The following is a 144,179-nucleotide window of genomic DNA, read 5'->3' as shown; positions in this document are numbered from 1 at the left end:
GCCTCTTGCCTGTTTTACAACCCAGAAATTACCTTTCTGGAAGACCTAGAGTCTATCCCATTGAGATGTAGTCATCAAGAGGAACAGCTTCCCTATCTTCCAGTCTCTGTGGGAGGGTAAGACCTTCATAAACAAACACCTTGAGCCTAATCGCATTAAGCAACCTCTCTGCTAATGTCCTCCAGCACCTTGCTGCTGGCCACCCCCCATGATTAAAAACTCACCCATCTTTTGTTTCAGTGGAGTAGAATTCAATCTCTCTCCCCTTTTACAATAGTCTTGAGTAAAGTCTTCCTTGCCTGTCAAACTCTGTCTGGTGTAATTATTCTTTGAAAATGCAAAATAATGTAAAGCACTCTTTTTCAAAATAGATCTAATCCAGGTGGTATGCCTATTTTTTTTTATTATGGTAACCAAACTCAATATGAAAAGCACAGTGGAAGTGATTTCATGTAAATTCTTATCTGAGAATCTTTTAAAAGTCCATTTCCCGGCCAGGTGCAGTGGCCCACCCCTGTAATCCCAGTGCTACGAGAGGCTGAGGCGGGTGGATGACCTGAGGTCAGAAGTTCGAAATCAGCCTGGCCAACATGGTGAAACCTGTCTCTACAAAAATACAAAAATTAGCTGGGCATGATGGCGGGTGCCTGAAATGCCAGCTACTCCAGAGGCTGAGGAGGGAGGATCGCTTGAACCCAGAAGGCAGAGGTTGCAGTGAGCCGAGATTGTGCCGTTGCACTCCAGTCTGGGTGACAGAGTCCATTTCCCCTTGCTCTCATTTCTTCTGAACATTTTATGTTAGCCAATTCTTAACATATTGAATTGGCACTTTAAGATTTGAAGGCATACACTTTTTCAGGGAATGTACTTTATTTTTCTTTCAATTCATCCTTTTAAATTTCACTAATGTTGAGGTAACATTCTTTCTCCATAAAGGCTTAAGATGTTAAAAGATGAGACACAGGGATTTTCTTCTGTGTACCTCTAAATTTAAGGGATATTTTGAATTCCCTTTCAGTAGGATGTCACACAGCATTCCAGAGGTGAAGTACTTAGGGTAGCAATTACATTAATGGAATCACTTTTAAAGATGCTATAATCAATCATCACTAACAACAACAAAAGTGACAAAAACTAACTGTTAACTAGGAGAGATTTTGAGCTCGAGATCCTTCCAACTAATTATATTTTGATAGATCATTTGGAACTAGCTTTAAAATGTTTCCAGGAGTTTCCGGACAGTTGCCTTTTTAGAAGCCAGTTTTATTTTTAATAATATGAGAAAGGGAACAGAGATTTTTCTGGGAGTAAATTAATCAGGGTGAGGAAAGAAAATAGGGGTTAAAGAAAATTTGCTTTATGAGATGGAAAGATACTCATGTATGGTGATGTTAACTTTTATTAAAAGCAAAAGAGAGAGCAGCCATTTCATACGAACAAACACAGACAACCAACGAAGGAGACTAAAGAGAGGAATTTCCCATAACTAATGGGCCTCAAATATTTGTTCTTTGAACACAAGTATAAGGCCTTCTGCATGGGTCACTAGGCTGGGCCCAGTATATTGATATTACTTTTTGAGTCATAAATTAGAACATTTGTCCTGGCAGTTATAAATCTATGCAAAGAATACAGTAATATAAACTACTTCATATATTCTGAAGCTGCTTTTAAAATATTTTGAGTGTGGTTGTGTCAGCTAAAGTATAGATACTCTGTTAGGGCCTCATAAACAAAGGAGAAATGTTGGATGGAATGGAGAAAATTCAAGGATTGGGGAAAAATGTCAATGCTAAACAGTAAAATTATAATGAAACTTACCTCGATAAGAAAACAAAAGTGCAAAACACTTTGCTAGCTTTTTCTATGGCAGCTTCAGCAGGTGGCGCTGGTGAGCTTCCAATAGGTAATAACGTGCATGGTAAAAGTTGAGTTTCATGGGTTATGCGGATGTACTGCTCTCCTCTCCAGGGCTCTAGGGATGAAAAAGCCTGCAGTCCAATAAAGATCTGAGATACGTCATTCTTTTAGTATGTATGTATTAAACAGATGCCTATGTAGTTATCAATTTATGTTAGCAATTACAAACATATTCATGGCTTATTTCTAAAGAAAAGTGCCTGATAATAAAAAGAGTTATTTGAAATTCCTCAACATAAGTTTAAAAAAATGTCTAGTCCTGGCCGGGTGTGGTGGCTCACGCCTGTAATCCCAGCACTTTGGGAGGCCGAGGCGGGCAGATCACGAGGTCAGGAGTTTGAGACCAGCCTGACCAACATGGTGAAACCCCGTCTCTACTAAAAATACAAAAATGAGCCGGGTGTGGTGGCTCGCGTCTGTAATCCCAGCTACTCAGGAGGCTGAGGCAGGAGAATCACTTGAACCCAAGAGGCGGAGGTTGCAGTGAGCTGAGCTCGCGCCACTGCACTCTAGCCTGGGCGACAGAGCGATTTCCCTTTCAAAAAAAAAAAAGGAAAAAGAAAGTCTCGTCCTCAGTTTTCCTAAATTTCTCTTAAGTTCTATATGAGTACATCTGCCAAGGGCCACATTATTTTGTGAATGGATAATTAAGATAATTGGCAGTATATTACAGAGCAGTGGCAGTTCTTCTTGAACTTCGACAAGATGCAAGTCACTTAAGGATGTGGTAAAATGTGGGTTTTAATTCAGTACATCTGAGTGGGACCTGAGATTCTGCATTCCTAACAAGCTCCCCGATGATGGCAATGCTGTCAATTTTCATGTTACGCGGAGTAGCAAGGCTATGGGGGAATTTATATCAGATCTACCTTCCAGCCCTGGTAATCTTCCTTAACAAGTATGTGACCTTGGTGAAGTCAGTTTATCTCTAATAACGAAATAGAAAAAATAAAGTAGTATCTCTTCTTTTTATTTATAGTAATCATTTTAGGGTCTTATAAAATGCTGAATTATCTACCAAAGGAAACATTCAGTTATATTTTGTAAATAGTCAGAAAACCAGTTGCACATATTGACTTGAACATATTAGAAAATGATTGACACACAAAAATTATTGGCTAAATGTGAAAAGTTTACTTATTTCAGATTTTAGTTTCTGTATTGACTTTTAACCTTAGAGAGATACTTAAAATATAAGTGAATAGGAATGCAAGGTATATAAATGAGAGAATTGACAGCAAGTCTGAAAACGGGGTGGAAATACTTCATTGAAAGAAAGAATGAGAAAAAATGCAAATTACTTAATTTTGTAATTATAATTTTAAAATAACACCCCAGAAAGAAATGAGACAATAATGGCAAGTCATTTTTAATTGTATGACTCAAATAATAAGTGAATATCCCAATGGGGATGTAGTGATCAGCTAAAAGCGGCTTGCTGAGTGCCTACGAGCATCAGTGAGGTGAAGCTATCCTGGGCTAACAAAGACCCTTATCCTTAAATCACATCTTCCTTATAGTTGATACCTGGTTTCCTGTTTGACTTGAGTAAAAATTTCCACCACATACCGTTTGTTCATATGTGTCTCAGCAGTAGAACACTGACTAACAGCAGTTTTATTGGATTGGGCATTTGTTATCTTTGTAATTAATGTTTGAATGTTCAGCAAGTGAGTCGTTTCAATAAATGGCGTCTCAGACATGCAGGTAAATCGAATAAGGATGCTTAGGCTTCTACATGGAGGTGCTGCAATATTCAGTTATGTGAGTAATTTACATCTCCTTTCTTAGTGCTTTGGAATCCCACTGCCTAAGGTCTTATTCCAGCTCTAAAGTTTAATAACTATGGCTTGGACAAGTTACTCAACTTCTCTGAAACTCAGTTTCTTCATCTACAAAATGCAAGTATTATCAGAGCTTAACTTTCTAGGGTTGTTGAGGAAATTTTCAAAGAGATATAATACATGGGAACACAGTTTTGGCATTTGGTAGCCTATCAATGCATGTTGGCTGCTAGTATTGCACTTATTATTATCAGCAGTTATTATTGCTGTGTTGCAGAAATGGACTCTAGTTTATTTTCTGAACTTTTTGAGTGTTGTTACTTTGGGATCATATTGATACTCAAATTCAACTATTAATTACGAACTATTAGTGGAGTTTAACTGTTTCAGCCTTGTTTTAAAATCACATTTTTCTTATAGTCATTTTAGCCTTTGACAAAGATTTATTCTTCTTTTAAAATGAAGTCATGATAACTCATTAATTACTGTAACTCTTTAGGTGATTCTGTAAATAGTTTTAATATTTTGGATAATTGTCATTACTAATAATTTCTGCAGTTTTTCTTACAAAAGCAGTAATCATCTCTTGAATTTTAATGTTAACCTTAAAAAACTATGACAAGCTGAAGTTTCTAAAGATGAATTCTCCTAAAGGTGAATCTAAATATTAAAATTCAATGGCATTTAGTGGGTTTCATACATGCTATATTATTCGGTAGAGCTAACTTCCTTATGACCCAAAGTAATTTTGGGTTATAGGGTATGTAGGTAGGTAGATGCAATCTGATTTTCACAAATGAGTAATTAAATTTGAAATGTTAGTTCAGTTATTTTTCACAGCTACACAGCTTAAAATCATGCTGCTATAAAGATACATGCACACGTATGTTTATTGCGGCACTATTCACAATAGCAAAGACTTGGAACCTACCCAAATGTCCAACAACGATAGACTGGATTAAGAAAATGTGGCACATATACACCATGGAATACTATGCAGCCATAAAAAAGGATGAGTTCATGTCCTTTGTAGGGACATGGATGAAACTGGAAACCATCATTCTCAGTAAACTATCGCAAGGACAAAAAACCAAACACCGCGTGTTCTCACTCATAGGTGGGAATTGAACAATGAGAACACATGGACACAGGAAGGGGAACATCACACTCTGGGGACTGTTGTGGGGTGGGGGGAGGGGGGAGGGACAGCATTAGGAGATATACCTAATGCTAAATGACGAGTTAATGGGTGCAGCACACCAACATGGCACATAGATACATATGTAACAAACCTGCACATTGTGCACATGTACCCTGAAACTTAAAGTACAATAATTATATATTAAAAAAAAAGTATTTCCAGTTAAAAAAAAAAAAAGGAGCAGAGAGAGATCTCAAGTCCAGGCCTCATTGTTCCAAATCCAGTACTGTTTTTAAAGCCACAAGGAGACTTTGACCTATAAGGTCTGGGATTCAGCTTCAGGAGGATGTTGAGTTTAAATTCTTAAGTAGCATTTGAGATTATATGGTTCCCAAGATGTCCTGAAGGAATTATCTGCCATTGTCACTCAAAGGCTTCATTTGACAGTACTTCCATCAGGAAACACTACCCTTTCCTGCTAAAACTGCCTATGGCTTTGGAATGCAGTACTGTGGTTGTCACCACAAGCTCCAACTCAATGCTCAGTGGGATTATTGGCTCAGTGAGAGCCTAGCTTGGATCCCGACCTTACCTACTAAATGCATAAGATATTAAAACTGGAATCAACTTAATTCTCCGATTCAGCCAACAAGTATTTCCTGAGCTCCTACTATACAAATTGATGCATAAGTTATAAAATCTAGTGAGTAAATAAGTAATTACAAGTTGTGATAATCATAAATATGAAAGGTCAGTGGAGGGAGCAGGTTGTTGATACAGACTATGAATTGGAGGTGGAAAGGAAGCAGGGTGGTCTGAGAAGGGCTCTCAGTCTCCTTGCTTTACTGATTAGAAAACTGAAATCCTGACACATGAATTGCTGGTGAAGATCCCTTAGGTAAGTGACAGATGGACCAATACCAGAACCTATGTCCCTTCACTCCAACACTGAGGATTTTTACTTGATGTTTTGGAAATTAGTATTTTCAGATATTCTAGTTCTTTTTAAAACTCAGCAACTATTTTTCTCAGATATATGTAGCACTATAAACATGTATATTAAAACGAGAAAAGTAAACCTTTTCCCTGAGGAAAAGGCATTAAAAGTAAGTAAAATACTTAAGAATGCCATACTAAAGTGTATTTTTGTACCGTATTAATGTATATATAATATTTCTTTTTCTATCTATTATCTATCTCCTATCTATCCATCTATCTACATCTAGTTAGATAGATCAATGATAGATCAATAAATATAAACTCTCTAGGATTTAACCCATTTAACCAGAGCCTGTTACTAAAGTTCTGCCTGGCATCAGGGATGTACTCAAGTTAGAAATCACAGGCTCTACCTAAGACACCTGAATTGTGACCTTCACGGAAAACAGCCCTGGGAAAGAGTGGTCAGTAGTAGAGGTTTTCAGAGACTGTGTCTTTTATTGACACCAGCAATGGCACGTATTGGCCCCCAGTGGGACTGTGAGTGAAATCTTACCTCTGACACTTGCAGACATTACCAACTGATGATGCACAGCAGTCCTGTATCAAAGGCTACTCACATAAAATGAGAATTACTAAGAGAGTGAAGCTAATTTCACAACCAAGGTACACAGTGTAATACCTTCATGGAGAATTTAGTCACATTTGGTTATAGGTGGTGAAATATTGATGTGGGGAGACCAGAAGGGAAAATTCAACACATTGAGTCACACAGCAGGACTGATCTATGAACTGGATTCTCAAATTTACAGTTGATAAGTATCGAATTTTGGTCTCACTGTTTCAGTCTTCCATACCATAGACCTCTTATCCATGGGACTGAAGCAAGCAATGGTGTGCATTCAAATGGAAGGCTCTTGTGGCTGATTCCTCGGGTCTTTGAGGACTAAGTGTCCATGGGGAGGTGGCTGCCCTGCATTGTGAAGTGTCCTTGAGGCATGTGGCAGAGTCTGCAGCGAGGAGCCCCAGGGTTAAGCAGAGCCTGCTTTTCCGATGTTACAGTATGAAGCCAGTCATTGCCTAACTTTCAACCCCAGTAGCTCCTTTTCATTGATTTTTTTCTATAAACGTTAAGATTAGACTATTTGCCACATTGTTCTTATCATGTGCAAATAATTAGCTGTCACATGGTTATTATTCAGGTATATAAAATCACAATTAAGAACTTCTGATTCTTCAAAGATAACTAGTGGCATCACATTGAACTGTCATCATTTTAGCCAAAGCAAGACACAAGACAGCAAAACTCATTATTTTGCTTAACCTGTGAGGTTTTACCTAAGACTAGCTTTGGCTTTTTTTGAAATGTTGAATTAAGCCCTTCATTGATAATAGGGACCTCTCTGACTAGAAATCACTGGGTTAAGTTTTGAGGGTTTGTCTAACTAACTAACTCACTTTTTCTTCCCTTCCCTTCCCTTCCCTTCCCTTCCCTTCCCTTCCCTTCCCTTCCCTTCCCTTCCCTTCCATCCCTTCCCCTCCCCTCCCCTCCCCTCCCCTCCCCTCCCCTCCCCCTCCCCTCCCTCCCCTTCCCTTCCCTTCCTTTCCCCTTCTAACCCTGGAAAGTGAACATGGATATATTTAATATAGTTTTATTTGCTTAATACATATATTACATATAACCTCACTGTAGAAGTCAGGGTATGGGTAGAAAACAGAATTCCCCTCAGATTGGTCAAGTAATTCTTTTATTTTTAGTTGACTTATAGTAATTGTATATCTTTGTGGGATACAAAGTGATATTTTGAAATACATATATACACTATGTAATAATCAAATCAGAATAATTAGTATATCAATCACCTCAAACATTTATTATTTCTTTGTGTTATAAATATTTGCAATCCTCTTTTCTAGCTTTTTGAAAATGTACACTAAATTATTAACTATATTTACCCTACAGTGCTACAGAACACTAGAACTTATTCCTCCCATCTAGTTATAGCTTTGTTTCTGCCAACTAGCCTCTCCCAATCCTCCACTGCCTCCTACCCTTACCAGCTTCTAATAACCAAAATTATACTCTGTACTTCTTTGAGTTTAATTTTTTAGCCCCCGTATGAGTGAGAACATGCAATATTTATATTTCTATGTTTAACCTATTTTACTTAACATAATGTTCTCCAGGCTCATCCATGTTGCCAGGAATGACAGAATTTTATTCTTTTTTATGACTGAGTAGCAATCCATTGTGTAGATATGCCACATTTCCTTTATCCATTTGTATTAGTCTATTCTCAGATTGCTACAAAGAACTACCTGAGACTGGCTATAAATAAAATAAAGTTTTATTAAGTTTCTTTATAAAGTTTTATAAGGTAAAAAGAAGTTTAATTGGTTCATTGTTCCTCAGGCTGTACAGGAAGCATGATTGGGGAGGCCTCAGGAAACTTATAGTCATGATGGGAGGTGAAGGGGAAGCAGGCACATCCTACATAGCTGGAGCAGGAGGAAGAGAGAAAATGGGGAGGCGCTACACGCTTTTAAACAAGCAGAGCTCCTAAGAACTCGCTATCACAAGAACAGCAGGAGGGACTTCCACCTTCATGATCCAATTGCCTCCCACCAGGCTCCTCATCCAACATTGGGGATTAAAATTCAACATGAAGTATAGGCAAGGACACATATCCAGACTATATCACCAGTTATGCGTTGAGGGACATTTAGATTGATGCTATGTCAGGACTATTGTGAATAGTGCTACAATAAGTATGAGGGTGCAAGTATCTCTTCAATACACTTTTCTCTTTTCCTTTGGATAAATACCCAGTAGCGGGATTGTTGGATCATATGGTAGTTCTATTTTTTAGCTTTTTGAGATATCTCTATACTGTTTTCCATAATGGTTGTCTAATTTACATTTTCACCAAAGATGTCTAAAAATTCACTTTTCTCTGCATTCTTACTAGTATTTATTACTTTTTGTCTTCTTGACAAAAGCTCTTCTAACTGATATGAGATGATATCTTATTGTGGCCTTTATTTGCATTTCCCTGATTGGTGATGTTGAACATTTTTAATATACTTGTTTATTTGTATGTCTTCCTTTGAGAAATGTCTATTCTGATCCTTTGCCCAATTTTTATTCGATTATTTGTTTGTTTGGTTGTTTTTTTTTCTATTGAATTGTTTGAGTTTCTTTGTGTATGTTGGATATCAGCCCCTTCTCAGATGAATAGTTTGCAAATGATTCTACAGGTTATTTCTTCACCTGTGGATTGTTTTCTTTATTATTAAAAAGCTTTGCAGTTTCATATGTTGTATTTGTCTATTTTTGTTTTTTGTTGCCTGTACTTTTGAAGTCTCAGCCATAAGATTTTTGCCTCAGCCAATGTCCTAAAGCATTTCCCTATGTTTTCTTTTAATAGTTTTAGAGTTTTGGGTCTTATGTTTGGGTCTTATGTTTAAGTTTTTAATCTATTTTGAGTTGATCTTTATATATAGTGAGAGATAGAGGTCTAGTTTCATTCTTCTGCATATGGATATCCAGTTTACCTAGCATGATATTGTAAAGAAGGTGTTTTTTCCCCAGTGTGTGTTCTTGGTCTCTGTTGAAGACCAGTTGGCTCTAAATATGTAAATTTATTTCTGGGTCCTCTATTCTGTTTCACTGGTCTATGTGCCTATTTTTATAACAATATCATGCTGTTTTGATTACTGTAGCTTTGTAGTATATTTTGAAGTCAGGTATTACAATGTCTCCAGCTCTGATTTTTTTTTTTTTCAGGAAAAGACATCTTAACAAGGGGAAAATTTATAGAGGTATAGGCGTGGTTAGTGGAACCAGCAAGGGATGATGAGGGACCCAGAGACTAACAAGAGTAGGAAGCCATTGTAACTCCTAGGAATGCAGATATCAAAGGGAGAAATAATTTCATGGAGCCCTGTAACATTTGAAGCCGTAGAGAAGGACTTTTTGCAAGAGATTTAATCTAAAAGGGTACTGAGCTGAAAGAAATGCAGTAGTAAAGCAAGACACAAGTAAAGAAAGGAATCCATTTTGATGTACACTGGATTCAGTTTGCCAATATTTTGTTGAGGATTTTTGCATTGATGTTCATCAGGGAGAGTGGCCTGAAGTTTTCTTTTTTTGTTGGATCTTTGCCAGGTTTTGATATCAAGATGAAGCTGGCTTAATAAAATGAGTTAAGGAGGAGTCTCTGCTTTTCAATTGTCTGGGAGAATTTCAGAAGAAATGGTATCAGCTCCTCTTTGTACCTCTGGTAGGATTCAGCTGTAAATCAATCTAGTCCTGGGCTTTTTTTTGGTTGATAGGCTATTTATTACTATCTTAATTTTAGAGTTTGTTATTGGCCTATTCAGAGATTCAACTTCTTCCTGGTTCAGTCTTGGGATAGTGTATGTGTCCAGGAATTTTTCCATTTTGTCTAGATTTTCTAGTTTATTTGTATAGAGGTATTTATCGTATTCTCTGATGGTTGTTTGTATTTCTGTGGGGTGAGTGGTTGTATCCCCCTTATCATTTCTGATTGTGTTTACTTGAATCTTCTCTCTTTTCTTCCTTATTAGTCTAGCTAGAAGTCTATCTATTTTATTGATTTCTTTTTAAAACAGCTCCTGGATTCATTGATTTTTTGAAGGGTTTTTGTGTCTCTGTGTCCTTCACTTCCACTCTGAGCTTGGTTATTTCTTGTCTTCTGCTAGCTCTGAAGTTTGTTTGCTCTTGGTTCTCTAGTTCTTTTACTTGTGATGTTAAGAATTTGACTTGAGATCTTTCTCGGTTTTTGATGTGGGCATTTGTTGGCTTCATCTCTGGGATACGAGGCTGATTCTACCTACGCAAATCAATAAATGTAATTCATCACATAAAGAGAACTAAAGACAAAAATCATATGATTATCGCCATAGATGCAGAAAAGGCCTTTAATAAAATCCAAAATCATTTCATGTTAAAAATTCTCAATAAATGGGTATTGATGGAACATACTTAAAAATAATAAGAGCCATTTATGACAAAACCACAGCCAATATCTTACTGAATGGGCAAAAGCTGGAAGAACTCCCCTTGATAACTGGCACAAGACAAGGATGCCCTCTCTCACCACTCTTATTCAACATAGAAGTTCTGGCTAGGGCAATCAGACAAAAGAAAAAAATAAAGCATATTCAAATAGGAAGAGAGGAAGTCAACTGTCTCTGCTTGCAGATGACATTATCCAATATATATAGAAAACCCCACTGACTCAGTTCAAAAGCCTCTTAAGCTGATAGTCGACTTCAGCAGTCTCAGGATACAAAATCAATGTGTAGAAATCACAAGCATTCCTATACAGCAACAACAGACAAGTAAAGAGCCAACTCATGAATGAACTCCCATTCACACTTGCCACAAAGAGAATAAAATACCTAGGAATACAGCTAATAGGGGAAGTGAAGGACCTCTTCAAGGGGAACTACAAACCACTGCTCAAAGAAATCACAGAGGACACAAACAGATGGAAAAATATTCCATGCTCATGATAGGAAGAATCAATATCGTGAAAATGGCTATACTGCCCAAAGTAATTTATAGATTCATTGCTATTCCCATTAAATGACCATTGACATTCTCCACAGAATTAGAAAAAAACCATTTTAAAAGTTATATGGAACCAAAAAAGAGCTCATGTAGCCAGGACAATCCTAAGCAAAAAGAAAAAAGTTGGAGGCATCATATTACCCAATGTCAAACTATACTACAAGGCTACAGTAATCCAAAACAGCATGGTACTGGTACAAAAACAGGCATATAGACCAATGGAACAGAATAGAGAACTCAGAAATAAAACTGCACATCTACAACCATCTGATCTTCAACAAACCTGTCAAAAACAGGCAATAGGGAAAGAATTTCTTATTTAATAAATAGTGCCGGGAGAACTGGCTAGCCAATTGAAACTGGACCTCTTCCTTACACTTTGAACAAAAATTAACTCAAGATAAAGACTTAAATGTAAAATGCAAAATCATAAAAACTGTAGAAGAAAGTCTAGCAATACCATTCAGGACATAGACATGGGCAAAGATTTTATGATGAAATCACCAAAAGCAAAAATTAGAGCTTCTGCACAGCAAAAGAAACTATCATCAGAGCCAACAGACAACTTACAGAATGGGAGAAAATTTTTTCAATCTATCCAGCTGACAAAAGTCTAATATCCAGAATCTACAAGGAACTTAAGCAAATTTACAAGAAAGAAACAATCCCATTAAAAAGTGGGCAAATGACATGAGCAGACACTTCTCAAAAAAAGACATATATGTGGCCAACCAACATAAAAAAACTCAACATCACTAATCATTAGAGAAATGCAAATAAAAACCACAATGAGATACTGTCTCACACCAGTCAGAATGGTGATTATTAAAAAGTCAAGAAACAACAGATGGTGATGAGGTTTCAGAGAAATAGGAGCCCTGTTACACTGTGGGTGGGAACACTTTTACAATTTGGGTGTCAACCATTGTGGAAGACAGTGTGGAGACTCCTTAAAGATTTAGAACCAGAAATACCATTTGACCTAGCAATCCCATTACTGAGGACATGCCCAGAGGAATATAAATCATTCTGTTATAAACATACATGCACATGTATATTCATTGCAGCACTATTCACAATAGCACAGACATGAAATCAACCCAAATGACCATCAATGATAGACTGGATAAAGAAAATATGGTACATGCATACCTGAAATAGTATGCAGTCATTAAAAGGAATGAGATCATGTCATTTGCAGGGACATAGATGAAGCTGGAAGCCATTATCCTCAGCAAACTAACACAGGAACAGAAAACCAAACACCACATGTTCTCATTTATAAGTGGGAGCCTAACAGTGAGAACACATGGACATAGGGAGGGAAACAACACACACTGGGGCCTGTTAGAGGAGGGCATCAGGAAAAATAGCTAATGCATGCTGGGCTTAATACCTAGGTGATGGGTTGATAGGTGCAGCAAAGCACTGTGGCACGAGTTTACCTATCTAACAAACCTGCATGTCCTGCACATATGCCCTGGAACTTAAAATAAAATAAAATAAATGTAAAAAAAAAAAAGGGTCCTGACCCTCTCTCCTCCAAACCTCCAATCTCTTGAAGATGACCACTCTGATGGAAACCAACTGTCAAGGAAATCCATTGATTCAGTTCATATAGAGCATCCTCCTACGGTACACACAGGAGGAAAATGATCACAAATGAATGGGGTTAGAGACTGTGAGGCAAATGGAGAATAACCAGCAGATTTACTACTCTTCTGGGTAACTTAAAGGTTGTAGCATTTTTCAAAAATTTTTGGTTTTTCTATAACTTCATTTATAGAAATGTCATGGAAAAACATTACTAAAGCAACACAAAAATTTAGTTCCTGACTTAGCCATGGGTAATAAAATCAACCCAACCTTGAGGTCTGTGTAATAATGAATGCATTACTGTGTTGCCTGTAGAATCAGTGGAGAAATATTTTCCTCTATTAGCAGTTTCACTAGAATCAGATCATACGTTTTGTTTCCTAGAATAGTAAGAATTACTTATACTGCATTTGTTTTCAGAGGAAAATAGCAGATTGATTCCCAAAGATGTTTTCATAAAGGATATTATTGCAAGACTTGTATTCTTCTTCCTTGAAAATATGAGAGATGAAATTATATGTCAGTAATCATAAGTCATTTACATTCTAATATCTATTCAGCGTGCTCTGTAAGAAATGAGAGACAATTTTCATAATCCTCAGCTCAGTGGCCAGCTTCATTTCTGTCCATTCAATGTTCTTTATTGTCTGATACATGACTCATATGATAGGCAATAATCCAAGGGCTAAAGCATGTTTCTTCATTTTTATAGAGTAAAATTATATTATTCTGGTCAACTTCTGTTAGTCCACATAAAATATGTATATTATCTTCAGTTTCCCCTTCAATTTGCTTGATTCCACTCAACTTCAAAGGCACCTAGACAATGTAAATAACAGAACTTTCTAATTCTATAAGGAGTCAAATCTGAACTTAATAGTAATTGGGCTTGAGAACAAAGATTTCTTCTTTAAATTCAAGATAGCATGAATGACTTCTTTTAGTTTTCACTTTGCTGTCAAAGTGGGGTACTGGTGGAGTAGGGGTCACTAGGTGGCTGGTAAGGCAAAGCACTTAGCAAAAAAGACCCAAGGGCACAAATAATTTCTTGGTTAAATTATACTTGGTTATATTTTCATCTTTATGTGTTCTCTAAGTATTTCCATAAAAATACAAAAGAACAAGAACTTTATGCACTCACTAACCATGGCTCTGTTGGGTTCTCTAGCAGGCTCTCCAGTGAGACTGGGAAATATTCTTACTATATTTATGTCTAGTGATTAACTCAGTCTTACCAATCACCTAGCTTTTCATCCAACTGTACTCTAGCTTGAAGGCAGTATATCATAATAATGCATAATTATTTGACACTTTCTTGGATACACGTTTAATTTTCAAGGTTAAAGAAAAGCAGTGTGGCTTTATCTTAAGAGGCAAAATGATCAGCTTTATTAATTAATTAATTTACTTTGTCAATCACTCCTCTTGTGACAAGTTACCTAATCTTTGTATGTCTCTTAGAATTCTGTGTTGTAAGAATTAAACAAGGCAGCATGTGTTACTTACTTAGCACAGTGACTGGTGCCAAATGGGGGCCTGATTAGTATTATCACTCATATTATCTTTCTTGTTCGCTGAATGTAATAGTCAATAGAACAGTAATCTGGAAGCCCTACTTTAATGCATGTGTGTATAAGAAGCCACTAGGAATAATAATCAATAAGAGCTTGAAGCTAGAATCTACTCAGAGGTAGCTCATCAGAGACTGGCAGGAGAAGCAGGTAAACTAGAACTTCATAGTGTCCAGAAGAGAAAATTCCTGGCTAAGGGGTCTAATCATAAAGCAGTAGAGCTATAAGTGGGAGACAGTGTAATTTGTCCTGGAAGCAAGACTGATATTTGTGGATGGAGATAGATGTTCCTAAGTGAGAAGATTCAGGAGGTACAAAACTGGAACTTCTTTACTTCTGTATATTTGATTACAGATTTATAAATAGTCTTGTCTCCATTAATTCTCACTCCCTAACCGTGACAGAGTTATTTTATAGAATCCAAGAATATTGATTTATAAATGCCCTGTTATTGCAACTGGACATCAGCTAAAGGCCTTTAATAAAGGACCTTCTGTGGTGTGGAAGCTTACTAAGTCCTTGTTATTTTCCAACACTAATTTCTCTATAACAATAGTGAATATTCATTATTGTATGCATTTATTCAACAAATGTTTATTGAAGAGCTACTAAATGCTAGGTTCAGCATTAGGTTCTGGAGATACAGATATTCAGATGACACAGTCTCTTTCCTCAAACTCCACAATTCAGTAGGGAAGACAAATGATTACAACAAAACTGATGATAATATACTGCCTAATAGCATCTATCTAATTCTGTATATGCACATAATAACTACAGTTCATTTAGCATTTACTCTTTGTTGGCTATTCATAACTCCTAAGCCACACAAGTGCTGTGCCTGTTTTGCAATTTGGGAAAATGAGACAAGGAAAAGCTAAGTGACTTATCCAAGTTCACATGGTTACAAAAAGATTAAGCCCGGATTTGAATGTGACCCTTTCATGGTTGAATCCAACAGTGATGAATTTTTTCTGGGATGACGGGGATGTAGGAGAGAAGACTAATAATTTTGGATTTGAAAGATAGTTATGTAGTTTTCAGGTCAATAAGAAGTGTAAGCACAGTCCAACAGAAGAAATAGGATGTTCATGAGAACATGAGACAGCAAGGTGTATCCAAAATATTAAGGGGTTCATATTGCTGGATTTAAGTTCAGAAAAGAAATTGACAAAAGGTGAGACCATGGATATAGGCACAATTAGGAAACTGAAGAGCTGTATATGCTGTTCTTATCATCTTAAAATGAGGCATTTGTGAAAAAGGGTTTATTTCCATCAGTGGCAAATGAAGGCTGTATTTTGCCTAAGTACTGTCTTTCTTTGCCAGTCTAGACTCTAGACCAGTGAGGCAAAGACTAGAAAGCTAATGAAAAGGCAGTTCAGGAATAAGATTACAGGGACTTGAACTAGCATAGGGTCAGATGAAGAGGAGAAAATGGATCCCAGATGTTAGCTAGGTAGAATGCTCTGGATTTCATGTATCCCATAGTTGAGAATGGGGAAAATGGGGAAAATGCATCATCGATACAAGCTAGAAGAAGGGATTTAGAATGACTCACATTGCAGATTTGAGAGACAAGTTGTCCTCAACCAAAAATTGGGAATAAACAAGGAAGAATAGCAGACTTACAATTTTTTGGGAAGGGGGATGAAGGGGAGGTAAAGGGAATAAGACCTTAGTTTTAGACATGTTTTGGAGATCTTTGTCAGATATATAGGGGCAATGTGTAGTAATGTATTTAAGCTAAAGTTCACTACAGAGATCTGCTATAGTGTTATATGTGGCAATCACTAGTGTTTGAAAAATTTTCTTTATATTTAGAAATAATGAATGCAAGTGTTTGAGTCTATCCTATGTGCCAGGTATGGTGTTAAACATTTTGTTTGACTATTCACGTCCCATCTTCAGGGAGGTCTATTTTTTCCTTTTCTCATTCCACGTTTAAGAAAACTTCTTCTATCATGCAGCTACAGGTGAAATTTAAATACTTAAGAATGTATGTGCTTGACTAAAGAGAGAGAGCATTGTGAAAGGAAAAAAAGATAAAGAAACCCAGGGAACACTGAAAGACTTAGGGTCAAGCAAAAGAGACTGATATGCAGTGATGAGAGAGAAGAAAAACCAGGAGATCAGGTGTTGGGTAAGCAAGGTGGGGGGAGAGACTGTTCATGATGTAATAACATCAAATACTACAGAAAGGCTAAGTAATATAAGTGCTATTTTCACTTGGCAATTGGCAGGTGAGTGGGGGCTCCCACCAACATAGTAGGGGCAGACATTAGATTGTAGTATATTAAGGAGTGAAAGTAAGAAAAGACAGTATACTGAACGTGTTTTAAGAATTTTGGTTGAGAAAAGAGAGAGAATGAGAAGTGACAATGGGGTTCTAAGGCCAAGGAAGAGGTTTCTAAGTGTTGGCAGGATTGAGCTTGTGTGTAGGGTCTAAAAGACAAAATGCAGTTGTTGAAGATAGTTGAAGAAGTCATGCTAGAGGGAAATGAGAAGGTGGAGGACTGCAGAGATTGGCTGTGAGAGGAGGCTGATGTAAAATTAAAAGACAGAATTTCATCAGAGGGTGGAAAAGTAGTGGATTGGATGTGGAATTGGGAATCAAAACATATTCTGACAGTATCTCTCAATTCTGTGAAGAATGATCTGTTTTGGGGAAGAGTCTAAGGAAGTGAGGCCTTGAGGGTGGAATGTTTGTTTTAAGGCAAGGAAGTAGTTGGAGGGTCTTTGAAGACCTAAGGCTATGGGACCACGGATTTTAATAGAGCTGGGGTCCCACAGGTAACAGCTTAAGGAGGAAGAATTTTTAAGGCAATTATAATTCCTGTGCAATTCTGCACTGTATAAAGCTGAGGTAAATCAGTGTGTAGAAATAACCATTGTAATTTCACCTTTAACTGAGTTGCTATAGATATAGGGAACATCTGGCCCCAGCCTCTCTCAGAACAGATGAGGTAACTGCAGCCTTCAGAAGGGAATTATTGCCAGGGCTTGGGCTTGATTTTCTAACTTCCATCTTCTATTTCCTTTTTTCCATATTTTCTTTCTTTCTTTTTTTTAACTTTCTCTCCTTTTTTCCTTTTCTCCTTTTCTCCTACTCATCCTCCCTCTCTTTTTCCTGCTCTTTCTTCCTTTCCATTATTCCTCAGTTATTTTCTTTCTTTCTTAGTGTATTAATGAACATTTTTGAGGTCTTTGACATCATTAAAAACCTTCATCTATTGCTCTATTGTATGTTAAACATATTTTCTCTAAGATAAAGGAGAAGGTGACTTTAAATCTCATGCTGCTTTGATTTTTTTTAATTATTGATTTGACTCAGGCCACATCTCTGAGCAGGGTCTAAAATAAGAGATGGAGTGTATTTGAGCTTGGATTCACATTTCACGTCCACCTTAATTTCTTTATTGAGTGTTGGAAAACACTGTAACTGAAAGAATACTAAGAGGAACACATACATACATGATAATAGTATTCAGGATGTGTTGGCATCTTGGTTAAAGCTATAGCATTTCCCATGAGTTCATTTAACTTTCCCTTTCATCAAAAGACTTTCTAATTAGTGTATTATCAATTCATTAAATTTTCTTTCTCATTCTGCCTCTCTACTAACCCAGTTCCCCATGCCACAAGGAGTTTTGTGATCTTTAGGTGACTACATGATCCTGTGCAATAATACAATATATAGAATCAAGACAACTTATCTCTTTGTTTGCAAGATCATTGTACTCTGGTTGGTGTAATCCAGCTATCTTATTCTCCATGGTTTTCAAGAAGAAACCAATCTGCTTTCTGAGTGGATTGACTGGTAATTTCCTCTCTTATTTTATTTCTTGCATTGATGTTTCATTTTGTCGACTGACCCACCCATGAGCTGAGATTCCATTTATAAAACAGAAATTGACTATACATATGTTACATTAATTTACTTAGGGTATGAAGTAACTTCTTTGGGAAAAGATGTTTTTGTGAAGTAGCAGTTTCTGCAAACTCTTGTGGAACAGAGAGACCCCTTTAGGGAAAAAAAAATAACAAAAGTAGTGTTTTCATCTCTCTGTGCAGGGGTTACAAAAATGGAAAAGAAGTTTGCATGGCTTGTGTTGCATAACAAATAAGGCTTATGTAATAGAAATGTTCTCTAGCCTGACCAACTTGAGTACCACACACCATAAGTAACTCAAAATATCCAAATTACAAAGGCATCCTCCCTATGTACTTGAATGACAGAAATTAGCATCTCTCAACATGTCCTCTAGCTATTTCTAAGAGCTTCACAGATAGTTGTCACATGAGTGCCCAGAAATAAGCCTCCTACATGATTCTGCTGCAGCCCCCAGACATGCTGCCACTGTGCTGGCTCTGCTGAGGTTGGCTATGGTGGTGCCACCACTCTGATGGGCACAGCTGTCCTTTGCTAATGACTGCTCTTGTCACTACCACTCTAGCTTTAAGGAAGGGGATCCAGCTCTATTTTGTTTTTTTTTTTGCTTCCTAATCAGAAACTCAGGAGAGATTGATTTGTAATTTCACACAAAAACACCAAGCCCGAGCTCTAACTTGCAACTTGACTCCACTGAATGTTCAGAATAACAGAAGTGATGTAAAATTTACAATGTATATTACTGTATGTGGATATGCTGAGAGACTATCAGAATATTCATTTTTTCCAGGGAAACCTCACCAATCTACTAATAACTGCTTTTGTTATTTGGCACCTTATCAAGTCTAGATTGAATACAGTATGATTCTTAAAGTCTGGGTTATGCATTTTCTCTCATTATAGCATGTGAAGGCCATTGAAATCCAGAGAAAGTCATGCTGTACCAAGCTTACTCCCCTTAGTTGGCACAGTCTCTCTTGCAGTATAAGGGAAAGGGAAGGAAAAAGAAGACCTATACGTGTCTGCTGCCACGTTACCCATCTCTATACTCAACCTTGAGCAACTCTTTAAACAGACAGCATTTAATTCTACAGGAACATGCGATAATAGGCAGGGATAGATAAGTGAAAACGTGTAGTAAAGAAATATTTCTTTAAGGGAAATGATCAACCAGTAATCAGGTCTGGCAACCCATTACAGATCCAAACCACATGATTAGATTGACATTGTCTCAGCTATTTCCGTTTCAGAAAAGAAGCTTTGCTTGGTGTTTAACTAAAAGGATTAATCAAAAAATATTTCCAGGGGAAGAAATAATCTTCTGAGGATGCAGTAAACAATTCACAGTTTTGAAATTTCAGGTACAGTCTCAGGCAGACACCCAGTAATATCCATTTTTAAAATTACATCGGATTTTACTGATGTTATTTATATTTTTAAAGTCTGACAATCTAAGAGATAAATGATGAAAGAGTTGTATTTTTTCCCTCTGAGATGCCATTACAATTAGAATACAGGTTGTAATCCTTTTCCAAACTGGTTGAGACCAAAGGTGTTTCAGATTTTGGGTTTCTTTGGATTTTGGAATATTTACATACGTGTAATGACGTATCTTGGGGAGGAGACCCAAGTCTAAACACAAAGTTTATTTATTCATTATTTATACGCATCTTATACACTGTATTAGTCTCTTCTGTCATTACTATAAAAAATACCTGAGACTGGGTAATTTATAAAGAAAATAGGTTTAGTTGGCTCATGGTTCTGCAGGCTGTACAGGAAGCATGATGCTTCTGAGGAGGCCTCAGAAAAATTTCAGTCATGGCAGGAGGTGACAAAAAAGCAGGCACATCTTACATGACCAGAGCAGGAGGAAGAAAGCGGGTGCGGGAGGTGCCACATACCTTTAAACAACCAGATCTCCTGAGAACTCTTATAATGAGAACAGCACCAAAGGGGGAAATCTTCCCCCATGAGCCAATCACCTCCCACCAGGCCCCGCTTCCAATATTAGGGATTACAATTCAACATGAGATTTGGATGGGAACACAGCCAAACCATATCATACACATAGTGTGAAAGTAATTTTGTACAACGTTTTAAATAATATAGTGCATGAAACCAAGTTTATATACATTAATTCATCAGAAGGCAAAAGTTTCATTATCTAGGCCATACATGTAGACAATCACTGTTGCCATCCAGTCTAGTATTTCTGCAGTGAGGGCAAGCTACTGGCACAAAATGTTTGTGAAACCAATCAGAAAAGATCTCCCTGGTGATCCATGCCTTTTTGTTAGTATAATAATGAACTGGTACACCTGGAAGAATTTGGCTGTGAGTCTGTCTGGTCCTGGACTTTTTTTGGTTGGTAGGCTATTAATTATAGTCTCAATTTCAGAACCTGTTATTGGTCTATTCAGAGACTCAACTTCTTCCTGGTTTAGTCTTGGGAGGGTGTATGTGTCCAGAAATTTACCTATTTCCTCTAGATTTTCTAGTTTATTTGCATAGAGGTGTTTATAGTATTCTCTGATGGTAGTTTGTATTTCTGTGAGATCAGTGGTGATATCCCCTTAATCATTTTTTATTGTATTTATTAGATTCTTCTCTCTTTTCTTCATTAGTCTTGCTAGCGGTCTATCTATTTTGTTGATCTTTTCAAAAAACCAGCTCCTGGATTCATTGATTTTTTGAAGGATTTTTTTGGGTGTCTATCTCCTTCAGTTCTTCTCTGATCTTATTTCTTTTTAAAAAAATTTTATTAGTATTATACTTTAAGTTTTAGGGTACATGTGCACAACGTGCAGGTTTGTTACATATGTATACATGTACCATGTTGCTGTGTTGCACCAATTAACTCCTTATTTAGCATTAGGTATATCTCCTAATGCTATCCCTCCCCCCTCCCCCGACCCCACAACAGGCCCCGGTGTTTGATGTTCCCTTCCTGTGTCCATGTGTTCTCATTGTTCAATTCCCACCTATGAGTGAGAACATGCAGTATTTGTTTTTTTGTCCTTGCGATAGCATGCTGAGAATGATGGTTTCCAGCTTCATCTATGTCCCTACAAAGGACATGAACTCATCATTTTTTATGGCTGTATAGTATTCCATGGTGTATATGTGCCACATTTTCTTAATCCAGTCTATCATTGTTGGACATTTGGGTTGGTTCCAAGTCTTTGCTATTGTGAATAGTGTTGCAATAAACATACGTGTGCATGTGTCTTTATAGTAGCACGATTTATAATCCTTTGGGTATATACCCAGTAATGGGATGGCTCAGTCAAATGGTATTTCTAGTTCTGGATCCCTGAGGAATCACCACACTGACTTCCACAATGGTTGAACTAGTTTACAGTCCCACCAACAGTGTAAAGGTGTTCCTATTTCTCCACATCCTCTCCAGCACCTATTGTTTCCTGACTTTTTAATGATGGCCATTCTAACTGGTATGAGATGGTATCTCATTGTGGTTTTGATTTGCATTTCTCTGATGGCCAGTGATGATGAGCATTTTTTCGTGTGTTTTTTGGCTGCATAAATGTCTTCTTTTGAGACATGTCTGTTCATATCCTTTGCCCACTTTTTGATGGGGTTGTTTGATTTTTTCTTGTAAATTTGTTTGAGTTCATTGCAGATTCTGGATATTAGCCCTTTGTCAGATGAGTAGGTTGCAAAAATTTTCTCCCATTCTGTAGGTTGCCTGTTCACTCTGATGGTAATTTCTTTTGCTGTGCAGAAGCTCTTTAGTTTAATTAGATCCCATTTGTCTATTTTGGCTTTTGTTGCCATTGCTTTTGGTGTTTTAGTCATGAAGTCTTTGCCCATGCCTATGTCCTGAATGGTATTGCCTAGGTTTTCTTCTAGGATTTTTATGGTTTTAGGTCTAACATATAAGACTTTAATCCGTCTTGAATTAATTTTTGTATAAGGTGTAAGGAAGGGATCCAGTTTCATCTTTCTACATATGGCTAGCCAGTTTTCCCAGCACCATTTATTAAATAGGGAATCCTTTCCCCATTTCTTGTTTTTGTCAGGTTTGTCAAAGATCAGATAGTTGTAGATATGTGGCATTATTTCTGAGGGCTCTGTTCTGTTCCATTGGTCTATATCTCTGTTTTGGTATCAGTACCATGCTGCTTTGGTTATTGTAGCCTTGTAGTATAGTTTGAAATCAGGTAGCGTGATGCCTCCAGCTTTGTTCTTTTGGCTTAGGATTGACTTGGCAATGTGGGCTCTTTTTTGGTTCCATGTGAACTTTAAAGTAGTTTTTTCCAATTCTGTGAAGAAAGTCATTGGTAGCTTGATGGGGATGGCATTGAATCTATAAACTACCTTGGGCAGTATGGCCATTTTCATGATATTGATTCTTCCTACCCATGAGCATGGAATGTTATTCCATTTGTTTGTATCTTCTTTTATTTCATTGAGCAGTGGTTTGTAGTTCTCCTAGAAGAGGTCCTTCACATCCCTTGTAAGTTGTATTGCTAGGTACTTTATTCTCTTTGAAGCAATTGTGAATGGGAGTTCACTCACGATTTGGCTCTCTGTTTGTCTGCTATTGGTGTATAAGAATGCTTGTGATTTTCGCACATTGATTTTGTATCCTGAGAGTTTGCTGAAGTTGCCTATCAGCTTAAGGAGATTTTGGACTGAGACGATGGGGTTTTCTAGATATACAATCATGTCACCTGCAAACAGGGACAATTTGACTTCCTCTTTTTCTAATTGAATACCCTTATTTCCTTCTCCTGCCTGATTGCCCAGGCCAGAACTTCCAACACTATGTTGAATAGGAGTGGTGAGAGAGGGCTTCACACCTCTATGCAAATAAACTAGAAAATCTAGAAGAAATGGATAAATTCCTCGACACATGCACCCTCCCAAGACTAAACCAGGAAGAAGTTAAATCTCTGAATAGACCAATAACAGACTCTGAAATTGAGGCAATAATTAATAGCTTACCAACCAAAAAAAAGTGAAAGACCAGATGGATTCACAGCTGAATTCTACCAGAGGTAAAAGGAGGAGCTGGTACCATTCCTTCTGAAATTATTCCAATCAATTGAAAAAGAGGGAATCCTCCCTAACTCATTTTATGAGGCCAGCATCATCCTGATACCAAAGCCTGGCAGAGACACAACAAAGAAAGAGAATTTTAGACCAATATCCTTGATGAACATTGATGCAAAAATCCTCAGTAAAATACTGGCAAACTGAATCCAGCAGCACATCAAAAAGCTTATCCACCATGATCAAGTGGGCTTCATCCCTGGGATGCAAGACTGGTTCAACATACGAAAATCAATAAACATAATCCAGCATATGAATAGAACCAAAGACAAAAACCACATGATTATCTCAATAGATGCAGAAAAGGCCTTTGACAAAATTCAACAACCTTCATGCTAAAAACTCTCAATAAATTAGGTATTGATGGCACATATCTCAAAATAATAAGAGCTATCTGTGACAAACCCACAGCCAATATCATACTGAATGGACAAAAACTGGACACTCTGATCTTATTTCTTCCCTTCTGCGAGCTTTTGAATTTGTTTGCTCTTGTTTCTCTAGTTCTTTTAATTGTGATATTAGGGTGTTGATTTTAGATCTCTCCTGCTTTCTCTTGTGGGCATTTAGTGCTATAAATTTCCCTCCACACACTACTTTATAAGTGTCCCAGAGACTCTGGTACGCTGTGTCTTTGTTCTCATTGGTTTCAAAGAACATCTTTATTTCTGCCTTCATTTCATTATTTACCCACTAGTCATTCAGGAGCAAGTTGTTCAGTTTCCAGGTGGTTGTGTGGTTTTGAGTGAGTTTCTTAACCCTGAGTTCTAGTTTGATTGCACTGTGGTCTGAGAGACAGTTTGTTGTGATTTCTGTTCTTTTACATTTGCTGAGGAGTGTTTTACTTCCAATTATGTGGTCAATTTTAGAATAAGTGCAATGTGGTGCTGAGAAGAATGTATATTCTGCTGATTTGGGGCAGAGAGTTCTGTAGATGTCTATTAGGTCTGTTTGGTTCAGAGCTGAGTTCGAATCCTGGATATCCTTGTTAACCTTCTGTCTCGTTGATCTGTCTAATATTGACAGTGGGGTGTTAAAGTCTTCCCTTCCATTATTATTGTGTGGGAATCTAAATCCCTTTGTAGGAGCTGGTACCATTCCTTCTGAAAGTATTCCAATCAATAGCAAAAGAGGGAATACTCCGTAACTCATTTTATGAGGCCAGCATCATCCTGCTACCAAAGCCTGGCAGAGACACAATAAAGAAAAGAGAATTTTAGACCAATATCCCTGATGAACATCAATGTGAAAATCCTCAACAAAATACTGGCCAATTGAATTTAGCAGCACATCAAAAACCTTATCCACCATGATCAAGTCAGCTTCATCCTTGGGATGCAAGGCTGGTTCAACATACACAAATGAATACATGTAATCCATCACATAAAAATAACCAGTGACATCTCAATAGATGATTATCTCAATAGATGCAGAAAAGGCCTTTGACAAAATTCATCAGCCCTTCATGCTAAAAACTCTCAATAAGCTAGGTATTGATGGAATGTATCTCAAATTAATAAGAGCTATTTATGACAAACCCGCAGCCAATATCATACTGAATGGGCAAAAACTGGAAGCATTTCCTTTGAAAACTGGCTCAAGGCAAGGCTGCCCTCTCTCACCACTCCTATTCAACATGGTGTTGGAAGTTCTGGCCAGGGCAATCAGGCAAAAGAAAAAAATAAAGAGTATTCAGTTAGGAAAAGAGGAAGTCAAATTGGCCCCGTTTGCAGAGGACATGATTGTATATTTAGAAAACCCCATCGTCTCAGCCCAAAATCTCCTTAAGCTGATAAGTGACTTCAGCAAACTCTCAGGATACAAAATCAATGTGCAAAAATCACAAGCATTCTTATACATCAATAGCAGACAAACAGAGAGCCAAATCATGAGTGAGCTCCCATTCACAATTGCTACAAAGAGAATAACATACCTAGGAATCCAACTTACAAGGGATGTGAAGGACCACTTCTCAATGAAATAAAAGAGGACAAAAACAAATGGAAGAACGTTCCATGCTCATGGATAGGAAGAGTTAATATGATGAAAATGGCCATACTGCCCAAGGTGATTTATAGATTCAGTGCCATCCTCATCAAGTCACCAATGTCTTTCTTCACAGAATTGGAAAAAACTAATCTAAAGTTCATATGGAACCAAAAAAAAGCCCACATAGGCAAGACAATCCTAAGTGAAAAGAACAAAGCTGGAGGCGTCATGCTACGTGACTTCAAACTATACTACAAGGCTACAGTAACCCAAACAGCACGGTACTGGTACCAAAACAGATATATAGATCAATGGAACAGAACAGAAGCCTCAGAAATAACACCACGTATCTACAGCCATCTGATCTTTGACAAGCCTGACAAAGACAAGCAATGGGGAAAGGATTCCCTATTTAATAAATGGTGCTGGGAAAACTGGCTAGTCATATGTGGAAAGCTGAAACTGATCCCTTCCTTACACTGTATACAAAAATTAACTCATGATGGATTAAAGACTTAAATGTAAGACATAACGCCATAAAAACCCTAGAAGAAAACCTAGACAATACCATTCAGGACATAGGCATGGGCAAAGACTTCATGACTAAAACACCAAAAGCAATGGCAACAAAAGCCAAAATAGACAAATGGGATCTAATGAAACTAAAGAGCTTCTGCATAGCAAAAGAAACTATCATCAGAGTGAACAGGCAACCTACAGAATGGGAGAAAATTTTTGCAATCTACTCATCTGACAAAGGGCTAATATCCAGAATCTACAAAGAACTTAAACAAATTTACAGGAAAAAAGCAACCCCATCAAAAGGTGGGCAAAGGATATGAACAGACACTTCTCAGAAGAGGACATTTATGCAGCCAACAGACACATGAAAAAATGCTCATCATCACTGGTCATCAGAGAAATGCAAATCAAAACCACAATGAGGTACCCTCTCATGCCAGTTAGAATGGCAATCATTAAAAAGTCAGGAAACAACAGATGCTGGAGAGGATGTGAAGAAATAACACTTTTACGCTGTTGGTGGGAGTATAAACTAGTTCAACCATTGTGGAAGACAGTGTGGAGTTTCCTCAAGGATCTAGAACTAGAAATACCATTTGACCCAGCGATCCCATTACTGGGTGTAAATCCAAAGGATTATAAATCATGCTACTATAAAGACACATGCACATGTATGTTTATTGTGGTACTATTCATAATAGCAAAGACTTGGAACCAACCCAAATGTCCATCAATGATAGACTGGATAAGTTAAATGTGGCACATATACACCATGCAATACTCTGCAGCCATAAAAAAGGATGAGTTCGTGTCCTTTGCAGGGACATGGATGATGCTGGAGACCATCATTCTCAGCAAACTATCACAAGGACAGAAAAACAAACACCACATGTTCTTACACACAGGTGGGAACTGAACAATGAGAACACATGGACACAGGGTGGGGAATATCACACACTGGTGCCTGTCAGGGGGTTGGGGCTAGGGGAGGGATAGCATTAGGAGAAATACCTAATGTAAATGTCGAGTTGATGGGTTCAGCAAGCCAACATGGCACATGTATACCTATGTAACAAACCTGCATGTTGTGCACATGAACCCCAGAACTTAAAGTATAATTAAAAAAAATAATGAACTGGTAAGAAAGTCACACCTTGATAAAAGGAAGGACAGAAATTTTTGCCTATCACAGCAAGTTTATACTTATGTCTGCCAGCTGCATTAGCACAACCCAGCATAGGTATTCCGTCGTTGACATTCTTAATTACTGTAGAGGTTGTCGTTTTCGCTGTAGTCAGTGTCTTTATGAGTCAATAACAGCAAAACAGTGATATTTGTTTGTTATTATAAACTTGTTCTGGCATCAGGTTTTCATCAGAGATGACCATGACACACTCATCAATGAACTTATCCACTACTTTGTGATCAGTAAATGTTTCATCAAGACAAATTTTTAAACATTTAATTCTCTATCTTTTCTTAAATTTCTGTGACCAGCCTGTTGAATATTCACAGTTCCTTTTAGTTTTCAGTTCATCATGATAGATATTTCCTTGTTTCATGATCAGCATACCATTAAATGGCTTGTGGTTTGTTTTATTAAATCTTTATTAGTTTTTCTTTTCTCAACTTTTATTTTAGGTTTAGAGGGTACATGTGTAGGTTTGTTACATGGGTAAATTGTGTGTCATTGGTGTTTGGAGTAAAAATAATTTCATCATCCAGGTAGTGAGCATAGTAGCTGATAGGTAGTTTGATCCTCAGTCTGCTCCCACCCTCCACCCTCAATTAGGCCCCGGTGCCTATTGTTCCTTTCTTTGTGTTCATGTGTACTGAACGTTTAGCTCCCACTTATAAGTGACAACATGCAGTGTTTGGTTTTCTGTTCCTGTGTTAATTTGCTTAAGATGATGGCCTACAGCTGCATCCATGTTGCTGCCGAAGACATGTTTCATTCTTTCTTACGGCTATGTAGTATTCTATGGTGTCTATCTACCACAATTTCTTTATCCAGTGCACCATTGATGTGCACCTGGTTGATTCCATGTCTTTGCCATTGTGAACAGTGCTGCAATGAGCATACAGGTGCATGTATCTTTTGGTAGAATGATTTATATGCCTTTGGTTATATACCAAGTGACGGGATTGCTAGGTCAAATGGTAATTCTTTTTAAAGTTCTTTCAGAAATCTCCAAACTGCTTTCCATAGTGGCTGAACTAATTTAAATTCCTACCAACAGTACATAAGGATTCTCTTTTCTCCATGCCTCACCAATATCTGTTTTTTTTTTTTTGGACATTTTAATAATAGCCTTTCTGACTGGCATGAAATGGTATCTCATTGTGGTCTTGATTTGCATTTCTCTAATGATTAGTGATGTTGAGCATTTTATCATATGCTTGTATGCTTGTTGTCTGTGTGTATGTCTCCTTTTGTGAGGTGTCTCAAAAAAAGTCTTTGCTCACTTTTTAACGGAGGCTTTTTTTTGCTTGTTGATTTAAGCTCCTTATAGATTCTGAACATTGGACCTTTTTCAGATGCATGGTTTGTGTATATTTTCTCTCATTCTGTAGGTCATCTGTTTTCTCTGTTTGTAGTTTACTTTGCTGTGCAGAAGCTCTTTAGTTTAATTTTGTCCCACTTATTAATTTTTGTTTTGGTTGCAATTGCTTTTGCAGGCTCTGTCATAAAATCTTTGCCAAGGCCTATGTGCAAAATGATATTTCCTAGGTTTTCATCTAAGATGTTTATACTTTTAGGTCTTACATTTCAGTCTTTAATCAATTTTGACTTGATTTTTATATATGGTGAAAGGAAGGGATCCAGTTTTAATTTTCTGTATATGGCTAGCCAGTTATCCCAGTTTCATTTCTTGAAAAGGGAGTCCTTTCCTCATTGCTTGTTATTGCCAACTTTGTTGATGATCAGATAGTTGCGCATGTGTAGCTTTATATCTGAGTTCTCTGATCACTTTCATTGACCTGTTTTTGCACCAGTACCACGCTGTTTGGTTATTGTAACCTTGTAATAGAGTTTGAAGTTGGTAGTGTGATGTCTGTGGCTTTGTTCTTTTTGCTTAGAATTGCTTTGGCTCTTTACATTCTTTTTTGGTTATATATGAATTTTGGAATAGTTTTTTCTAATGCTGTAAAAATGACACTGATAGCTTGATAGGACTAGAAATTAATCTGTAAACTGTTTTGGGGAGTAAGGCCATTTTAATTCTACTGATTATTTCTCTCCACAAGCCTGGAATGTTTTTCCATTTGTTTGTGTCATCTCATTTCTTTGAGGAGTGTTTGTAAATTCTCTTTGTAGAGATTTTTCACCTCCCTGGTTAACTGTATTTCTAGGTGTTTTATTCTTTTTTTGGCTCTTGTGAATGGGATTGTGTTCTTGATTTGGCTCTCAGCTTAGATGTTATTAGCGTACAGAAATGTTACTAATTTTTGTACAATTATTTTGTATCCTGAGACTTTACTGAAGTTGTTTATGAGATCTAAGAGGCTTTGAGAAGAGATTATGGGGTTTTCTAGGAATATAATATTTTTGTCTGTGAAGATAGATAGTTTGACATATTTTCCTATTTGGATGTTTTTTATTTCTTTCTTTTGCCTGATTGCTTTGACTAGAATTTACAGTACTGTGCTGAATGGGAGTGGTGGGAGTAGGCATCCTTGTCTTGTTCCGGTTCTCAATGGTAATGCTCCCAACAGTCCAGTAGGTATGATGTTGGCTGTGGGTTTGTCATAGATGGCTCTTATTATTTTGAGATATGTTTCTTAAATTCACAGTTTGCTTAGGATTTTTTATCTGAAGCGATGTTGAATTTTATTGAAAGCCTTTTCTGCATCTATTGAGATTATAATGTAGTTTTTGTTTTCAATTCTCTTTATGTGATACATCACATTCATTGATTTGCATATGTTGGACCATCTTTGATCCCAGGAATAAGGCCTACTTAATTGTAAATGTGCTGCTGGATTCAGTTTGCTAGTATTCTGTTGAGGATTTTTGCATCTATATTCATCAGAGATATTGGCCTGAAATTTTCTGTTTTCATTGTGTCTCTGTCAGGTTTTCTTATCTGAATTATGTTGTCCTTGTAGAACGAGTTAGGGAGAAGTCACTTCCCCTAAATTTTTGGGAATAATTTCAGAAGGATTGATGTCAATTCTTCTTTGCACATCTGGTAGAATACAGCTTTGAATCTGTCTGGTCCAGGAATTTTTCTGGTTGGTAGTTTTTTTTTTTTTTCTGATTCAATTTTGAAACTCATTATTGGTCTTTTTGAGATTTCTATTTCTTAATTGTTCAATCTTGGCAGATTATATTTCCAGGAGTTTATGCATTTTTTCTAGGTGTTCTACTTTGTATGCATAGAGGTGTTCATAATAGTCTCTGATTTTTTTTAATTTCTGTGGGGTCACTAGTAATGCCACCTTTGTCATTTTTTATTTTGTTCATTTAGATCTTCTCTCCTTTTTTCTTTATTAATCTAGCTAGTGGTCTATTGATCTTGTTTGTTTCTTTAGAACAACTAACTTTTGGTTCATCAATGTTTTGTATAGATTTCTGCACCGCAATTTCATTCAGTTCAGCTCTGATTTTATTTCTTTTTCTGCTTGCTTTGAGGTTGATTTGCTCTTGTTTTCTACTTCTTCTAGTTGTGATGTTAGGCAGTTAATCTGAGATCTTTCTAACTTGTTGATGTAGGCACTTAGCACTATAAACTTTCCTCTTAACACTGTTTTAGCTGCGTCCCAGAGATTCTGATATGTTGTATCTTTGTTTTCATTAGCTTCTAAGAATTTTTTTATTTCTGCATGAACTTCATTCTGTGGCTCCAAAGCCATTCAGGAGCAGGTTGTTTAATTTCGTTGTAATTGTATGGTTTTGAGAGATCTTTTGGTATTGATTACTATTTTTATTATGCTGCATTCCTAGAGTGTGGTTGGTATGATTTCAGTTTTTTGGAATTTGTTGAGAATTGGCTTGTGCGTGAGCACATGGTTGATCCTAGAGTATGTGCCATGTGCAAATGAGAAGAATGTACGTTGCGTTGTTGTTGGGTGGAGTATTCTGTAAATGTTTGTGAGGTCTATTTGGCCAAGTGCCTAGTTTAGGTCCTGAATATCTTTGTTAGTTTTCTGCCTTCAAGACCTGTCTAACACTGGCAGTGGGCTGTTGAAGTCTCCCACTATTGTTGTTTGGTTATCTAAGTCTCCTCATAGGTCTCTAAGATGTTGTTTTATGAAGCTTGGTGCTCCAACGTTGAGTGCATATATATTTAGGATTGTTAAGTCTTTTTGTTGAATTGACCCCTTTACTATTATGGAATGCCTTTCTTTCCGTTTTCCATCATTGTTGGTTTAAAGTCTGTTTTGTGTGAAATAAGAATAGCAATCTTGCTCTTTTTTTGGTTTTCCATTTGCCTGATAGATCTTTCTCCACTCCTTTAGTTCAAGCCTATGAGTGCCATTGCATGTGGGATGGGTCGTTTGAAGATGGCATACAGTTGGGTCTTGCTTCTTTATCCTACTTGAAGTGGAACATGTTCACTGTGATATTAATGAATCTACCCTTTTAGTCCATGATGGGGATTTTTATTTTTAACTTTATGCAGTGTTTTTCTATTTTTCTATTAACATTTATTCATCACTTTCAGCATGGAACTTTAACAGTTTATTTTTCTCTTTCTTCAGGCCATATTAATGGTCATTCCAACACCATACTCTTCTGTAAGACATTTTACACACACTGTCCAGTTTCTCCAACAGCTTGACTTTCTGTGCTATAGATAAACATAAATGCTTTGTCTTTATCTTATTACTGTCACACATAGGGATACCTGCTGGTCTCTTTGATGTTTTCAACAATATCTTTACACCACAGAACAAAAAACACACCAAATAAACCAACAGAAAACACAGTGAGTAACGTACGTAGGTCTTGGCCTCCTGTGGAGCATAGTGGGGAACCTGCTGTTAGTGTGTCTGTCCTGCACACTGCCATTTTATGACCCTTTGTGGGGCTACTTGGGTCTGGGAATCTGTCTGTACATGACAGACAGATGTATCACAGAAAGATGTATCACAGCTGCAGTGTACTGGGTGGATCTTTTTTCCTTTGGGGATACGGAATAAACTGTGCATTGGGCATCTGTGTTTTTGACTGTGAGCCACCACACGTGGTCAGGTATGAAGTTTCCCATTTGTAGTATCATGTTGGTGCTGAAAACTTTTGGATTTTGGAGCATTTCTGATTTTCAGATTGGTATGCTCAACTTGTAGATCTGAAAACCTGTGAGTTTTTAAAAATATTATATCACACACATAATGCATTTTAATATAAATGTAGTTTAAAAAGATGAGCAAAAATTAATTTAATATATATTATCAAGGTTACAACTATTCAGTGTTCAAAAACTAGAGTCTCTCCTAAACGTTTAATATAATCTAACGTAACACAGAAAAATATTACTTGATTATTAAGTAGATAAGTATATCATTAGAAGGCAAATGTATTTTTTCTGCTCTTGATTTTCTTTAAGTGCCTCTCTCTTTTCCTTTATTATTCCCATAATTCCATATGCAGGGTCTAAAAATTTCAGTAATGTGAAATATGAGGTCGTTGTGTTGAGAGGTTAATGAAATACCACGGTGGACTGGCTAGAGTTCTGATGGCCTGAATTTATATTTTAAATCAATCCAAATCCTGACTACATTTGATAACACCTATTGATTGTTAATCTGATCCATATTAAATATTTTGTGTTAATATTTTAGCTTTTAAGTTTGGCAGGGAATTCTAAAACAGAGGCAGCAATTCCCAAAACCTTCTAGTTTGTTGCTGCCAATTTCAGCGGTGTTATACAGACAGATTATGTCAGGAGAATTAATATTGGTGGCAGAGGATGTACACTCCAGGTCCTATCCTCCTGAGATAGAGTTGGCTACATTTCACTGCAATGCCTCACTTTCTCCTCTGCAACCTCCTTTCTTCTTCTAAAGTTAAGAAGTTTCATTTCCTCCAACTTGATAGCTGGACATCTGGAATTAGGAAGAAAGAGAATCATCATACCTGTTATATATGAATTTGCATTATACATATTATTCCATTTAATATTTAACTACATCTGATTTGTAAATTTGGGAAGAATAACTGAATTATTTTTCTCAATTGTGTCCTTTCTTTTGTGGCCAATTTGCCTGAAGGGAGCATGGATCCTGCTCTACCACATATGCATTCAACAGAACTGTCCAATTTAGATTTTAATGAATAGATAACTGAGTCCTTCAGATTTAAGACTCAGTATTTGCAAATTTTCTTGGAAAACAGGCTTAAAGTTATGTCCCTCAATCTGACCTCTTCCAGCAAGAACAAGGATAGTTTTTAGATAGATTTTCTAATTTTTTAAGTAAATGATAAATTTCATCTCTCAATTTATTTAGAACGTGGGTAGTAATGAAGGATAATATAGTTACTTATTGGGTCATCCCTGAAGATGGTATTATATGTAACATACGATGCTATGAATAAGTGATGTTGGATGTTCTTCATTTGTCCCTCAAGACCTACTCCTCATCCTTCTCTGTGTTGATAATCTTTGGAGTCCTAATATATTTTGATTACATCAAGGGGCTCCCAGAACCCTAGGCTTCCAACTGATTACCAATAAGGATTACCAATAAGAGACTGAAGGGAGGTAGTAGAATAGAGACAGGATATGTATTTTCTAGTTTTCTTCCTTTAAGAAGGCTCCAACGGGCTCTGTCTCTTGATTGAAAGTCACTGCTCCTCCCAAGGCATGTAACTCTACATGATTCTATGCCCTTCTTGTTTTCAGTAACCATTCCTTCTTCTTGTCCCGTGGAGTCTAGGTTGATAAGAGCTTGGTCACTACCTATGGTTATTGCACCATCCCTTGTGGTTATCCTACAATCATATCTTGGTAAATATTCCTTGTGCTAATAAAACTCTATTGGACTATTGTGTTTTGCATGTATCATGTTTACTTCTGGGAAATATATATGTATATATTTGTACATGCACGCACACATAGATTTATATATATATACATACATAATACCCACACACATATTTATTCAAGAAATACTTTCTGTGTATCTTCCATTCCTTTGGGACCAGAAGTGTGGAAAGAAGAAATATAGTTTCTACATTTGAGTAACCTACAGTATAAGAGACAACAGACAAGTAATTATAGTATAATAAGAAAACAACTCTAATAGTTGACAAACGGGTTGTGGGAACATATGAAAGCCGTAAATGATTTGCCTAGAAATGTTGTCAAATGCTTCACTAAAGAGCTGCTATTTCAGATGAGTCTTCAAGGATGAATAGGAATTTTTCCTTTGAAAAAGGCTGAATAATACCCTTTAAAATAATTTACTATAATAGATAAAGGCCAAGAAAAGTTAATGTGTAGAAGCCTCAGCATTTTTATTAAAGAATGAGGTAGGACAAAGTTTAGGTTGGAAGGATAAACTGGGAATGTATTTGAATATCTGTAGTTTTTATGAGAAGGAATTTGTGTGTTTTTCGGTTGGCAATAGAAAACATCCAAGAGTTTTAAACAGGAAGAATGTGACATGTTTGCTTTGTAGATCTCTACTCTGGTGGTATCCAATTCTAAGCTGACTTTGGGAGAGACTAGTGTTAGGAAATTAGACAGGTTTACTGTAATGGCCCAGGGATGAGATGACTAAAGCTTTAACAAAAGCAAAGTCAAACGGCTGTGTGTAGTTTAAGATTGTTCTTATCCCAGCTCTTTGGGAGGCTAAGGTGGACATATCACTTGAGCACAGGAGTTTGAGACCAACCTGGGCAACATGGTGAAATCGTATCTCTACCAAAAAACAAAAAACAGAAAAACCCCACAAAAATTAGTCAGGCATGGTGGCACGCGCCTGTGGTCCCAGTTACATGGGATGCCTAGGCAGGAGGATTGCTTGAGCCCAGAAGGTTGAGGCTACAGTGAGTGGTGATCCTGCCCCTACACTCCAGCTTCGGTGGCAGAGTGAGATCCTTTCTCAAAAAAAAAAAAAAAAAAAAAAAGAAAAAGAGAAAAAAGGAAAGAAATAAAAGAGTGCTCTTAACACATCATCAGATAAGGCTTCCAAACTATCCCTTCACAATTTCTTTTTTTTGGAATCCATCTTATTAGCATGTTTTTTTTTTTTTACTGTTAAAAATCTGTTCAGAGGATTAGATTGCAAAAAAATTAATGTTGAGAGTATAGTATTAGCTTAAAAGAAAATAAAATAACTATTTTTTAAAAGGTTAATGATGGCCATTCAAATGAGTCACAATTATTTTATTTTCATACATGTCACAGTTTTATGTGATATATACTTAAATTTATTTTCATATTTTTATTAAATTCTCAATTTTTGTATTTTTACTTCCCCTTTTTATAGTATACATTCTACACTTAATTTGAGCATCATCAAAGACAACTGCTACCCAGAGCATTATGTCTTGAAACATAACTCATGTTGTATTCAATATTGTTGATAAATGAGTTACTTATCAGCATTTACCATATAGAGAAATGTGAAACTGAATGTGTAATTTTTCAAAAGCAATTAGTTGTCTAAGTTGAAGATAAAGTATTAGGTATAAAATATTTTAATCAAACAAAAAAATTAAATATTATGTATTTAAAGGTTTAAACCTGATACTTTCAAGCTAAAACTACCTTGTAACATGTTGATGAATGTCACTGTGTTTCCTCTGGGTAAACAGAGGAAGTTTGGTGTGACAGTGACAGTCACAGGTCTTAAATAATTGCCTTGGAACATAAGATAATAAAGTATGCCAGTTGTTCAGTGTTTCTTTCCTGCATGGATAAGAAAGTACGACAAACCATGCCATTCAAGGTCTATTTAAACTTCACCAAAATAACTAGAAAATGTCAAACAATTGAGAGAATATGAGTTTTCACCTCTAAAATGACAGTTTTTTTCCAACTAAAATGAAATCCTGTTTTTATGATGACAAACCAATTGAATAGTTAAACATATTTGGATATGAAGTGACTGCTTTATCATGCCCATTAATTTACTTGAGTAATATTTTTTATTGATTTGACTGACAATGGAATTTCATAGCATCAGAAAGCAACATATTTCTTTTGTTTCATATTTAAGGAATTGATGACATTTCAGTGAGACTTAGAAACCATTTGCTGAACATTGCTCTGTGCTAGACATTGTGCTATGTGTTACTGCCTTATGAAGTAGTGAAAGTAACAGAAATATGAACTAGTAACCACAATCACTAGACTATATAGTATGCTAATACCATAATGCTTAACACAAAAGTACTAAAAAGAAGTGCATACCACCCAGAGAAGGAGGAAATATATATTTTAATATTAGTAGGTATTTTCCTTATAAGCACAAATTTAAAAGCCATCCTGAGCAGATTGTCAATTTACATAGTAAAGAGTGAACGTGTAACCACAAGTAAATTAGCATCTTGGGGCATAGAAAAAAGAGGTCATTAAATTAGAGAGGTAGTCAAACACCAGCTCATACAGGTTTTTGTTTGCTAAGCTTGGGCTCTATCTTATAGGTAACAGGAAGCCAGCAACTGTTTTCAACAGGGAAGTGGTTTGGTCAGTTTTTGTTTTAGAAAGATTTGCTCTAAAGGAGGTTTGGAGAATGGATTTTAATGGTAATAAGTACTCCATGAGACCAGTTAGGAAGTTATGGTAACATTCCACACGTGTAGGATGTGTTGCTTGGTTGAGTGTGAAGGTGAGAGACAGGAGATCCTGAGGATAAAAATTAGATTCTACGCTTGAGTCACTGAGTGTAGGTCATGTCAGGTTCTAGGATAGGGAATACAGGAGGTTTTCTTGAGATCAGATAATGAATTATTTTAGACATAATTAAATAGAAATTTTTAGAGTGATGTATAGTAAGTAGTTCACTAGATGACTCAAGGGAGAGATAGAGCTTCTTATGCAGATTTTTCATATGTCAGCATGTACATTCATGTTATAACCTTTAATATTAGATGAAATTTTTCTGGAGACAATATTTGCAGTACAAAACAGAGTGCCATGATTGAGAACTCTCGTGTTGAAGGAATGGGCAGAAAAAGCACAAAATCAAGGAAACTGGGGAAGAACAATCGGAAGGCAGAAATGAAAACCCAGAAAAGAAAGACATCATGGAAAGAAGGAAATAACTTAGATGGTTTGAGAGTTGTCAAAGTTCCATAACATGGCCACCTATAATGAGAACTAAAATTATAACAGGAATTGATAACTAGGAAATCATTCATTGCCCTGGGGAGAGCCAATACAAAAGATATGTAGAAGCAGAAATAAAATTACATAATGGAAGGACTGCATGTAATATTGAAAATGACAGGAGTGAGATGGGCCTTTACTTAAAGAGATGCAGGTTCTAAGATGCCAGAGTCTTAAAGAAAAGAGCTTATTGAAACAGCAATAAATAGTGCTCATTGTAGCATTAGCCACGTAAGAGATTTATTGGATTTCTGCCCATGAATACTTCATCTTCTAAGTAAGTAAAGAAAAAGTGTTATTGGAAATATTCTTATGGAATATGATTTTAGTGCTGGTATACAAATTAAGATATAAGACTCTGAAGTCATACTATGACTGTTCAAACTACAGCTTTGTCTATTGCCTATTGTTTGACCCAAGCCAGTAACTGAATCTTTGATATCTCAGTTTTCTCATTTATAATATGAAGGCATGCATAGGCTTATATAAAGAATAAATGGTAAGATGTGCATGCATGTGTGTGTGTGTGTGTGTATTATTATCTGTCTAGTAAAATAATGCCAAAATATGTGTAAGTCAGTGAAGATTTTAAGTAACTCCCTAAATGATTTTCAAACTTTGGCATGTGGTAGGCAAACCACAAACCTTGGTTTTCTTTTTCTTTTATTTTCTCCACTTTCCTTACCCACAGGTGGATATTAGATAGTGACCATGTATTGTAAGAAAGTGTTAAATAAGGCCGGGTTCGGTGGCTCAGGCCTGTAATCCCAGCACTTTGGGAGGTTAGGAGATCGAGACCATCCTGGCTAACACGGTGAAACCCCTTCTCTACTAAAAATACAAAAAATTAGCCGGGCGTGGTGGCAGGCGCCTGTAGTCCCAGCTACGTGGGAGGCTGAGGCAGGAGAACGGTGTGAACCCGGGAGGCGGAGCCAGCAGCAGTGAGCCTAGATCGTGCCACTGCACTCCAGCCTGGGCAACAGACCAAGACTCTGTCTCCAAAACAAAAAAAAAAAAGAAAGTGTCAAATAATACCTTTGTTTTTATCCATAATATCTTAAAATATTTCAATTCTTGTCTTCTAAATTAAAATTTTACTTTTTATATGATGGTGTTACACAGTTACTTTAAGATAATTTTAGATATTTTTTCAGCTTGATAACTGGGACAAAAATATTTTCTTAACTATGGAAATTCTATTGTATCTGTCAGGAGAAAGGAAGACAGATGCCTGCTGCTGTTTTCAGCTGGAGCCCCCAGTTCTGCTCTTTATAAGAGGATTTCATTCAATGTTTATTAAAGTGGAAGAAATTATAATAGCATTGAAAAGGGATGCTTATTCTTTAATGCTTGATATTTTGAAAGAGTTAAGATAAATTACTTCCAAGTATAATAATAATAATTTGAGTAATCTATTATGCATTTGAAAACTCACTAATTATCCCATGAATATTGTGATTTTCAAGTCCTTTAAAAATAGATGGGAAGGCTTAAATGAGTGGAAATACCTCACATAGAATACATAAATCTTTAATGAAAAGAGTCTTTTCCTGGTTTCTGTATGAAATAGTCTTTAACAGGTTTCACAATAAGATTCATAATTGGGTCAGTAACGTACTGTAAACAATTTTCTGACGAGAAAATTCATCTAAGATTTGAACTTACAGGAGATATTCAAAATTATCAGTGATCAAAGAAATGCAAATGTAAATAAAAAATGATGTGACTTGTTAAGCCTATTAAGTGTGAAAAGTCTACCAAATTCATAAACATTATAGTGAGGATAAAGTAGAATCCTTATTCTCTTAATACTATTGGATACATGAATCTAGTCTTATGAAATTTTAGTACTCTTAAAAATATGTCAAATACCTTAAAGTCATTCATACTCTCTGATGCCATAATTCTATGATCTATTCTAAGAAAATGTTGAATGTGAAAAAAACTGTATGCATCAAATTGTGATAGTATCATTATTTAGGATAATGAAACATTAGAAAAAAACTAGATATTGAACACCAGAGAAAGGATTAAAAAATGTTGCTACATTAATGTTGCATAACCATTAAAATATGTTCATAAAGTCTTTTGTGCAAAGTAAAATGCTTTTTATCATCATGAAACAGGTACGATTTATAAACCTGACAGAGTTTTCCACCTTAGCCCTCTATTACTCCTTCTTGGGAAAGGAGAAACTTTGCAAGACTGGTTCTTAAATATTTGTCCCCTCTTTCAGTATCGTGTATTTAGCATAACAGATTAATAGTATCTAAGAGTCAGGAAGAAAAGAAAGAACTTAGGGAAACTAATGAAATTAATACTATACAAATAAACAAGTGATACACTGGAAAAATAACAAGGTAAGAGAAAGCTATGAGGGCTGGGAATTTTCAAGAGGGCTTGAGGGTTAATGTGAGAGTGGCCCAGCAGAAGCAGAATTAGGGAGTGAGGTGAGGCCTTCCAAGAAACATGCTTGGATTAGGACATATAGCACCTTGAATGTTCTTCAAGACAAAAGGAAGATTAAATTTTCTTTATAATTACAATTTTGTGTCTGGAACTGGCTTCTTTAAGTGAGCCTCCACATAGATCTGAGACATGTGCGGTCTCTAATTTTAAGATATATACTATATAGGTTTTTGGCAAACAGGTGGTGTTTGGTTACATTAATAAGTTCCTTGGTGGTGATTTCTGAGATGTTGGTGCACTTATCACCTGAGCAATATACACTGTACCCAATGTGTATTCTTTTATCCTTCACCCCCTCCCACCCTTTCCCCAGAGTCCCCAAAGTCCATTGTATCATTCTTATTCATTTGCATCCTCATAGTTTAGCTCTCACTTACGAGTGAAAACATATGATGTTTGATTTTCCATTCCTGAGTGAGTTAGAATAATGGTCTCCAGTTCCATCCATGTTGCTGTGAATGCCATTATTGCATTCTTTTTTTATGACCAAGTAGTATTCCATGGTGTGTGTGTGTGTATATATATATGTGTGTGTGTGTGTAATTGCAAAAATATGGAACCAGCCCAAATGCCCATCAATCGAATGACGATGCTGCTATAAACATGCATGTGAAAGTATCTTTTTCATATAATGACTTCTTTTCCTCTGGGTGGATACCCAGGAGTGGGATTACTGGATCAAATGGTAGATTTACTTTTAGTTCTTTAAGGAATCTCCACACTGTTTTCCATAGTGATTTTACTAGTTTACATTCCTACCAACATTCCTACCAACAGTGTAAAAGGGTTCCCTTTTCACCGCATCAATGCTAACATCTATTATTTTTGAGTTTTGATTATGGCCATTCTTGCGGGAGCAAGGTGGTATCACATTGTGGTTTTGATTTGAATTTCCCTGATAATTAGTGATGTTGAGCATTTTTTCATGTTTGTTGGCCATTTGTATATCTTCTTTAGAAAATTTTCTATTCATGTTCTTATCCCGCTTTTTGATAAGATTTTTTTTTCTTGCTGATTTGTTTAAGTTCCTTGGAGATTCTGGATATCAGTTCTTTGTTGGAAGTATAGATTGTGAAGGTTTTCTCCCACTCTGTGGGTTGTCTGTTTACTCTGCTAATTATATCTTTTGCTGTGCAGAAGAGTTTTTAGTTTAATTAAGTCCTATCTATTTATCTTTGTTTTTGTTGCATTTGTTTTTTGATTCTTGGTCATGAAGTCTTTGCCTAAGCCAATGTCTAGAAGGGGTTTTCCAATGTTATCTTCTAGAATTTTTATGGTTTCATGTCTTAGATTTAAGTCTTTTATCCATATTATGTTGATTTTTGTATAAGATGAGAGATGAGGTTTCAGTTTCATTCTTCTACATGTGGCTTGCCAATTATCCCAGCACCATTTGGGGTGCCCTTTCCCCACTTTGTGTTTTTATTTGCTTTGTCAAAGATCAGTTGATATGCAGTTGATATCTGACAGCATATTAAAAAGATAATCCACCATGATCAAATGGGTTTCATATGAGGGATTCAGGGATGGTTTAACATCCACAAGTCAATAAATGTGATACACCACATAAACAGAATTAAAAACAAAAATTACATGATCATCTCAATAAACACAGAAAAAGCATTTGACAAAATCTGGCATCCCTTTATGGTTAAAGCCCTCAGCAAAATTGGCATAGAAAGGACATATCTTAATGTAATAAAAACCATCTATGAGGAGGGGTCAAGATGGCCAAATAGAAACAGCTCTGGTCTGCAGCTCCCAGTGAGCTGTATGCAAAAAGGCAAGTGATTTCTACATTTCCAACTGAGGTACCCAGTTCAGCTCACTGGGACGGACTAGGCAGTTGGCATACTCACAGAGAGCAAAGAAAAGCAGGGTGGGGTGATGATTTACCCAGAAGCTGCATGGTGCATAGGGACCTCCTTCCCCCAGCCAAGGGAGGCGGGGAGGAACCGTGCTACCCGCCTGGGGTACTACCCTTTTCCCATGGATTTTTTCAGTCCACGGATCAGGAGATTGCCTTGTGAGCTTACACTACCAGGGCCCTGGGTCTCAAGCATAAAAGTGGGCAGACCTATGGCAGGTGCTCCCATTGGCTGCTGTTCCCGCCGACACTGAGCTGCAGGAGTGTTTATATAATTCGTGGCGCCCGGAAATCCAGTGAGGCAGAAAAACCATCCACTCTCATGGAAAGGGGGCTGAAGCTAGGTAGCCAAACGTCCTCGATCAGCGGGTTGCACTCCCACGGAAACCCTCACGCTAAGATCCACTGGCTTGAACTCCCTGCTGGCTAGCACAGCAGCCTGGAGTCTGCCTAAGATGACCAAGTTCCCGGCGGGAGGGCTGACTGCCATTACTGCGCTCTAGTCAGTGGTTTACCCCTGCCAGTGTTAGGGAGACTGGGAGGTTTGGACTGGGTGGTACTCCCCACAGCACAGCACAGTGGCTGTGGAGGATCGTGACCAGACTGCCTCTTTAAGTGGGAATGGGCTCCATTCCTCTTCACCATGCGGGGCCTCCCTGCAGGAATTCCAGCAACTCCAGCCAAGTCCTTATAGTCAGAACTCTAATTTTCCTGGGACAGAGCACCTGAGGGGAGGGGCGGCTGCAGTCTCAGGTTCAGCGGACTTAGTATTTCCTGCCTGCCGGCTCTGAAGAGTCCGACTGATCCTGATGAGGGATAGTCCCCCAGCATAGCGCACCAGCTCTGCTACAGGACAGTCAGACTGCTTCCCCCTGATCCTGTGCCCCCTGACTGAGTGAGACCTCCCAACAGGGGTCGCCAGACACTCCATACAGGAGAATTCCAGCTGGCATCAGGTCGGTGCCCCTCTGAGAAGAAGCTTCCACAGGAAGGAGCAAGCAGTAATCTTTGCTGTTCTGCAGCATCCACTGGTGATATTCAGGTGGACAGTCCGGAGTAGACCCCCAGCAAACTGCAGCAGACTTGCAGAAGAGAGGCCTGACTGTCAGAAGAAAAACAAACAAACAGAGCAACAACAACAGCAACATAAAAGACCCCACAAAAACCTCATCCAAAGGTCAACGGCCTCAAATATCAAGGGTAGACAAATCCACAAAGATGAGGAAAAACCAATGCCAAAACACTGAAAATTCCAAAAGCCAGAATGCTTCTCCTCCTCCAAATGATCGCAAGGCTTTTCCAGCAAGGACACAGAACCGGGCTGAAGCTGAGATGGATGAACTAACAGAAATAGGCTTCAGAAAATGGGTAATAATGAGCTTCACTGAGCTAAAGGATTATGTTCTAACCCAATGCAAAGAAGCTAAGAACCATGATAATAGATTATAGGAGCAGTTAACTAGAATAACCAGTTTAGAGAGGAACATAAATGACCTGATGGAGCTGAAGAACACAGCGTGAGAACTTCATGATGTGAACACGAGTATCAATAGCTGAATCAACCAAGCAGAGGAAACAATATCAGAGGCTGATGACTATCTTTTTGAAATAAGTCAGGCAGACAAGATTAGAGAAAAAAGAATGAAAAGCAATGAACAAAACCTCTGAGAGCTATGGTACTACGTAGAAAGACAGAGCCTACAACTTATTGGAGTACCTGAAAGAGAGGGGGAGAATGGAACCCAGTTGGGAAACACACTTCAGGATATCATCCAGGAGAACTTCCCCAACCTAGCAAGAGAGGCCAACATTTAAATTGAGGAAATTCAGGGAACCCCAATAAGATACTCCATGAGGAGATCTACCCCAAGACGCATAATCATCAGGTTCTCCAAGGTCGAAATGAATGAAAAAATGTTAAGGGCAGTCAGAGAGAAAGAGCTCCTGAAGGGACCACTAAGCATGCAAAGGAAAAACTGTTACCAGCCACTGCAAAAACAAACTGAAGTACACAGACCAACAACACTATGAAGCAACAACATTACCAGGTCTACAAAATTAACCAGACAATATCATGATGACAGGATCAAATTTGCAAATAACAATATTAACCTTAAATGTAAATGAGCTAAACGCCCCAATTAAAAGACACAGAATAGCAAGCTGGATAAAAAAGACCAAGACTCATTGGTGTGCCGTATTCAAGAGACACATCTCACATGCAAAGACACACATGGGCTCAAAATAAAGTGATGGAAAAAATTTCTGAAGCAAATGGAAAGCAGAAAAAAGCAAGGGCTGTAATCCTAGTTTCTGACAAAATAAACCAACAAAGGTCAAAAAAGACAGAGAAAGGCATTACATATGGTAAAGGGTTCAATTCAACAAGAAGAACTAACTATCCTAAATATATATGCACCCGATCAGGAGCACCCAGATTCATAAAACAAGTTCTTAAAGACCTACAAAGAGACTTAGACCCCCACACAATAATAGTGGGAGACATAATTATGTCAATAGTCACAGAAAAGGGCTGCAATGGAATTCAACATCTTTTCATGTTAAAAATTCTCAATAAAAAAGTATTGAAGAACTACACATCAAAATAACAAGAACCACTTATCACAAACTGACAGCCAATATCATACTTAATGGGCAATACCTGGAAACATTCCCATTGAAAACTGGCACAAGACAGGGATGCCCTCTCTTACCACTCTTATTCAACATAGTATTGGAAGTTCTGGCCAAGGCAATCAGTCAAGAGAAAGAAATAAAGGGTATTGAGATAGGAAGAGAGGAAGTCAAATTGTCTTTTTTTGCAGATGACATGATCCTATATCTAGAAAACCTCATGAACTCAGCCCAAAAGCTTCTTAAGCTGATAAATAACTTCAGCAAAGTCTCAGGATACAAAATCAATATGTAGAAATCACAAGCACTCCTAAACACCAACAACAGACAAACAAAGAGCCAAATCATGAGTGAACTCCCATTCACAGTTGCCACAAAGAGAATAAAATACCTAGGAATACAGTTAACAGGGGAAGTGAAGGACCTCTTCAAGGAGAACTATAAACCACTGCTCAAGGAAATCAGAGAGGATACAGTGGGTGAAAAAATATTCCATGCTCATGGATAGGAAGAATCAATATCTTGAAAATGGCCATACTGCTCTAAGCAATTCGTAGATTCAGTGGTATTCTCATTAAACTACCATTGACATTCTCCACAGAATTAGAAAAAAAGATTTTAAAATTCACATGGAACCAAAAAAGAGCTTGTATAGCCAGGACAATCCTAAGCAAAAAGAACAAAGCTGGAGGCATCAAGCTACCTGACTTCAAGCTATACTACAAGGCTACAGGAACCAAAACAGCATGGTACTGGTAAAAAACAGACACATAGACCAATGGAACAGAAAAGAGAAACCAGAAACAAAGCCACACACCTACAACTATCTGATCTTTAACAAACTTGACAAAAACAACGGGAAAGGATTTCCTATTCAATAAATGGTGCTGGGAGAACTGACTAGCCATATGAGGAAAATTGAAACTGATCCCTTGCTTACACCTTATATAAAAATTAAACAAAGATGGATTAAATACTTAAATGTAAAACCCTAAATCATAAAAATCCTAGATGAAAATCTAGGCAAAACCATTCAGGACATAGGAATGGGCAGGGATTTTATGATGAAATCGCCAAAAGCAATTACAACAAAAGCAAAAATTGACAAATGGGATCTAATTAAAGAGCTTCTGTGTAGCAAAAGAAACTGTCATCAGAGCAAACAGGTAAGCTAGAGAATGGGAGAAAATTTTTGCAATCTATCCATCTGACAAAGGTCTAATATCCAGAATCTACAAGGAACTTAAGCAAATTTACAAGAAAAAATAACCCCATTAAAAATTGGACAAAGGATATGAACAGGCATTTCTCAAAAAAGAGATACATGCAGCCAAGAAACATATTAAAAAAGCTCAACATCACTGATTATTAGAGAAATATAAATCAAAACCACAATGAGATACCATCTCACACCAGTCAGAAAGGTGATTATTAAAAAGCTGAGAAACAACAGATGCTGGTGAGGTTGCAGAGAAATAGGAATGCTTTTACACTGTTGGTGGGAAAGTAAATTAGTTCAACCATTGTGGAAGACAGTGTGGCAATTCCTTAAAGATTTAAAAGTGGAAATACCATTTGACCCAGCAATCTCACTAGTGGTTATATACCCAAAGCTATATAAATCGTTCTATTATAAAGATACATGCACATGTATATTCATTACAGCACTATTCGTAATAGCAAAGGCATGGAATCAACCTAGATGCCCATCAATGATAGACTGGATAAATAAAATGTGGTACATATACACCATGGAATACTATGCAGTCATAAAAAGGAATGAGGTCATGTCATTTGCAGGGACATGAATGAAACTGGAGGCCATTATCTGTAGCAAACTAATACAAGAACAGAAAACCAAGCATCGCATATTCTCACTTATAAGTGGAAGCTGAACAATGAGAATACATGGACACAGGGTGGGGAACAAGACACCATGGGGCCTGTTGGGAGAGGATGATGGGGAAGAGCATTAGGGAAAAGAGCTAATGCCTGCTGGGCTTAATACCTAGGTGATGGGTTGATAGTTGCAGCAAATCACCATGCCATACATTTACCTACGTAACAAACCTGCACTGCACATGTACCCTGGAATAAAAAAAGAAAAAGGACATCTATGACAAACCCACAACCAACATCATTATACTGAACAGGAAAAAGTTCAAAGCATTCTCCCTGAGAACTGGAACAAGTCAAAGATGCCCACTTTCACCACTTCTACTCAATGTAGTACTGAAAGTCCTGGCCAGAGCAATCAGAGAGAAGAAAGAAAGAAAGGGCATCCAAAATCATTAAAGAGGAAGTCTAACTGTTGCTGTTCGCTGATGACATAATCATATACCTAGACAACCCTAAAGACTAATCCAGAAATCTCCCAGAATAGGTAAATAAATTCAGCAAAGTTTCAGGATACAAAATAATGTACACAAATTAGTAGTTCTGCTATACACCAACAGCTACCAAGTAGAAAACCAAATCTAGAACTCAAACCCTTTTACAATAGCTGCAAAAAAATAAGTGAATAAATAAAATACTTAGGACTATGCTTAACCAAGGAGGTGAAAGACCCTACAAGGAAAAGTACAAAACACTGCTGAAAGAAATAATCGATGACACAAATGGAAACATAACCCATGCTCATGGATGGGTAGAATCAATATTGCAAAAATGACCATACTGCCAAAAGCAATCTGCAAATTCAATGCAATTCCCATAAAAATACTACGAACAATGTTAGTAGAACTAGATGATATACAACACTATATTTTAACTGGCAAATTCTCAATGCCAGTTGGTGAAATAAGAAATTGAAGAGAAGAAGAAGGAAGAAGAGGGGAGGAAGAGAAAGAAAAAAGAAGGCAAGAGAGAAGAAACCATGGAAAAAAAAGGAAAAAAAATTGTTTATAGAATAACTATATTTAAATGACTTGTTAGAAAAGTCTATCAAATTTATAGGCTATCTATAGTCTTGATAGCGATTTTCCATAAAGAGATAGATAACTAGATTAGTGGTTGCCAGAGGCTTGGAAGGGAGTTTGGGGAAAAGAGGAGTGGCTATTACTAGTTATAGGGTTTCTTCTCTTTTTTTTTTTTTTTTTGAGACGGAGTCTCTCTCTGTCGCCCAGGCTGGAATGCAGTGGCGTGATTTCAGCTCACTGCAACCTCCATCTCCCGGGTTCAAGCAATTCTCCTGCACCTCAGCCTTCCGAGTAGCTGAGACCCCAGGCGCCCACCACCACGCCTGGCTAATTTTTGTATTTTTAGTAGAGAGGGGGTTTCACCATGTTGGCCAGGCTGATCTCAAACTCCGGACCTCAAGTGATCCACCCGCCCTGCCTCCCAAAGTGCTGGGATTACAGGTATGAGCCACCATGCCTGGCCAATTATACTCTTTAAATGGATGGATTAAGTGGGTGTGTGGATTATATCAGCAATTATAACATCAATAAAGCTGTTACTGACCTGCCGCCAGCCGCCCCGCCCCCTGCCGTCCCGTCCAAAAAAATTGTGATTGTGTTTGCCTGATGGGACATTTGATTTTTTTCTTTATTTTCTTAGCACCTTTTTGAATTTGTTGTAATTAGAGCATATTTACTTTTAAATTTTGTAAAACTTTTATTAAAAATACCATAGATGAAACATTTTCTCTGTGTCCTATATTGAATGCATGTTTTAAAACAGAATTTCTCCTTATAATGGTTTTGTTTGTTTTTGTTTTGTTTTGGAAACAGTCTCGCTCTGTTGCCCAGGCTGGAGTGTGGTGGCATTATCTCAGCTCACTGCAGCCTCTGCCTCCAGGGTTCCCATTCTTGTGCCTCACCCTCCCAGATATCTGGGACTACAGAGGCTCAGCACCATGCCCTGCTAATTTGTTTTGTATTTTTAGTAGAGATGGGGTTTCACCATTTTGGCCAGGCTGGTCTCGAACTCCTGAGCTCATGCAATCTGTCAGCCTCAGCCTCCCAGAGTGCTGGGATTACAGGCATGAGCCATCGCACCTGGCCTTCTTAAAATGATTTTGAACAGGGCGGTATGTGGGCCCTCAAAGCAGACAGTACCATTTGTAAGACACATACTGGCTTTGAGGGGGATGTAACTCCTCAAAGGCTTTTACTTTTCTTTTTATATGACACAATAGAAGTTTAGTGTTTTTTTTTTTCTAGTCTGATTTTAAATGATCTCATGTTACTCTTTCAACTTTTCACTGTGTAAGATATTTTGATACATTTAACATGTCACTATTTCCACAACTATGCTATAGAATGCAATGATATCACTGGCTAAATGCTCAGGAAGTTCAAATCTATACCAGATTTCAAAGGCCAAGATTTGAATAATTTCTTAATTAGAAACAATAATACAGACCAAACTTATTCCTTGAAAATGTGGAGAAATCAATATTTAGTATCTATTGTTTGTTAAATATTACCTGAGGTAATTAATATATGTTGCATGTAGTTCTCCCAAAAGTAGGATGAGGAGATCGAGCTTCAAAAATGTTAAATAACTTAAACGTGGTCCCACAGTCTGATAGGGCTGGTGTTTCTGATGAAGATTTCCTACTTTTCCATTTTTGTGGACCTTCAGGAGAAACAATGAAGTATGGGTACGGTGTGAGTGGCACATGAATAGTTATGGATTAGAATTTTGAACTCCCATGGGGACACTATGATTTTTCTGCTTTTTCATTTGTATCTTCTTGCAGTACTTTCTTTGTTAATCAAGCACTATGAACGAAAAGAAATGCTATTTATTAAACCCAAACAAAGATGATTAAAAAGCAAACAAATATTTTAAAAATTAAGTCAAATTAGCTTTGAATTATTTATATGTAATTCAGTATATATATATATAGACATTATACACACACACATATATATATATATATATATATATATATAAAATATAGTGTCCTCATGGGAGTTCACAACTCTAATCCATGACTCAATTCATGTGCCACTCACACTGTCCCTATACTTCATTGTTTTTCTCCTGAAGGCCCACAAAAATGGAATTGTGCTAGATCCCTCTCATCATTTTTCCATATGTGTCCAATTCTTTCTGAATTCTATAGGAAACACAACATAGACTTTTAAGCTGTAAATTCTGATATACTTCATATATGTTTGAAACTAGAAGCTAACTATTGTGTTCTATGAAGGTCTTCTGGGATAAGTTATAAAAGAAATGAATATTGTCATTCATGCTAGTTTATTCAGGTTAAAATAACTGGTTTATGTTCAACTTTATTTGAAATTCCATTTGACCCAGCAATTCCATTACTGGATATACATATACAAAGGCACATGAATCATTCTATTATAAAGACACATGTACACATATGTTAATTGCAGCCCTATTCAAAATAGCAAAGACATAGAATCAGCCTAAATGCCTATCAATGTTACACTGGATAAAGAAAATGTGGTACATATGGACCATGGAATACTATGCAGCCATAAAAAGAATGAGGTCATGTTCTTTGCAGGAAGATGGATGGAGCTGGAGGCCATTATCCTAGACAAACTAACACAGGAACAAAAAGCCAAATACTGCATGTTCTCACTTATAAATGGGAGCTAGATGATGAGAACACATGGACACAGAGAGGGGAGCGACATACTTGGAGGAGGGAGAGGATCAGGAAAAATAACTAGTGGAGACTGAGCTTAATACCTGGGTGATGAAATGATCTGTACAACAAATCCCATGCTGTGGACTGGCTTTGTTTTTCTGTCTCCTGATACCACGTTTGGCTATGTGATTTCTTTTGGCCAATGAAAGGAGGTAGAAGTGACTATATGTTTGTTCCAGGTCCAGGCATTATGTGATATTTTATGCCCCTATTTGCTCGATTTAATTTTGCTATCACTATTTGAGAAACATGACAGGGGTGATGGCTTACACCTGTAACCTTAGCCAAGGTGGGTGGATCACTTGACCTCAGGAGTTTGAGGTTAGCCTGGGCAACATAGTGAAACCCCATCTGTACAAAAATACAAAAATTAGCTGGTTATGGTGGCACATGCCTGTAGTTCCAGCTACTCGGGAACCTGAGGTGGGAGGCAGAGGTTGCAGAGAGCTGAGATTATGCCACTGCACTGTCGGTCTGGGTGACAGAGTGAGATTTTGTCTCAAAAAATGAAATGAAAAAAGCAAAAGAAAAACATACTTTGCAAACACGTTGATTTCAAGAGGAAGATGAGATACAAATTGAACAGAACCACCGCCAAACCAAACTGACCAAGCCAAGATCAGTAATCTCCTAGCTGACAATTCACCTACCAGGGAGCCCAGCTGAGACTAGTAAAACCATACATATGAATCCACCTTCGGTCAACCAAACCCTTAGATGGCCTGTAGGCTTATGAGCTAATAAATGCATATATTTAAATCTGCTGATATATTTGGCATTTGTTATGCAGTGTTATTGTGAACATAGTTAACTGCTGAAAGTATGGACTCAAGAAGTTTGCAATAAGTTGAAAACTGGACTGGAGTGATAGAGATCATCTTGTAGGCTGCTGCAGGGTTCATATGTCAAGTGATCTGAATCAGCCATAGGAAATTAGAATGGTAAGTAAAGGATCATTGCAAAAAGTTGACTAAAATCCTTTCCAACCCCAGGTTCTTTCTCTGCATTAGAAAGATAAAATTTCAAACTGCATGTGAAAATAATTATTGCCATACATACATAGTGGCATACTAATGAGACTTAAACTTCATAAGTGAAAGCAGTTTGCAAACTGAAAAATGTTTTGTAAATGAAAGGGATTGTTATTTAGTGAAATGATTATTATGCCTTTCACTATAAAAAAGAAATTCTTATATTGAAATATGTATAAATTCTGCTTCATTGAGAAATACAATGACCTTCTTGGTAATTTCTCCAGCACTTTGAAAGCAAAGTATCATAGCACAAAAATATTAAAAGGCAAATTTTCTGTAAACAGGGATTGTTTTAGTGCATTCTAGTGAGGGATAAGAGATTCTATATATCAGTTCCTGGAATATTGTAATATTTGCTAAAGGCATAAATAGTTTTCAATAATTTTTAAAGACAAAATGTACTTCTAATAAAATGATAAAATGTAATTCCAATAATCTGCATATTTTTATGAAGTTCATTTATTGTTTTGGAAGCATATATACATTACAGTCTTTCCTCAGTATGCCTGAGGCATTGGTTGAAGGAATTCTGCATACCAAAATCCGAGCATACTTCAGTCTCACAGTTGGCCCTAAGGAATTTCTGTGCAGGAAAATAAGTCTTTCCTATACATGGGCTTCACATCCACTGAATATCATATTTTTCACACGTTTGGTTGAAAAAAATCTGTGTGTAAGTGGTCCTGTGCATTTCAAACTCAAGTTATTCAAGAGTCAAATGTACTTTTATTTATTTAAACTAAATTCAGAGAAGTAAACTCCTTAACTCAAATTATTAGATATCTTATTCCTCAATTCTTCATGAATTCAGCTACTTTATATCACGTTAACAACTGTAGGAAAAATTAGAGCAACGTTTTCTTCAAATTACTTCAAATAGTTTAGCTTAGGAGATGATTCTTCCTGATGTTTTAGGAAAAAGTCGTTGATTTAGGAGGAAGTAATGGGAGACTACAGAATATTTTTCAACATCTACTGTGTCCCAAGAAATATGTTAGGTATTTTATTTTCCATAGCTCATTCAATTCTCACAAATTTTTGAGTTATACATTATTATTATATCCATATTATAGTTGAGAAAATGGAGTGTATTGATGTGAATAAGTAAATAACTATTGATAAAATCTCAAAACAAATGGCACAATGCCCTCATCATAGAATGAAGAGATAGAATAAGACAGATCGTAGAATAGGTCATAGAATAGAGACCAGTCAGGACTGACTTACAGTATGTGAGGCCCAGTAGGAAAATGTGCAGCCTCTGGTATATAAATTATGAAAAACATCAATCAGTGACAGCAGAGCATTAAATCAAGCACAGTACACTTGCAAGCATGACCCCTGTGTGACTGGACAGGTTGCATGACCATAAAGCCTGCTGTCTTAGTCTCTTCGGGCTGCTGTAACCAGGTCCCATAGAATGGGTGACTTAAAAAATAAAAGTTTACTTCTCACAGTTCTGGAGGTTCAGAAGTGGGCCAGCAGACTGGGGTCCGGTGAGGACTGTCTTCTTGGTTTGAGATGGCTGTATTCTTGCTGTGTTTTCACATGACAGAGAACGGAGAGAGGAAGCAAGCTCTCTCTGTCTTCTTATAAGGGCTCTAATCCCATCATGAGGCTCCATCCTCATATCCTAATTACCTTCCAGAGTCCTCATCTCTACATACCATCACCTTGGGAATCAGAGTTTCAGCATATGAATTTTGAAGGGACACACACATTCAGTCCCCAGCACTTTTCTGATAAATATATTTCAAACATTGGATGAGGAACTGCATGATGTGGCCTTGAAGTTCTCTTCCTGAACTTGTTGAGATGCAATGAATGGTGATGCCGAAAGGAACTGTGGAACCCATGTCATTTAATCCACCAAGTGTTTAGACGAAGGCCCTAAGGTTCACGATAGTACAACTAGGATCTGGAAAATACTTACTAATCAGGGACAGTGAAAGCACACGAGTCAGGGGCTCCAGAGTCTTAGTGTAGTATTCCCTCTCCTATATCAGGCTGCCTCTACAATGGAGAACCAAAAATTGCTCAATTTTAGTTTTTCAAGCAGAGATCACAAACGCAAGGGTGGTACTCTAGCTGAATAAGGTGTGCAGAGTGCTTTGTTTATTGTAAACATAGTTTTACAAGCATTAAGACAAACATGAAAGAATAAACATTTTATATTAAAAGTGTGGATATCCACTTTCTTTTGAAAAATCAGGCTAAATTGGATGTGCCTTCCTGCCCGCATGCACAATGGGGGTAGCCTGTTGCTGGGGAGCTCCTGACCCCCTCGACCTCTCACTAACCAAGAAAATCAATGCTCTCCAGGGGATTACAATCTCTAGTGTCCCCCAATTTTTATTTATAACAAGCCTGTTTTCTCCTTTATGTTATCTGCCTGGTTCTTGAATGAATTAAAGCTATTGATTTCTGTTTTAAAGATTAAATCTTCAGTATTCCCTTACCTGAGATACTATCTCTTCTCCAGAAATAGAAAGTGAAGAGTTACACATGGGCAAAGGACTAGAAGACGCAATGTCCCTCCTGAAGTAATAGTTGTTTATAATGGCATACGTTTATATTAAGGTAATTCTACAATGTGTGATAATTATGCCATTATAAAACCTCTCTTTACCATTTAAATTGAGCCTGTGCAGCATGGCTGTTTATGTTTAAAACAACTTACTAGGTTTTTCTTTTAGTGGGGCTACCTGAATAGCTGTTCTCAGGATAATGAATGCAAGTGGAATCTCAGGCCTTAATCATTTCAAATTTCTTGAGCGTCCCCTTGGCCTCTTTCTCTACACCCATTCCCTGTTAGGAATGAAAATGTGGATATACCTCATTGAATGTCTGAGCATATTCTTGTTTATGCTGATGCACAAGTCCCCAAGGTCTGTCTCTAACATTGTCCTGCAAACAACACATCCTTAGCAGAGGCATAGCCTGACTCCCTGCTGTAATCAACCTTCCAGAGAAATTTAATTTTTAATTAAATGAGGCAGAGTGTTTACTTTTGCTCTAGAGATGATTAATCAGAACTTTGTTATTTGTGTTGCAAAAAAAGGGATAAATTAACTATACCTTTAATTAGACCAGAGGGAATTTACTTTCATTGTCTCATATCTAACTAAAGCAAAAGCAGGTGCCCGGAAATGAAGATATGGGGCGCTTAAAATATTCAATAGAAAGTAGTGCAGAGGTTAGGCCTTTTGATAATTAACATGTTAACTGTAAGTTCTGGACAGCGTATTCACTGAATTCCTTATCTTACTAGCACAGTTTAATTTATTGTTTATTTTAACTGTCATGAATTTCGTTTTTTCTCAAATTGTTCTCTCTGAACAGATGAAAATCAAATCAAATACTTTCTTCATTGAATTAGTCAGCCATGACTGGCATAACAAAATGCCACAAGCTGGGTGGCTTCAATGACATAAATGTATTTTCTCACAGTTTTGGAGGCTAGATATCAAAGATCAAGGTGCTGGTAGATTCATTTCCTTAGGAGGGTCCCTTTCCTTGTTTGTAGGTGACCACCTTCTCACTGTGACCTCACATGGTTCTCATATACAGAAGTGATTGCTCAAAATTTACAGACTATTTTATTTAATAAAGATAAGATTCAAGTCCAGCTTTGCTGGACACTACGCTGGAGGAAGAATCGTAAGAATCTGCAGTCATTGCTTCTTTACCATTTACCAGTCATTGCTTTCTTTACCAAGTCATTGCTTCTTTGCCAAGAATAAGTGAGTATAGAACTCTCTAAATAAATGATATGACTCCTTCTTTGTGTGAAATATATTCCCCCTTGCCTCTGTCCTTTGGAAACTCTAAGACAAATGAGAATTTCAATCACAGCAAATAAGTTGATCATTTTATTGATAAATTTGTACTTTTGTTTTATGACATTCTATTTCTACTTAAGTTATTCTACATAAGAATACCTGTTTTTCAAGTAATTTACTAAAATTCCATCTGAAAACAGTGAAGATATTAAATAAAAACTGCCACTATTCTATCTTAACTATTTAGAGAAAAACCTTGTTTCATGTGACTCCAAAATCTGTTAGACACGAAAAACGTGTATTATAGCAAGAAGAGCCAAAGAAGTTAATATCTTTAAATCATATGTTTATTTGGTAAAATAATAACAAAGGTATACTCTTTTTTCTTTTATGTATAAGTTTTAGAAAAGCATATTTCACTTATTTGGAAGAGTCATATGTAGATACTTTCTTATATGGCTTATTTATGTCATTCATTCACAAATATTTACTGAATGTTTTACTTTGGGCTAAATGCTAGAGATACGATGTCCGTTAAGGTCTCATGAATTTTGAAGTACAGTGGGAATGGCAAACATTAATCAAACAATGACAGAAACATATGAAATTATAACTGACATGTGAAAAAGGAGAGAACCATATGCTATTGTGTTTATGATAAAAGTGTTTGACCAAGTTGAGAAAATCAGAGAGGGTTTAAGCTGGTATCTGAATAATCAGTAGAATTACTATGTTAAAGAAAAGAAAGAGGCACACTGTAGGAGGAGAAACTATCACTGAAAAGACCCTCTTACCTGTCATATGGCATCTTAATCTTTAAAGAAACTAGAAGTTAATGTAGGCAGGAAACATGCTCATAGTTGGGGTTTGAAAATATCATTCTGGCTACGGTATGAAGAATGGAGTGGAGATTGCCTTTATTAGGAGACCATTACAATGGTACAAATGATAAGTAAAAATAGATTATGGTAGCTAGAAATTCTTTCCTAGTCTCAAGCCACCTAAGAGATAACCTTCCTGAATTAGCCCCTAAAAAAAGGTCAGGAAGATGCAAATATGTTCAAAGTCAAAAATTTATTTTATGATTTCTAACATTTTTCTTTTATTTTTGACATAGTTTCAGACTTGCAGACAATCAGATAATCCCTACATACACTTCAAATAGATTTTCCACATATTCTCATCTTATGTCCCCAATACAATGATCAAAACTAGGAAATTAGTATTGATGCAATACTATTAGCTAATCTTCACAACTCATTCAAATCTTGGCAACTTTCTCACTGATCTGAGTATGACCCAGGCATCAGGCATCAATCTGGAAGCACACATTGCATTGATTGCTGTTGCCTTAGTCTTTTTTAATCTGAGGCAGTTCCTCAGCTTGTTTTGTCTTTCATCACCTTGACACTTTTGAAGAGTACTGTTCAGTTATTTTGTAAAATGGCCCTCAATTTGAATTTGTCTGATGTTTCCTCTTGACTAAATTTAGGTTATATATTTTTGGTAAAAATATGAAGAAGTGATGTTGAAATTTTTTAAGCACATTATTTCAGGAGGTACATAGTACCAATTGTCCCATTGTGATAATTTTGATCACTTGGTTATGGTAGTGCCTGCCAGTTTTCTCCACTGTAGAGTTACTGTTATTACACTTCTCTTTGTAATTAGTATTTATGCCAAGGCAATATACTTGCAGACTATGTAAATATTCTCTCTCATCATAATTTTGCCAATTAATTTTAACATCTATTGAAGACTCTTGCCTAAAACAATTATTAATGTGGTATTGACAAATGGTAAACTTTCTAGATCTGTCATTTCTTGTACATTTACTAATTGGAATTTTGCAGCAAGGAAGAACTTTTCCTTTCTCCCATTTATTTATTTATTTATTCAATTGTTTATTTATATTGGTATAAACTCATGGATATTTGCTTAATTCTACAGATTATAATATATTACTCTCATTGTTCCCACTAATTGTTCCAGCTTCGGCCATTGACAGCTCCTTCAAGTTGACTCCTGTGTCCTTTGGATTTGTCTCCATGATTTTAAAAAATTTCCTTACTTCCTGGTATCATAAGATTGTACAGGTTTATTTTGTACTTTTCCTGTCTTAGTCCTCTAATTAGCCATTTATACAAGCACTAATGCCAAATAATTTCTACTATGTTGATCCCCAAAGGGAATTCTCTGGATAAGAAAAACAAATGCTTATATTCATCATATACTCACCTAAATATGAGTCCTTCTTAATGATCAGACCATCCAAGATTGGTTATATAAAAGCTAAACTCCAAAGAAAGCCAACCTAGTTTTATCATCAAAATATAAATTTAATGCCTATGATCCAGGAATAATTAAAATTCAGTTGAATTCAATTCAGGGGTAGAGATAAGGTAGGAGATAGATAGAACACATGTGAGGTTAGCTTATTTCTAAAGCCCAGTGCTCAAACTAAAATCTATTTCCTCACAGCTTAAATGCCCAAAAAACCTTGCTTAGACTGTAGATAGAATCTTCTCCTGGGAATGACATGTCTAGGAATTAGTTGCAAAGCATTATATAACAGGAGAACCAAAATTGTCAATAAAAACCCAAACTCTCTGATCCCAGGCTGAGAGTTGTGGAGCTCAGGGAGTGGTTGTTGGTCTAACATTGCACCAGGATTTGTAGAATTCAAACAAATAAATTATTTCATTTAGCAAACATTAGAAGGCCCATGTTATACTGCAACTTGTCTCTAGGACTTGGTATCCAGTTAGGCACTTGGGCCTGTGTGGATTAGCTGAAAATGCCTGAAATACGTAGCAGAAGAAGCAGGAGGAAAAGCAGACCACAGAGCTTCAGGATATAACAGATATATACATATATATATACACAAACATACATATACATGCATATCAATTAATTTCCAGTAAACATGTGGGTCAGAGTTGAAAAGTGATTGCCAAATGGAACTAGCTATTATCCTATTATGCAAAATAAAAATATGGCATTCATGATTGTTTTGGTGATTTTTTTTAAATAGAAAATAATTTTGGAATTTGTTTTAGGACAGAATTCATTTGTAGAGAATGAAATAAAAGAACCAGGAAAAGCTGCAACATAGCGGATAGCTCCAGCTTTCTTTGGTGCCATAGGCTCACATCCCACTCATGACACACTAGTGTGTAGACTCAAAAACACTAAAAACTGTGACTTTAAAGTCTCCAGTTTCCTACACAAAAGTGCTGATTATTTAGTTTTTGACCTATTTATGAGACAATTCATCCAATTAATGATAAATCTGTCTTAGTCTAAGAAATAGCAATTATTCTCTGGGTATTCAATATACTGCTTTGTATCTTAGAGATATTCAACTAAGTCAATAATAGTAGGTATATTTTATAAAATAAAGAAAAGAATAATTATGGCTAGTTTTGAATAATTTTCGGTAGAATACTGGAGGGAAGAAAACAAGATTTGCAATTAAAAACATGTAAATGATACAAGAACTACTTATATACATAATGAGTTTATTATAAGATGATGATATAAGTCATTTGCATTTATCTTCTAAAATACTTATTTGGATGTTTGTTTTACTTTTTCATTAGTTACATTCAAGTCTGTTGTATTTAAGCCTCTATCATTCCTGCGTATGCTATAAAACCTGATATACTTTTTTTCATTCTTATGGATGGCCAGAGAATAATACCTTAAAATAATCTTAAATAAAAAAGAGGTAATAAGGAACAAAACCTGTAGAAACTATGTAGAAAGCAGATCCAAAAAGACTGTAGTAGACCTCTTAGTTTTGGATGATTCTTACCTTTGCTTTTGATTATTAACGCTTTGATGAAGACTATGACCCATATTGTGGGGTGATTATAAGCTATAATATTATACTTTACTTTCATGACATTTACCCTTTAAAGACATTAATTTGGGAATTAAATATGTGAGGTGGTATGTTATACTTTCTTGATGAGATTAAAGAGGAAATATTTTATTTGTTGGAAGTAGAAAATGTGTAATGATGCGAAGGTAGGTTGAAATCTAAAAAAATCACTAAAAATCCACTTTACTTCATTCTCTTATTTTTTTCTTTCAACTTTTCTATCCTTTATTCAAAATATAACTTGTTTCAGTAGAAATAATATTAATAATTCATTTTGAATGCTAGTTGAGGCAGAAATCACTCTGGTTTCTCATCTGAGGACTTTTGAAAGACAGATGTGGTTCAGTTGCCTGAGCATCTACATTGATTCTTTAATATAATTGCTGAAAGATCACAAATGAAGAAAGTGATTTATGTCTCTCTATGCAATTTTTTGTGTCCATCTCCATCATTTCAATGAGACGAAAGCATCAGAAAAGTTGTCGTCTGTAAATCAATCATCAAATAAATGTTGGCACTTTTCCATCATATGTGGCTTAAATGACTTTGGTAGGCACATTTTGTGTTATAACTCTTTTTACTAATAAAGTAGGGAAAGCCAAGTTTTTGGAACACTGATATTACTGGGAAAATAGAGATATTGATAAATGCATACTCATAAATCAAAATGACTGAAAATGTCCATTCATGGTATGCTATACACATTCATATTTATGTCCCTAGATAATAAATATGCTCTATTAGTAAGTTAATAGATTGGCATTTAATTTAGAAAGTAGCATTTGCTAATTTTGTTGGCATGACTTTGTCCTCTGGGTGAACTAACCACATCAGACTTGCAAATCTACAAAATTGAAGATCAAGTTGAAATAGCTTCCCTGGTGACATATGGAAGAAATGGTGATAATACCTTTATACATGACTCAAAAAATCTAATACAAATATAAAGTATCAGGAAACCAGGATATTCTGGTAATTAAACAGAACTAGAAGACAAAAATGTAGATCCTCTTAATTCAGAAAGGAATCTAGATGCTTTCTTCTCAATTTTTATAATGTGTCATTCAGAAATTCTCAAGAGCTTGCTGCTTGATGAAAGCTGATTGTCTCAAGTGTTGTTTGTTAACACACAACACGTTTGTGGTTTCAGCACATTAAGAAGTACAAAAAACCTCATTATTATTTTAACAGCTGCAGAAAAATAATGTCTGGGAACATACATGAGAAACCTTCTGGGGGACTCCTAGCCAGAGGCAAGTAGTGTGATAGATGGTTAAGGGTTAGAGTCAAGGGAAATGTAGGAACTTAAGAAAGCAAGGTTGTATAGCTAACAATTTCATGCCAGACTTACATCTGTTGGACATATAGCCCTAGATTATGAATACCTTCTCTGAGTAGTTCTCCTCTTGCATCACCCAGTGGATGGAGGTCTTTACCACATTGTCCGATGTGAGCAGTGAACATGATTGATGTCTCATGTCACTGTGCTGGCATATGATGTGGCTTAGTTAGTAAATACCACTCTTTTCTCTTAATACTGTCCCTGCTTCTCTGTGAAAGATCTATACATAGTGAGGATTATGCTTTTGGGGTTGAGCCTTGCTCATCATTTTGGAAATGATACAGTTTCATATTAGAATCAATGATACAATAAGTCATATCAAGTGACAATGTGTGGCATCTAACAATGTGTGGCAATGCATGGCATGTCAGTACCTGGAATGCCTTTTTGGGCATGTGCTCTGTCTCCTGGGGATTTTCCTAGGAGTGACATGAAGGAGCTCTGCCTTCGAGGTGACTTTACCCTTGACTGTTCTTTTCACCCAGGAAAATTCCTGAGTGAGAATGAACTCCTTTGCTCTGTGTGACTATTTCTCCATCAGATGTGAAGAAAAATGGAGAAAACAAGCTTCAATCTAGATTTGGTGAAAACATGATTCAGAGTGGCCTTGTTACTATGACTAGTTATAAAGTAGCTATTTATGAAGTTATTTTACTATTTTCAAACTAGCAGAGATGTTTATTAAAGACCGTTCATAATCTGGTTGTACAGTGGAAAAATAAACAGGAGCATCAGACTCATTGATCAAGGACCTGGTTGGAATCCCTTACCCTATGTATCCCATGTAGCTATGTGACATTATTTTGTGGTTTTAGATTGACACTATTTGGAAGGTCAGTAAGCCTCTGTGAACCATCATTTTCTTGTCTCTAAAATGGAAATTATAACCGCCTTACTGATATGAGGAGCAATGTAATATCTTATGCTACCATGCTGTTGTATGCTATTGCTTGGCTAATACTAATCATTATTATTGAAGTAATCTCTTACCATAAACTCAGAAAGTATGTAGCAGTTAGCAGAATTTCAAATTAAGTTTATTATTTGCTATGTAAAAAAGCAACAGATTTCTTCCCAATGTAAACAATTTATATGCTTCTATACTATGTGACATTTCAGATAGAAAATAAAAGGTTGGAGGTATTAATATATATGATATAAAATAGCTTTATGATGTCATAGAGCTATCTCACACAATACATATTAATAGTTCCAGTGCCTTAAGGTGACATAGTATTTGTCCTTAAATATTGCCCAAGATTGAGTTTCCGAAAAGAATGTTTAAAATCCAATTTTGGGGGATATAAAAATGAATGTATACAGAAACTCTTTAGCAAATTTTTCAGTTCCATAAATAATTATTTGTAGATTTATATTGCAATTTAGGAAAATATGCATATGGTTATAGTTTACTTAAAAACGAAGTGCACTAAAATATTTTGTAGTTCTATTTTTTAAAATATCATAAATAGAGAACATGATTATTGGTCACATACTCTCAATTTTCAGAATATTAGCATCCAAATGAAAATGGTCAGCCCTTATTAAAATGTACCAATTTTAAAACCTAAACCTTTATATGAAAATTCATTTTTTTGTGCCATCCATTCACTTTCCATAAATATTTATTGAGTGCCTGAACTCCTTACGATGCAGAGATAATGAGTTTCCAAGTTCACAGTTGTGGTTTATGGAGACTCCAAATTATTTAACTACTGAAAACAGTGAGAATTGAGAGTAGCTAGACACAGACAATGTTTAAAGGGTATTTAAAGGTGACATCTGCCTGATATGGCCCTGCCCAGCTTTCAAAGCTCATCATGTGACATTTTTGCCCTTGTCCTCCGTGATCCAGCTACATCATTTCTTTAATGTAACCCTATTATATTCCTGTCCAGATTGGGATATAACCTACTAATTCCTTAGTCTGTAACTCCTTTCTTCCCCAAGGTCTTTGTAACTCTCCTTATGGGCATCTGTCCTATATGGCTGCCTTTTCTGTATTCAAGGGAATCCTTCTCATCGTAAGTTCAACCTGCACAACAAAAACCAAAACTCAAAATATCCCAGGTTCCCATGCATTAGGAAGCAGACAAATGAGCGAGGCCCACCAATCAGGCACAGTCCCAATAAGCTCCCAAATGCTTTGAGTGGTGCTTCCCTTTTGCCCATCACTGAAAGCAATAGAGATGTCTGACTTTGGTGAAAATGGTGGAAGTTGCAGCAGTTTTCCAGTGTTTGGAACGTCAAGTTCTTCATACCAAAGTGACATTGGTGGACACCAAAGATGATTCACTCTGGTTGTGGTGGATCAAAAGAAACATCAGCAGCTATTTCAACAGGCCAGTTCTATTGTGCGGTTTTAAGTGGTGTCCTGGAAGTTTGCGTCAGAGCCTGTTCCTCCCAACAACGTTGCAAGCTACCTGATAAACTTCCAGTATTTTCTGGCAACCAGCTAGAGTCAGCTTCTGTTGCTTGCAGCTAAGAATTCTGTTAAACATCCCCCAATGCAGCCCTATCGAAAAAAGTCTCTTCTTTATCTATTTTTTATCTCAGAATGCTGGTTTATTACCTTCTTAGCACCATCAGAATTTCTTATTATTTGTTTCTTTATTTGAGTTTTATGTCTTTCCAAAGGGATGGTAAGGCAGAGGCACTTGAGGGCAGAGTCTTCTTATGCATAAGAGGCAGTGTCTTCTTATGCATCACTGTATCCACAGCACTAAGTACATTTCTTGAAATTTAGTAGTTGCTTCAAGAATGTTTTTTGAAGCAATACATGAAGCATGTGAAAGCTACTTCTTCATTTTCTTAGCTTATATTCTTCCCTTAGTGAATGAATCAATGAATTAAAGAACCTTATCTCCTTTTGACTTAGTCTGATTTCCCCAAACTAAGCAGAGCCTGAGACAAAGGCTTATGATTTTTACTTCATTAAGGAGTGCAAGCCCAGGGAGTATAACTGAGGAACAAGGACAGTAATAGGTCTGGAGAGAGAGTCAACATGAAGATGTTCTATTGAGCTGATTTCTACTATGTAAGTCTATTTGATATTGTTGGACCATTAAATGAGAAGCCATATACATGTGTCTCAGCAAAGTCCTCTGAGAGGGTGAAAAAGCAAGAGTGTATCCACTAACTTCTAACTGCCCCTGGACAATGGTGTGCTTTACAGAGTGGTAAATTCCCCTCCCTTTTGTGTTCATCTATAGGGGTTTGGAAGAATACAGTATCACTGGGTCCTCAACAAGGGAGTATCAGGGCAAAGCGCAAGGAGCATATGGCACAGGCAAGAAGAAAGCTGTGGTCATGATATGCCTGTGTGAGAGGGACCACAGCTCAGGCAGAGCTGCTGGCTACAGTGGCAGCTCGAACAAGGGAGGAATAAAATTTGGGAGGATCTCCTTAGGAGATGTCAACCAGATTTTTTACTTCTCAAAGTGTACCTTGAGGGAAATAGTTGGATGGGTATCTTGTTTTGATCATATGTAAAGAACAAACATTATGTTTTCTTCAACTTTTTTTTTTGTTTGTTTTTTTTTGGTGTGAGCGGGAATTAACTCCCCATTCAAGCGATTATAGAAATGACTTCTGGCAATTTGTACAATATCTAGACCTTGGCCACTTTTCTTTAGTTTAGGAGAGAGCACCTGAACTTTCAAAGAGGAACAGTTATTATTCTATTCTTGTCAATTTGGAATTGGGAGCGGAGGAGAGAGGTTGTAGTCTATTCCCAACTGCTTCATCTGTAACATTTAAGTACAAAAGCTCACAGATAAAGTAAGCTTACTAAATGAAATTATAGGTGGGGGCATTTTGTCCTGCAAGTTAAAATAACAGGCAGCTTAGTGGGAACATCTGTGATGTTATAAATGGAAAGTAAATACACTGTGAGCAATAATAAAATTATCATTCCATTACATTAATATTCCTTCACCTTTCTTCCGTGGAGACTTAAGCTTTCAGAGCTTAAATGGTTTTCATATTGTCTTCCATATATTCTTTTTTCTTGGGCTCTTAATTCATTATTAAAGTTTTTCCCTTTTTAAGTGGTCCTTTTGAACATCATTTATAGTTTCTATAGCACATTTGGTTGACCTGGGTAATGCTGGCTCAATGCTTTGTCCTTCCCTGTTGGCATATACTATTGCTTGTACTTGTACACCTTCTTCTGTGGATGAGGAAGCATGAAGATGATGTGGGTGAGGGAAGGGCTCACGAAAAAAGGATATGGGGCACTATTTCTCCTAGTTCACAGGTTTCCCTATTGCTACAAAATTTGTTGTACACTTTTGTTCGTTAAATACAATTTGTGGACAGATATATCTGTCCTGCAACTTTAAAATCATAGGCAGCTTAGTGGAAATACCTGTGATAAGGCGAGTTGAAAAATCAAGGGTAAGTAACAATCAACTTACTAGCATTCCATTACGTTGATATTCTTTCAGTCTTTGTTTTAAAGAGCTTTGATTGCATTCCCACTATTGACAACTAAATCTATGAACAGTGTAGACTGTTAGAGATGATAGTATTTTTTTTGCAGCAATTTCTCATTTGCTCTAGGAATGTGATAATGTATCTCCACTGAGGCCAGAAATACATAATCTTATTTTCTCTACTTTAAATTTTCCCATTACATTTTCAAACTGCATTTATTGACACTGCATTTACATATTCAAGTTTGTTTCAGAAAATGCGGTTCAGCACCCTGGAGGTATTCCCAAAGAGCTTGGTAAGCATTTTTACAAGATTTCTTCTCACGTTGAATGGAAAAATATATAATAATGATAGTAATAAGTATACTAACTGATTTTAAAATGTATTATCAGTTATTAGGGCAGTGCTAGTCTGAATGATAATATACATACAATATTTATGTATAACATTTATAAACAATGATTTTGTCTTCTTTTAGGCAGGTATGCCAATTAGTATGACTTGCAGATTAAAAACATGGCTTTAGATTTAGGCAATCTTAAATTTAGATCTTGATTTTGCCATTAACATACTTACCTTACTGATATGGTTTGGCTGTGTCACCATCCAAATCTCATCTCGAACTGTAGATTTCATAATCCCCACGTGTCGTGTGAGGGACCCAGTGGGAGGTAATTGAATACTGGGGGCAGTTAATTCCATGCTGTTCTTGTGATAGTAAGTGAGTTCTCACGAGATCTGATGGTTTTATAATGGCCTTTTCCCCCAATTTGCACTGCACTTCTCCTTGCTGCTGCCATGTGAAGAAGGACATGTTTGCTGCCCCTTCGACCATGATTGTAAGTTTCCTGAGGCCTCCCCAGCCCTGCAGAACTGTGAGTCAATTAAACCTCTTTTCTTTATAAGTTACCCAGTCTAGGGTATGTCTTTATTAGCAGCCTGAGGACAGACTAATACACTTACTAACATTGTGACCATTCGCTCTGCTTGCTCATTTTGAAAATGTATAGCTATCTACCCCTACATAGTTGTTGTACACAGTTAAGATAATGGAGGTCTTGGCATATACTAAATATTCAGCATAAGACTGCCAAGGAGAGTCATTATAGCTTAGCGATTAAGAGCTGGAGCTTTGGGTTTCAAAAGATGTACCACCTACTACTCATGTGATCTTGGGCAAATTAATTGACCTCTCTGAGATTCAGTTCCTCAACTGTGAAACTGCGGTTAAGAAATATATTTCACAATGTTCATTCTTGAGCAAAAAATTATATGATGTATGTAAAGCATTTAGCACAGTGCCTGACCCATGGCAAGTACTTAATAAATGCTAGCTATAAGGGACACTATTTCATTAGAAAATGTCACTAGTTATATTGAAGCTTCTTGAAAAATTTATTAGGGTACTATTCAGATCTTATAAAATAATAAAATAATTCAATTTTGTAATCTAAAGGTAACTAAGAGGCATTTTTGATGTATATCATGAGATATAATTAATAAATGATACTTTAAAATAGTAACCATACTTTACTCACTGATATGTTAGATAATGATATTTCTAAGATTTTGCATTTCTTCATTGTGGTATTTACTTATAGATATTGTAACATGGTTTCCATTTAAAAAGTACATTTTTTAAAAAGAGAAAATATCACATCCGTTCTAGTATAATATGTTTATTTCAAACATTAGGCACAATCATAACTACAGGCATTTTTTTCTGTTTGGGTTGTCATCTTATTTGTCACTTATCTGCCTGATATTTGCTATTTTTTGCTGGAGGCACACCAGTAGTCATTCTATTTTGAATAACAAAATAGAATTCATAAAAAACATAAATATATGTGATAATATATTTTGGAAAGTGCAATACCTATTCTTTCTCTCTTTTACAGTTTAATGTATTTCAATATTTTATCTGCTTGATTTATTTTGGCAACTTTTTTTCCTATGCTATGGAAGCAACTTTCTGAAAGAAAAAACACTGATTGAGTGATTACAGCCCCTACTCACAGACAAGTATACTTTTTCATTGCTTCTGGCTCCTAGAGTAGCATATATTCAGTCCTAATCACAAAAGACCTGTTTCACACTAGTGCAGAAAAAGTGGAGTTTGTCAAAAATATATCTGTTCTTGAATAATTCCAGGCAGGCCATGGTGTTACTTTTTTCTTTAGAATCTGCAATTTCAAATGCTTAAGCAGCAACATAAGCCTATGCAGTAATACCAAACCTATGAATACCTGTTCTTTTCTAAAATGACTACTTGATATCAAAGATGTGTGCTTTTATCTTTGGTATCCCTAGAACTTAATACGGACTAGATGGTCAGGAAATGAATAGGTGAAGAATATCTCTGTTTTGTAAACTGAGGGAAAATTTTTTACTATTAATAGATATTCATCTTATAGTATGAGCTCATCATTTTATTATTTTTATAAATGCTTTTAACAAAAGGCATACATTTTATTAATTAAGCAGTTTGAGTATTTCATGTGAAAAAAAATGTGTGTGTGTTATTGAGGACATATAATGGCCCAGGAGCATAAATTCCTTATGTACATTTTCCTTTTTAGTCATCACATGAACCCTCTGAGATGCATTCCATTTTTTTTTTTTTTTTTTTTTTTTTTGAGACAGAGTCTCGCTGTCGCCCAGGCTGGAGTGCAGTGGCGCAATCTCGGCTCACTGCAGGCTCCGCCCCCAGGGGTTCACGTCATTCTCCTGCCTCAGCCTCCCGAGTAGCTGGGACCACAGGCGCCCGGACTCGCCCGGCTAATTTTTTGTATTTTTAGTAGAGACGGGGTTTCACCGTGTTAGCCAGAATGGTCTCGATCTCCTGACCTCCTGATCCGCCTGCCTCGGCCTCCCAAAGTGCTGGGATTACAGGCGTGAGCCACTGCGCCCGGCCACATTCCATTCTTCTCTCCATTTTATACATAAGGAAACTATGGCAGAGAGGTAAAGTAACTCGATCAAAGTCACACATATTGTAAGGGAAAGAGTCAATGTTTTAACTCAGTCATCCTGACGTTAAAACTCTTCAGAAATGTTTTTGGCAATAGCGCTAATTCAGGCCTGTGAGTAGTCAGCCTAGATCCCTGTAGAGGTAACTAGTCCCTGCTGTTTAGTTTTCCCTTAGATATTCAAGTAGTGCTTAAATCATCTTTATAAAAGTGTAACATAATAAAAAGTAATTTATTAAGCAGTTAAGTATGAAAGCCTCAGATTACTATAGCAAGGGATAGAGTTGCATAGAAAATGTCATGAAACCATACAGCTGTTCCATTGGGGATGCTTTCTCCGTTAGTTTCTGAATTTGGAGGTTGTTTTCAAACTGGGAGGTATATTTTTTCCCTAAAAGAATAGAAGGATATAAAAATCATTTTTTTCCTACCACATAGAAGTTCTGCCAGATGTTCCACTGAACAAAGAAAGAGAGGGGGATGAGTGGGTATCCTGGGTATTAATAGGATAGAGCTGGCAATGATGACAGGCTTGTCTTAGAGCAAACATTGGCTATTTCAGCATTGCAAAAAGCTGTGCAAATAGGAACAAGCTTTAGAACTTAGAAATACACTGGCTGAATATGGTGCATTTGATGTTTTAATTTTAGCACACTTGGAGACTGACACTTTAGTTATTACTAGTACATTTTTTTTTTTTGACACAGGAAAATGCCCGCTGTTGTACTGATGGTGTGGAATAAGGTAAGCATAGATTACACAGAAGATCAGCTTAAAACACACAGAATCTGGAAGACAACCCAAATGAGCTGGGGCAGATATAGTGTCACTAATCTCTCAGTGAGGAGAGATTAATGATAAAGTGAAACCACTATCACCTTACTTATAGTGACAAAGAGGAAGAAGCACCTATCATTAGAAACTTGCCTGATTCTATTAGCTGAGCTTGGTATCACCCTGTTGAGCATAAACAATTCATAGAACATTAACATCAGACAGGGCCATGACTGTGGTCATGATGGATAAAGAAAAAACAGGGCCACTCAATAAGCATATGTGAATACATAAAAAACGTAGACATTGTCCATATCACAAAAATGATCAAAACTGGCTAATGGCTACTGCTTCTTTTTTTTTTTTTTTTGAAACGGAGTCTCGCTGTCGCCCTGGTTGGAGTGCAGTGGCGCAACCTCGGCTCACTGCAGGCTCCGCCCCCCGGGGGTTCGCACCATTCTCCTGCCTCAGCCTCCTGCGTAGCTGGGACTACGGGCGCCCGCCACCTCGCCCGGCTAATTTTTTGTATTTTTAGTAGAGACGGGGTTTCACTGTGTTAGCCAGGATGGTCTCTATCTCCTGACCTCGTGATCCACCCGCCTTGGCCTCCCAAGGTGCTGGGATTACAGGCGTGAGCCACCGCTCCCGGCCGGCTACTGCTTCTTTACCAATGACATCTTCAGCCTAGTCTCCTCACCATCTAGGTAAGATTTACTAAAATACCCAGTCACAAAATTAGCTCCCTGCCCAGCCTCCAATCCAACATTCTGCTACTTAAGGTCTCCCTTAAAATCACAAGTCCACATCCTGTACTGAGTGTGTTCTACCAACCTCTACTGCAGTTCTCCACAGTCCCCATGATGAGCATCCTTTCTCCCTTCATGTGCAGTAAACACAACTTGTTCAACCACAGGTGTGTTCCTGGTGGTCTTTGATTGGACTTTGCTCTTTAGACAATTATACTAAAGTTAGTTCTATGACTGTGTTATTTGAAACTTTGAGTTGGCGAGTAATAGAAACCCACTTGAACAAGCTTAAAAATAAAGGATATTTATTTATTTATCCAAGACGTAATACATGAAGAAGCTTAAAAATAAAGGATATTTATTTATTTATTTATCCAAAACATAATACATGACTAGCTCAAAACACGAAAACACAGAAATGCAGATAGGCCTGAAGAAACACCTGAAAAAAGAATATCAAAGTCATCATAAACTTAGGCATTCTCTCTCTCTCTCTCTTTCTTTCTCTCTCTCTCTTTTGTTTCTCTTTGAATGTTTACTTATTTCCTTCACTGTTCACTTTTTCCTGCAGAGAAGGTTTTTCTTTAGTCATGACCAATGAATGGAATAATATGGTGTCTTTAGCTATTGAGTGAAAATGTTACATTTCAGTTACATGTAGAGCCTGGTACATAGTCGCACATGGATACATAATGAGTGCTCATTTTTCAGTATCCTGTCCTTGTCCCAATTAAAATAAGAAGGACCGGCTCAGCCTGGATCGTGTATCTTATGATTGAGACAACTTAAATGCATGACTATTGGATCTTAACTCCACTAATAACGGCTCATGGGCTAGGAAGATTTCTAAAAAATGTTTACTACATGCAGTTTTTATTTCATAAGCTAGTTTTAGTCTCAGTTAATTATATTGTTGTCTTTATGATGCCTAAACAGTAAATCAAAGGTGGGTACTTTTAGAGATTAATTTTAAAATTAAGATAATAGGTAATAAACACCATAGTGAAAGTTCAAGTGCCTCCAATCAATAGAAATTTTTAAGTTATTCTGGATTAATATAACTTTTCCCCAGCATGTAATAGAAATTACATATTCATAAAAATACTCAGCAGCTTATTGTAAACAATAGTAAGACAATGTTTACATCACTATTACTGCCAAATCAAACAGTATTTGGAATAGCAATGATTAATTGTCTCTTTGCCCAATTATCTCATGCTTGATCTCTGCCCAAGAATCTCATAATTACCATATGATACACTTTAGGGTATAGCTGATTCACAAAAAATAAAAATATGCAAACTTCACCAAGACTGATACTTATAAACGGACTTGAAGTCTGTGTAAAGCAAAGGATTTTTAATGGGTAAAAATCAAATGCTTAAAAATTAAGTGATTTCAGATTGTTCAACAACTTCTTCTGATCTTGAAGGCTTGGTTCCATGAAATCAAAATGTCATGCCCAAAATGCTTGTTTATGAGAATAGTTCAGTCACAGTTTTGTTCTGAAAAAGTGTGTATGTGCTATTTTAATCAAACATTTAATGATTTTGATGCTATATATATAACCTCATTAATATTAAAAAAATTGTTAACATAGCTTCCATTAGTAAATACCATTTTAATTGAATTTGTAACTTTTGAGAAGGATATTTTTTGGTATGCTTCTATTTTTGCGTATGTTGGCAATTCAGATTTCTATCTCTTGCAAAAGTTATGTAGCCTCTACAATACATTTATATTCATGTTAAAATAGATTACTACTCATGGAGAGTGTTTCCCAAATACTTCACTGGATACCATCCCATCAATATGCAACGTGCTCTGGGAGAAAAGGTTTCTGAGCAACAGAATGCTTAGGGAATTCTATACACTGTTTTTCTATGTCTGATATTCACAAGGCATTAAAATATATATTGAAATCCTGTGGCAAAAGACATTGGTTCAGCTTTGTTTAACTTGATATTTCAAAACCTCTTATATCCATGAAACCCTTTATTTGTACAATATTCTTTCTTGGAAAATAGTTGAAGATTCTCATTATAAGAAAAAAACTATTTTCTGGTGTTTTTTTTTTAAGAGTAACAGAATTCCTTGTAGACTGTAGGTAATATGCATACTTAAATTTGAATGGGGAAATTAATGTGAATAATGAGATAATGCACAAAACAACCTTTTTAATGTTTAGTTTTAAGTGGACATGTCTAACTGCAATATTTTGTTTCTGATACTGAAGTCCTAGAGGCATTTCCTCTTTCGACACAGGAAAATACTCAATTCAATAGCATTTATTGATTGTTCATTTTGGACAATACGTAATTCCAAGTACTGTTAGGGATGGAAAGATAAACATTAATCTCTGTCAAACAGAATTTCACCATCTAGCAGGAAATTACACACATGCAGACTCACTCACACATACATACTCACACACACTCACACACAACACTCAAACACATTCATTCATACGCACACACACAACTCTACAGTAACTTGTGAAACATGCTAGAATGAAGAATGGACAAAATGTTTAGAAATTAGAAAGCAGAGAGAATAGGAGATGCATATTTGCCGGAAGGGGGTGGGAGAAAGCCTAGCAGGTTTGAGACGTAAACTGGATTTAGAATGATGGGGATACAACTTAAAAGGCCGATTCTTGGGTATTTTGAGCAGAAAGTAAAGCTTGAATGTGATCTGAGAAACAGAAAGCATTGTTTGTCTTTGAGGGAGTTGTGAATCCAGCTTGCACAATGTTTAAGGGTTGTGACATGATATTGCTATGGTCTGAATAATTGTGATCTCTTCAAATTTGTATCTTGAAATCCTCACTCTCGAGTTGATGGTATTAGGAGGTGGGGCCTTTGGGAGGTGATTAGGTCATGAGGGCAGAGCTCTCATGATTGGGATTAGTGACACTCCCCACCCTTCCCGACCCAGAGTGACTTCTCATCACTTTTCTAGGTGAGGTTAAAGTGAGAATGCAACTCTGTGAGGATGTGAACCCTCACCACACAACAAATTGTCGGTACTTTAATCTTAGTCTTCCCAGCCTCCTGACATGTGAGAAATAAAGTTTTGTTGTATTTAAGTCCAGTTTCTGATATTTTGTTATTAGCATCCTGACTAAGATATGCAACGAGATTAGAAAAATAGTTATTGAAATATTGTAAAGGATCTATACCTCTTGCTAAAAGAATTTGGACATGGATTTTATCCTGTAAGTGAGTGAATATTAAATATGTTCATAAATGCATCATCAATGTTAATATAATAGTATTAAATAGCCAATTAAATATTTAGAACAAAGAATTATATCTTTAAGCAACATATTACCTATTTTATGAAGATAATTCAGGTCATAAAAGATAAGATGAACTCAAGTAGGTATAACCTGAAGACAGAGAGACCCATTTGGAGGCTATTTTAATAATTTAGAAGAGAATTGAAGAAAGCCCGACTTATAGCAGTGAAAGAGAACAGGGAATTGAGACGTATGTAGGAGATGTTTTAGAAAAAGAAGAGCCTAAATAATTGAATGGCTACATGGGAGTGTGAAAAGGTTTGAGAAAACATTGAGGTGGTTATGAAACCCTGGATTGTCAGGGAGGGTGTAGTGGACCTGGTTTGCTAGGCAAGTGAACCTTCCTCTTCAGTTCTAAATCTGAGCTCTCTGATAAGAAAAGTGCCTTTAGACAGAGAAGGAACATGTTCATTCCAGGGGCCCAAGAATCTGAATTTACCTTTGGAGATTGTGAAGTTTTGAGTCCAAATGACTAGAGGAATAAAAATGCTATCTATCAAGTAAAATGGGCAGAAGCAGCAAGAGTGGAGAGGAAAGGGTGCTTTTTAATTTTTGCCTAAATTCCTACTGTGAACAGGGAATTATGCTAGGTCGAAGCAAACAAAGAGTTATAAGACATATCCCTTTGATAGCTCTGTGGTCTAAGGAGACAGGAAATTGTCTAATGAATTAATAAGCAAGGCATCATACGTTTCATTCAAAATGAGTGTCAAAGAGAATAAATTCTTCAGAAGTTCAAAGAAGATATCAAAGAGAGCTAGAGTGTTAAAATTATTTTTTAAACTTTTATTTTAAATTCAGGGGTACAAGTGCAGATTTGTTATATAGGTAAGCTTGTGTCATGGGGGCTTGTTGTACAGATTGTTTTATCCCCCAGGTAAAAAATTATTTAATAATATGCAAATTGGTCTTCTAAAGAAGGGCTAAGAATTTAGCTAAGCCTAAAGGAGTGGGCGAGGACATTCTAGACACGGGAAACAGAGTAAGTAAAGACATAGACCCTTGTATATATGTAAGTTCATTTGTTCATCTATCCATCCATTCATTTAATAAGTTTTGGGTACCTAATATATGCCAGGCACAATCTATAGAGAATATTCAGAAATAATAAAATCAGGCCAATTTTATGGCAATGATGTTTTACATTCAACTAACACCTACTGGGCATTGCAGGAGGTGCTTCCACCTACTTCATTTATTTAATCTTCATAAGATGTCTTTACAGATAAGAAACTAGTTCAGGGAGATTAAGAACTTCAAAACTGCATATAGTGTCTTTTCGGGAAAGAAAACCACATCAATCGCATCTTTTGACTCTAAACAGTTCTTTTACACCATTACATGCCCTTCATGCAATAACCTTTGGGTTAATTTATTAACCCAATCATTTTTATATTTGGAGATTAAGAACTGGGAAAGACTATTAAAGATCTCAAAATTAATTATAAAACTTGCTTTAGTCCTGAGAGAGGTGAGGTCATGGGAATTCTATACTTATCAGTCCCATCCAGGGCTATATGTGACTCTCATGGGCCCTAGGCACTTAAGACTTTGATGGCCCCTTATTCAATTAAGTATTAAATTTATTTTATGACTGCATTGGTATAAAGATGAATATGTGTAGTGTAAGACCTAAAATGTTCAATATTATGTGAAACCCAAAGGGTCTTGAATAGCCTAACTATGAGCTCACATGGTTATTCTGCTTCCATGGAAAAGATCTTCCAGGGCACAATGTTTGTATTCCCACAAAACCACAAAATTCACATGTTGAAGCCCTTTTCTCCAACCTGATGGCATTTGTAATGCAACCTTTGGAGGTCACTAGGTTTATATTAGGTTATGATGACAGGACTTTCATGATAGGATTAGTGGCCTTATGTAAAGAGAAAGAGAGAAAGATCTCTCTCTCTTTCCCCACCCATTGGCATGCACCAAGCAAAGGCCATGTAAGCACATAGGGAGATGGCATCTGTGTGTAAGATAGGAAGTAATCCCTCAGCAGACACTATATCTGCAGGCAGCTGGATCTTGGACTTCTCAGCCTCCAGAACTGTGAGAGATGAATTTCTGTTGTTTAAACCACCCAGTCTATGACATTTTGTTATGGCAGCCCAAATAGACTGTGACACCTAGCCAAACAATCCCCTTTATCAAAGGAACCAAGCTCAGTTCCTACTTATCCCTGAGTAATAGGATTCAGTTTCCTGACAGTTCATGGAATTGCTCAAGCAAGCCAATTACATCCTTCTTTGAAAACCAGGGATCACCCACCGTCATGTTACCACCAAGCCTGCTTTCGACAGTCTCTGTTTGTTTACTGTGTTCTAAGTACAACCCCTATGTGGCCCTGTATGGTATAATGTGTTCTTGCCCTGGGCTTTGAGTATATGTGACCAATAAACTGCTGTTGACATCATCTGTCCAATGTCAGGTGTCGTGTGTTTGGCCATTGCCATAATCCTGGGTCAGGAATCCTTCCTTTCCCAATGAGATGAATAGGAAGCAATGGAAACACCATATTAATAGTAGATATTAAGCCATTTCTTTGACCTAGCTCATTTTTAAAATTCTGATTTTAAAAGATTAGGCCAGGCAGATGAAGAGGTCAGGAGAGACCATCTTGGCCAACATGGTAAAACCCCATCTCTACTAAAAATACAAAAAATTAGCTGGGTGTGCTGGTGTGCACCTGTAGTCCCAGCTATTCAGGAGGCCAAGGCAGGAGAATCGTTTGAACCCAGGTGGTGGAGGTTGCAGTGAGCTGAGATGGTGCCACTGCACTCTAGCCTGGCAACAGAGCAAGACTCTGTCATAAATAAATAAATAGATAAATAAATAAATAAATAAAAGAAATTAAAACATTTTCATAGACTCTGAAAGGTACTGTGGGATCTAGACAAGGTGCCTACTGTGCCTAATAGAGAACTTAGCCATGGCCCAATATCAAACTCTATTACAGTAGATTTTTTTATTTTACTTTTATTTAATATAAACTCCTTTCATCTCAAATATATTCTAAAAGTATGAAAATAGAAAGGCTCCTCATACTTTTTGTGAAGAAAAAATTTTATTCTAAATTAAACTAGCTTTTCTTCCCTCATTACACCTAGTACAACTAGACTTATGATCACCCTTAAAAAGTCATTTCCCAGGTGCTTTTATAGGATATGCTTAAATAGAATCTGAATGCTGAGGCAGGAAAGACAGAGACAATATACTTTAAATTATTTTGTGAACTATAAAATGTTACAAGAGTGCAATGTGTAATTCTTATATAGGTCAGTGATTTTTAAACAATGCTCAGAAAACCACAGGGTTTCCTCCAGGCTGTCTTGGAGGCTGCTGGGAAGGGCAGGTGTTGAAAGCGGGTGGGGCCAGGGGATTTTGCCCACTCTGCTCTTTCTCCTCTCTCAGTCCTTGGTTAATCAGTCCAGCTCTGTTGATCTACATTGACCAAACAAAAGATTTTACTGGAAGCAAGGATCCTGCTGAACAAAATGTTTTAAAATAGCTAATTTTATTTATCTCTCATGTCCTACATCTAACAGGCATTTGATACAATGAAAAGCTAGAAAATTAAGCCAAAGTTGAATTTGATACAATAAATCAATACGAAAAAGAACCAGTTGATAATAACTCGGCAATAGTGACATACTATGAAGATGCAGGGATGACAAAGTAGAAATAAAATTTTACTTTCTTTGTTTGAAGATAAGCACAGGTATCTTGAGAGGCCTCTGGACAGTTTTTTTTAATTTAAAATGCTGCATCCCATTATTTATACCAGATACACATAAGCATCTGTTCAACCGTCTGTCAGGAACGGGTTTCAGGGATACCATCCCTTGTTAACAATAAATCTTTTCACCAAACAGCTAGCGTAGCTCCTCTCTATGCTCCCTTTAACCTCTTTCCTTTTATCTTGCTCTAAATTGAAATGGAAACAACTGGTTATCACTCTACTCATTATAGTCCTTATTCTGAAAGAACAATTCTCCTCGTGGTTGTCTTTTTTCCTAAAACTAAATCCCAGTTTTCTCAGCCTTTCCACAAAACTATTATTTCCAGTTCTGTCAGCATACTTTTGGTTCTCGGAAACATTCTCCTCAGTCTTGAGAAGTGGATCAACATATCCTTTACCAACAGCTTGGTATTTCACATTTTAAGGAAAACTTTGTCACACGAAGCAATGTTTTCTTTGTTAATAGACCTCAAAAATAACTTGTTTTATATCTTCTAAGGGCCACTACTTTGGATATCCCAATTACTCAAAACTTTCTGAATGTTGGAATCATATTCTAAATTCAGATACTCAACAAAATTCCTGCTGTGATTATATGTTATAGTCAAAATAACACAAAGTTAATAAAAGGTACAATGACAAAATACTCAGAGTCAATGTAAACAAAAGAGAAGAGGAGTGTCAAAAAGAATAAACTCAGCTTTTTCTAGTTAGATTGTTCGTTGAATTATTGATATATATCTTAGGGTTGTAAATGATTGTGTGTAGTTTGTGGCTTAAAATTATCCACGAACGCATGTTTAACTCCCATTACCTGATATGAGTGTTTCAAAAAAATTGTAGGTTTCAAAGTTTCAAAAAGATGTTGTTAAATAAATGACAATTCTAGTGATTTATTTAAAAGTTCAAATTAAGTTTCCAATGCACTTCTGAGCTTGTGCTGTGAGTGATTCCTGACACTGATCTTTTTGTGGTACCTTAAAATGTCTGCAAATATCATAAGGGCTATTGTAACATTCTTATACAAACTGGGCTTCTGCAGGCCACACCAACTGAAGATCATAAAACAGTTGTAGAAAACGTTCTTTTGCTTTTGCCATCTTCAGATTATGAATTGGATTGTATCTTTCTCAGATATACCTCCAAATTGTTTTGTAATTTTATAAGGCTTGCCTTAAGTATGATTCATTTTAAGACTCTATTCTACCTTGTCATATCTGACATTTTTCCTTTTATTCTATCCATTTTTGGAAGTGATTTTTGCATGAGGTAGCTCATGCTTCCAATGACTGAAGCAAAGCAGTTACAGGTTTTGTGTGTTAATCCAACTATGAAGCCACTACAAATTGCCACATGCTGACTCTTGTCACTGGCAAAGCAGTGACATCGTCTGAACTAACTTGTACTGATGGAGGGGAACATTTTTATCTTTTTCTGTCACTATGCAGTTAATGTCCATTCAATAGTTTAAGGAGTTAGTTCTTTTTATTTTTACTCACTGTTTTATTATAGACTCCTTTTCCTAAGGCTCAAAATAGCATTCATAGAAACTGGATCAGCAGATAATCTGATGGAGAGATTTCTGACTGTATTATGGGAAAAATGTTATTATATACCTTGACAGCTTTCTTCTGAGTTCCATGCCAGAAGCATAGTGAACTGCTTCTGCAAATAGAGCCCATGCGGCCCAATTCCTCCAGTTCTCTAGACTCTCTCAGACCTTTTTTTCAATCCTAGGGTGAATATAGTTTCAGCCCAAGCTTAATTACAACTATGCAGTCTTCCAATTACATGACTATTAATGCCTAGGAAAATATCTACTCCTACTCCTAAGCATCCTTTCTGAAGTGGAATTCCAATACTTTTAGGCTCCCAGATAAATAGTTGCATAAAATTCCTGACATCAATGGAGTCTCTCAAATGAGTCAGGCTTGGCACTCAGTCATTATTCCGACTCCTTTATGGGAACTAATAGTATTTCTCTTCATTTCCTGCAAATATATACAGGGACCTACCAAGGATAGCGGTAAAAGATATTTTTTACCCCAGCCCTCTGTAACAGATGCTGTTGGTCTCATTTCTTATTTGCTGACCACCTGAGTTCATCTGCAATTGTGGCTCACAATTCTAGGCCTATATGAAGCACAGCAAAAGAGCTTTCTCCACCACAGGCATTTGCTGCCCAAAGTGGAGAATACGGTGGGAGTTAACACCCCTCCAGTCCTCAACCGATGGAGGGCCCTGGCTTTCGTGTTCTGTGGTGAGACATTCTGAGCTACATTTCACATGGCTTCTCAGAGACTCTGCAGTGGGATTGAACACAGGTTTCCCAAAGCAATAAACCCTTTTATTAAAAGATATTTTGTTTTGTTGGCTTTACTCTCCTGTGTTACTTGAACAATTTCCTCATTTGGGTTTTCTCTCAAATAAGCTACCTACAGGCAATTACTTGTCTCGAGGTCTGCTTTTGTAGGAGCACAAACTAACAGGTGTTCTCTTCCAAGCATTATGTTCTCAGATGATCAATAACTGTGTTTTGTTTTATTTTATTTTTATTCTAACAATAAATTAAAATAGAATGACTTCTTTCTTTCTTTATTTATTTTTCTGAGACATGATCTTGCTCTTGCCCAGGCTGGAATGCAGTGGTGTGATTTCATTCATCACAACCTCTGCCTCCTGGGCTCAAGTGATCCTCCCACGTAAGCCTCCCAAGTAGCTGGGACTACATGAACAAGCCACCAGACCTGGCTAATTTTTGTGTCTTTTTTGGTAGAGATGTGGTTTCACCATATTGCCCAGGCTGGTCAGGATGACTTTTATTTCACTCAAATTTGCACAGTATCTCTATCTATCTAATTCAGTATTTTGTACATGATGAATAACCCTAGGATGTCGTTAAATAAATGACAATTCTAAAATTTTGTATGGATTGTGTATTTTGTATTTGCCATTAAAAGAAATGGCAAAAACTGCAATTACTTTGGAACCAACCAAAACTTTTATATTTATATAGTCTATCTATCTATCTACTTACCTAACTATCTAGCTCCTATCTATCTAATCCATTCACCACACACATCTAGTTTAATATTTTCTTAACATCTATTCTATGCTAGTATTATTTTTGGCTTTAGGAAACCCAAAATGGCATTAATGGTTCCTGTTCTCACAGAATTTTGTAGTCTAATGGGTGAGATGAACATTACATGAATACTTACACAAATTGTTACTCATGATTATAAGTACTAGAAAGGAACAGTGCCAATCACATTAAAAGTATAAATATTAAGACACCTAAACATATCTCAGGTGGGAGGGTGTGGTGGTTAGAAAAGATTCCCCCAGAAGTAATGCCTCCATTACTTTCTGAAGCAAAAACAGCTAGAAGCAGAGGGCAGTGTGGATCACAAACTCTCTCTCACCCTGTTAGGATCTTAGATGGTACCTGAATGAGATGAAAAATAATTCTGTCTTCTCTTTTGCTTAAAAACAATTTTAGATCTTCCTATTACAACATTTTAATGACCTAATTGAACCATGGTGCAGAGACAGTTTCAATTACATTAATTTTAATTACTTACAACACATTTAAATTGCATGGTATGAATTTGAGTTGCTCCTTGTTCTAATATTTCTTTGTGCCGCAGTTCCATGATAGATTTCTATTTTTGTGTGTAGATGTTACAGTTCTTGCTATTTCAAGTGTAATTCCATTTTCATTTGTTTTTAAGGAAAATAAATTAAGTTAAAATTATTTTGTCTTTCTTGAAGTTTCATTGGCTCATTAAAGGTCAGCCATTTCATAAAAATTTTCAAAATGATACAATGACATTTCAGAATAACACAGGTGCAAAGGAGAGCCAATTTTCAAAAAATAAAGAGTAAGAGATGAAAAGTTTAAATCAACTACATATTTATGTTATACATTGCAGGCAATTTTTAGCTACAAAGTTATATTAATAATTGGTGCAAGTTTATAATAGAAACATTTAAATGGTAATGATCGTAAGTCTTAATTTTTTCCCTTTCTTTTATCCTCTCCATTTTTCTTTAAGAAATTTACAAAGTCAGCAGAAAGGGAAAAAATCAAATAATATCTTTTGAGTAAAGACATGGGCGTATATATTAGGTGAAATAATTCTTGACTCTTGGTTACACTTGAGACCTTTCACTGAACTCTTCATTAACAATTTCCTCCTGACCAAAGACCAGGCCACAGATTCCCTATAATATTACTCTATTTCTTTTTTTGGTCACTCCTAAAAGAGTTTCTCCAATTCATTTACCCAAACTTCTTTACATTGATTCACTTCATACCTAGTGCCCTTTGCCTGCCTCCTTTGGACCTGTTACTTCATGCTGTCTTTGGTTTCCTTTCTTTCCTTGTGACTTTCAAATCAACTTCCCTCCTAGTCAGGCCTACAGTGGGACACTTTTTCTGTTTCCAGAAATCTATCTCAGGTCACAGCCCCAGTTACTTGGTTACTAAAAAGGAAATTTTGAAGAGTTTTTGCCTTAGAATAAAAATATACTAGAGTACTGGGCAGATTTTTGTCAGAGTTGTGAGAAAGGCAGAGCCATATTAAAAAATACAAGATAAAAATAATAAGGATGAAATAGCACAGAAGCTTTCATCAAGTGTGCTTCTATAATCAAGGTCGGTGGAGGGATCTTCACAGGCTTATTTATACTAGCACAAAAGGTAATGAAGCTTGAAATTTTCTAGTGACACACTGGAGTGGAATAAACAGTTCTATACAGAATTTTCAAACAACCATCGAATTTTTCAGCTTAACAGTGTGACAAACAGTCCTAATTCTTTTTAGATAGTCTTTAAATGCTATTCAGTATTTTTTTTTGAGTCAAGTAAAACAAATGGTTCTGTAAAGCCCTATATTCCTGTTTTTTCCCCCTTTGGCTTTGTGAATATTTATTCCCCAGGTACTTATTGGCTTTGAATGCATTTGGAAATTAAGAACTGAAATTCATATCAAGAATAGGTGCTCATTTTATGGTTTAGAGACTTTTTAAGAATTTTTTGTTTGTTTGTTTTGACTCAGAGTCACATCTGTCACCAGGCTGGAGTGCAGTGGCACAATCTTGGCTCACTGCAACCTCTGCGTCCAAGGCTCAAGAGATCCTTCCACCTTAGCCTCCTGAGTAGCTGGGACTACAGGTGTCCACCACCAGGCCCGGTTAATTTTTGTATTTTTTGTAGACAAGAGTTTTCACTATGTTGCCCGAGAGTACTTTTAATTATTGCTTCAAACATGTCTAAGACTGATAAGCCAGATTAGCCATCATTATTTTTAAAAATCATAATGGGCCCTGTAATAATCAATTTAGTGATAAGAATTATAATATATATTTTGATGATATAAGGAAACACCACAGTCTTTATTTTTATCCAATAATAGATAAGAATGCTAACTTCAGAAGCAATGATTACATAACTGACTGTATTGATCAGCAGATAGAAGCACAGATCTTCAAAAAGAAATAAAAACCAAGAGGTTGAGAAGACAAGGTATAGACTTACAAATCTGGTAAAGGACTGTTATTCAGTGTATACAAAGAACTCTTAAAATTCAGTTATAATGAGCGAAAGATCTTGACAGCTCACCAAAGAAAATATCCAGAGGGCAAATGGCATATAAAAAGATGCTCAACATTATATGTCCCTAGGGAATTGCAAATTAAAACAACAATGAGTTGCTACTATGCACCTATGAGAGTGGCCAGAATCCCAAATACTTCCAACATCAAATGCTGTCAAAGATACTTGTACCAAAACAGACATATAGACCAATGGAACAGAACAGAGGCCTCAGAAATAATACCACACATCTACATCCATCCGATCTTTGACAAACCTGACAAAAACAAGCAATGGGGAAAGGATTCCCTACTTAATAAATGGTGCTAGGAAAACTGGCTAGCCATATGTAGAAAGCTGAAAGTGGATCTCTTCCTCACACCTTATACAAAAATTAATTCAAGATGGATTAAAGACTTAAATGTTAGACCTAAAACCATAAAAACCCTAGAAGAAAACCTAGACAATACCATTCAGGACATAGGCATGGGCAAGGACTTCATGACTAAAACACCAAAAGCAATGGCAACAAAAGCCAAAATGGACAAACTGGATCTAATTAAACTAAAGAGCTTCTGCACAGCAAAAGAAACTACCATCAGAGTGAACAGACAACCTAAAGAATGGGAGAAAATTTGTCAGATTCCCATCTGACAAAGGGCTAATATCCAGAATCTACAAAGAACTTAAACAAATTTACAAGAAAAAATCAAACAACCCCATCAACAAGTGGGCAAAGGATATGAACAGACACTTCTCAAAAGAAGACATTTATGCAGCCAACAGACATATGAAGAAATGCTCATCATCACTGGCCATCAGAGAAATGCAAATCAAAACCACAATGAGATACCATCTCATACCAGTTAGAATGGCGATCATTAAAAAGTCAGGAAACAACAGGTGCTGGAGAGGATGTGGAGAAATAGGAACACTTTTACACTGTTGGTGGGACTATGAACTAGTTCAACCATTGTGGAAGACAGGGTGGCGATTCCTCAAGGATCTAGAACTAGAAATACCATTTGACCCAGGCAACCCATTACTGGGTATATACCCAAAGGATTATAAATCATGCTGCTATAAAGACACATGCACATGTATGTTTATTGCAGCACTATTCACAATAGCAAACACTTGGAACCAGCCCAAATGTCCATCAATGACAGACTGGATTAAGAAAATGTGGCACATATACACCATGGAATACTATGCAGCCATAAAAAAGGATGAGTTCATGTCCTTTGTAGGGACATGGATGAAGCTGGAAACCATCATTCTGAGCAAACTATCACAAGGACAGAAAACCAAACACTGCATGTTCTCACTTATAGCTGGGAATGGAACAATAAGAACACTTGGACACAGGGTGGGGAACATCACACAATGGGGCCTGTCATGGAGTGGGGGAAGGGGGGAGGACTAGCATTAGGAGTTATATCTAACTTAAATGACAAATTAATGGGTGCAGCACACCAACATGGCACATGTATACATATGTAAGAAACCTGCACATTGTGCACATGTACCCTAGAACTTAAAGTATAATAAAAACAAACAAACAAACAAAAACAAAGATTAGAGCATCAGGACATCTCATTTGTTTCTGGTGAGAATGTAAAATGGTACAATGACTTTGGAAGACAATTTGGAGGCTTCTTATAAAATTAAACATATCTATCATGCAATACAGCAATCACACGTTTTGGTATTTATCCAAAGGAGTTAGAAACAAATTCCACACAAAAGTCCACATATAGATGTTTATAGCAGCTTTATTCATAATTGCCAAAACTTGAAACTAACCAATATGTCCTTCAGTAGGTGAATGATAAACAAACTGAGGTACATCCAGGAATAGTACTTAGTGCAAAAAGAAAGGAGCCATAAAAAGAAAAAACCTAAAGGAATCTTAAAATGTCTATTACCAAGTGAAAGAAACCAACCTGAAAAGGCTACATATTGTATGTTTCAATCAATATAATATTTTGGAGAAGGCTAAACTGTGGAGATGGTAAAAGGATCAGTGGTTGTCAGGAGTTGAGGAAGGGTGGTAAAGATAAACAGGTGGAGCACAGAGGATTGTTAGGGCAGTGGAATTACTCTGTATGAAGCTATAATGGTGGTTACATGTCATTATACATTTGTCCAAACCCAAAGAATGTACAACCACAAGAGTGAACCCTAATGTAAACTATGGACTTCAGTCCATAATTTAGGACCAAACGTAAACATACATCATGGACTATAATGATGTATCAATATATGCTTGTTGATTAAAACAAATTAACCACTCTGGTTGGGGAGGCTGTTGGGGGTGTGGGGGTGTATGAAAACTCTATGCATTTTCTGCTCAATTTTGCTGTAAAACTAAAACTGTTCTAAAAATAAAGTCCAGTTTTCTTGAAAAAAGAAATGAGGACCTTCAGAAACAGTAAAACTAAGGATAAAATATATTACTTTATATTTTTAAATTCTCTAAAGATAATTGACTATCTAAAACAAACATAGTAGCAATATACTGTGAGGCTTATAACATATATAAAAGTAAAATGTCAGCACCAAAGATGGGAGTAGGGAATGGGGAGTACAGATTCTCACAACTCCCTCTGTTAACTTGCACAGACAGTGCAAACCATGAGCCACAGTTCGCTGATGGCCTACGAACAGATGAATCTTCCTGGTGTTGATTCATACTATATTTTAAGAGTTGAATCAGTTGTCAGTATTTAAAAATCTGGCAATTGTGTATAAATTCCTGATACTTCATTTTTCTTGAAAAAGATCTGGCTTCGATTGGCCTGCATTTATGCATAGCAATTACCTGCAGCTGAGGATGCACTGCTTCCTTGGGCTGGGTAAGGGGCTCTCCAGTATTCTTTTACCTTCACCATATCTTATTTTATTCTTGACAATAACAATCACTTTCAATGTATCACCATATTCCAATATTGCTTTGCTTGTTTCCTTCACTTGTTTTCTGATAGCAGCCATTTGATTTGTGATCACTGGTCTAAAATACTTCAGGATGAAGAAAAAGAATATAATAACCGTTCAAGAAATGTACCCTGTTGAGGCAAATATAACATAATAATTATTGCTATACCCACATGAAGATCCACAAGATACAATCAAATTGTCTCTGGTGATATGGTGGGGGACAGCTCTACATTTATTTTTCCTTTTATTAAATCATGGTATCTTAATTTTACTTTGAAGAACTCTGCCCACCTCTCCTGCTTTTCTGAATTGTGTGTGTTGTTGGTGCATCTGTTAATGAAATCGTCCTCCCCACTGGGCCAATAAGACTGGTAATTTGAAGCTTGAGGGATGTGAAGCAAGGATGGAGAATCATTGACACTCTTTTATTATGGTTGCATGGCCTTATAAACTGGCCCTTTGTTATTACCCTGGTTCCTGTCTTTTCTGATAGCAGAGATTTTCAACTCTTGTTTTTTAAATTTATAAGTCACTTCATATTACTTCAATAAAATGTGGTTTTCTTTAAATTTTTGAGACTTAGGAAATATTGCTTGCTGTCAAAAAATTCTAAGACAGGAATTGATATATTATTTTACACTGTATTCTGGAATATGCACATGAGTAGAAGTGGGTGGTTGGAAACAGTTATCTGTTACAATTTATGTCTTCAAATAATTTGTATTTCCAGAATATAATGATTATTTTCCTTATTATATTGAGTGTTTTCTAATTTCTCCTTTTGTTGCATCTTTTCCTGCCCCTCTTTCCTTTTGCCTTTTGTAGTACTTAAGTTGTCTCCATTCTGATTTTTTTTCTTTCCACACTGACTTGGCTGTTGTACATTCTCTTCACTGATTTACCTTACCATTTTAATATGACATATTCTATTGAAACAGTTTAAGCAGTTTGAGAATGATCAGTATCTTTACTATTCCTTAGAACAATATGAAGACCTTAGAGTGCAGACGATGATTATTATCTTCCATTTCATGTACTACAGTTGTTTAGTAATTTAGTTTTACCTGGTATTTATATGCTCCAAATTAGGAGTTACTATTATCATCTCTATTGCTGACATATTGTCTTTCTTACAAACCTTCATGAAATTCTTTTCTTTCTTCTAGGTTCATGTTGCTTCTTTCCAAAAGGTACAGCATTTATTACTTTGTGAACCGGAAGCTAAACCAGAAAATGTTAGTGGTAAACTCAAGGCTTGATTATTTATTTATTTATTTTGGCCTCATACCTGAAAGGTATTTTAGCTGAATATAGAATAATATGTTACAGCTATATCCTCTCAACTCTGCATAGATACTGTTCCATGGGAAAAGGTCTGTTTCATTATTGTTCCTTTGTAATAATTTTAATTCTTCCTTTTAAAATATTTTCTATGATTTTAATTTCTATAATTATACTACTGTGTGAATATATGTGGGTTTATTTTTATTTATACCCTCTTGAGAGTCTGCAATTAGAAAAGTATATCTTTCATCAACTCTAGAAAATTTTCAGGCATTGTTGCTAAGAATATCGTCTTTCCCTCATTTTCTCGATTCTTTTCCTCTAATCCCTATCAGATTTATGTTAGACTCTTAATCCCTCTTTTAGGCTTTCTCCCATTTTTTTTTGGGGGGGTACATTCTGAATAATCTCTTTAATGTCACTAATTCTCTCCGTGGCTGTGTATAATCTAATATGTAATTTTTCCAATGAAGCTTCTACTTTTTCTTAATAATTATATATTTTTTATTGTTACTTGTTCTATTTGGTTCTTATCTACTTAGGTTTTCATTTTAACTCATCCTTTTTCTTATTTTTTATGTCTCTGATCATTTTAAAAATACTTACTTTATCCTCTAAATCTCATAGTTGTATTATCTGATGTTTCTGCCTTTTGGCCTGCTGACTTTATTCATAGGGCTTTATTCATAGGAATCTCCTAAAGTCTGTGTTCAGAGATAATTCATCAAGATGGGATTTTAGTTTGTATTGGTCAAAAACTCTAGGGGTCTCCTTAACCCCAGAACACTTCATTAAATTTCTAATCTCTCAAAAAATGTAAGTGGTTAAAATTGAGCATCAATAACAGGTACCTTTTGGCATATCATTACATTCTTTTTTTTTTTTTTTTTTGAGACAGGAACTCGCTCTGTTGCCCAGGCTGGAGTGCAGTTGCACTGTCTGGGCTCACTGCAACCTCTGCCTCCTGGATTCAAGTGATTCTCCTGCCTCAGCCTCCTGAGTAGCTGGGATTACAGGTGCATGCCACCACAGCTGGCTAATTTTTTGTATATTGAGTGGAGACGGGTTTCACCATGTTAGCCAGGATGGTCTAGATCTCCTGACCTCGTGATCCACCCGCATTGGCCTCCCAAAGTGCTGGGATTACAGGCATGAGTCACCATGCCCAGCCAAATTCTTAAAGGAGATGAATGTTTTCACCTAGAGCTCAGGTGTCCAGATATGGACTTCATAATTTCTTCCTTGTGGTAGTGCTTGCATTTTTAAAGTTGATTCTTTCGCTAAGACTATGATAGCCATTGAGTGTTCTGACTTTGTGCAGACATGTCAGTTTCAAGGTTTTATTTTGCACAAGTTTGTCACCTATCCTCCTAAGGGCATCAAAACCCAAGACACTAGGTTATTGAGACCAAAAATTTCCCAATGGCTAGGCTGCTGAATGTGAGTTCTCGTGCTTACTAGTTTGGTTTTTAATGACCTCTTTGCTTTAAGACCCTGGGAATTTTAACTGTTTTGCTAGCACAGCTTTGAGTTTAAAAGTGCATGTCTTGTATTTTACCCAGCATTTTTTATTTGTTTTGTTTAGAAGGATGATCAGGATATGTAAACTGTAATCATACAGGAAATAGAATTTTTTATACTCATAAGAGGCTTGCATGTATTCCTTCATTTATTCCAAAAGCCATCGTTGAGTGTCTCCATTGACAAGCAATGTCACTTCACTCTTTCTCTATGTATATATGCATAAATTAATAGAAAACAAATAAGTGAATGTAGTGACAGTGCCAATCGTTATTGCTAAAATATCCTTGTTTTTTACTTTTATTCCAATGTACTTTGTACTTTAAGTACACTCAGAAAATAACACTTCTTATATATGCGTTTTAAAAAACTTCATAGCTCAATAATACTTATTTCACTCTGGCCATATTTCATTTCATCCTGACATTTACTTTCTGACCTTTCACTCAAATGTGAATAAATAAATGTTTATATAAACAACACATTTCATATGTGGCATATCTTTTAATAGCCACTTTCAATTCAAGTGTCAGAAACCATAGAATACTGTTTTCTATCTGACGATGAGTAGAGTTATAAAATCTTTGAAGATTTGTGATCTTCTAAGTTCTTACATGTTTTGAAGTGATTTCAAATATAGGAAATAGTTGTAGGCATGAACTCTAGAAAGGCCATATAGAGATGAAAGAGGCCTTAGCTCTCCTAATCTCTATTAATTTTTGCCTTCTCCCCCTTTTCGGGCTCCCTATAAACATGTGATCTGGATAAAAATAAAACATTTATTATGGAATCATAGACTAAAGATGAGTCCCCTAAAACAATGCTTCCCAGTGAATCCCCTGATTTTGTTAAAATGTGGATTCTGATTCAGTAGGTCTGGACTGTGGCCTGAGTTTGTGCATTTCCACCAACATCATGACTTTTTAGTTGCAAAATCTAGATACACACTTTCCCATCAGATTATCTGCTCATAAATCCTTCTAATTAGAAAAGCTGAAGCTGAAACAAAAACAATAGCAGAACTGGAAGGAATTATACATTGCATATTGGACTCATCTAAAAGAAAATAAAAGATAATTATAATTTAGTCAATAAATAAAACAGAGTATTCACTACTTTTATGTGGAAATTACTAATACATAAAAACAGAAGATTATTTTTGTCTTCAATAAGCTTTATTTCTGTTAAAATTTGTGTTTTTTTAATTACAAATCTACTTAATTATTCATGCAAAAATCAAATATTGTAGATATTTATATAATAAAAAGTAAAAATGCTTGACCTCTCATTTTCTTTTTCAGAAAGCAACTGAAGTTTGTTGTGTAGCTTCCAAAATATTTTTTTGTTCTCTCTGAGAGATGTGCATGTGCCCAGCTTTAGTTGATATACAAAAACAAAATTTTATTCAGTTATATTATGCAGCTTGTCTTTTTAACTTAATATTTTTTGATCACCTTCCATTTCAATACACATATATCTTCAATATTTTGAGTGGTTGCATGGATATGCTGTTCCATAATATTTAACCATTTTTAAGTTGATGGGCATTTAGTCCAATTTTATTTTTTGTTCTTAATTGAATATTCTATAAACTAAGAAAAATTACGTATCCAAACAATTATAGCTAAATAAAAATGATCTGTATGGAATGTGTATACATCTCACACTCTTTACAGCTTCACTTGGTGCTATGTAAACCAAATCCAAAGGAGTTCTGAGTCCTGCTCCTTTGACAACATCACCTCTTTCCAAGCTCCAGATAACTTCCAGATGCTCCGTTTTTGGCTTTAGAGTGGAAAAGTAGTATTTCTTCAGATTTTTATTCTGATTTCCAATAATAATTATTTAATAAAGCAGGCATGAGAAGAAGTAGGCAAACTGGAGGAGTTAAGATGGAGTATATAATACTTTCCATTTTTAAAAATTGACAAATGCATGCTCTATGTGCATAGCCCAGCTATATATTTTAAAACCATACTAAATTAAGGTGTTAAAATACCTTTGTTTGGCCTGGATAAATAGCTTATGATTTGCAAAAGAGAGATGATATGTTTATTCTGGTTTATAAAAAGCCATTTTAGAAATACAAATTGGATATGGGCCTTGAGAGTTATGACTTTCTAACTCATAAAATAAACACAGCTAGTTTCCATGTATTTAAAAGATCCAGTCTACAGTGCCTTAAGTCTAGAATCTAAAGGGAGAAAAATCATTTCCTCTAATGTATATTTAATAAACAAAACTGTCTACACAGAATTTCTAATAGAAACTGCTTGGTCTGCCAAATATTATCTGATCTGAAAGACAATCATTAGAGAATGTTCTTGCAATATTTTGGAGAAATATCAGCCGTCTTTATTTTATATTTATTGACAGACTACTTTTAGTGATTGGTACAATGAAAAATCTCTTGTCTAGTATGTTCTTCTCTTAACCATTGTACGCATTTTCTACTGACCCTGAAATAATAAACGCACTTCTAAGAGCAGTGGGCAACTTCATTTACTGGTTAGTAAGAAAATAAAAGCCTGACATGCATTGTAGTCTCCTCTCTTCACCCTAAAAACATGTCTATAGCTTTACCAATCATCTTTCCCTCAAGTTTATAGGAAGAGGTATCCTATTCTCTTTCCAGAAACAAGCCCTTACCTCTGCCCTTGATTTTATGCTGTGGTTTTATTATTTTCTTAAAAATATGCTTTTCCTCATGGGTTGTAAGCTCCTAGAAGACAAGAGCAAAATCTTTCTTATATTTGTATTTCCCAAGCCCCTGTCTCTTTGTTTCATTGTCTTTAACTTTTAAGTTCAGAAGTACATGTGCAGATTTGTTACACAGGTAAACTTGTGTCATGGGGGTTTGTTGTACAGATTATTTCATCACCCAGGTACTAAGACCTGAGCGCTCTTTATTTTACATATCATTCCTGACTTCTAAGGTGTCCAGAGCTAAATGTGATGCACAACAGTAACGATCTCACAACATGGGTCTTGCATCTTTTTTCTTTCATAATGATCTTTAAAATTCTTCTTCGCTATTCTATCTAATACCTCTTTAAATAATATTTTGGAGTAACTTTGATATAAACTAATATAATTAGTGCTTAATAAATATTGAAGGCCTCAGAAATATTATTGCTTTATATTTTGTAAAGTAAAAATAAAACTATATAGAATAATTATTACTATTTTTATCACAGTGCAATCCTATTAAAGATGCTTCTCTCTCAAATCCAATTCTACTTCTCCTTTTCATTTCTCTGTATTGTCCTTAGTGTTTAAAATTTATAAAATATGTGTATTTGCATTGTATTTGGTCTTTGAAGCAACTGTGTGGTTAGTCAGCCTGCTACTTTTGTGCTTCTTTTAAAAGAAGAAGCACTTTTTACTTCATTGTCTTAGATTTAATCTTAAGGAACCGAAAAATTAACCTTCTGTATGTTAAGAAGACTATATCACGTCCAACCCTTTTCCTCAACTCCCGGAACGTAAGTATTACCACAAAAAGTTTTGTGGGGATAGTTGATATAGTCATTTCACCTATAAAATGATATAGTTCGGAAAGAAACCTGGACTCAATGACTAGGTCATGGCATACTTTGGTATTACTGTTCTAAAACCTCAAGCCAAGCCTTGGATGTGCAGCCTGAAATGCGACAGAAAGGTCTGAGAGGAAGAAAAAGCTCTCAACCCTGACATAGAGTTGGAGTGAATGGTAAGATTTATTGATGTCATTATGGTGAGATCTCACTGATCAAGAGAAAATACAATATGAAAATAGATTAGAAGTAAGGAAGACAGAGATCTCTGAAACTAAAATGCACTGCTAAAGTTACCTATGGATTTTGCTTAAACAAATGAAAAAAAAAACAAACCTGTTTTATTCAATGTCTGCTTTGCATGAGGAAAATTGCCAGAGAGAGTATTCATGGGGACAGGAGAAACCTACAAGAGCATTCAGCAGGCCGAAGATACAGATATTCATGTTTTTCAATAGAGCTCATGCTCATTGCCCCTTTGCAAATAGAAGCTATCACCTTTTTGGTGAAATCCTTAGTGACAGTGCAGTGCCAAATGACTGCTCAGTTTTTGCACCAGCTGGAATGTAGAACCTGAAACAGTAAAGTTCTGTCTTTAATGGTTCCGCAGTCAAAGACTCAAACAAAACTTTTTCAAAGAGGGAAGCCACAGCAGGAAAAGGAGGTGAAGATCCATTTAATAGTGCACTTAACAGACGGTGGGATGGGAAAGCAGCGGAAATCACAGCTGAGAGGCCGGCCTTTGCAAGGCAGGAGGAATGTGGAGAGAAGCAGCAGTGCGCAATGAAAGCAGACAGTCATACAGTTACTGAGAAGAGCAAACTGTTAATACAACGGAATTCAGGATAGAAGAGAGACCTGACATGGAGACAGAGGAAGCACACCCTGAAGAAACTGCAGAAAGCCAAGAGAAGGCGGAAGAAAGAAGCCTTACTTTTGAGCATGAGAAAGAGTGTGGGCAGGAGGTGGTCACCAGTTGACAGAGAAGGGCCATGGTGACATTGCGCTGGTACAGAGAACAATAGTGCTCTGGAGGTGAAATCAATGCAGATCCCATAGCAAAAGGTGAGAGAAAAGAATCCATTCTGCCTTGTTCTATGTGCTCTGAATACGCTTTACGACTGAAATTATTTTTTGAGAATAAAGAGATGATTTGCTGCAGCACTCTTTGATAGAACTTTCTGCTATGATGGAAATATTTTATAGTGGTACTATCTGGTATGGCTGTGTAGCACTCGAAATGTGAGTGGTGCAGTGGAGGAACTAGATCTTTAATAACACTCAGTTTTAATTAATATTCATTTAAATGTAAGTAGCCAAAATAATGGAGTGCCCAGGAAGTTTTTTGAGGGAGTGCAAATATTCTTTGTCTTGATTGTGATGGTAGTGATAGGTGTGCAGGTCTTTTTCAAGATTCATCGAACTGTACACTTAGAATGGATATATTCTAATGATATAATTCAATAATGTTGAAAAATAAATAGCCACAAGTAGCCAGGAGCTTGCATATTGGGCAGCACAGTTCTAATGATTTGGGTGCATAGTCATTGAGGTAGGAGAACGCCTATCATCTAAGGAATGAAGTATACTATACCGTACAATGTGCTTGCTTGTTAAAACAGTATCTCAATATCACTTACAATATCACTTGACATTTTTGTAAATCCTGACTTGTTAGTGGTGGCAGATATCTGAGTTGTGATGGCAGGTATCTCGTGGCAAATCTGTACGGGCATACAGCAACCTCAATTCTTGCCTCCTTAGAAGACAGAATACGACTGAGGGGCATAAGGTAGAAAGAGAGACAGAGGCCAATTTCAGAGAAGGGTGGAAGTGTATTGAAAAGCTCTAGAGCAGGAAAGAGGAAAGTACGCCTGGAAGAGGCCCAGGTGAGCATCTTGAAGTTCAAGTGCCCTGTTTAACCATGAACCTGGGATTTTTGTATGCTGGCCTACTTCAGGCATTTTGCTCCCATTTCCCTTCCTTCTTCCCTTAGGGTGAGCCGCTCGCATGCCTGGTGCCCTGCGTGCACTTGCGAGTTGAGCATGTGCAGCGTGTTTACTGGAATCATATGCTTGTTCACCTGAAGCTTTCTTCCCTTTTCCAGTGGAATGCCCCTGGAAGGTCACACTCTGCCAATTTCCCTCTTAATGCGCATGCTCGAGCCCACTTGTCTAGTTTGGGAAAGCTGCTGATTACCTATTCCAGGTATTTTTATCTACTGGCAAACTGCCTCTCCCTGGCACTGGCTGAGACCAATTATTATTTCAGAGAGGCAGTGTGACAACTGCCTGACCATCATCTGATGGTCGCCTGGCATTCCTGGTGGGTGGGAGGAGCCCTCTCCTGCCCTGCTCATGCCTGGCTAGCTATTTACTGTAACAGACTTTCAGTCCATTGTTTTTATTTTTTTTTAATATACCTTGTTAAATTGCTCCTTAAGAAGGAAGAGGGCATTAAATTTGGGTAGATTAATTGTTTCTGCTAAGAAGACATTTATTGAGGTAAATAAAGGAGAATAAGAGGAAACAACCTTTTTCTCTGTTCTTGCCTACACAGTAATTTTGGAGAGATCAACTCAAACTGTTGATGAATGAAAACCTCAAGACCACTTCTTCTAAGATTTTTGTTTTTAATGGATAAACCTATGACTGTTGAAAAAAGATACTGGAATTTTTAAGAAGAGAGGTTTACTACTAGTAATACGTCTTTTCTAGAATGCACATCACCACAAAACTATACATAAATTTACATGAAATACAGATCATAAAACATGAATACAATCTTCAATTCTCCCTAATTAAGTTTTGTGTATTGGTATTAATTAAATCCATAAATGGCGATCAGTATTAATATAAGTTAAAAGTGAATTATTGCAGTGAAAGATTGAGATCAGTGATTTACAATGAGGTGTTCCATTCAGTAGAATTTTTAAATAATAGTTTAATAGTAGAGGGGTGGCCTGAGTAATTGTTTCCAACTTTCATTTTGCCCAGAAAACATTAAAAACCAAACAAAAACAACAAAAAAGGGACTTATTACCTACTGACCTCACCATTTACAAAATAGAGGATATTTTAACAAAGGTTCTCTGCAAAAAAAAAAAAAAAAAAGTAATAAAAAAGAGAAAGGAAATGATGTCAAAAACAAAAGAAGACAAATTGAGTAATTTAACTTTATGAAAAATTCACTATTTTACCCTTGTTTCTCATTTTTTCACAAATTGTTGAAAACTTTAAAATGGACTCTCTGAAGTCCACAGAAAAGCATTTGGGAACCACTGGTTTAGCTTATACTGTGGCACATCTGTAAGGGGCATGGAGATCATCGGCCCAGTCCCCTAACTTGACAATTGCAAAAGCCAGTTCTCTGGGGCTTTAACAGTTTGTGAAAGACCACAAACTAAGAGAGTAATATAGACTCACCTTGTGCTCAGGGCTCCTGATTTCCATTTTCAACCCAGTGCTCAAGTAGATAGATGAGATGTTTCTATATAGAAGAGAAAATATCAACAGATTATTTCTATAACAATATGGTAATAATAAACGTTCTATTCTTAGGCCTTTGATTACGAACATTTATAATAGAAAGTGAGTTTATGATTATTTATTTTGGGTTCCCTTTACATGGTAAATTTACATAATAAATTCTAGAATGCAAAAAGATATGACCTATTAACTATTTTCCTTTGTAAAAAGAAGTTTTGAATAAAAACATAATTTATTATAATGCAGGACACTCTTATTTTATGATGTATAAAATAAAGACTGAAAATTTTAAATGTCTTTGAAAATGTTATGAAGTTACAGATCAGGGTCTGCCAGTCTCTTAAAATCTATCATAAATACTGTAAACTTATCTACATAAAATAGGGATAACTATGTTAGCTTTACATAAAATAGAGGTAACTCTATTAACTACACATAAAATGAAAATAAAATTATACAGAGCATAATTTTATCGAAATATTAATTTTACAAAACAAATCAGTACTAGGATGATTTTCTTAGGATACATTTTAATCTCTTAGTAAAACAAACGTGCAGACAAACAAAAGCAAATATGAAGTTAACCAGTGCACTAGAATGGCTAACCACTCTCAAATTATATTTCAGGTTGAAATATTCAAAAAGTATATTCCAAACAACAAAAGAAAACTTTCTTAAATCAATAACACCACTCCTCTTGAATGTTTTTGCCGATTCAACTCCCACGACTGGAGCAGAATTGATGTCCTTCTTTTTAGATGACATTGTGTAGTGAAAGGTTGTTAAGAATTGCTGACATTAGAATCTATTGTGGTGTTTTATAATGGTAATCCAGCCTTTGAAACCAAAATCAAAGAATGGACAAAATTAACAACATACTCTAACTGCAGATTATATTGTCTTTTTTTTGGGATGAGATACTTATTGTCTAGAATGGGGAAATGACAGCTATAACAGTTTTTTAAATTAAGATATCCTCACCTAAAATATTCAGCCATTGTTTTACAAAGGTGCCTGGATTCATCTCTAGTCACATATTGTTTTGTAATATTACGTTACATAGTAAAACTCAAATTCTTCATTGTCCCCCAAATCCTTCTTCTCTAGTAGGAGTGTCTCTACACCATGGGATGCCAACTTCATAACACAATTGACAAATGTGTACTGATTCTTCTATTTCTGTGTTTAATGATATTTGAAATTGTCTCTGGGTTTAGCAAGAGAGAGATGTTTATCCATTAGTATCATTGGCCGTGGGCTCATAGAGGTAGCACGGCGGGTGCGGGGAGGTGTTGATGTGCTTGATCAGAGTCGCCAGTTCTGCTCTAAACATTAGGTAGTGGTTCCTTAGCCTAATTATTTGTTTCCTCGTATGCTGTAAGAAGAGTAGCAGGTACTGCTATGCTGTTGCTGTTACTTCTCTATCTCTTTAATCTCTTGTTTTGCATTTGTACGTTTACAGAACTCATTGCACTGCTGTCTGGAAGAGGCTTCTTTTGGTATAATCAGAAAAACCACACTTCCTGCTTTATTGAATCATACATCAGTTCATTTAAGTGAAAAAAAAATGTATTGCTTGTCTGCTTGTGCAAAGCGCTGGAGATACAAAGAAAAACTAGACATGGTTCCCATCCTTGCAAAATATGCAATGTACTGAGAATTCATGATGGAGGTACAGATTTCTGAATTTTAAAAAGGCTCAGGGAAGGATTCATAGAAGAGGAAGTTGTTTTAATCATGACTGGAAGAAGAAGAAAGGGGCCAGTGAAACAGCAATGTACAGGCATAATGGCATATAATAAGGTAAAAGTTAACCTGATTGTGGGTAAGCATGAAGCTATTGAAGTGTGTGTATTGGCCAATTAAGGTCCCAACAGAACACAGATGTCACACAGAAATTAGGATAATTTTAGAAGGCTTTCTTTTTTTTTTTCATAGGTAGGATTTATAAAAGCATACAAGGAAAACATAGGATAAGACAGTGATCTGTGCAAATAACACTGGAGAAGCTGTTTTTATACCCAAAAGGATAAGATGAGGGAGCAATTGTCAGATCCCAAAAGGAGAAGTCTGGTAGAGAATGTTGCCTTGAGAGAAGCAGTAAACTGAGACAGAGCCCAGGAGGATTTGCAGAGAGGAATGCAAGACTTAAACCCCATGAGGCTACTCTTCTCCCTCACTCCGATCTCCTGGGGCTGAACAAGCTTGGAAGCTCATTAATGTGGTGCCACTGCACAGAGCAGGATGGAGGGGTGAAAATGGATCTGGAGAGGTAAACAAAACATACCCAGCATAAAATCTGTGCAGAAAACTTGCAGAAGGCGAGTTGGGTGTGGTGAATGGTGACATGATTACAAAGTAACTTGAATACTAATTAGAACTTTTACTTTATTTTGAATTTTTAGGAAGACTGAAATATTTAATGCTTTAAATCAGGAGAGGGACAGATTTGTATTTTAGAACATTCACTCTGGCAGTGGTCAAGAGGATTGACAAGGTCAGACTGGGTCTAGAGAAACTAGTTAGAAACTTTTTCAGTATTTGGCTAAAAGAATCTGAAAAAGAGAAAACCGTAGGTGCTGGACTTGGGGTAGAGATTAACTTAAGAAACAGGGAACTTAAACAAATCAACAAGCAAAAAACAACTCCATTAAAAATGGGCAAAGGACATGAATGGACACATCTCAAAAGAAGACATATGAGTGGCCAACAAACATATGAAAAAGTGCTTAGCATCAGGAATCACCAGAGAATGTAAATAAAAGCCACAGTGAGATACTGTCTCCCACCAGTCGTAATGCCTATTATTTAAAAAGTCAAAAAACAACAGATGCTGGTGGGGCTGCAGAAAAATGAGAAAGCTTATACACTTTTGGTGGGAGTGTAAATGAGTCCAGCCACTGTGGAAAGTAGCCTGCAAATTTCTGAAAAGACTTAAAATATAATTACCATTTGACCCAGCAATCCCATTACTGGATGTATACCCTAAGGAAAATAAGTCTTTCTATCAAAAGGACACATGCACTCATAGGTTTGTTGCTGCACTATTCACAACAGCAAAGACATGGAATCAACCAAGTGCTAATCAATGATTGACTGGATAAAGAAAATATACCATAGAATGCCATGAAAAAGGAAATCATTTCCTTTGCAGCAACATGGATAGAGCTGAAGGCCATTATCCTCAATGAATTTATGTGGGAACAGGAAAGCAAATACCATATGCTTTCAGTTATAAGTGGGAGCTAAACACTGAGCACTAATGTACATAAATATGAAAACAGTAGACACTGTGGATTACTAGAGGGTAGAGGGAGGTGGGGACAGGTGAAAAACCTACCATCCGGGTACTACACTCACTTCCGGTGTGACAGGATCAGTACTACAAACCTCAACATCATGCAATATTCCCATATAACAAACCTACACATGTACTTCCTACATGTAAAATAAAAGTTGAAATAAAACAGAAGAAAGAAAAACTGGAGAGGGCATCCTACAGAATAATTGGCCTGTTCTCCTAAAAAATTTCATAGTCATAAAAGTCAAGGAAAAACTGGGGCCTGTCCCAGAATGAAGGAGACTAAAGAGACGTGATAAATCACTGAGAAAAATAGTCATAAATGAATTATCTTTTCTGCAGAGAAGACAATTGGTGAAATTTGAAAGGATGCAAGGACTAGACAGTATTGATATATTAATGTTAATTTCTTGGTTTGAATGATTATATTATGGTTGTTAAGAATATCCTTTTGTAGGAAGTGTACCCTGAAATATTGGGTGGTATTAGGGCATTTCATCAACAACTTAATCTTAAATGATTCTTTAAAAAATTACACTGCACTTACATTTTTTAAGGTTTGAGATTGTTTACAATTTATTAAAATTATTTGGTTTTGCAACATTAATGGAAACACATACATTGGTGTGGCACAATATCACTGTAAAAACGACATTCTTAATTACAAAGACTGTGGAGCAGAAATGTACTTTGAATAGTTGTGGTACATATATAGTTTATAATTATGTTATTAAAGAGGCTGTTATATTCAACCAATGAAAATTTAAGCTGAGGGTGTTAAAATTTACATGTATTTTTGTATTTAAGAGTTAAGAGTCCCTGAGTGACCCTGAGGGATCAGGCTGTCATGGACTTCATGTGAAATTGCACTTTTGCTTGGCTTGTTCTCCTTTTATCTCCTGCTTCCCTTCCTCTAAGACTGGTTTCTATGGGAGAAAGCTTCCTAATAAAGCACTTTCACCTAAATCCTTAGCTTAAGCACTGCTTTGGGGGAATGCAACCCAAGACAGAAAGTAATTAGAATTACCACATTTTCTTTATCCGGTCTACTGTTGACAGGCATTTAGGTTGATGCCATATCTTTGCTATTGCGAATAATGCTGCAATGAACACACATAGGCAAGTGTCTTCATGGTAGAACAATGTATATTCCTCTGGGTATATGGTCAATAATGGGATTGCTGGGTGGAATGGTAATTCTGCTTTGAGTTCTTTGAGAAGTCGCAGAACTGCTTTCCACAGAGTTAACTTGCAGCCTGGAAAACAGCTGGGACTTGGAATTTAATTTCAGTGTTGTAGCTCAGTGTTGAGTCTTTGGGGCTTTATCCTTTCGGGCTTAAGAATAGTACTCTAAGGACCAGCAGTTGCTATTGGGAGACACCTTATAAAAGTAGCAAGAGGCCTGCTGTTACATAGACAACCGTTTTTCTTTCTCAAGAAGGTGACTATTCTTCTGCTAGATCTAAGACCCAGAAGAATTACAGAAACAAACAAAACTAAACAAAACATCATCAGGCTGCAAATTTTCCAAATTTTTATGCCCTGCTTCCTCTTGAATGCTTTGCCGCTCAGAAATTTCTTCTGCCGGATACCCCTAATCATGTCTCTCAAGGTGAAAGTTTTACATATCTCTAGGATAGGGGCAAAGAGCTGCCAATCTCTTTGCTAAAGCACAGCAAGAGTCACCTTTGCTCCAGTTGCAAACAAGTTCCTCATTTCCATCTAAGACCATGTCAGCCTGGGCTTTATTGTCCGTATCACTATCAGCATTTTGGTCAAAGCCATTCAACAAGTCTCTAGGAAGTTCCAAATTTTCCAACATCTTCCTATCTTCTGAGCCCTCTAAGTCTCTAGGAAGTTCCAAACTTTCCCACATTTTTCTATCTTCTTCTGAGCCCTCCAAATTGTTCCAACCTCTGCCTGTTACCCAGTTACAAAGTTGCTTCCCCATTTTCAGGTATCTTTACAGCAGCACCCCACTCTACCAGTACCAATTTACTGTACTCATCTGTTCTCTTGCTGCTAAAAAAGACATATTCATGACTGGGTAATTTACAAAGGAAAGAGGTTTAATGGACTCACAGCTCCACATGGCTGGGGAGGCCACACAGTCATGGCTAAAGGCAAACAAGGAACAAATTCATGTCTTACATGGCAGCAGGCAAGAGAGCCGTGCAGGGGAGCTCCCACTTATAAAACCATCAGATCTCATGAGACTTATTCACTACCATGAGAACAGTATGGGAGAAACTGCCCCCATCGTTCAATTATCTCCACCTGGCCCCGCCCTTGACACATGGGGATTATTACAATTCAAGGTGTGATTTGGGTGGGGACACAGCCAAACCATATCAGTACGCCACCACAAAGCAGTCATGCATCCATAGCAATTTTTGTCACTTGATTAAGTCCAGTTCTGTCCCTGAAAAATGACTCTTTATGGCCCCAGATATAACTCCACCGAAGGCAGTACATCTTAATGGCTAAGATTGAAGGCTTCATGATTTGCAAACTGTGTGATGCTTGGCAGATGAGAATTTCTCTGAGCCTTCATGTCTTCATCTGTTACTTGGGTATTTTTTTATAGTATACTTATTGTGAGACTTCTGTGTTGTGAGGTTGCTGTGAGACTTAAGTGAGATAATACATATAAAATCAGTAATTTTTACATATACTAGTTATTACTTCTAGAATGGGCTATCAAGTATATCGCATATAAAAATCTTAATCACTGGCTGGGATACCACAAATCCTCCATAGAAGTGCAGTGCAATTACTATTTTACATGTGTTTCTGCTCCGTAATATGTAGTGTGAAGACTTTAAAGATGTAGGGTCTAGCAAAGTGCTATACGCACTTAGAAAATTTATACTCTACATACAAAATGTATATTTTTTCCTTCCTGTGTTCTCATTTACATAAAACATTTGAAAATGTCAGCACCCTTCTTGCAGTTGGAGAGAAAGGGATGAAATAATGCTGAAGGTCCGAGTGGAGTATAAATCTTAAAATAAAACTGAAACGTAGATTGATTTGGATTATACAGGGCACAAAATAGGTGAAAAAGCTGTAATTTAGTAAAGTTTTCCAGCAGGTTTAAAGAATGCTCAGGCCAGCAAGGGATTCTGTAGTGGTCTCTTTTGTTATGAAAAGGGCGCAAAATGTAAAATCAGATGTCATGGTACTCTCATTGCTGGGAGGATAGTATCCAATTATCCTCATCCATTACTAGCAGGCTATGGTAAAACATTACTGGATGGTTGCTTGCAAAGTCCAAAATGACAGTCCTGTCACAGAGTCATATCTTACCTGTCCCTCCAGCAGGCACTGAAATATTGAAAGAAATCAAAAGGAATTGAATATTTTCAGAAGACTTTTTGGAGGTGATAAATATTGTAAGGAAAACAATGGGTTCATTAGATGCCAGGATCATTCTTCATGTTAAAATATCTTCTAAAGCCTACTGTCTGCCCCTACCTAATTTTCTTGGAATCTGTCTTTTATGGTTTCTCTTTAATCCTTTCTCTTTCTTAGATGGATTTGGATTATGTCAAGTTTTTAAGACAGGCTGGAAAGGAGCAAGGTGGAGATCAATGTAAAAAGAATACTTTCTAAATAATGGAGAATTACTTGAAATTAAACCATAAACTCACGTCTAGAAGTCTGTGGCCAAAGGCTTGCTCTTAGGTTAGTAGGTTTACACTCTGGGTCTCCTTCTTTGTGTATCTGACCCAAGATTTCACAGAATTTATGTCACAGAATTGTATAACTTAACTATTCGACCTCAACTACCAACCTCCTCAATTAGCAGACTGATTTTTCCTAGGTGCTTGCTTTTTTAGGCTATTACTCCTACTAATTCAAATGTACCACCTTTACTAAGTGATAGAATGCAAAACTATTTTTTACTGACACCCATATGCCACACCTGGCTAGCAGCTGCTTTTCACCTTTTGAAATATGAGGTTCAGTCTTTTGGTGATGGTTGCACTACAGACATTGTCTAAAATGACTGTCAGAATTTACTATTCTGAATTCCCTGCTGCCCTACCCCATCGACTGACTACTTTGGTTAATTTCTTAAAACAAAACAAAACAAACAAACAAACAAAAAAACCCCTCAAATTACTAGTGTCTCTTGGGCAAAACTTTAATATCCCCTATATGCTGCTTTTCAAAATAAAAACTATTTCCCTCATTAGTTCTTTGTTGCTCTCTGTAAAATTCTCTTCACTCCATATCCCAACTTTGTACAGTCAAAGAACAAATAGACCTCATACCTTAACTATTTAATTAGAATGGTGTGATTTCAGTTTTCATATTTAATGTGCTACTTAGCTCTGTTGAGCTAAAAGCCACAGCCATAAGTCAGCAGCTTTGTCTTTGTTTTGTAATTGAAATATCCCAGTAGATTTCAGCAAAAGGAAGTGCTACACTTATTGACTAGTTTAACTGAGCAGGACATGTGCTATATGAAATAATGAGTCTTTATAGGAAATTCTTTTTAAAAAAATGGGATTAGTCAATGATGCTAATCAGGGCAAAAGAAAACAAGTATGGATCATTGAAACCTAGAGATCATCCACACGTTCTGCCTTTGGTAAATAGCATCTTTTTTTTTCTTTGAGCATTGACTGTAGCAGAGTGTCTAATGGCATAATTAAGAGGGCTGATTGGATTTTTTCATCTTGTCTTTTCCGTTATTTGATAAAAGGAACATTGGAGAGAAAAATCACCAGCAGAAGGAGGGAGCAAAGAAATGTTCCCAGAACTGACTGTTTCTTATTTATACCAGTATCACCCTGAGGTAGCTGGCAAAGGAGACTTGCTCACCAGAAGTATCTCAGGAAACTGCCCTGTAGCGTGAAGTAGGTTTAATTTTTTAGCTGTTGCAAGAGGAAAGCCACACATGATCCTCCAATCCAATGGTTCCCACCAGTGAGTTCTACCTGTAGACTGATATCTTCGTTGTACTGAGGATCTATACGACAAGTCTCTGAATAGGTATGATAGATTGTGTTTTTCAAAAAGACCAAGGCAATATTTCCAGTCACACATGATCTGCCACTAGATCAAATTCTGGGTCACAGAATACACTTTAGCAATTTAAAAATAATGGGAATCATACAATGTTTGATCTTAGACCACAATGGAATTGAACTAGATATCAATAAGAGACAGATAGCTGGAAAATCCCAGAATGGTTGGAGATTAAAAATTATACTTCTAAATAACAAGTGGTTAAAGAAAAAATCTGAGAAACAGTTAAAATACATTTTGAACTAAATGAAAATGAAAATACAATGTATGGACATTTGCGTGCTGTATCAAAAGCAGTACTTAGAAGGAAATTTATAGCACTGAATGCAAATATTAGAAAAAGAAAGGCTTAAAAGCAACAATCTAAATCAAGATGTCCTTGAATAGGTAAATGGAAAAAGTAACTGCGGTACATCGACTCTATGAAATATTGTTTAGCAATAAAAAGAAATTAGTTATTAAGCCATGAAAAGACATGCAGAAAAACTAAATGTGTATTAAGTGAAAGCAGCCAATCCAAAAACCCTACATACTATGTGATTCTAATTATATGACATTATAAAAATGACAAAACAATGGACACAGTAAAAAAATCAGTGGTTGCCAGTGGTTTTGGAAAAGGATGAATAGGTGAGGCACAAGAGGTTTTTACAGTGGTGAAACTAATCTGTATGATACTGTAATGACAAATACATGTCATCATGCATTTTAAAAAACTGGTAAGATGTATAAGACAGAGTGAATGCTAATATGAACTATGGAAATTAGTTAATAATAATACATCAATATTGGCTTATCAGTGATAAGAAATGTACCACATGAATGCAGTAGGATAATAATAAGGGGAAACAGTGGGGAGGGAGGCAGTGGCAAAGGGAATCTATAGAAACTCTCTATACTTCCCATTAAATTTTCCTGTAAACCTAAAACTTCTCCAAAAAATAAAAAGTCTATTAAATATAAATAAAAAAGAGGTGGGGTCTATTTTCTCTCCCTTTGAACCTGGCTAGTCTTGTGACCACTCTGATTGATACAGTACAGCAGAAGTGACACTTGGCTTTCTATGATATGTATTCGATCTGGCTATGTCTTTCTGTGACATACCCCCTTGGGACTCAGCCCTGTGAGGAAGCATAGGAAACCTTGGGACATAATATAAAAGTGTTTGGGCCAATGGCTCCAGCTAATGTCTCTGCCTACTGCCAAAATCACCTATTTGAGACAACCTTTGAGACTTAGCAGGTCTCAGACACCATGGAACAGATAAAATTCATTCCTGCTGTGCCAGTAGGAATTCCTGACCCACAGAATCCATGAACACAAAAATATTTGTTTTATGCACTGAGTTTTGGAATAATTTATTTTGCAGCTTTAATAATCTGAACAATAGGTATTAGCTGGCTGCTTCTTAAACTAGCCTAATTAGACTCAGCATATGTCCCCATATTATTTGTAACATGGAATGCAGAAATCAAACAAACATAAAACAAACCGTAATTCTTTTTCTCTCCTCTAACTGGAAAATCAGATATACTTTCTCCCCTCTTTTCAGTTATGGCTTCTGTGTTTTGTATCATGCTTTTAAAGACTTTGCCCATGCTGAGATTAACAAATTTAGTTCCATAAAATTGTCAAATTTCTGCGAGGCAAATTCAAAAGACAGATTATTAACGGAGCAGGAAAATATGCAACTTCCTTCACAGAAGGCTAATTTCTTTGATTTATAATGCTACTACAAATCAATAAGAAACAATAACAACCCAATAGAAAAACCGGTGTTTTAGTCTATTTTCTGTTGGCATAACTAAATATCTGAGACTGAGTACTTTTTAAAGAAATTTATTTCTTACAGTTCTAGAGGCAAGGAAGTCCAAGGTCAAAGAGCTGCACGTGGTGTGGGCCTTCTTGCTGGTGAGGAATCTGCAGATTCCTGAGGCAGCTCAGGACATTACATGGCAAGGCAGGCTCACAAGAGATGGCCAGATCTACTCTCTCGATAACCAATTAATCCGTTAATCCCTGAATGTATTAATCCATTCATGAGAGCAGAGCCCTCATGACTAAATTACCTCTTAGAGGCCTCACCTGTTAATATGGTTACACTGGGGATTAAGTTTCAACATGAGTTTTGAAGGGGACAAGTATTCAAATCATAGCAATTGGTAATACAGATGTCCAGATAATGCAAAGAAAATATGAATTGTTCTTAAATATGTGAAAGAGACCTAATCTCACTCATAATAAAAAAAATGCAAATTAAAGCAGGACACTGAGATTTCACTGTTTTCCCACATCAGATCGATAAAGATCAAAAGTTTGATAACTAGGTTGGTGAGGGTGTGCAGAAATAAGCATTTTTATGCTTTTCAGTGTAGTGCAGATTAGAAAAATTTTACACATGTATATGCATATACACACATACATGCATATGATGTATGTATAATACTATTAATCATGGCATTGTTTATAGTGGCAAAAGATTGAGAAAAAACAAAATATTTTTCAATCAGGGTTTGGTTATATAAATAATGGTATATTCCTCTCATGGAATAGTATATAGCCAAATTTAAAAACAAATCAGAAAGTTCTTTACATACTAATCAAGTGATATGTAAAATGTTAAAATATAAAGTAAAAAAGCAAGCTATAAAATCATGTTTTGATTTTTATAATATTTGTGTGAAAAATATTTTTAATGTATATGTAATATATAAAATACATATATGTATATGTATGGTGTATGTATATTTAAATATATGTATATATACATTAAAATATTTTTAAATATGTGTGTGTATATATGTACATATATATGTATGTATTTATATATACTTGATAGTTGTTTACACACTCATGAACTATCCCTGGAAGAATGTACAAGAGAACTGTTAACATTGGTTGCATCTGGAGAGAAGAGCTGAATAATTGGGAAAAAAGTTGGAAAAGAATTTTCACTGTTTCACCTCTCTGTAACTTTTATAACATAGGAAAGTATTATCTATTTTAAAATAAGTAAAATAAAGGGTTAGAAAAACAATAATTCTAAAATCAGCTATATTATAATAAGTTTCAGTGTATTTGCACCTCCCTGTCAGACTAGGAGCATCTGCAATATACTCCTTATCTGCGATCTACTCCTTATCTGCGATGTACTCCTTATCTGCAATATACTCCTTATCTGCGATATACTCCTTATCTGTGATCTACTCCTTATCTGCGATCTACTCCTTATCTGCGATGTACTCTTTATCTGTGATGTACTCCTTATCTGCGATATACTCCTTATCTGTGATCTACTCCTTATCTGTGATGTACTCCTTATCTGCGATATACTCCTTATCTGCGATATACTCCTTATCTGTGATCTACTCCTTATCTGCGATGTACTCCTTATCTGCGATATACTCCTTATCTGTGATATACTGCTTATCTGCAATATACTCCTTTCACAACTCTGGTGCCTGCCTACAATAGTGCTTAGCACAGAGCTGCACTCACACATTTCTGGAAGGAATGCAAGGCACACTGTGGTAAGCAGGGTGACACAGCCACAGTCCACTCTGCTAAAGGGATGGTGGGTCCTTGAAGGTGAAATTCTACATGGCATTGGAAGGCTTTCTGGTCCATCACACAAAGAAAGAAAAGATACATGTAGTGTTTTGGAGCGAGCAAGAGGGTATTACAGACACAAGAGGAAAGGAGGTCTTCTGGAAACTCGAGTTGACTGTGGTGCTGAGTAGGCTTATTATTAATGGAAGGGATGAGAGTGTGCAGTGAGAAGAAAAAACCAAGGATGGTCTTTGTTTTGTCAGTTTGAACAGGAAACGCCAGTTGTTTATTTATTTAGTGCAAAGGCCCTGGCAGTCACAACAAAGCCTGATGTGGTTTAAATGATTGATAACTAATTGAATCAGGTGGTTGATGCCTACTATAATTCTTTATCACTTCGCTAACCAAGCCACCATATGTGGCTTGTGTGACAGATGCTAGCTGTTTGGAATGGGGAAATGTAATTCGAAGAAACAATTTTTAATGCTATAGTGCAGATTTAAAAGCCATTCCGTCGGCCTCTGAAGATGAAAAATGGATATATTCATCTGGTATTTTTAAGTTGATGAATTTGGTTTACATTTGCATTTTAAAAACACATCTTTCATATACACACAAATTAGCATTTCTAATATTGACATCTGGTATTTATATAGTGCAGACAATCCCCACCTCACAGTTGTCACCCAAAAATTCATTTGGGAGTATGTTATTTTCCCATAGAAATAATGTTGTTAATGATGCCCTGATTATCAGGCCAGTTTGCAGAAATTAATTTAAGCATCATGTACCTAAAATTTCACATGGAGCATTCTTTCAACTCCATGTCGCTATTATTCACCATTATCTCTGTGTGTGAGAAAATACATTGCAACGACAGTAAGCTGGAGTGCAGTGGCGTGATCTCGGCTCACTGCAACCTCGGCCTCCTGGGTTCTAACTATTCTCCTGCTTCAGCCTCCCGAGTAGCTGGGATTACAGGCATGCACCACCATGCCCAGCTAATCTTTTTTTTTGTATTTTTAGTAGAGACGTGGTTTCACCATGTTGGCCAGGATGGTCTCGATCTCTTGAACTCGTGATCCACCTACCTTGGCCTCCCGAAGCTGGGATTACAGGCATGAGCCACCGCGCCTGGCCCAAGGAGCAAGTTCTTAATCCTTTGTTGTTTCTACCTTTCTGCTCCTGCACATTAAATATTGTAATTTAGATACATGATACTCCAGATGTTCATGGATGAGTAATAAAAGACAATTGCCCATGGGCTTTGACATCAGAAAACTTTTGGGTACAAATCCAACCTCTGCCACTGACCCACTACATTTTCTGATGTTAGGTGACTGCTTTGAAGCTCAGGTGCTTCATGTGTATAATGGGAATAAATCTACCTACTTTACTAGTCTTTCTGCGTATTAAATGTTCCAAGGTACACATAAAGTAGAAGCAGATAGTATTAAGATGTGGATGCCCCACTTAGGCTGCAAGGGTTCAAATATTTGACCTATATAGTTCTACATGGTTGACCTTGGGCTGGTAATTTAACCTAGTGGCATTCAAACTTTGCTGCATGTTAGAACCACCTGGGAAGACTTTAAAATTCCTGCTGCACAGTCTCTGCTCCACATCAGTTACATAAAATAATTTGGGGAGTAATACTCAGACACAGGAATTTTTACATCACCCTTGACAAGTGATCAAAATCTACAGCCAAGTTTTGACTTCTGTTCATTAACTGTAAAATAGGAGAATTTTTACTTTCCATCTCTCCATGGAGTTAAAGGATTGAAAGCAATAATAATGCAAGTAAAGCATTTATCACAGTGCCTGGCACATTCTAAGCACCTGATGCAGTTTTGCTCTAATTCTCTAGAATATAACAGTAAAATTGTCCAACATATCTCTGCTTTGTAGAAAATTCAATGATTGTCTACTGCCGCAGTTCTCTTTTGTACTTCATTTGTATTCTCTGTGCCCTGGATCATTTGTCACAGTTTTCCTGTATAATAAAATTGCATTATGTGTGTAAAAAATGGACACCTGGTTTCCAAAACCAGATCCGCCCCTGAAAGGCCTTGTGATATTGGGCAAGGTTTTGAGTTTGTCTTTGCCAGTTTCCTCTTTGTGTTAAGTTCACCAAATGCTTGTATACTTGAAGGGAGAGAAAGACATTGTCAGGCTCAAGGAGCCAGGACAAATAAATATCCAGGACCCTATGACCCTCCCAGCCTTTCATGGCAGTGATTTCTGTTGTTCCCTGGAGGGAGAATGAAAAGACAGGAAAATAAACCATTTTTTTCCATCTATTGCTTATCTTCTCATATTCCAAGATTGAAGGAATGGGGATAAATTAAATTTGCTCCTTCATTTTTTAACATGAAAAATAAGTTAGGATCAGCAGAACTAGATGAGAGACTAGAAATCATATAATTCAATGCCTTTGCTTTGCTGAAGAGGTAAAAGATTACCTGAGCTCATACAAGTAGTTGATAGCAGAGCTGGGACTAAAACTCAAAATTTCTTAGTCCCTTACCCAAAAGCTAACTTTTTCTTTCCATTTTACTACTGGAAAAAGTTCATAGAAACAAACAACAAACAAAACCCAAACATTATCCAAAACATAAATAAGCCATCATGTCCTTCTGCTAAGAGGATTAACTTTATATATATCGATTGAACAAGGTATTTTGCACTAGTCAATAGTAGTCAACCCAAACCCAACTTCATTTCGTTTTGTCTGATAACACGGCATGGGGGAATGAGGGTTGGGTTAATGCTTTTCCTAAGGCCAAACAACTAGAGAGCAATCTATATAACTATTTATTTTTATTTATATTGAATGTATATATAGGCGTTCACCTGGTGGAACAATTTTGAGAGTATGATGTCATTTACAGGCACTTCTAGAAAGTAAGTTTTGTGATGAAATGGTTGGACATTGGTTATCACTTTACTTCTGTCAGATTTTAAGATTAAGGCCTCTATTGGGAACCTCGCATTAAACACCAATCAATTATCAGTCTGTGTATAATGAACATAATAAACTTTCACCAGGCATTCAAAGATATGATGGTCTTTGATCCATATTTCCCAACTATCTTTAACCAGATACCTCCTCCCTTTTTATATTTAGTCTAATATACAATGTCTCTAATAAAGAGTAATCATCAGGTTGGCATCCTCAGAGCCTTGTCCCTCAGAGAATGTTTGGAATAAAACTTTGACATGTACTTATAACCTATTTGAGAAGTTGTTTTTAACATATTCCTTATCACCGGGCAGCCAGGTGGTTCCACCAGTGGCCAACTTCTCCTATTTCAGAGGATTGAGCTCCAAGTCAGAGATTAAACATGAGTATTGGTCCAGCCTCTCATCAGCATTTAATCTAGGAGTGGTTTAAATGGAGTTTTTCAAGTCATGTCCTTTCCAGTTAATTAACTTTGTTGAAAGCTGATTTATCAGACAGACATTTCTGAGAATTAAGTGTTTTCTTCCCAAGCTTCAGCTGCAGGAGAGGCCCTGAGTCTCCTGCCACAAAAGCCCTCAGTTGTTCATAATTATAATTCACAATCTTTTTTTTGTGATTTTTTTCTAATATTTTCATTGAGAAACTCAGAACAGGCAAAAGGATGAGAAAATTAAACATGGAGACTGGTAAGGAATAAGAAGATAAAAGTTTAAAGACACTCCTTGAAAACAGTACTTTTTTGTGCCCCATCCCCCATACTCTCTCCCCTCTCAGACTTGCTTCCTTCCATCTTTCATTCAACAGATGTTTGTTTGTTGCCATTTATAGGCTTGGCAATGGACTAGGCACTACAAAGCAGCAATGAATGAAATGGATTGGTCTCCATCTCCATGGAGCATTCTGCCTGGTGGGAAGACAGGCACTGAACAAGTAATTACATTTACAAAAGAAGCATAGAACAGAAGCAGCACAACCTAGAATTAAAATTCAGAGCAGGTCTGCCTGAGAAAGGGATTTTTAAGTAAGAGACATGATGATTGAGAGGGACATAAATGGTTAGAGAGCAAGGAATGAAGCATCCAGTCACACAAGAGACTCAGAAAGTTAACCCTGAAATGTTACAGTCCAGGTGAAAAAAATAAGCAAATAATAGAGCCGTAGAGCAGCAATGATCTGTCTGTGTGCTTCTTATTCTTGATCTCAAAAACATATGGACACTCCAATACAGATTTTCTGTATGTGACCTACTTGGAACTAGAAGCTCTGAACTAGAGAGTAGGTTTCTGATATTCTAACACTAGAGCTTATTCCTTTTGATAAAACCATTCTTTTCTGGAGTAATGTTAAAATACATTGTCTTAAGATAAATTTACTAATGAATAGAGAAAATTATATCTAAAACTACAAATGTAAGGGTTGAAAGGAAAAGAATCACCTACTCAGGGCACCCGTTGAATGGCTATAGGAAGGTTAAAACTGTACAGAATTTGATAAAGTAAGGATTACTACAATTTTTGTTTGTTTTTATTTTGAAAAATGCTGTAAAATATGAAAAACACATAGAATATTCAAAGAAATGTCATATACCACTACCCAGAACTATTAATATGTTGTCATGTTTGACAACATTTTAAAATTAAATAAATTACATATTACAAATTGAACATGAGATTTGTATCTAAAAAAGTACAGCAAGTTAAGAATCAGAGTTAAGGTTGAGCATCAGAAGTTGAAAAGTGGAGTTCCTGATGCTGGGGAGACCTTGTCAATGCAAGATAAAGAAGAGAAGAAGGATTACAGAAAATGAAGTAGATATTTATGAGCAAGATTGGGAGTCAGAAACCCAAATGCTCTCAGAAGCTAGAAAGGTCAAGTAGATAAGTGAAGCTGGCTTGATGTAAGATGATGCGGACAGGGAGGGTTGTGGCAAAGTTCAGATTATGTGGCCCTCCTAGAGAAGAGGGAGGAGGAGGAGGAGAAGGAAGAGGAATAAGAAGAGGAAGAGGAAAAGAAAGAGGAAGAGAATAAAGAAGAGGAAGGGGGGAGGAGAAGAAAGCAGGAGATACAAAACAAAACAGACTGATGCAGAGTTTAGTTCTTGATGTCTTGTTTGTGATCTCTGATCAAGACAGAGAATGGAGGAAGGTGGGAGAAGGTGGGCACAAGCAGAAGCTGCAGGCAGGGTGCTAATGGCAGTCCTGATTCATGCACACCCCAGGCTGGCTCTCTTTGTATCCTTATTTGAGCTTAAAGACCAGATACCATGAGAGGAATCTGAGTTGTCATCAGACAGTGGCATCTTGGTGGGTGTGGCTCTTTCAGGTCACTGACCATGCTACTTCTACCTGAGATCTGGGCCTTCCAGGAATGGGTCAACAGCATCATTAAACTGTAAAGGTCAAGAAAAAAGTTCAGAGTCCAGAGAATTACCAAAGAAGGGAAAATCTGAAAAGTTTCTTTTTGGTAGGATTAGGGATAACCTGCAGCTCTGGCTTACTAGATACCTGAAAATGTGGACCAGGAGGGAGAAGGAAGGAGAGAAGCAGAGGAAAGAGGTGAAGGACAGGAAAGGGAGAAAGAACTAACCTAAAGGTGAAAGGGATCCCCCCAAAAAGTTCTGCTCCTTTACATTACCTAAGCTATGGGTCTTTGTGAAGAAAGATCACTGGACATTTTGTCAAAATGCCTGGGCTTGTATTCTGGGCCCTGTTGCTACTAAGATATGTGTTCTTGAGCTAATTACTTCAACTCTCCGAGACTCAGTTTTTTCTTTTACCTAAAAGTGGCATAATAAACATCTCATGGATTTCATGAAAATCTATTAATATAATGTATATGAAATAGTCTATAAATAGTATCATGTTATAAAAGAATGTAGTATCATTATACTCTACTAAACATAAACATCATTTCAATATATATACTCAATTCAATACATATATAAATATAAACATCAATTCTCTCTCTCTCTCTCTCTCTCTCTCTCTCTATATATATATATATATATATATATATACACACACACACACACTCTTGGGGACTAGGCACACAAGCTGCCTAGGCAGAGAGAAAACCAATTTTTGTTAGCATCTCCTGATGTACCATTTGTGTGGTACATACAAAGCAAACACTTTTAGTGTTGTCTTTCCAGTGGAATCTTTCATAACCATAGCAAGAAATATTTGTATGATCACCATAAGGCCATGTATTCAGATCCTCGGTAGTTTAGAATTGGAAAATTGAATGCTAGGGATTAATGAGACTCTGCTAGGGGCCTTTGTTGATCATAAATTTTTCTTCAACATTTGCAATTACTTTAATTGCCAGAACTCAGATATTTAGTACAAAAAATAATCCATGCTAAACTGAAGTATGGCAGTTGTAATTTTTTCCCCCTATAATGTAATTGTCTATCTGCCTGCTCCATCATCTGGCTGCTTCTGCATGATGGTTCACTGTCATCCTAATTGTTTGTGCCAGCTGAAAATACCTTTTCCTCCACCTGTCAGGAAGCCTACATTTCTACATTTACAGATTTATTCCTCAGGAATCTTCAGTTAGAATGTAAAATTCTTTGCAAGTGAAGGAGAGTAATACATCAGGGTAGTATAAATTGTTAAAACATTGATGTGAATTTTGCTCATAGTATACATTAAACTACTTAGCAATCAGTTATGTACAACAGATTCAATAAACTGGATCATTTTGCCCGCTTCTTGATTTTACTCCCTAAATATCTCTTAAATCTCCCTGAATCTTTTCATCCTCACTGTTCTTGTGTTCTTTCATCTGAGTAATACCCTTCTAATTAGACTTCTAGTCTGGAGTCCAGTGTTCTCAAACTCTAGTGTGGGTAAGAATTTTCTTGGGGTGCTTGTTAAAATATTCGGGGTCTCAGATCCTACTTTCAGAAATTCTGATTTATCCAATATGGGGCTGGGGTCTGGGAATTTGCATTTTAACAAGTTTCCAAATGATTATGATGCAGGTGGTTCATGGATCATGCCCTGAGAAACACTTTCCTTGATCGTCTAATCTAAAATACCCCTTCCACGCTAGCACGGTGGTGCGTACCTGTAGTTTCAGACACTGGCAAGGCTGATGTGGGAGGATAACTGGAATCCAGCTTGGGCAACACACGAGGAGAGACCCTGTCCCTAAAAAAAAAAGAATTAAAGTAGCACATCCCCCTCCAACCCTTGCCAAAGTTAGTCTTATTACGTCACCTTGATTTTCTCCCACAAAGCACTCATGAGGCCTTCCTTTACCATTAGTAGAAGGTAGTATACCATAGTATACATAATTAATTTATTATATATACCATAGTACACATAATTTAACGTGTACTATGAACAAAATTCACATCAAGGTTTTTTGTTTGTTTGTTTTTTGTTTTTTTTTTTTTGAGACAGAGTCTCGCTCTGTCACCCAGGCTGGAGTGCAGTGGTGCGATCTCGGCTCACTGCAAGCTCTGCCTCCCGGGTTCATGCCATTCTCCTGCCTCAGCCTCCTGAGTAGCTGGGACTACAGGGGCCTGCCACCATGCCCAGCAAATATTTTTTATTTTTGGTAAAGACAGGTTTTCATCGTGTTAGCCAGGATGGTCTCGATCTCCTGACCTCATGATCCGTCCATCTCGGCCACATCAAGGTTTTAACATTAGAATGTAAGTTCTCTGAGGGCAGGGCCTTGTCTGCCCTGTTCATCTCTGTATCTGTACCACCTAGTCTTAGGGCCTGGCCTACAATGGTACTTAATAAGTATTTTATGAATGAGTGGATGCTTGAATAGATTGCTTAGGCATTGGTCCTAGTCTTCAGTACACTTTTCTCACTTTTTAATTTTCAGAATGGTATTTCTGATCTTATCATTGTCTTCCTTAAAATTTCTGTGGTCTCTGGCTCACTTACAGGAGGAATGCAAACTCCCTCACACAAAAGACTTGCACAATCTCACCCCAAACTTTCTTACAGACTCATTTAGAACTGCTATCACAGCATCCTCTCTTCTTTAGCTAACTCATTCCTCAAAAGTTAGCAGGTTTGACCTCACATGTCCGTGCTTCAGCTCATGCTGTTTTCTTGCCTGGAACGTCCTTCCTCCTTTTCTGCTCTCCCCAAGCCCTGTTTGAATTCTTGTTCTTCTAAATTGTAATCAATGTCACTTTCTCTGTGAGGTCTTTTTTAGTTCTTCCAGTTATTTGTTTGTTATTGGTGGTCCCACCTCACCCTTTTCCTGCATTTTAGGCATTTCCTATATTACTTTTTGTCTCTCTTTGTATCCCAGGGGTTTAGGACAGTGTCTCTCATGTGGTAAATATTTAATAAATAATCCTTAAGAAATTTATAAAAATGTACTTTTTTCCAGAATTGAGAATGGTGCTAGGAAGTGTCAGACAACTTATTCTCCAATATCAAACCTCATTTTTAATCTTGGCTCTAGTGATATCAGAAGGAGTAAGTCAAGAGAGAGCCTTAGAGTGCCCTGAATTCCTTGGACAAATACATTTCTTTTCCTTACTTGGCTCAATGCCTGAAATTTTCAGCAATAAATATCTTTTTTCCTTAATGGCATCAAAGATTTTTTTAAACAGTAAGTGTAATACTGGGAGTTTTGTTCTGTGATTTGGCCAGTTGGGGGCTGAGAAAGATAAACTCTAAAGGGAGAAGGAAAAAATAATAGCTAAGGATTTACGAGGGCACTGAAATGGCAGATCCAGCTCAGTCCATTTAATATGGTGAAGGAACTAGGTCTCTCAAGAGTATGGGCAAAGTTCCAGTGTGACTTTTATCAAATAATATCCATTAAAATTCATTCAATCATCTGTGTATTAATTTTTCTATTTTTAATCTAATCGTTCACCATACTAGAAGAGGGACCAACAAAAGAAGATAATAAATGTATCAGAGCACAGGTATGCTCAGAAGTAGAGGCATCGCTTACCCCTGATGGTGGGGTATAAAGAGTTTGTTTAACAGAGTTTTACACCTAAGTGTTTGGTGAGACACAATGATATCGTAGATGTGAAATTTCAGAACAAAGTTTCAGATCATCAAGGGCAGCATTATTAACAAAAGAAATAGAGGAACTTGTTCCATGTATCTTGGTTTCATCACTTATTTGTGAAATCTCCCCCCAAAAATGTTTAGAGAGTGGAGAACAAATCGCTTCACTCCAAAGTTGGTTAATACAACTTCGATTTATTCTCCACTCTTCGAACGTTTTTTGGGGGGAGATTTCTTACCAGTTTCTTAGGAGAGAGGTTTTAAAATTCCTCTTTATTTTCTTCAAATCTAGTGAAGAAGGCTTCCATTGGACCACTTAGAGATATTAAAATGTGGTCCCTGTATTGCCGGTGAGGGGGGAATCATACTGAGGTCTGATTCATGCTTGAGGAAGGTAGTAGAATGTAGGTTACTGTGTACTTCCTGGATTTGCTAGGGCAAGGTGAGAGAGCTATCTGGAAGCTCTTTAATCCTAACCCAAGAGGTCTTCTGCTTCTGGACAAGTGGATCCCAAGAGTGATGTCTCTGTGGGGTAACAACCTCTGGGAAACCAGAGTTTGAGGGAACATTTCTATTTCCATCTAAAAGAAAACACGCATTTCCCATTTCAAGGAGCTACAGGAAGTTCCTAACGCATGGAAATTTCCCAGGATCCCACACAGATACCAAGGAAAGAGTGAGCCTTAAACAGCTGTCATCTAGAGCACCCTAACTCAGATAGTAATGCCACTCTATGAAAACTTGTCTTTTCCCCCAATCTCTAACATGAGAGTGGACAGAAACTTACATAAGCAGACTGGAGGGAGCTGAAAAAGTGGGAATGGATAAAAGAAAAATTGACCACATACCCATTCCTGGTTTTGTCTGTTGGAGACCCCAGGCTGGGGAAGGGAACAAGATTTGCCACTAAATTAAAATGTAGGGCTTGAAGATTGTTCAAGATAGAGCATGCTGATTAATTACAAATTAAGTCTGTGTTTGTGAGTTACAGGGGACTGTGAGTCTAAGGGCAACCCCAGTGTGTAGGTCAAGTGGAAATTTCCATCTCAGGGCAAGGAAAATAGTGTTGAATATAACTTAAAGTTGCTGCTAGAGATAAGATAAGTAAGCCAATAAGTAAAAAGAAAATTAAACAAACAACAACAACAACAAAAAAATTAAATGCATCGTGCTTTGATTCTGTTACAAGTTCTGCTTATGTAACATCTACACTATAAGCACAGTTAGATGCTCAGAAACCTGCCAGCAGACAAGGGAGTTTTTCCTACCCTGTGGGAAATGAGAATTTTACTCTCTGAGGAGTGAAACCAGACTTTGGGTTTCAGGTCTCAGGCAAAGCTGAAGGCAGAAGTTAGTTGCCATAGTGATAACAGCAGGATTATGTGAAAGTCTGAATACTGAAGGGCAAATTCCCCTTCCCCTGCCCCACTCAGTTCATAAAATTCTGGAATCCTCCAGGGATAAGAGTGTAAGACTTATCTTTGGAGAAAATGCACAGATCGAACAGTGTGATATACACTTAATAGCACAGTGGTATTATTTTTAATGAAGCCCAACACTTAGCTCTGATTCTCGTCTCCATGCACACCAAACTTCCATTGAGATTTTTCACGCTCTTAAATAAAAACAGAAATCCATGAATCATCCAAGAAAATGTCAATTGTGAAAGATGTGACCAAAGTTAATTAGGAGGAAATAGAGACAATACAGGAAAAAAGGGAAGAAAACTGAAAGGAAAAAGAAACATAGTTAATGACTCAGAGAGATAAAAGATGTTACAAAAAAGAGAAAATGAAGAAGAATGTAATAAGAATCAGGGAAGAAGAAAATATCTTGGAAGTTTAAAAGTCATTACGTGGTACTTATCATTTCATTTCATTGTGTTATGAACATTCCAATTATACTTTTCAGATATTTTAAAATGTATAGTAAATTATTGTTGACTGTAGTCACCGTGTCGTGCTATTAAACACTCGATCTTATTCATTCTATCTAATTATACTTTTGTATCCATTAGCCCTCTGCACTCCCCCATCCCCACTAGCTTTTCCACCAAATGAGTGAGAACATGTGAAGTTTGTCTTTCTGTGCCCGGCTTATTTCATTTAATATAATATCGTTTAGTTCCATTCATGTTGCTGCAAATGACAATATTTTATTCTTTTTTATAGCTAAATAGGACTTCATTGTGTATATGTACCACATATTCTTTTTTTTTTTTGAAATGGAGTCTCGCTCTGTCGCCCAGGCTGGAGTGTGCCATCTCGGCTCACTGCAAGCTCCGCCTCCAGGGTTCACGCCATTCTTCTGCCTCAGCCTCCCGAGTAGCTGCGACTACAGGCGTCTGTCACCACGGCCCGGCCATTTTTTTGTATTTTTAGTAGAGAATGGGTTTCACCGTGTTAGCCAGGATGGTCTCAATCTCCTGACCTCATGATCCACCGGCCTCGTCTTCCCAAAGTGCTGGGATTACAGACTTGAGCCACCGCGCCCAGCCCGTACTACATATTCTTTATCTGCTTGTCTGTTGATGGACACTTAGTTTGCTTCAAATTTGGCTATGTGAATACTGCTGCAATAAACATAGGAGTGAAGATACCACTTCAATACATTGATTTCCTTTCTTCTGAGTATATACTGAGCAGTGAGATTGCTGGATCATCTGATAGTTCTAATTTTGGTTTTTTGAGGAACCTCCAAACTGTTCTCCCCATGGATTGTACCAATTCGCATTCCCGCCAACAGTGTTTGAGGGTTCCCTTTCCTCCATATCCTTGCCAGAATTTGTTACTGCTTGTCTTTTGGATAAAAGCCTTTTTGACTGGGCTGAGATGTAGGTTCGATTTGCTTTTCTCTGATGACCAGTGATGTTGACCATCTTTTCATATGCCTGTTTGGCGTTTCTGTGTCTTCTTTTGAGAATGTCTATTAGATCTTTTAACTATTTTTTTATTGAATTGTTAGATTTTTTCCCCATAGAGTTGTATGAGCTCTTTATATATTCTGGTAACAGATCTCTTGTCAGATGGATGGTTTGCAAATATTTCCCACCTTTTTGTGGAGTGTTTCTTGATCGTTTCCTTAGCTGTACAGAAGCTTTTTGACCAGGTGTGATCTCATTTGTCCATTTTTTCTTTGGTTGCCTGTGCCTTGGGATATTGCTCAATAAAGCCCAAACCAATGTCCTAGAGAGTTTCCCTAACATTTCTTTCAGTAGTTTCATTTTGATTTGACTTTTATATATGGCAAGAAATACGGGTCTAGAATCATTCTAGACCCCTGCCTATGGTTATCAAGTTTTCCCTTTTATTGATGGGACTGTCCTTTCCCCAGTGTATGTTTTGGGCACATTTGTCAAAAATGAGTTTACAGTAGATGTATGGATTTATTTCTGAGTTATCTATGCTGTTGCATTGGTCTATGTCTCAGTTTTTATGCCAGTATCATGCTGGTTTTCATTACTATAGCTTTGTGATACAATTTGAAGTCAGGTAATTTGATTCCTCCAGTTTTGTTCTTTTTGTTCAGGATGGCTTTGGCTGTTCTGGATCTTTTGTGATTCCATACACATATAAGCATTATTTTTTATATTTCTGCAAAGAATGTTCATCGGTATTTTGATAAAGATTGCATTGAATCTGTAAATTGATTTGTGTGGTATGGACACTTTAACAATACTAATTTTTCCAAACCATGATCAAAATAATATAAATTATTTCACTAAAAAAACACATGTTCATCGCAGTGGTATTCATACATATGTTCATTGCAGTGGTATTCACAACAGCAAAGACTTGAATCAAACCTGGTTCCCATCAACGATGATTAGAATAATGTAAATGTGGTACATATGCATCATGGAATACTACACAGCCATAGAAAAGAATAAAATCATGTCCTTTGCAGCAACATAGATGGATCTGGAGGCCATTATCCTAAACAAGTTAATGGAGGAACAGAAAACCAGATACCACATTCTCACTTATAAATAGAGCGGTACATTGGGTAGCAGTGGACATAAAGATGGAAACGATAGACACTAGGGACTACTAGAGACAGGTGGGAGAAAGAAAGGCAAGGGTTGAAAAAGACACCTATTGGGCACTATGTTTACTACTTGGGCAACAGGATCATGGGATCATTAAAGGTCTAAATCTCACATCATGCAATATACCCACGTAACAAACCTGCAGATGTACCCCCTGAATCTAAAATAAAAATTGAAATTATTAAAAGACTAAATATCTAAAGAATAAGAAAAGTATGGATTGTGATGGCATAAATGAAAATTTTATAGAAGGTTTAGAAAATAAGTAGAGAAAAATACCCAGAAATAAAAATGTAAAATAAAATAAGAAGAAAAATTGGAGAAGAGGGCATTTTAAGAGCAGAGTAACAGAAATTCAAGAAAGAAAGAAAGAATTAAAATAAAATACAGAGAATGATTAAACAAATAGTTGAAGAAAATTTCCTGTACTGAAAATATGAAAATTTAGATTGAGAAGTCTCACTGATTGCTAACACCATAAGAACCAAGTACACAGACAGTCAGATCATTATGAAAATTCAGACATGTTGGATAAAGAGAAAATATTAAAAGCCTTCCTCTAAAAATACATAATAATGTTTCCTTCTCAAGAAGCTATAGGAGTGTATAGTCCAACAAAACAGAGGAGAAATCCAAGATGGAAGAAGAACTATAAAAGAGGTGAAAAGAATTCCCAGTGTGGTAATGAACAAAATACACAGCAGTTATCCTCAATACATGGCCCACCTTTGTCCCACTTTAGCAACAAATCTCGATGGTAATAGTCCTATGATACATCTATAAAAATATTTAGAGGATACTTTTAGTTGCAATTCTACAAAGATTCTTAAAAACATGACAAATTTCATTCTATTCAATGGGAACTTTACTGTTGAGTATACCGTTAAACATAATTGTGCAAATATAATTTATTCTTAGCCAAAAATAACTTTTCTCTTTTGTGCTACTTTTAAAAAAATTTTCTTTCTGATTTGAGAACTGTATGGACTATATCTCAGGCACTCAATTCTGCCATGGTATTTTCTGCTTCATTAGAGCAAGGATTTATTTACATGTTTCTCTCTTGGGTGTTATAGCTTTTATATAGGTGACCCCAGATTATAACAAATCTCCTACTAGATTAAAACATTAAATGGCTCAAAAACTTTTTATATTTATCATCCACTTCTCACATCTTACAGTATCACTGACAACATTTTGCATCTGCCTTTCTCAAGGATCTACCTTATTTTAACCCATGGCATGGCTAAGCTATTACTACCTTCTCTGAAAGCTTCCAAAAGACTTCATAGTTTGAGACAGATAAGGTAGTGAAACCTGTAAATATTCATATTCTATAAGAAGTTTTACTGTTAAATGATAGGAACAATATAAATTCATTTAGTAGTTAGTATCCACATAAAGTTTTCAATTCAATAGTTAATGAGTACATACCAATGTGTCTGGCACTATTGAAAAACTATCGTAGAGTCAAAGCTGTGTAAACACCAGTTTCAGACCTTGGTGAATTCCTTTTGGAGATGAAATGCATAAACATGAAACAGAATGTAAGATATTGTATCCAAATGTGTGGTACAGACTATGGATGAAGCAAGAGACTAATGGCTGTTTCTATAAAAGAGTGATGGCTTTGCCCCTATTACAAGATGATATTGATTTTAGCTGGCAGTACAGTTCACAGATTGGAAGTCAGCCAGAAGTTGAACTCATGCAGAGAACCATATGTCAAAACTAGACCTCTGTGCAAGTAATGCGGAGTTTGTCCTTAGTGAAACCTCTGTCACAGGCAAATACCTTAAAGACAATCTCAGGGTTCAAGAGTCCTTTAAGTCTTAGTAGATATGAACAAAAATGGACAAAAATGAATTTTGAGTGTCCAACAATATTGTCTTACCAATTTGCCTTGTGAAACGTGATTAGACACTCCAAGTTTCCATAAAATAAACTTACAAATCTTCTTATATAATGAGATTACCTTACTTTTGTTTAAGGAATGTATGTTCTGGTGTGTAGAATGTAGAATGATCCTTAGGATAATAAGAAGGTATAATTTTACTTTAGGGACTTTTGCTGAATGTCAGCTTATGCATAGAGTTTAAAAATTATAAAGAAGAGGAGGAATTTATTCTATCAGTGCGATGGAAAATTCATTGTTAGGGATTTGGAATTTTAAAAATGTACCTGAAAGATGTTTAATATCCCTAACAACTATTAAGACTTTTATCTGCCCTCAAGGGAAATACTGCAGATTTTCATTCATATTAAAGTGAAATGTAGACATTTAACTGGCACTGCCTGAAGTTAACTTTGGTTTCATGACTCTACCAACTTATGTGGTTGGTGTGTTTCTTAGATTCTCCAAAGTGGATTTCAGAGTATAGTTAATTCACACTCATGCATCTCATCAACAGCAAGTACGTTATATGAGATACCATGGGCTATGGTTGGGCTGGCTGACATTTCTTCTGAACTTCTCTTGTTTGTTTCTTTCTGAACTAAGAATATATATAGGAGAAAAATGTTCAATATAAGGAAATACCTTACAAAAAAGATGTGTAGATGTTGCAAGTAACAATTTTCCTTCTACTTCTGTTTACAGAGATTTTTTGAAATGTTTCTTAAAGTGGAAGAAAAATGTCATTTTTTTATTTTACTAGTTCTGTGAAACCCAAATAAAAACCCTAAGATTCTTGCGTTTTTGAAATTAAAATTTCAACCCAGCCTACCAAGTCACTGAAGTGGATTAAATACCATTCACTCAGTGAATGTGGAACAGTTGTTATACATTCAGAGGCTTTCTTGGAAGCAGCATAATAAACTGCTTGTAAATGACTTTATAAAGCGTTTAAGACAGTAACACTATGTCTTCACTTTTTATTTAACATCATTAGTTTTTATATGTTTAAAATAAATCTCATTTAAAACATTTCCAATGATCTCTTTAAATTATTGGAAAGAACATGAAGATATAAGGTGTAATGTAATGAGACACTGGAAAATAATTACTAAAATGTGAGAAAGCTAATTATCTTTTGAATTTATTTGGATTGTAGTTAAGCCACATTCCAATATCTTTATGGGAGTAGGATACAGTGCAATTGAGAAAGGGGGTAACTTAAGTGAAAACAAATTACTTGGGGGCCCTGCATGATCTTTCTGGATCTGCACAATCAATGTAACCACATCGTCCAACTCAAGAGTGTTTCCCACTGTGCAGAGCTTGTGTGAGGCACTCTCAAAGCATATGGTCAAGAGGTATGATGTCCAGAGTGAAGCACTGACCCAGATAGCTACTGGCTTCTGAGAACCCAAAACAAATCCATCACCAGACACTGGGCTTATGGAAATGGTTTTAAAAATACTTGGAAAAAAGTCACAAGCTGTTCAGTGAAAGAGCCCTAAGCACAGTTTGATTTCTACCAGCATTTATGAAAAGTACAAATGAGAGTTTCAAATGGAGAAGTGTCTGAATACTTGTTGCTAAGTTAGGAAAAAACTCTCTTACTCTTTATCTAAAGTAGTGAAAAAGAACATTTGGAATCATTCCATCATATGACTTTATAAATTTTGTTTCCCACGTAAAGAAGCTATATTTAATAACAATAATACATAGGGAGAAGTGAGGCTTGACTTCTCCGTTTTCTATGCTGATGAGATTATTTAAAAAGATGAACTTCATTTTGAATATGCAACTGATAATTACCAATATGTAAATAAAATGTTCAGGGTATGATCGACTATAGTTATGTAGGGAGGTTTGCCTTCTAGAAAAGGATCTCAAAAGTATGCATTTTTATTATTATCATTAGATAAATATTGTTCATGGATGAAACAAATCTTATGTTCATTATGATAATCCTTCTTAAACTCTTCTCCCCCAGGAGTTAGTTTAAATATTTTACCATATTTCATAATTTTGGTTGAACATCTAAGTTTTATTACGCTCACCAATGAGTCCATGAAATATCAGTCCCTGTAATTTCACACAGGTTCTAACATGTCATATCATTTATTGCTTATTTCTGAAAAAAAAATTATCTTGGAGCCTTCCAAGTTGCTGCTCACTCTAAAACGTTTTACTCTATACAGCCTTTGTTTGGGGCATCTAACTTTCTACTTTGAAAAGAACTTTTTACTTTACTTATCTCATTTTTTCTGGAGACTGTCCTCTACTAATGTCCTAAGAAAATGTAGATGGGGAGCACAGTTTTAAGGACTTTGAAAATTTGAAAACATCACAATTCTACCTACATCTTTGACTAATGATGGTTTGTGTAAAAATTTAAATAGATAATTATTTTTCTTTAAATACTGTAGGAATTTCTCCTTTGTTTACTTAATTCAGGAGTTGCATTGAGAAGCCTCATGCAATTTTTGTATTCCATTCTTGTATTTATTGTAGATGACCTACTTAATTACTCTGGAAAGTTTTAGAATACTTTACTTATTGTTGGTGTTCTGAAATTTCAGAATGTGCTCCAGTATGAAACTTTTTCATTCAGTGGGTTGTGTTCTGAAAATGTCATGGCCTTTTCATGTTCCCATAGTTCAGTGAGGGGGAAGGAGTGGTGTTCAGTGGCTTTTTGACTCTCTTAGTTCAGTGGGTGGGAGATAGAGTGTTACAAGTCCTTTTACTCCCACTGCCCACAGCTCAGTGATCAGGAGTGTTACAACTCTTTTTGTGCCCACAGTTTGGAGAGTTCCAGATTCTCATCCTGTAACAAAGAGGAATGAGGTTCATGGATACCAGCAAGTGAGCAAGGCAGAGTAGAATTTTATTGAGCAATAGAAAGCTCTCAGCACAGACAGGTAATCCAAAAGCAGTTGCCATTTGTGAGTCTGAGTCTGGGGTATTTATGGGCTTAGAATGGGAGAATGCATGCTGATTGTCTGTGGGTAGTCTTGGCAAAAGCATCATTTGATTGGTAAAGGCATCATTCAGAAGAAACCAATCAAGAGTGAGTGAGTAAGGCAGGGATGGAAGATCTCACTCTGGTCATGGACTCTATCCACAACTGGCAGTTTGGTTTTCAGGCTTTAGACTGTCCTTGGCTTGAAGGTCAGGTTTCACCGGGGACTCATCTTTATCTGCCTAGAAATTTGTCTGTTTCCTGTTACTATCAATCTCCTCTCTAAACAGGTCCATCTAACTGCCTTTAGGATACGGACGTGACTGTTCTAATCGCTTTGTCCTGACAGGAGGCATTGTTTTTGGGAAAACGGCAGTCAGATTTCTCTCACAGGCCTACCTAAGGGTCTCCGGTATGGGAAAGTCTTTGTGCCTGACTCCTTCCATTTGCATGGCCATTTGGAGTTTCATAGCCCCTAGGTGAGAAGAAATAAATTTTCCAAGGAGGTTAAGTATGCGTGGACCAAATATGAGTACTATACGAAGAGAAGCTAAAAGGGAAAAATCCATGCCAGTGTCAGAGATAACAGAAATAAGAAATAAAATAGATTAATCATTCTGAAAACAATGTCTTCGCCAGAGCTGTTTCACCCTGGTGAAAGAAATTAAATATTGTAAGCAGGAGGGCAGGTACATTTTAGAATAGAGATAGCTATTTAGGGGAGTAGATGATCTCATGGTCATTCAGGATTAAGGGGTCCTTGGCAAAGACACCTTATGGTGAGGAACAGAATGGAGGCAAGAACAGCAAGTATAGGCCAGAGTATAAAGGAGACATACACACAAGGTTAATTATTGACACTTACCATTTATGATCTTTAGCTTGAGGTCTCTGATTTCTTCACACTGGTGCTTTGGGTGCTCTGTTGGGTCAACAGAGGTAATTACATCAGTTTTTCAGGCCTTTACTCAAGTGTAATAAATCCAATAATCTATTCCAGTGACCTTCACTGCTGGGGGAGTAGAGAGAAATGCAGTGTAAGATCCCTCACAATCCAAGCCTAGAGAGAGAGAAAGGGAAGGAAGAGCCTTTACCCATACTAAGCCCTCTGGGTTGAATAGAGGTGGCCCTAGTTCACAGGGTTGGGCTTCTGACAGTTGTTTTAGTTCCTGTTGGAAATGGTCCAAATAAGTTATATGTTTAATCAAATCAGAGGTTTCTTAGTCTATCAGAAAATCATTGGTGAGAAAATGCTGTCCATACATCATTTTGAAGGGACTTAAATCCAGCTTTGAAGGTGTGTTTCTAACACATAGTAGGGCCATGTGAAGAAGAGTTATCCAGGGGTGATGAGTCTCTTGAGACATTTTTGTGAGGTTCCTTTTGATAATATCATTTGTCTTTTCTACCTTTCCTGAAGATTATAATCTCCAAGCACAATGAAGATGGTATTGTATGCTTAGTGCCTTTGAAGTCCCCTGGGTGATAGATGCCTTGAATGACAGGTCATTATCTCTCCAGAGGTACTTAGGGAATCAAAGCAAGAAATTATCTCATTAATTAATTTTATCACCTCAGAGGCTTTCCTGTCCAACATGGAAATGCTTCCACCCAGTTAGTGAAGGTATCTTCCCATGCCAGAAGGTACTGGATGCCCCTTATCTTTGTTTCCATAGTTTGGTGAGCTTGAGGGAGTGGCACCCAGTGGCTTTTTCACTCCTGTAGTTTGGTGAATGGAAGAGAGTGTTACAAGCCCTTTTACTCCCACTACCTGCAGCTAGGTGAGCAGGAGTGTTACAGCTTTTTTCACACTCACAGTTCAGAGAGTTCCAGGTTCTTGTCCTGTGACCAAGAAGAATGAGGTATGTGGACACTGGAAAGTGAGCAAGGCAGAGTAGAATTTTATTGAGCGACAGAAAGCTCTCAGCATGGAGAGGGGACCTGAAAGTGGGTTGCCATCTGTGAGGCCAAGTTTGGGGTTTTTATGGGCTTATAATGGGAGAATGCATGCCAATTGGTCCACTGGTGGTCTTGGCAAAAGCTCCATTCGATTAGTTAAAAGGCATCATTCAGAAGGAACCAATCGAAAGGGAGTGGGTAAGGTGGGGATGGTAGTTCTCACTCCAGTCATGGACCATATCCAGAACTGGCATTTCAGTTTTCAGGCTTTAGGCTGTCCTTGGCTTGAGGAGTTCGATTTCACTGGGACCCATCCTTGTCTGCCTAGGAATTTGGGTGCCTCCAGTCACCATCAGAGAATCATGTCTATCTTGATTGGAGATATGGTCTTTATTTCTTCCTTACAAGTGTTTTCTGTTCTTTCTGACTCTGGGTTAAACCTCCTGGATTGTTCCTCAAATTCTATTTCTTTCTCTTCTATTTTATATATAAATACATTAAATAGTAAATTGTTAGCTTTTCCACCATCTATTGTGCATTTTATTAAAATTACTATCTTATTTTTTAAAAATTTCCAGAAGGCATTATTATGTGAATATTACTTCTTTTAGTATGATTGTGCTTTTTGTCTTAAAGATACAATATCCTGTCTTATTTCTCTTAGGATATTATATGTAATATCACATAACATAATATAATGTCATTATATAATATATAATACGTATTTTTGTTAATATTACTTTTTAAACCTATATTGTCTCTATTTTGAGTTTTTAAAAATTATTGTTTAACTATTATGCTTTATCTTTTAAGCTTAAAAGTTAGGTGATTTTATTTAAGAGTGACACACTAAAAACTTGATTGGATAGAAGTAGTTTGTAGATTAGTGATTCCACTATGATGTCAGGAACTTGATTTTTTTTTCACCTGTCAGTATCTATAGAATTCTTTTCTGAAGTGATTCTCTTTTCCAGAAAAGTCTCTCGGTTTCCTGCCTAACAAACAAATGTCTGATGACTGGTGCTCTGAGCCAATTCAGGCAAGGGTGACTCTGACTTGTACTTACTGAGGCTATTTTCTCCTTCTCTTCCCTTGCACCTAACCCTGTGCTCTGTCCTGGGGTCTCTGTTTCTTCGTAGAAAGTACCTCCTCCTCCTTTTCAAGTACTAGGCAGAATAATCACCTGAATTATTAAGTGGGCAGTGGGAGAGAAGATGGGGATTGTGTAAATATCTAAATGTTTGAAATAGACTTTCAAATAATTTGCCTATTTTACCCCCTCATCTTCTCTCTGCCGTTACATCTAACTTGTGCATCCAATTCTTAAGCCTTTCTAGGGTTTGGCCAGGAAAAGTGAATTGTCTTTTTTGCTTTGCTTTAGTTTGAAACTCATCTCTGCTAAGTGGTTTAGTTTTCCTTTATGGGCCTTTTAAATCTTTTTGACTTCCAAATGGAAGTTTATTTTTTGAGAATGGGCTGAAATTGATGGTTCCTAGATAAATATAATTGTTCTTTGATGTGAGAAAGAAGAAAGAATATTGATAAGTAAACAAGAAGCATGCATATTTCCTCTTCAGAAACATTTTGATCCTGATACCATCCTGTAAATTAAGATGACTTAAAGTTCAACTTATTATTCTGTTACTTCTTGTAGTTGTAATAGATGTCAAAAGTATTTAATTTTACTTAGCTTGCATGGTTGTTGCATGATTTTATTATATATACTTTAGTTATACTTATTGTAGAAATTTATTCTAATCCTTTATTTAGTGCCTTTTGTTAAAATCTTTCAATGTGACAACCTCTCTGGCTGTCTAATGTTGACTCTTCAGTGTCTTCAACTATTAGAATTCTTTTTCCAGTCATGCTAAGATGCATATTAATAAGATTTTGTCTTTTCAAACACAGCCAATCAAGAACCCAGAATGGACAGTAATTGCTCATTTTTTAATCTCTAAAATTAGAACTTACCACCAATTCTTTTAAACTTATGGTTATATATTATAATTTTCTTAATGATAATATATTCTGAAAAGCTGATATTTTTGTTGATAATGATCATACTACATTTTCTAAATTCTGAATACCAGAAGACGGTGCACAACATGAACTAACAATTACAGTGAATAATATAGAAAACAATGATAGGCCCCACGAGTTTAGTTTTCTTTGATAGGTCTATGTAATTTCATACTCACTTTCTTATGAGAAAATTAATGAAACTGACAATCTAAATGACAAGGAAGCTGGTAACTAGATTCTAAACGTTCATCTCTGCACATTGATGTCAATTGAGAAAGCTATTAACATCAGAGAAAACTACAGAAATAGTCAAACACATGGCAATGAAAGAAAAGGAAAGCATAATGAAGTCAGAATAGACAGACATAATTAAGAGGCTATGACAGAATATTCATCTGAAGTAACAAAAATGTTTATGGATGGTTTTTAGAAAGTGAAAAAATATTAAAATTTGTTTGTGAGATTAACTGTTTTCACCATACTATGGAGTTAATCTTCTCTGATTTATCTCTGGACTTGAGATTTGGGTGGCACTGGCTCATAATTTTGAAATTAAAAAATGTATACCTAATACATATATTTGTTTAAGTATATTCATAAACTTAATTTGAAAGCAATTGAACATTTATAGTATTTTTAACATTATTGAAATCTGGCTATATTTTAATTTTACTAATTTATTATTTTAATTGTTTTCCTTCTTTCTTTTTGGAGGATCAACTCACTATAAATTCTGTTTCTTACCGTGATTTTAAATAGAATGCTCTTCACACCTTTCTCTTTCCATATTTATATTATTGCTATTGTGATTACCACAATTTAATAAGATTCATTTAGTTTGCATATATCATATACAAGTTAGCAATTTTAAAATGTACTGATCTTCCTTTCAAAATCAACGTCATGATCACTTTTAAAATGCATTTATTTACATTCACCTTTTAGTTATGCATTGACTGTTTTCTGGTGAATGAGCTTATTTTTTATTTTATTTTTAAGTTTTAGATTCAGGAGATACATGTGCAGGTTTGTTACTTGGGTATATTTGGTGATGTTGAGGTTTGGGCTCTTAGTGATCCCATTGCCCGAACAATGAACATAGTACTTGATAGGTAGTTTTTCAACCTTTGCCCCTGTGGGAACTCCTCAGTGTTTATCGTTCCCATTTTTGTGTCTGTATGCACCCAAAGTTTAGCTCCCAATTATAAGTGAGAATACATGTATTTGGTTTTCTGTTTGTGTGTTAACTTGTTGAGGACAATAACTTTCAGTTGCATCTGTGTTCCTGCAAAAGACATGATTTTATTCTTTTTTACGGTGGCATAGTATTCCATAGTGTATGTATACCACATTTTCTTTATCCAGTGCACTGTTGATGTACACCTGGGTTGATTCCATGTCTTTGCTATTGTGAATAGTGCTGTCTCAGACATAAAAGTACAGGTGTCTTTTTGGTAGAAAGATTTTTTTTCTTTTGCGTATATACCCAAAGTAAGGGGTATATAATTAAGGGGATTGCTGGGTCAAATGGTAGTTCTATTTTTAGTTCTTTGAGAAATCTCCAAACTGCTTTCCACAGGAGCTGAATTAATTTGCATTCCCACCAACAGTGCATAAGCATTCCCTTTTCTCCATAACCTCTCCAACATCTATTGTTTTCTGACTTTTTTATAATATACTTTAAGTTCTAGGGTACATGCGCACAACTTGCAGGTTTGTTACATAGGTATATGTGTGCCATGTTGGTTTGCTGCATCCATCAACTTGTCATTTACATTAAGTATTTTTCCTAATGCTATCCCTCCCCCAGCCCCCCACCCCCTACAACAAGCCCAGGTGTGTGATGTTACCCTTCCTGTATCTAAGTGTTCTCATTTTTCAAGTACCACCTATGAGTGAGAACGTGTGGTGTTTGGTTTTCTGTCCTTGTGATAGTTTGTTGAGAATGATGGTTTCCAGCTTCATCCATGTCCCTGCAAAAGACATGAACTCATCCTTTTTTATGGCTAGTCATCCTGACTGGTATGAGATGGTTTTGATTCAAGTTTCTTTGATGATTATTAACACTGAACATTTTTTCATATGTTTACTGGCCACTTGTAGGACTTCTTTTGAGAAGTGTCTATTCATACCCGTTTTCCACATTTTTATGGGGTTATTTGTTATTTTTCTTGTTGATTTGTTTAAGTTCACTACGGATTCTAGATATTAGTCCTTTGTCAGGTGCATAGTTTGCAAATATTTTCTACCATTCTGTAGGTTGTCTGTTTCCTCTGTTAATATTCTTTTTTGCTGTGCAGTGGTTCTTTAGTTTAATTAGGTCCCAATTGGCTTTTTTTGTTGTTGTTATTGCATTTGCTTTTGAGGACTTGGTCATAAATTCTCTGTCATGGATAATGTCTAGGAAAGTACTGTCTAGGTTATCTTCTAGGATTTTTATAGTTTGAGGTCTTACATTTAAATATTTAATCCATCTTGTGTTAATGTTTGTGCATGGTGAGAGGTAGAGGGTCCAGTTTCATTTTTCTCCTTATGCTTAGCTTCCCCAGCATCATTTATTGAATAGAATACCTGTTCCTCATTGTTTATTTTTTTGACTTTGTTGAAGGTCAGTTGGTTGTAGGTATGTGACTTTATTTCAGGGGTCACTATTCTGTTGATTGGTCTATGTGTCTATTTTTGTACCAGTACCATGCTGTTTAGGTTGTTGCAGCTTTGTAGTATAATTTGAAATTGGGTAATTTAATGCCATCAGCTTTATTCTTTTTGCTTAGGATTGTCTTGGCTATTTAGGCTCTTTTCTGATTATGATATACGGTCAGTAAATGAATAGTTGATATGCATACTACTTAAGGTGGAATTATTTCTATTTTACAGATGTACATATCTTACACCTTACTTTGACTCCTACATAGACATTTCCTCAGTATTTTCTATATTAAAAATAGCAAAGATGGGCCAGGTGTGGTGGCTCATGCCTGTAATCCCAGCACTTTGGAGGGCCGAGGCGGGTGGATCATGAGGTCAGGAGATCGAGACCATCCTGGCCAACGTGGTGAAACCCCGTCTGTACTAAAAATACAAAAAAATTAGCTGGCCGTGGTGATGGGCACCTGTAGTCCCAGCTACTCGGAGGCTGAAGTGGGAGAATGGCCTGAATCCAGGAGGTGGAGCTTGCAGAGAGCCGAGATCGAGCCACTGCACTCCAGCCTAGGCAACAGAGCAAGACTCCATCTCAAAAAAAAAAAAAAAAAAAAGAAAAGAAAAAAGCAAAGATGAATGTAATATGTTGTGTGTGCCAAGAACTTTTTAAAAGAACTTGGGCCAGGTGAGGTGGCTCATGCCTGTAATCCCAGCACTTGGGAGGCCGAGTTGGGCGGATCAGTTGAGACCAGGAGTTTGAGACCTGCCTGGCCAACATGGAAAAACCCCATCTCTACTAAAAATACAAAAAATTAGCCCAGTGTGGTGGCACATACCTGTAAGACCAGCTACTCAGGAGGCTGAGGCATGAGAACCACTTGAACCTGGGAGATGGAGGTTGCAGTAAGTCAAGCTTGTGCCGCTGTACTCCAGCCTGGGTGACCCAGCAAGACTCCATCTCAAAATAAATAAATAAATAAATAAATAAATTAAATAAATAATAAAAGAATTTACATATATTAATTCATTTAAAATTCACAACAAATGTATAAGGTATTTTTATTATCTCCATTTTACAGATAAAACATTGAATTTTAGAATAGCTTTTTTAACCTGGTGAATTTGTATATTCCTTAAAAAAAATAAAGAAATACATAGCTGAAGGTTCTCTAGTTGTGTGTTTCGACTATTATGCAGTTTTTGCGGTATCTCTCACACTGTTGTGGATACTAGAAGATCAACTTGTCTGTTGTCTGGCTTCTGGAGAGCAGAGGCAGCTTATGGAAGCCCGAGCTTGGTCTTATCATGTGGCAAATCTGTTAGCAGGAAGGGAAAACTTAAGTTGCTTCTATCTCGTCCAAACTAGATTATATGGATACTTTTGGGTCTTTCCTAAAGTCAGTTGTCAAATCATCACTTTGATACTCTTGAGCCAATGCCAGTTAAGCAAAGGTTTGAGGCATGATAGCTATGAAGCACGAGGTGAGGGGGTGTGTGTGTGTGTGTGTGTGTTTGTGGCCACTTGTATGACTTCTTTTGAGAAGTGTCTGTTCATGTCTTTTGTCCACTTTTTAATGGAGTTATTATTTTTCTTGTTGATTTAAGTTCACTATAGATTCTGGATATGATGCTTTGTCAGTTGCATAGTTTGCAAATATTTTCTCCCATTCTGCATTTTGTCTGTTTCCTCTGTTGATACTCTCTTTAGCTGTGCAGTAGTTCTTTAGTTTAAGTAGGTCCCGATTGTGTGTGTGTGTGTGTGTGTGTGTGTTTGCCTACAGATGCAATATTTGTTAACGCACACTTCTAACACTAAAATTAATTAGGCTCAGTATGCAATAAATTATTCTGGGGACAAGACTAATCTTGATTCAAAATGGAAATTGTCCTATTGAACTATTATAGAAAACGCAACTAAATTTATACGGAAAGCAAAATGTACCTAACCCTACATGTACCATTTTCTTGCAGATGGAAGCCTGAATATTGTGAAAATTTACTATTTGTAAATATATTTCTAACAGGGTAATAAATCACACCTTTAATATTTTGACAGTGCTGTTAACATTTGATAAAATGAACTTCACAGATTAGCATCCTGATTTACAACTCCCTAGACACTTGGAGATTTTAGAAGAGTGTCTTGAGCTAAAAGAGATTAAATAAATAAATGATACACTGGTTAAAACAATTATCTTCTCATTCAGAAATAGGGATGGAATGCAAACCAATGAAAAGATACTCTATGTCAGAAAGATACTCTATGTCAGAAAATTTAAAAATATTAAATCAGATGAATATTGAAGTTAATCATTCCAAAGCAATAAGATCGTATGAATAAAATCATTGAGGGATAATCAAGAATTTTGGATTCAATTCATTGTTCTGCTGCTGAAGTTATATCTATCTTGCCTCTAGTCATTTAACTATTTATCACACATTAATTGAACACCACCTACAGGAAGTGGTGATATGCTGAATGAGAAGATTAACTCAGAAGCTAAGACGTATTGAATTTTGACTCTTTCCTTTATTGCTATGTGTTCTTGCAAAGTCACTTAACTGTTTGGTGGCCTAATGTTTTATCTGTAAAATGGGGCTAATAAAAGTATGTTATATGTCTGCTGTGCATTTTTAAAATGAATTAATATGTGTAAAGTTCTTTTAAAAAGTGCCTGGCACACAACATATTACATGCATCTTTGCTATTTTTCAATATAGAACACATTAAGGAAATGTCTGTGTAGCAGTCAATGCACACATGTAAAATAGAAATAACTCTACATTAAGTAGTGTGCACATCAACTATTTTTTTCCCGTACGTCATCCATTACACTTTAGACGTCACCACAATATTTCTTTGAAGGACCACCCTTTAACTCAGTCCATGTGGTTCAAGTGGGATTTAGACTTTTGTCTGCTCTACGCCCCCAGTTCCTGAAATGGAGACTGTTCCAGGTCTCATCAATAATTCTATTCCATCCCACTAACCGTAGCATTTGGTTCCAGATGAAGACGTGAAATAATGAGTGTCCAAGGGAGAATATCACAATTTGTGGATCTATTTAGAGATGCTCTATGCCTGTGGGGATCCCTAGTTTTAAGTATGATGTGGTAAACCTAGGGGTGCCAGGAGCCACAGTAGTGATATAGATTGCATGTGAATGAAATAAACCAGAAGAAAACAGTGTCAAAAGAGAGACAGACAGACAGATAGATAGATGGATAGAGAGATAGATAGATAGATAGATAGATAGATAGATGATAGATAGATAGATGATAGATAGATAGATAGATGATAGATGATAGATAGAGAGATAGATAGATAGATGATAGATAGATAGATGATAGATATAGATAGATAGATAGATAGATAGATAATAGATAGATGATAGATAGATAGATAGAAGACTACAGAGAGAGAAGGGAGACAGGGTGGTAGTACTCATGCTATCAGTCGAGTTCCTAAATGGAGCTGTGTCTGCAGTAAACATGTGCCTGGGATTTTGACCTGCATGAGTCAATATGTTCTCATATATATTTTTAAATAAGTGTGATTCAGGTACTTTTGTTGGCTGACAAGAGTACATCCTAATGCATAGGTGTTAAGAATTGCCTTAAGAGATGTAAAAACAATATATTATTGACATTTTAAATATCAAAGTCCTGCTTCATCAAGAGATATTGAGCCTGAATAATATTAGAGCTTTTAAATCTCTAGGCTTTTAAAGCTCTATTGCTTATACAACCTTTACATATGGCAGCAGAAACACTACCTTTTAGGCTTTGCTTTTCAATCTCCTTTCTGAGAGCACTTTAACTAGAGAGTTTCTCTATCACACCATGTCACAGAGTCTTCCTCAACAATCAAGGTTGGGCAGCTATTTGCTCCTTGGTTCTCCTACACACTTTGTACATAAAGCCCTGACCAGGTTTGATTTAACTTTCTGGTTTTACACGTCTCCCCAGTGAGACTGTAGGCACTTTGAAAGCACAGAAAATGTCATATTCACCATTGCATCCTTTGCATGTATCACAATACTTGAAACATAGTAGTGCTCTGTATTTGTTAAATTCCCACACCAGGCGTTAAAGGCTGAATAATGGAGTGGTAATATCTATTGTAAAATGATATTACTGGTACTTTGACAAAAACACATCAGATCCCATGTGTACTAGTTGCTATGGCTGCTGCAACAAAATACCAGAGTATGGGTGGCTTGAACAACATAAATTTATTTACTCACAGTTCTGGAGCCCAGAAATCCCAAATCAAGGTGTTCCCAGGTTTGGTCTCTTTTGAAGCTGCTGCTCTCTTTGGCTTCTTCCTCTGTCTTCATATAGTCTTTCCTCCGTGTGGTCACATGACTATGTCCAAATTTCCTCTCCTTATAAGTGCACCAGTCATATTGAATCAGAGTCCATTCAGGCATTATTAACTAGATAACTATTTTAAAATTTGAATTAGGGTCATATTGAATTAGGGTCCATAGAAGCATTATTAACTAGAGAACTATTTTAAAAATCTTATAGCCAAATAAAATTACAATCTAAGTCAAACGAAGTGACAGTAATGTCGGTTTGGTGGATCTTCTTCCATCTATTCAGCTTTTCCTTAGCTATGAAGTGTTCATACCACCTGAGAATACCTCATGGACACCTTCTTCTTGTCTGTTCACATTCTAGCTTTTTTTCCTCCCTAACTACACTTTGGCAGTTCTTTAATCCTTTTTCAATCTCTTCTTCTTTCCCTCATCACTCACTCCCTTCCACTCCTTGCAAGGAGCTGCTTGACCTTTCCTTCTCTGTCTTAGGTAGAATGGTTTACCATTTATTGTCATCTAGTCTTACTTTTCTAGACAGGTCTATGTTGACATGGGTTTGAGTAGGAGATGGCAAAGCTTTGAATCTGGCAATGTAAGAGGGGAAGGGAGAGTCTGTTCATTGAGCTTTGGCTCCAGAATGTTCTATCTACAAGACAATCAGTAGATGCACGAGCTTTAATACATACCCTGAGAATAATTAAGGTCAAAGTTTATGCCCCTTTGTCTGTTTTCCCTTGCATTTCTCAAAGTCCTATTTCTTATCCTAGCACATTCCAAGCAACGGGTGTGCAACTGAAGAGAATATCTCTCACTACAAACAAATGAAATGAATTTGTGGTTCTCAATTAGTGATTGGCATTGGGGAAGACAAATACTATGTTCAGGACTGAAATATCATTGGTTCATTTATCATTACCGGATGATGCTGATTCTCTGTAGTGGTAAATCCATTCATTTGTTATTTTAAGCTGCTTGCTTGAGCTTCATAGAAAAAAGTACCATTAAATGTGAGAAGCTAGCAAGCACTTAAGAGAATTACCGGGTGCACTGGCTCACACCTGTAATCTCAGCACTTTGGGAGGCAGAGGAGGGCAGATCACAAGGTCAGGACATCGAGACCATCCTGGCTAAAACGGTGAAACCCCGTCTCTACTAAAAATACAAAAAAATTAGGTGGGAGTGGTGGTGGGCGCCTGTAGTCCCAGCTACTCGGAGGCTGAGGCAGGAGAACGGCATGAACCCGGGAGGTGGAGCTTGCAGTGAGCCGAGATCGCACCACTGCACTCCAGCCTGGGCAACAGATTGAGACTCCGTCTCAAAAAAAAAAGGCAATTACAAAAGTATGTATAATTTAGTTATTCAGTAAGAAAAACTGTACATATGGATAATAGGTAATAAACAATTCAGATCCAAAAGGATAAATACTATTGCTTTGAAAGTGCTTTGCTAATAACAGTTAACACCTTATGATGATATTAACATAAAAATGGGTACTAGCCCCATTCTAAAGAAAACATGCAAAAACATGTACTCTAAGGAAGCCACAGTTGAGGTTATCATTGTTTTATGGAGCAGTTTATTATTATGCTTGCCAGCCAACTACTATGACCTACCTTGAACAGTGTCACTATTTGAAAAAATGCATGCCGTTCGTTATCATGATAAAGCTGTACATAGTTCAGTGAACAACCACAACCATAATGGAAACCTTATTCACACTGGAGGACAGTTGAGTCATCAGTGTAAAATTTATAGACAAGGGGCGGCGAGTTTTCTTAAGAATTTTAGAGACTAATGAGGGTGTCGATACATTTCAGTACTGAACAAATTTATAATGAAATTTTCTACGTATAGTTTTTTAAAAATAAGTTTTTCTGTTGCGTTTCAGGTTCCTTTTAAGTTGTTATCTTTTATTTTCATCCTACTAGGTGAGTAACTCAATGATATGATAATATTAACAATAATGATAATCACTGACATTCATTGAATGTTAATGTGTGTTACGTACTATGGTAAACTCTTTCCATGGATTACTTTATTTAATGTTCACAATAGCCCTAAAGACTATGTACTTAAATTAGCTTCATTATATGGATAAACTGAACTGAGGTATATTGAGATGAAATAATTGACCCAAGATCATATAGGTAGCAATTTGCAAATCATAGTTTCTTATTCAGGCATTCTGACTCAGCTCTGGCACTCTTAACACTAGAAATTGTCAGGCACTAAAAAAAACTAGTTAGTTTATGCAGTATTAGGTTTGACTTATGCAGCTAGCAATAAATAGGTGCCAGAATAGATTCTTTGACTCTCTCAAGTTTTATTTTAAATCTGAATGTGTTCAAAGTAGACATTATCGTGTACTTGTTAGCATGTAGGACATGCCCACAGTTAATAACTGGTTTCTGTCAATATGCTAAAGGGTTTGAAGTACCTGGACTTCATTAAAACCATTAATATCTTGCAACTATCCTAAACCTTGCTGAGCTATGATTAACCTTTTCATTACAGTTTCATCTATAGGATAAAACAGCAACTTCAGGAAAGCTATTAAGTGCAGTAATAACTTATGCTAACAGGAAAGATTCAGTAACTTTCAGTATAAATTCTCAAGAGTCATTTTCTTTTTTTTTTTGCCTGAAGATTTTTTGAAGCTCTATATTCCATCAGTGATTCTGCAACTGTCTCTTCCACCTGTAAGAAGGTGAGTGGAAGCGGCTATGGCTTCCCTTTCCACCAGTGTGGAAATTTTTAAGTAAGGATTCTATCTGGAGTGAATGTGCCAGTGCTTAAGTAGATGGTTAGATATATATTCTGGTACCTGCCTGTCCCAGAGCAGGAAACTACAAGACCAATTCTTCCTCATAAAAATAAGCAATATACCTATGCCAATGTGCTTGCTTTGTATCTATTTACTATCTCTCTAAGAAAACACTTTTATATAAAATGTTATTTTGCAAAAAATTACTTTCAGTATTTCTTCAAAATACCTTCAGATTCATTACAAAGGGAGTGAGGTCTTGTGAAGCATGTCACATTGCCATGTAACCCTTGCTACTTTCCTTTAGTCAAATGTAAATATTCTCCTTTAGTCAAATGTAAATAGTGAATGCATTCTCCTTTAGTCAAATGTAAATAGTTTATTTCCTGTTTCTTGAGTAATGCTACGGAAATTACCCAAAGAGCTCAAACTTTTTTTTTTTTTTTAACTGTTCAAATCTGGACTGACATCTTAGAATACAACCTAATAGTAGCAGAAATCAGATTTTGTGTTAATTTGAAATGTACATAATTCAGTTGTACAGGAAGTTATTCAGATGTGTAAATTCTGAATAAACCTTTGTTTTGCATTATATTGTTAAGAAATTGTTCATAAAATCTGTATTCTGCTCCCTCTAACCAGTTCTGTGGGCGTTTATTGCTAGTCTTGGGATCGTCAGACCTATGGATATTTCTGGCCCTTTATTTTGAACTGTTTGAGGTAAACGTCACTTCCCAGAGTTCATATGTTCTTCATCTCAGCAACTGGGGAGTGACAGTAGGGAGTAACAGTACGATGTGCCGTATCAGGAGGAAGAAGTTTGTGGAGGTCTGAGCTAAGTGTCTATGATTTATTGTGAAGACTGGAAACTTCCTTGGAGCTCAAGCCACTAATTTCTTTTTATAGCATAAGAAAGCTTGGCCTGCACATTTTCCCTACAGCACATATATTGACAGATAATACATTTTTATATGGGTCTGCAGACACATGAACTTCAAGGCTAATCAATGCCAAGGGCATACATAAAGAGGTACACAAATGACAGGGAAGTCAGTGGAAACCATCTAAAGAAAACTTCTCATATTCAAAAAATGTCCTCAATAAAATACCATGAATCTTAGTGTTAACCCTGAAACCAGGTTCTCTGTTTCCTCCTTTTTATATCTCATTTACATCTGTGATGCAGAAGTCTGGCCTTAGGTTTATGTCCCATGACTATACCCAGGGTGCTTGAATGCACCTTTACTGCTATCTTGGCATTCAAGGGTTCATAAAAAAATTATGTTCAACAAAGCACCAAAGTGAAGAGGCGAAAAGACATCACACAAACATTTTAAGAAGCAATTCATCATTTACAGTGGCATCTAAACAGATATTAATTGCCCTGCAAGAAAGAACAAAGCTGTTCCTAAGTCAAAATATTGAGTCTCATGCTGGGTTATAACCTTATGCATCATTTATGTAAGTGGTGTCTAGAAATAAAATAATTGTTTGCAGGATTCCGCCACCACATACAGCCTGGTGGTTCTGACTCATTCCTCTGACTCATTGGCCCCATACTGCTCCCTTTGGATAGATTAGGCAGAGTGGTAGGATATTGACCGTTAAAATAATTTTATGGGATTAATTTTCCAATTAGTGCTAGAGGAAATTTCTGATTTTTGAAATGAGACTTTCATGGTCTAACCAATGAACCACTCTGCCTTAATAAATTCACCATAAATGTACCAGAAAAGAATTCTATGAAATAGTTGCAACACTGAATAATGAAGACATTATGAAAATTTTTGGCTTAATCATTATAATTTCAAGTTTAAGGTGTAATTAATGCCATTTTTTCTGCAGTGTCACATGTAAGCTAAGTAGGGTTTAGTACCTTTTCAATGCATTAATAAAATGCTTATGATGGAATTCTTGTCAATATTTTTTCTGAAGTTAGAGAAAGGAGAATATGTTCCTTAAGGGAAAATAAGTGTTTTGTTTTGTTTTTAAACCCTTGTTTAGTTAGTACTATGCTTGTAATTGTTTAATTATACCAATGTGGCTTCCACATTAAAACAGAAACTAGTGCTGCATATGCTTACAGGGTAAATGCATAGTCTTGTTCTTATTTTACAAATGTAAGATTTTATTACTTGATGTTTTACATATACAGTGTATACAGAAGAACTCATGAAATGGTACTCTTGTTATTAAAACACATTTTTAAAAATTCTAAAAAAAATCTAAAGAGATGTTAACTTTCCAGCTATGCTCAAGCTGCTGTAATATAGTGTTCCTGATAACCCTGAAAAAGATTCAATTTCACCTTTAAATAAGATGTACTCTGCTATCATACTACCTCATATTGGTTCCAGTTGAAATAAAACAAGTTGGCTAAACCTTTATCCAGAAGGAGAAAAGCTCACAAATTTAATTTATTTTTCATTTTAAAACAAATGTATTGCTAACACTTTAACATTTTTTTCTTTCTATTCTCAGTTTGCACATATGGAAAAATGATTAAATTTTTAGGCCATTTATTTAACATATTCATTTAGCCTATATCTACTGTGTCTCAGACACCATTCCAATACTTGAAATATATTAGATAAACTAGAGAACACTTTGCCCCTATAGGTAAAACAGGCAAAACCCTGCACCCTTACACTTTTCTCTTTTCTTTTTTTTCTTTCTTTTGCTTTATTGCAAATCAAAACAGGATGGAGGATTGAGACAAAGTAAATTTTATATCAATCAATAAACTCCCATTAGATGAACTAAATTTAGAACTTGAAAGTTATATCGGTCAGTACCTGGGGAAGTCATGAGAATTTAACATCACATACAGGCACACATACACACACACACACACACACACACACACATATATGTTTAAAGATATATCTGTGTGTGTACATTTATTATTTTATATATGTGTGTATATATGCTTATTTAATTATTCCAAGACTACTGTACCTTTTAATATTTTTTGAAAGAAATGTATATTTTACATGATATAAAATGAAGAATTAAAATATTATCAAAATATTGGTACACTAGTTGACATGTTTCTCTTGCTGGTTAATATCTGCTTAAGGCATACAAAATATTAAGTAAACAAAATTATTTTAAGAAGTTAATACTACCCTGCTCCTGGGATCTGATAAAATGTGACACAATCTTACTGAATTACTTCCATATTCAAAGCCTGTTTTCCTATTAATTGTTTTAAGCTCTTTGCCTACCAGAGCAAATGTCGCAAAAGCACTATTCATTTTTCTAGAGAATTCTAAATCTAGAAGCATAAATTATAGGATATTAAAATATAATTTCTTAAGAGTTATGAACACAATTATTAATATGCTGAGGATAATTAAGCCATGGGCATGTGAGAGTAGTTATTGGGTACAGGAATCATTTGTAATTTTTCTTTGCAGAGCTCATTTAATTTCTCTTTATACCCAAAAGCTAAAGCTTTGTGGGTCTAGGTGAGCACTGAGATACTCAGCAGAAACCTATTTTCAGATAGAGAAATTTACCACTATTAAGACTTCCACATTTTTATGGCGTCAAGTACCTGTGGAGCACAGACAGACTACTGTACCTACAAAACACCTACTGCATAGGTAAAAATTCATTGCTAACCTGGGTTATAAGATTAATGCTAATGTTAAGTTCAATTATGAATCACCGAATGGTGTGTGGGTAGATTGTGGATGGAGGCTTAAGAAGGAGGGAACCGTATTTTAATAGAGGGTTGTTTTCACAATAGTGAATACACAGATTTTGATGAGAAACTGTACAATTCCATGATTTACTGTCTGTGTGGCCTGCACCAAGTCATTTAATCTCTCTGACCCCACTTCCCTCATTAGTAAAATGCAGATTAGAATCCCAGCCTTGCAGAGTTGTGAGAACTCATGGTGAACTCATGTCCTTTGCAGGGACATGGATGAAACTGGAAACCATCATTCTCAGCAAGTTAACACAAGAAGAGAAAACCAAACACTGCATGTTCTCACTCATAAGTGGGAGTTGAACAATGAGATCACATGGACACAGGGAGGGGAACATCACACACTGGGGCCTGTCGAGGGGTAGGGGACTGGGAGAGGGATAGCATTAGGAGAAATACCTAATGTAAATGACAAGTTGATGGGTGCAGCAAACCAACAAGGCACATGTATACCTATGTAACAAACCTGCACATTCTGTACATGTACCCCAGAACTTAAAGTATAAAAATAATAAAAAAAAAAGAACTTAGTACAGTGCTGTTAAATCCTTGAGATGGCTATTATTTTATGTTCAGTCAAGTTTTGCAGGCAACTATAATCTTCCTTCTCTAAGGGAAACAAGAGATGTTCAGGGGCAAGGAGGGATTTCTGTCCCTTGTAGTTATGATGGAAATGCTGATTGGATGGTAGTTAAGTCACCAAAGAATGATGACCCTTTGTTGTATTGTATAAATCTTTAGACTATGTGGCATAAAGTCCTCACCCTCAGGAAGCAGAAAAACATAGATTTGAAGTTAGACTCATCCCACTCTCTCAGAATAGCAGCATCATTTTGACTCAATCAACCTAGAAAATGGCCAAGTCAGCCTCAGATTCAAAATTCAAATTCGTAATTTTGAAATTCCCTAATAAATTCTGAGATAATTCTCTGTATTTGCTTTTGATGGCTGTGTAACAAACTACCACAAGCTTAGTGGCTTAACACAATTTAAGTTTAGCATCTCACTTTCTGTGGGTTGGGAATCTGGGCGTTGCTTAGCTGATTCCTGTGCTCAGGGTCTTATCCGGCTGCAATCCCGGTGTCAATTGGGGCTATGGTCTCATCCGAAGCTCGCATTGGTACTCTTTTAAGTTCATGTGGTTGTTGGCAGAATTGGGTTTTATCTTGCTCTAGGACTGAGTCCCTCAGCTTCTAGAGGCCACTCCTTTCTAAAGCAGTTGACAGCATGGTTTATCCTTCACCCTGGTGGTCAACAGAATCCCACTGATACTTCACCTTCTTTAAAGGTCTCACCTGCTTAAGTGAACCCCACACAGGATAATCTCTCTTTTGATGAACTCAAAGCTAACTCTCTCAATTAGAAAGCTTAATTACACCTGCAAAACTGCTTTATTTTTGCCATGTAATTATGGTTGTCAGATAAAATGATACCTAGTTAAATGTGAATTTCAGAAAACAACGAAGTGTGGTTTTCTTTTCTCTAATTACAGCACCTTGTCCTTCCAACTTTCAATAAATAGACATGCTGCTTACCTTACGGTAATCTAAATTAAATGTAGCTGTTTTGTCTAGTAGACTTTGCTTATTTGTCTGTTAATAAACACATTTAGTCAGGGCTCACCCTCTCTAGTTGCCATAAACCCTGCTTACTACTGTCTTATATTCATACTTTACTGTTCATTTTTCCCTCTTCCTGACTCAGTAAGCATTTGAGTTGTGATCCCTTTTCCAGTTCATTACTCATATCTTGCTGTCTCCCTATATAGATACATGATGTGATTAGCCATGTTGACATCAACGATCCTCAAAATCTTGAGCCCATTTCTTTCTTTCTTTGATTTTCTAGAAGGCCTTGCCAGTGCTCCAACTGCTGCCATTTGCTATGAATAAAGTTACCCATCTCTATACACAGTTGCAATGACTTTGTATCTTACTAGGCTATGCATAGCTGTCAGTCACGAGATTTGGTTTTCTGGCCAGCATACGCACCATAGCAGCCTAACCCAATCATTTTTATTTTATTCATTACTCTCTCCTGAGAACAGTCCAAACAGAATAACCTTGGTTTCCAAATTTTCAGCCTCAAAACCCATTCCCTTTCTTTCCCTATCTTCCTTCTTTTTCTTCTCTGAGTAAGGAAGATTATCTATCCTTGTCTCCAAGGCTAATCCTCTCCCTGAGCTCTCCTGTTGCTCTAATACGGTTTGAGGATTAGAGAAAATGCTTCTCAAATCCTGCCTTTCAAGTATCTGGCTGAAGTCTAAAATTCTACTGACGGAGCTTAATTGGTCTTAACTTGAGGTTTTGATCTGAAAATTCATATATTTCCCTGAGAGAAGCTTTTCGTGGATTATGCTTTCACAATGTTCTTCTTCAAACCTCTTCTTGGGCAATTACCACCTTGTCACATCCAGTTATCATGTGTCTATTTATACATCTAACCTCAATCTTAATCCGTAAGTAATTCTAAGATAAGAATATGGTTTTATTTGTGCTATAATTCTCAGTATACGCTGCTTGATGTACACTTGTATTTTAGTGAGTGCTTGTGGGAGAAATAAATGCCAACTTGTTCTAAGTACTTACCTGAGAACGCATTGCTTTTTACATGTTTGCATTTTGGTTCAGAGCCGTCATGGTGGTATCCAGATGAACATCTGCATTGCTTACCATGCCTTAGTAGATCAGGAGAAATTCTGATTGGGAAACAACGATGTGCGGTAATATTTTATTAAGTATTAA

This window comes from Nomascus leucogenys, chromosome 20 (assembly GCF_006542625.1).
Source record: "Nomascus leucogenys isolate Asia chromosome 20, Asia_NLE_v1, whole genome shotgun sequence".
Classification (NCBI taxonomy): Eukaryota; Metazoa; Chordata; class Mammalia; order Primates; family Hylobatidae; genus Nomascus; species Nomascus leucogenys.
This window is presented reverse-complemented; position numbering follows the sequence as displayed.